A 141,638-nucleotide genomic window follows, 5' to 3' on the forward strand; every position below is an offset into this window, starting at 1 on the left:
TATTGATTAAATTTTCTCTTTTCTTTATTCTGATATAACTTAGGTTAATATATTGACACCAAAGATTCTAACCTCTGTTGGTATCACAGAAATTCCACTTTTAAAATCGAAGTTCTTTATATATTGATGAAATGATTAGAAAACTTGATATTAGACCCACTATATAATAAAACCAATTATAAAACGATGACACTGGAACTTGATATTAGACCCGATATAGGAGCTTACAACATCTTATAATAATTTGATTTTGTGATTTTCAAAACTCAAATAGTTGATCCAAATTGTTCAACATGATCTCTATATTAAAATGTACTTGGAGATCAAATTTTACATTTTTTTTTGAAATATTTATTGTTTATTAAATATTTGACAAAACTATTATGTTTACAAAACCGAATCATTATAAGATGTTATAACTTACATATGTTGTAAGTGGATTATGAAAATAAAATTACATAATCATATAAGGACTTAAAATTGATGGGTCCCACATTTGATGTTCCACATTTGTAAACATATAAGGACTTAAAATAAAATTACATAATCATATAAGGACTTAAAATTGATGGGTCCCACATTTCTTTTATTAGAATAGCCAAATCTCAAAATTCTTAGAAATAACATATTCTAATAAGACAAAAAATTTAGATTCACTATTATAGCCATTCTAATCCAACCAAACACCGAATAAGCTATTTCGAATAGCCTATTCTTAATCCAACCAAACATGCCAAAAAAACAATGGATATCTTGAGCTGCCTTCTAATTGTTACAGAGATGAATTCTCTCCATCAACTAATGCAGCAATCTTAAAGAAAATATATCAAAGATCAAAATTTAATGAGTACAATCAAACAGTACAAATTAAAATTGTGACCCCTCTGCTCCAATACCAAGCGCTCTTTGCTTACTCATAGAAAGAATTATAAATAATTAATCCAGTACAGTTATGATTAATTAATCCTTGAAAATATTCACTGTATTTTTTTTTTAAATTTTTTTGCACCTCCCATAGTGACATTTTCAACCATTCTTTATATCCATTTAAAGTTAATGGTGGTCCCCAACTGTTATCTCCTTATCTCCGTGTCTTATTTTGGAACTTCTTAATATCTGCTTGTTTTTTTTTTTTTTTACATCAGTAATTTAGGATGTGCTTCAGAAGAGAAGAGAGAAGAGGAGGGAAGAGTTTCTTTACAACAGTAATTTAGAGTATGCTCCAGAAGAGAAGAGAGAAGAGGAGGGGAGGGAAGAAAAGGGATGAACGGATTACCTAAAAAGTGTTTATTTGCTCTACAAATTAAAATTTTAGAGGGGTGTCAAGAGAAGAGAACGAGAGAGAAGAGGTGATAAGACACAAAATTAAATAAAGTTCTTCTCCAATCTCTATCTCCCAATTTGGAGAATAGCTCCCTCTTACTCCTTTCATCCCCTCCCTCTCCTTTTCCATCTATTTCAATTTCATGGAGCACACTGTGGGGAGAGCTTGTCAAAATCATTATCAATTTTTGTTTGGAAACTAGTTTATATTCCAATATTGTTTATAATTTCGTGCCAAAAAAAACTTACTCTGTATATATTAAACAATGAGAAGGGTTCAAATGCCTCCATGTTTTTGTGCCTCCATTATGTCTCCATCCCTCTCCATCATTTTCAAAGTTCAAACAGTCGATCCGAACCGCTCAACTTAACCTCCATACTAAAATATGTTTGGAGACCAAATTTTATATTTTTAGGAATTTTTTTACTATTTTTTTAGATAGGTACAAAATCAGTAAATCTGAACCATCTAAAAACAGTATTGTTGTACCTATCTAAAAAAATAGTAAAAAAATTCCTAAAAAAATAAAATTTGGTCTCCAAACATATTTTAGTATGGAGGTTTGGTTGAGCGGTTCGGATCGACTGTTTGAACTTTGAAAATGATGGAGAAAGATGGAGGCATGATGGAGGCACAAAAACATGGAGGCATTTGAACCCTCCTCTTAAACAATTTAATCAAATACATGTAAACTGAAGCAAGGTGTTTATACAGCAGGGGTGTGACTAATAATCTGGTGATACTTCATACCATATATGGTCCAATGATGAATTAATTATTCCATACTTAGCAAACTATCCCCAAAAACTATTCCAACAGCTTTTGTCAAAGGCCGCTCGATGATGGAATCATTTCTAGTGGCAAGAGAATTTATAGCTTCATGCAACGCGAAAAAACTGCCGGCAATACTGTATAAAGTGGATTTTGAAAAGGCATTCGATACGGTGGGCTGGTGTTTTTTAGTTAATCTCTTGATTGAACGGGGGTTACCTCTAATGTGGATCTCGGCAGTCTTGGCAATTCTACGGTCGGCAACATCGACAGTAAGAATAAATGGATCAAGGACTCAGTTTTTCAAACATGAGAGGGGACTGAGACAGGGTGACCCGTTATCCCCAATGCTTTTTATCATAGTAGCAGATTCACTAAACAGGTTTTTACAGAATGCCCAAAGCATCATGCCACCCAATGTACGCCTATCCCCAAAAACAATCCAGTTTGCCGATGATACGGTAATTATCTCAGAGGCGAATCCCACTACACTCAAAATGATCACAAGAATACTGCAAGTTTACGAGGAATTAACGGGACTAAAGATAAATCGAAGGAAGAGTGCATTTGTCCCAATAGCAATCCTACAACAGCTAACTCAGGTAATCCAGAGCATCCTATCTTCTCCCATGGAGAAACTCCCGATAAAATATCTCGGGCTATCACTATCAATCAGGAAACCAAGGATCATAGACTTCCAACCAATGATCCAAGCGATACGGCGTAGGATGGAGGGGTGGAAATCCAATTTTTTATCCTATGGAGGGAGGATTACACTTGTGAAGGCGGTCCTATCGGCCATCCCGACCCATATCATGCAAGCCTCAAAACTACCTAGGGGAGTTATAAACCAAATTGATAAAATGCGTAGGAATTTCCTGTGGCGAGGGAATGGAACATGTAAAGGAATAAATTGTTTGGTAAATTGGGAGAAAGTGTGTGCCCTAAGGAGCAATGGAGGCTTGGGAGTGATCTCAATTGAGTGTCAGAACAAGGCTTTATTGATGAAATGGCTATGGCGGTTGTAGTCGAATAGGGACGAACTATGGGCACATACGATGCAGGAATTACATGATATTAGAGAGGCCACACAGCTGACGGACACACAACACCACTCCTTCTTCCTCAAAGAGCTTTCACAGCTGGTACCCGTATTCATAGATTCAATAGGTGTGTCGACCATCACGCAGGAAATTAAATGGAAATGGACGACATCGGGCCAGTTCACGTGCTCTTCGGCTATCACTTTTTGCATGACACGGGACAAATCTCGCCGCCGTACAATAGAATACTGTGGAAAATAAAAATACCTATGAAGGTTAAAATTTTCTTATGGTTAATGAGTGCGAATAAAATCCTAACACAGGAGACACTGGCAGCTAGGGGCTGTGTGGTAACACAAGGATGTGCAATGTGTAGCAATAGTACCATAGAGACGAGAGATCATATAATGTGGACGTGCGAATACGCCTCCTGATTCTGGAGAGGTCTGAGAGCGCAACTAAACCTTCCAAGGATGGTTGACAATGATCCAACAAAGGTATGGTGGGAGGCGCGACAACGCATGTCAGGAAGAGACAAGCAACGTTGGGACGTGGCCTGGGCAGCGGGCACATGGGCACTGTGGAAGGAACGGAATAGGAGAACATTTTCTCAAAAGAGGATGCCAGAGTATATGTTGATAGATGCAGTGGCAATGGATGTCCACAACTGGACCCTATTTGGTTAGAAGGAAGAAGAGTAGAGGCTTAGACAATTGGATAACCTATCTATTTTTAAGGGACCTCCTTCAAATTTAATATGATGTAAATAGTAATTGTATATATATAGATAGAAGACCTTTATAGCAGCAGTCCACTTGAACTATGCCATGACACTGTAAACTTTTTTATCATCAATATATTTCTTAGTGGGTAACCCACTAACAATAAAAAAATAATAATAACTAAAAACAAGAATACAAGAGCATGATATTTTATTGAGCATTTTGGAATAATCTTAACAAAAAGAGCTTTCTCTGATATGGCCAGATAAATACATTTCTGATTGACAGTCATAATATGATTAAAAAAAAAAATTTAACATCATATCATCTTTAGTTCAAGGTATCTATGCTCACACATTGTGAGGTCCAAATGCACCTCTTTAAAAATTCTTTCTACTTTCTCCTCCTATAAATTGCAAGGCCCCTTCTAAACTGCCATTCAAGCCATAGTCAAGAGCATAAAAACGCCTCAGCAAGTATTACAAAATCCATATTCTACTATTACAACATGTCTTGCTGCGGAGGTAAATGCACTTGCTGCACCTCGGGTTGCACCTGCGGCAACGGTTGCGGAGGGTAAACCCAACCCAAAACCCGTTAATCTTTTATTCTCCTTTTCCTCAAAATTTTACTTTATTCCTGTGTCAAAAGCTAGCTAAGCTTGGTGGTCTATTGATATATAAGTCAACTATACATGGATAAATTATGTATAATTACTCCTCGGTCCTCTCAATAACAAGTCAACTATGTATAAATAATAATGTATAATTACTCCTCTGCATAACAAGTCAACTAGGATAGTATTTTAACTTTGTATCCTTACATTACTCTTCTCAGTAACATTTACTAATCAAAATGGCAGATGCAATACACATTCAATTGTTGAGGGGGCAGACACTACCCAGACCATGATCTACACAGCTGCTCCTCTCAAGGGGTATGTAGTTCTTATTATTATTACTTTTTTTGTACTTCCAATCTTGAAATGATTTAATATATATCTAATTTTATTTTATTTTTTTTATTATTTACTTGGAGTTTTAACTTTCATGTGTGATCAACTTAAATTTTTTTTTTTTTAAAGGAAATTTGAAGGGTTCGGGTTGGCAACTGGATCGGAATGCGGAGCTCCTAGCTGCAAGTGCGGATCTGGCTGCAGCTGTGATTCTTGTGGTTGCAACTAGAACACAACTATTTGTATTGAAGAGAGATGAAGGCATGAAGCTAGTAATTTGTCTTAATAGTAGTATTACTCTCTTCATGGGCCCTGTGGTAGTATATATGAAATATATATAGTTGTCTAAATAAGAGGAGAATGAAAAGGCTTTAGCATTAACTAATTTTGTGTGATATTCTCCTTGACATATATACATTTTTAGTATCCATATATACTGCCTACTTGCACACTCAATGACTCAAATCAAATAATAATATATATATGATGTAAAGAAAATAAAGTAAAGGGGCAGCTTGCGAACATATCTTCTTAATTAATTAAGGTTGAAAACGTTTGTAAATTGTAATTCTTGCGAGGTTCGTATGTTTGGATGACACAAGAATAGCGCTAACTCAGGAATAGCTGCTATTTCTAGCGAGCTATTCTCACTATTTCATGTTTGGATGAAAAAGACGCTATTCTCAACACAAGGAATAGCTCGTGTTAGCTACTATTCCGTTATTCCTATGAAATGTTGGGTTAGTGGCTATTTCGAATTTGGAGTTAGCGAGCTATTCTTTGTTTCATCCAAACGTAGGTGCGTTTAGATGAATCAAGGAATAGCTCGGAATAACAGCTATTTTTGGGTTCGGAAGAGCCGCTAACCCAACATTTCATAGGAATAGCGGAATAACAGCTAACCTGAGCTATTCCTTTGTTGAGAATAACGTTTTTTTTATCCAAACATGTTGTGTTGAGAATAGCTCGCCAGGAATAGCAACTATTCCTGAGTTAGCGCTATTCCTGTGTCACCCAAACGTACCTACATGGCACAAATTAGTCCATACTACAATTTAATATTAAAAGAAGAAGACGAAGAAGAAGAAGAAGAAGAAGAAGAAGAAGAAGAAGAAGAAGAAGAAAGAGTGAGGCTATGATATTATGCATGGCACAAATTAGTCCATACTACAATTCAATATTTTGTTTGTAAAGTCTAAATAGATTATCTGAACCATCCAACATAATTTGTATATGAAAATGTAATTGCAGATTAAATTTACATTGTTTTAAATTTTTTTATTATTTTCTAAATAGATAAACAGTAATATTGAATGGTCTGGAATCTTGAAAAAATAGTAAAAAAATTTAAATAGATCAGTGATTTTCTATCTATTTAAAATATAGTAATTTAATTTTTTTTTATAAATTTGTTTTATAAGTATATACTTATATTTTTACTAGTATCATGCCTGTGCGTTGCAACACGGACATATTATAAAATTGAATAAAACTTCAAGACATCCTTAGTGATCCGACGGTGCCGAGTGGAAGAGTCGTCGCTCAACAGATAAAAGCTACATTCATATAAAATTAAGAAAAAAAATATAAATGAAAATAAAAAAACACAAATTACAAAAAACAGGGAGAAATAATAAATAATAATAAAAGAAAAAACAACAAATGAAAAAAAATAGATCAAATATAACATGAAAAAAATCTTGAAGTATCATTGCTAGTGTGATCCTCTTTGATGTTGTCCAATATTTCTGAAAATGAATAAACAAAATATGAAAAGTAGATTATAAATTCTCCAATTGAAAATAAAATTAGCAAACTTTTTGACTTATAAATAAAAACATTATCTTATTCCTTAAATTTGAGATTTAAAATTAGCAACTGTGTGTTTGAATTTAAATTTGATCCACTTCTTGCATGTATATATGTTGTTTTCAAAGGTGAGAGACTTGTTTTTCTTAACATGATACTCTAATCATGTTTATATCTAATTTGAAGACTAAATTCCAAATATATTTTTACTTAACAATTTTTTAGTCATTCTGCAAACTGATGAAAAATTGAATTTTGAGGCTTGATTGATGAAGGGTGAACAGAGAGTCATTCTGCTTAATTGATGAAGGAGAATAAAGAAACATATATGTAGAGTTTAGAAGAAGGAGAAATAAGAAAACATATTTCATGCATAATAATTTCGCTAAAAGATCGATTCGGCTCAAATTTAATTGTAACATATGGTGTGGTTGTACGTGTGGCGAGTTAACTAAATTTTAACTTCTACACATAAAAGAGATGCATTTAATAAAAAAAAGGAGACAAATTATGTGGTTAATAATGGAATGAAAATATGAAGATCATGTTCAAAGTTGTTTAATTTTTAGAAATATAGATATTAATTAATAGTACGGTCTAATACGTGTTATGCATAACACCGTAGCCCCGATTTTTTTAAAAATACCCCAAAAATAATTATTTTATTAATAATAACCAGGTTTTGGATGAAATTTTAAAAATACCCAGGCCGCAGATTTTTTCTGCGCTCCGGAATTTTTATTCTGGGCCGCAGAAAAAATTTGCGCCCGAAAATTTTTTTTTTTTTTTTTTCGAATTTTTTATTCCGAGCGCAGATTTTTTCTGCGGCCCGGATTTTTTTATTTATTTTTTTATTTTTTTTATTTTTTTTTTAGAGTTTGGAGAAAAAAAAAATCCATCATGTATATGTATATATATGTGTATGTATATGTATGTGTATGTGTATGTATATGTATGTGTATGTGTATGTATATGTATATGTATGTCTATGTATATGTATGTATATGTCTATGTATATATATGTATATGTATATGTATATGTATATATATGTATATGTATATGTATATGTATGTATATGTATCTGTATCTGTATATGTATCTGTATCTGTATATGTATATAATATTTATGTTTATGTATATGTATATGTAGATGTATATGTATATTTTTTTTTATTTTTTTTTAGAGTTTGGAGAAAGAAAATATCCATGATCTGATTTTTTATTTTTTTTTAATAATATATGTGTATGTATATATAATATAATATGTGTATAATATATGTATATGTATATATGTGTATATAATATATGTATATATGTGTATATATGTGTATACATATACATAAACATAAATATTATATACATATACATATACATATACATAAACATAAATATTATATACATATACATAAATATTATATACATATATATGTATATTTATATATACATATATTTGTATATTTATATAGAGTTAGGCTACTATGACATTGGTGTTATTTGAAATTAAATAACACCAACTTTTAAACCCTTAGATCTGCCTTGAGATTCGTAATATCCGCTTTTACTGTTCAAGCACTTTATTTTGTACGAATCTCAAGGCAGATCTAAGGGTTTAAAAGTTGGTGTTATTTAATTTCAAATAACACCAATGTCATAGTAGCCTAGCCCATTTATATATACATATATTTGTATATTTATATATACATATATTTGTATATTTATATATACATATATTTGTATATTTATATATACATATATTTGTATATTTATATATACATATATTTGTATATTTATATATACATATATTTGTATATTTATATATACATACATATACATATACATATACATATACATATACATATACATATACATATACATATACATATACATATACATATAAAGATGATCTACGTATTTAAATACAGAAGAAAAATGTTATTATTATAAAACCATTAGAATAATCTTACAAGGGAATCCAAGACCCAATATCAATCAAACGAAAAAAAATAATAGTCTTGATAGTTTATTATTAAGTTTATATAATAATAGTCTCTATTATAAAGATGATGTTATCATCTGTATAAAGAATTAATGCAAGCAAAAAAAATGAAAAATAAATTAAAAGAGGCACTTTTAACATAAAATGTGCTTGTAGAGCAAATTTTATATTTTTTGAAATTTATTGCGTAGAAATTGTTGTTTTTCAAAATAAAATTAAAATTTATGTATAGTCAATTCAATCAATGAACATTCGCCATTGTTTTGTTTGCAGAGTGTGTTCGTTAACAGACAAGTCCAAAACAAGCTAGATCTGAGTGATATCATGCTTCAAAAAATGTATCTCTGTTTTGAAAAGCTCAATTTATTTTTTTCAAATTCTTTGCATAAGGTTTTTTTTATGAAAGAGAAAAGAGTCGGATATAATATATGGATTTTTTTTTTTTACTTTAGAAATAAAATATTATTTTCTATGAAAGAGAAAAGAGTCGAATAGATTTTCGAAAAATAGGTAACACCGAAAAATTATCAGTGTACGTAACGTAGACATGTATATTGTTTGTACCTAAGAGAAAAAATTAGTGCTTATGATTTAGTTTCTCTTTTGGATTTTGATTTGATCTGTCCGATCCTATTGTTTCAAAAGATTTTTTTTTTTTTTATTTAAAGCCTGCTGGCACTGGTTACTTATGTAATTCTAGCTAGTTTGCAGATATATATATATATATATAGAGAGAGAGAGATGGGCTATGGTGCATTGCAATGCATCGATGAGTTTGTGCATTGGACCATAAATCTAAAATTTAAAATTCAAATGACCGATCCAAACCGTTCATCTTGTTCTCCATATTAATATGTGCTTGGAGACCAAATTTTACATTTTTCTGAATTTTTTTACTATTTATTAAGTATTTTACAAAATTGTTAATCCAACGGTGGCTTAACAAAACAGTAAAATCAGCAGCCACTGCTGGATCAACAATTTTGTAAAATACTTAATACATAGTAAAAAAAATTCAAAAAAATGTAAAATTTGGTCTCCAAGCACATATTAATATGGAGAACAAGATGAATGGTTTGGATCGGTCATTTGAATTTTAAATTTTAGATTTATGATTCAATGCACAAACTCATCCATGCATTGCAATGCACCATAGCCCATCTCTCTCTCTCTCTATATATATATATATATCTCTCCTCTATATTATGCACCTTAAATTACTTTGAATGACAGAAAGTTGTGCGGCTGGGATTTATTCAACAGAATTCGGATTTGAATCTGAGCCATCTAAACAATTAATATGTCTTTCTTTGATTAAATACATTATTTATATGTGTAGAAGTCTAAATTTAGTTTAAATTGGACTCGCTACATATATAGCCACACATCTTGTCGCAACTATCTTTGTTCTGCACCATTGGATCTGAATCAAAAATCGTGCAGATCCGAGATTTTTATTTTTACCCAAAAATATTATTATTTTAATTAAAATACCCAGCAAATCGCTGGATTTTTAAAAATACCCAGCCCGTGGATAAATTCCACGGGCCGAATTCCCCCCCCCCCCCCCCCCCCCCCCCCCCCCGTGGATAAATTCCACGGGCGGAACCTTTTTTTTTTTTTTTTGCGCTTTTTCATTATAAATAGAGAAGAGAGAGGCAGAGCTCAGATTTCATTCTGAGAGTTCTGAAAGAGAGAAAGGGAGAAACAGAGGAAGGAGGAAGAGAACTGTTCAACTGCTAAATCAGGTTTTTTTACGCATTGTTGTTTACTATTCATTTACTATGGATGTATGTATGTACTGTTCATATACGTATTTGCTGTTCGTTTACTGTTCATATACGTATTTACTGTTCATTTACGTATTTATTGTTCATTTACTGTGCACATACGTTTTTACTGTTCATATACGTATTTACTGTTCATTTACTATTCATTACTGTGCATATACGTATTTACTGTTCATTTGAAATCAGTAAACTTACAAAATATTTCCTTCTCCGAATGTAGTTTATTGGCCATGCCAATTGGTCTCCTAGGCCGTCCCCTGGCCATCCTATGTTTAAAAACAAAATAAACGTGCTACAATTAACTTAAATGAGGCTAATATGAAAAAAAATATACTAAAAAAACATACTATCAATTCATCATCTAAATATATAGGCTATATATAACAAATTTGTGCCACTTGCTATCACTATACTGATACTAAAAAAATGATACTCGTCCGTGAAGTCTTTCGGTTCAATTTGGATAACTTGGTATGCCGACATTTTTATTTTAACCCCATTAAAAAATTATTTTAATACTAATAACCAAAGTTTAGTAATAATTTTAAAATTACTCCACCCGTGGAATTTTAATTCCAATTTTCGTGGTTTTATAATTTAGAAATTTGTTTATATTTTTTATTTTTTGTATTGAAATATTGGAAATATTGTATATATTTCTTTGAAAATAGATGAAATACAATATAATTTGATTTATTAGAAAGATTGTAACAAATTATATTGTATTACATCTATTTTCAAAGAAATATATCCAACATTTTCAATATTTCAATACAAAAAATAATAAATATAAATAAATTTCTAAATTATAAAACCAAGAAAATTGGAATTAAAATTCCACGGGTGGGGTATTTTTAAAATTATTACTAAACTTTGGTTATTAGTATTAAAATAATTTTTCAATGGGGTTAAAATAAAAATGTCGGAAAATTTCCTGTGTACCCATCTAAATATTTGAAATAACCAATTTATCCATCAAAATACTATAATATCCAATATCCCCATACAAATTTTAAATTCTTTCTCCTATCCCCATTTATTTATTTTCCTTTTTATTTAATTATTTTAAAATTTAAAATAACCATTTTACCCCTCTAATTGTAAATGGATATGTCCATTTAATATTTCCTCCAGTGAGTCTATCGTATTCGTATTATCCCTTCCTTTCTTCTCTAGAAAAATAGAAAAGAACGATAGTGAGAAGAAGGATCTGTTCTGTACTCCTCCAATTTTGACTTGGGCAAGGGAAAAATTGAAAAGAAGACGAAGAGATGGGCTTCGTGCAAGGGATGCAGGCATCACGTTAAGAGAAAATTAGCCTCTGACGCAAGGGACCCAACTTGACTCAACTTCTAAATTGATCGTTATGTGCATGCTAAGTTGTCATCTCGTGGTTAATTAGAGTGAATCAGGATACTGATTTCAATTATTCTTGTTTTTTAATTGATCGCCTATACAAGACTGATGCATTGTACCAAACGGATTATGAAATGAAATATAAATTTTGAACTCTCTCTTGAATTATCCTTTACCAGTAACCACTGCTACTTCCATTATTCAAAATTATCAGAATTCTTGTAGTTCATGCACAAATTAAATTTTGGTACTGATTTAATCTCACCGGTACAAGGTTGGTATTAACAACCGAAATTGATTCGTCAAATCAATAATTTATAGTAAATTTCCAAGTGAAAATTTTCACTTCGATATGCCGACCCACACGAAAGATCATCAACAACAAAATTTATCACTTCGATATCAAAGCCCCCGACCAATTGTAACAAATAGCGATAAATTTAGACAAGGACCGTAGTCAACACAGATCCAGCCGGGAAAATCAACAACCCGCGCTAGACAAATTATAAATGCCCAAATCACCCCATAAAACCCGATAACAATGGAATCCAAGATGCGGTCAACGCGATACAACTAATCAAATGAATCAATGAATTTCTAAGGTGCTTACTTACCCGATTAACAACGGAATCCAAGAGTCGGCTCGGAGTATGGCCGGAGTAGGGCCGGAGTAGTGCAGGGACTAGGGCAGGGAGTGGCGCAGGGAGGCGGGCGGCGCTGCTGCAGTGAGGCGCGCTTCAGTGGGGAGCCGGAAAAGGGAGGCGGCGGTGGGGAGCCGGAAAAGGGGCCGTCGGTGGGGAGCCGTTCTGGGTCTCACGGAGACAGAACGAGAAGAGAGAGAGATCACGGAGACAGGGAAGGGGGGATGCGTCGCTTTGAATTAATTGGGTCGGCCCGTGAATAAATTCCACGGGGGGGAATAAACAATCCGGACCGTGGATATTTTCCACGGGGGGAGGGGGGAATTCGGCCCGTGGAATTTATCCACGGGCTGGGTATTTTTAAAAATCCAGCGATTTACTGGGTATTTTAATTAAAATAATAATATTTTTGGGTAAAAATAAAAATCTCGGACCGTAGCCTTACTGAAATGTTGTATATGGCCTTATCACTTCATCAGATCCAGACTGGGTGAATGGGTGACGGAAAATGAAAATCCAAAATCCAAATCCACCCATTCATTTTAGACCCGATCTGCTAACATTTTAACGGGTACTAGCATTGACTAAGTCAACACTCCACCCTATCCACCCTTCTTCTCCCCTAATCCATTCTCCTCATTTCAAAATTTTAACGCCAGTAATGGCCATAACGGCCATAACGGCCTTAACGGCGAGCGCCGCTTTCCGTTACAACGACCCCAAGCCCACTCGCATCTCCACGAAGCGTCCCCAGACTCCTTCCAAGCTATTGCAACAGGTCTCCCATCTTTGCACCCAGAAACGCCTGTCTGACGCTGTCCGTCTCGTCACCACCTCTCCAAAATCCGATGTAGATTCAATAAGTCTAATCCTCCAATCATGTGGCTCGAATCGTGACCTGGAATTGGGTAAAAAGATTCACAAGTTCATCTCCTCTGATCAAAGGTTATCGACCCATGTTGTGCTGACGACACGCCTTATGACTATGTATGCTATGTGTGGTTCCGTGTCAGAATCGAGGTCCGTATTTGATTCCTTGGACGAGAGAAATCTATTTCAATGGAATGCTATGATTAGTTCGTACACACGAAATGATTGTTTTTATGAAGCGATAGATGTTTTTCTGAATCTGTTGTCAGAGACTGATTTGAAACCCGATGATTTTACATTTCCTTGCATAATTAAATCATGTGGGTTGATTTCAGATTTAGGTTTTGGACAACAGGTGCATGGGATGGGTTTGAAGCTTGGTTTGGGGTCAACCGACACCTTCGTTTGCAATGCTTTGATGTATATGTATGGTAAGTGCGGGCTTGTTGGTGGTGCTTTGAAGGTTTTCGACAGAATGCCTCAGAGAAATCTCGTTACATGGAACACCATGCTAGGCGTATTCTCTGAGAACAAACTGTCTAACAAAGTGATAGATTTATTTGTGGAAATGCTAGACATAGGGTGCAAAGAAGAAATTAGACCAGATGAGGCAACGTTAGTGACTGTGCTGCCAGTCTGCTCAGCTGAAGGATGGATCGAAATAGGCGAATTAATTCATGGATTAGCCATTAAGCTAGGTTTGGATTCTCATGTGAGAGTCAATAATGCACTAATGGACATGTATTCGAAGTGTGGCTTCTTATTAGAAGCTGAGCACCTCTTTTTCTCAGAAGACAAACTTCACCGAAGCCTGGTGACTTGGAATGCCATGATTGGTGGATATGCAAGAAATGGTGATATTTCAAGCTCCTTCAACCTCCTCCGTTCGATGAACTCAACAAATAACCTAAAGGCTAATGAAATCACAATTTTGAATATTTTACCAGTTTGCTTGGAACCGACTGAATTAAATAAGCTAAAAGAAATGCATTGTTTCTTGATCAGAAATAAATTGCAAGATACCCATGAACTAGTAATAAATGCCTTAGTTTCTGCCTACGCGAAATGTGGGTCCCTTGAGTATGCAGTTAGGGTTTTTAATAGCACCCATATTCAGACTGTAAATTTATGGAATGCTCTGATCGGTGGCTTTGCACAGAATGGTGATCCAGAAAATGCAGTACAATTTTTCTTCGCTATGAAAGCCGATGGGTTTGAGCCTGATTGGTACACTATTGGTAGTCTATTATCAGCTTGTGCTCACTTGAAGAATCTCTGTCATTGCAAATCGATTCATGGATATGTTATTAGAAATGGGTTAGAGAGAGATTCTTTTATTACAATATCACTTCTGTATGCTTACATACAATGTGGTATGGTATCAACAGCTAGGATTTTATTTGATTTAATGAAGGAACCAGATATGGTTGCTTGGAATGCCATGCTTACAGGTTATGCTCAAAATGGATCACCTTTTAACTCGCTTGATCTATTTAGAAAAATGCAATTGTACCATGATACTAAACCATCTACAGTTGCCACCGTAAGCGCGTTAATGGCTTGTACCGACTTATGCATACCACGGCTAGGTAGAGAATTGCATGGTTTTGCATTGAGAAATGGATATACTGACGATGCATTCATTGGAAGCTCAATAATAGATATGTACGCGAAATGTGGGTTGGTAGAAGAATCTAGAAGCTTCTTTGATAGAATTAGGCAGAAAGACTTGGTTCATTGGACTGTGATGCTAACGGGTTACGGTGTAAATGGGTTTGGTAAGGAAGCTGTTGAATTATACAAAGAGATGCAAAGAGAAGGGCTTAAGCCCGATGAGTACACATGTATCGGTCTATTAATGGCATGTGGTCATTCAGGGATGGTCGAAGAGGGTTTGAATTACTTTGAAGAAATGAAAAATATTCATGGTCTGGAACCTAAGTTGGAACACTATGCATGTGTAGTTGACATGCTTGGCCGTGCTGGACGATTGAATGATGCCGCTAAGCTGCTCGTTGAAATGCCTGAGAAACCCGATGGAAAGCTTTTAAGTTCCTTACTTGGTGCGTGTAAAATTCATGGAGACTTAAGCCTGGGAGAGAAAGTATTAAATAAACTTTTAGAATTGGAACCAGATAAATCAGAGCATTATGTATTAGCTTCTAACCTCTATGCGAGTTTTGGTAAATGGGATGATGTTAAAAGAATTAGGGGTAAAATTTCAGAAGGGGGGTTGTACAAAGACCCGGGATATAGTTGGATTGAGGTAGATGGTAAGGTTTATTCCTTCCTAGCAGGATATAACAATGGGTTTATTCCTGAAATGGATGAAATTAGAGAAGTTTGGCGCCGTTTAGAGGACCAAATATGCAAAATTGGATATGTCCCGGATTCCAGTGTTGTATTGCATGATGTGCATGAGGAAGAGAAATTGGAAAAGTTGAGGGGGCATAGTGAGAAATTGGCAATCTCCTTCGGTTTGTTGAGAAGTAAAGGAAAGGTAAAAAAATTAAGGGTTTATAAGAATATTAGAATGTGCAAGGATTGTCATAATGCGTTTAAGTTTGTGACTAAGGTTGTGGGGAAGGAGATTGTAATTAGAGATAACAAGAGATTTCACCACTTCAGCGATGGGTTGTGTTCATGTGGGGATTATTGGTGATTTAGCGGTGGATTTTCCGGGGCTGTATAGCAAAATTCTCGTGATTTCATATTTTCATTGTAGCAGTTCACCCGCTGATAACTGAAGCTGAGGTACTCACGTGTAAATAACAACTACAAGCAAGGAATAGCGACTATACTAGAGAATTAACTATATACAATCAAGTAGCTGTGTCCAACAAGCAACAAGTTACTTTGATTAAGAAAATGAGAGAAGAAAATTATTATCATTTCTAGGGGCGGACTTAAAGTAGAACAGGGGAGCAATTAGCTTTTTTGGATTTTGAGTTTTAGTAATAATATATTGATACTGATTGACTTTGTTTTTTTTTTTAAAAAGTTTTGGCCCTCTCTAGATGTTTGATTTGTTATTCGGATTAAATTTAATGTTAAAATCAAAATAAATTTCTTGAATTATGATTGATAATTAGAATTATAAATTAAAACATTACAAATTATAAGTTAGAGCATTAGAAAATATAAATTAAAATATTATTTTTTTACTGAGTATCAAATTAGTTATTTGGTTTTAATCCGATAAGATATTTTTTTGCTACCTTGACGAAAATCCTGAGTTGGTCTCTAATTCCTTGTGAAGAAAATGTTAAATGGCTATTATTGCATAGGAGATGCGTCATAGCCAGATAACCAAATTAGTTGATTTATGCGCACGTGACATGGCGGCGGTTTGTCCGGTCAGGTGACGGAAGGTCACGTGAGATTTAGTCAAAGGGTTGTTAACAATCTATCAATCTATGATGAGGTCTATTTTATCATGGCTGGGCACTATCCAACTGGGAAATATTTTTTCAACCACCTAATTAATTTGTGCCAACAGCTTGTGCATATATAATTATATCTGAAAAGAAATCTCGTGCATAATTTAGTATGAAAACAATTAAGAGAAGAAAGATTTAGGAGATTTTAAAATATGGCCAGATTTTGTGCAACACTAGTATAAGAGCAAATTATGTGGTGGTTGATAGTTTGAGAATTCGGATTATATTATCTGACAGTAATGCTTTTAAGCATAGTCACAAGATTCCCGAATTATATTCGAATAATTCGGTTTTTTGGTGATGTCGAACCGAATGCCGAATTATTCGATTGACTGAACTTTGACCTAATTAAACTCAAATAATTCACGAATTTTACGAATTTTTTCCGAATTTTCCGAATTTTTTTGCAAATTTTCCAAATTTTTGCCAGAACATTATTTTTGTTTTTGTTTTTTCTCTTTTGCAGGACTACTAGTTTGAATAATTCTAAATCATTCCTGAATTATATCCAAATTATTCCTGAATCACAAATTTTTGACCTTGCCGAACTGAGACCCGAATAATTCATATGTCACTATGCATCTTCAAATGTGACTTGACTGATAATTTTAGTAAAATTATTTACATTCCTATATATTTAATATAATTCTTAATTATAGTAAGCTAGGCATCATGTTTTGTATTGAGTGTATTTTCATAGTACAGTGTACAAAGTAACAATATGATAAACTGATAGTCCACTACAAATCTTCATTCAAGATATACTGTATCAAATTAATACTACTGGTACACAGGCAGCAGTCTAGAACGTGTAGCATTGTACCGTAGAAGAACACAAGAGAAACCTTCCGAATATATTGCTGACCAAGCTGTCAAGCAAAATAAAATCTAATTAACTTTCAACCAACAATTAAAAAAATAGGAAAGAGAAAAAATAAAATCTGCCCATCAAAAGTCAAACATTAAAAAATTATATGAACTGTCGCCTAGTAGCTTCTCCACGTAAAAGCCTCTAGAGAATATTTTTTTTTTGCTTCAAACACGCCCTTAGGCACCTCTAGAGAATAGAGATTGAATATTATAACCAGGGCCATTTCCCTTTGTCAACTCATGCATAACTAAATAAACTAACCTTCTCTCACCTCCATTTCAAATCTTCTTTTCCTCCAAAAAGTCAACTCTCCTCTTTTCCTCTTCTCCTCTTTAATCTCCAAAACTTCAAGCAAACCCTATCTTTCTCAGTTTCTCTCTCCAAAATGGGCAACACTGTGGTAAAACTGACCCCATGCCTTCTTGGAAAGGAAGCAGAAGAAAGTGCACCACAGCCCCGGAGCCAATGGCCGGTACCAGCCACAACTGATGCGCCTGATGAAGAGGGAATCGGGCAAACGATTATCTTCAAACGGGATTCTGACACCACTACTTCCATGCCGTTCCAAGCCATCCATTGTGTTTCGATCGGTGCCAACCAGCTGACACCTTCATCCATACCTTCTTCCATCATGAACGAATATTCCTTGTCGTCTTCATCTTCCTTCGACAGATCGAGTTCTTTCTCTTCCTTTGCGCTTCACCCCTCCTCCTCCTCGTTTTCCTCTTCTGATCCTTCCTACTCTGGCATTCTTGTCAGAAGCGACTCAAAGACCATCCTTCAAGAGATTCAGGCTGCAAGGGATCGGAGGATCCAGGAAAAGAAAGAGAACCCCTCTCTCTTGCGTCGCTTCACAAGCGCTGTATCAACACATTTCAAAAAATACAAGGGGCTATCAGTGTGTGCCTCTGTTGCTGGCACATTTCAAGAGCCTTGTGATGAGGGGAAGAGTGATCCGGGGCCCGTGCACTGGGCTCAGGGAAAGGCGGGTGAGGATCGGGTTCACGTGGTGTACTCGGAGGAACACCAATTGCTCTTTGTTGGAATATATGATGGTTTTAATGGCCCCGATGCGCCTGACTTCCTATTGGCCCATCTGTACCAGGATATTTTGTTTGAGCTTGAAGGTATTCAATGGGAACAACAGCAGCACCAACTGGTAATATTACTAGACAAAGTAGCATTAATTAATTTCCCTATTTCTTGCTTGCATACTTACAGTTACCTACTCTAAATTAAGAAAAATATATAGAATCTGATCATATAGCTAGTATACATATTATACTTTTATCCTATATAATGTTCGTACGTAAATGTCAAACTGTGTATATGTTATATATATACATTAAATATTTGCAAGCTTTAATTACATGCCTGTTATAAGAAAATGTACAATCAGAGGTGCTAATTGTACCATTTTGACAGGTTGCTTATATAAATAGAACAAGAAATATGAGAACTTAGGATAATGCATCATATTAATTATAACATTGTTGATTAAGAAATTGATCACTTGACAGTTAAACTAGAACAATTAATTGATCATCTTGTTGTTATACTTCAACACAAGCTCTCCATCTCTAATCAACCTCCAGTGTTACCCTTTATAAATTAATTCTATAATCCTCAATCTATACAGGTACTGGATGCAATGTCAAGTGCATTGAAACGAGCAGACGAGGAATACCTCAGCATGGCTGACACAAACCCAGAGCTGGCAGTAGTTGGTTCATGTGTGCTAGTGATGCTAATGAAGGGAGAGGATTTGTACGTGATGAATGTTGGGGATAGCCGTGCTGTTCTGGCACAGAAAGCGGAGCCCGATCTGTCAGGCGTGCTTGGGAGGGCTGATGAGGACTTAGAGAGATTAAAGGTCGAGATAATGCGCCAGCTCGAGGCCTATGAACGGGACCAGTTGTCAGGTTTGGTTGCTATACAGCTGACCATGGATCACAACACTGATGTCTATCAGGTAACAATTAATTAAACGGTTGAAATGGGGGTAATGCATGGTTTTCTTTTGGTGCTTGCTTTGCATAATCTTAAGAGAAATGTATGGTTTTACACTTTTACTGTGCAAGTGTTCTTTCTCAGGAATCAGACAGTATATATAATTAGTGGTAAATATGATGAAATATCATACAATTACCATGCATGATCATTTTTGGAACAGAAAAACCAGCTTGTTATATGTATTCCTTGCATGTTAAATATTTAACACGATAGACAATCAGACATGCAATTGTCAGCTATTTCCGATATATATAAATAGACACCTACACAGCATAATCTTTCTTTCTATCAAGAGAAACGCGCATTTGTTGTTTTATCATCACAAAGACAAAATTTTGGTACTCATTAAATATAATTTGGGTCTTATTTGTACGGGATTACATATAAACAGGAGGTCAGAAGGATACGAAGTGAGCATCTCGATGATCCGTGCCCGGTTTCGAAGGGTAGAGTTAAGGGCACTTTGAAGGTCACGCGAGCTTTTGGTGCTGGTTTTCTAAAACAGGTAACTACTCCAAGCTTTCTATATATGCGTGTTTGTGTTAGTACGTATGTGTGCGTTTGTGCGTGCGCGCTGCATTCACATGTTTATCCAAGACTGTTGTTTACACATACTTCACATAAAAAGCTTCTCGTTAAACTGCAACAAGTATATAACATCTATCAATTTTTGCAGCCAAAATATAACAGGGCAATTCTGGAAGTGTACAAGGTAGATTACATCGGAACGTCTCCGTACATAAACTGCAACCCGTATTTGCGACACCACAAGGTGGGCAAAAGGGACAGGTTTCTCATTCTATCCTCCGATGGCCTGTATGATCACTTCAGAAACGATGAGGTCGTTACTCAGGTTGAGATGTTCACTTCCATGCATCCCCAAGCAGATCCTGCTCATCACCTTGCCGAGCTAATCCTTCGAAGTGCTGCATTAAAAGCAGGTATATATATATATCTCCATTCTATTATATATTAAGCACGTTGGGTGTCCGATTCTCCAATGGCTACGATTGAAAGATAAAACTTCGGATTAGATCTCAGCCATCCAATTACATAATTTGTCTTGTTTTAATTAAATGCATATGTTTTATGTATAGAATTCTAAATTTAGTTAAAAACATACTCACCACATGTTCTGTCACACGATACGTTACAATGCTAATGACATATCTCATCAACTAAAAAAAAAAAACAGTTATGGATGTAACTTGTAAGGATAGTGTTCTTGTACCAAACAGAATGCACAATACCTTTTTTTTTTTTTTGCAAATTATGTACTATATATTTTTTATTCAAAAGTCATTTAATTCATTGAATACATAAATATAGAGTAGAACTAGGGTGTTTCTAAGTTCACCAATATTTCCTGTGAACTCAATTCTAAAATCTATCGGATTGACTTCAAATGACGAATTCGAACCTTTGAAATCCGTCTACATTACAAGTGATGCGTCTACATGCAATTTTTTTAATAATTTCAATAATTTACAATAAATTCAAGAGATCAAAATTAGAAGATTTATAAATTAATTTTAATACATTCATTTTTTGAACGTTTTTTGACCACTTGACTCTATACAAAATTAATTTGAAAATTTAAAACTCTTGCATATAGACACATCACTCGTAAGGTAGACAGGTTTCAACGGTTCGAATTCATCATTTGAAGTCAATCTGATAGATTTTAGAATTGAGTTCACAAAAAAAATTGATGAACTTAGGAACACCCTAGTTCTACTATTCCATAAATATATATAGTTGTATTTCTACTCCTGAAAGCGATTCCTTAATTTTCTATTATTTTGTTTGGTGGTTATATGCAGTCATGATATTACCAACTTTTTTGTAAAATAAAAAAAGAACAATAAATTTTTTTTTTTAAATTAATTTCAGGAAAGGATGTGAATGATTTAATTGGGCTGCCACAAGGTGAAAGGAGGAAATACCATGATGATGTTTCTATTGTAATTATATCTTTGGATGGAAAGATTTGGAGAACTTCGCCATGTTTAGACGAAAGAAACAATGGTGTATGACGATGTGAGAGATCATACTATAGAGTATATATATATACCGTTTTAATTAGATATATAATAGTTCATATACTTCGGTGCTATTTTACTACGTACATGGAGCATTTTATTTTGCTTAATTTATAGGAGGTTTGGGTTATTTGATGGTTTGGGTGGGGTGGTTCTATTTTTTCTTTTATTTTTTTTTTCCTTTTTTGTCCTGATTTTTTTTTTATTATTTCATTGTATAGTATAGGATGAGACAAACTTTTTGTAGTTTAAAATAAAAAAATATATATAAATAGAGGCTTTATACAAACTTCTCTTTAAAAATATATAGATCTTTTTGATACGATTCTCCACTGTTGAATTATATAATATTTGATTAAATAACATCTCATGTTACACACAAGTAATATTATATGAATGTAGTCCCCTCCATGACATTTTCATGACAAGTAGATAATTCAGCAATGAGAGATCATTTGCAAAATAATAAATTGGCCTTTGATACATACATGTTATCATGAAACAAATCTAGAGTTATATTATTTCACTAAATAATAGAGATTGGTATTGGAAAAAAAATAGATTTCCTCATTATATTGTTAATAGTCAAACCTTGTCAAGAGCTCAATTAATGCTTCCAATTAGATCATATTATATATAGTATGAAGCGTGTTGATTGGGAACTTTAAATTTAAAATTTATTAATAAAAATATAATAAGTTAATAACTAAGTGATGGTGGAGATTATGTGATAATTTTGTTTTAAATGGAAAGGTGTTGTTAGACAAATGTGGAAATAAAATAGTTTGGTACTAATTAACCAGTGTTGAAAAAAACGTCCATTTAGTCTGATTAATTGGCCGATTAGTTGACAGTGACGAAACTGTCATGAATTTTCTTGACTAATCAGACGATTATTTTCGAATGTTAACGATTATTTTTTATTATTCTCGATTAATCGCTTAGTAGTATCTTATCCATCCGATGACCGCATACCGTTATTTACAACACTGGTACTGACAACAAAATTTACTGCATTTCTTTATAAAACAGTTTGCAGGTATATACTTGCTTAAAATATTACAGAGATTTAATTAAGATACATTCTTCCTTAGCGTACATTTCATGATTAAAATATGAAATTGAGATGTTGTTAATTTTTTTATCCATGAAAAGTTCATTTTCATCAATGTACAATTATTAGGACATTAAAAGAAATTATATGCATTAAACGAGACTTTTGACTAATTAATGAAATTGTGATACTAATTTTTTTATATCAATGATGCTTAATTTGATACTTTTAATGTAATGATCTTTTTATCCTTCAAAAACGGTTATTAATTATTCAAAATGTTATTTTATATAATGTATATAGTAAAACTTGAAAAATAATTATTACGTATTGATGCGTGCTACGGATCTATATTTTTATTTTCCAAGTTTAAACAATTGGTCCGAACCGTTGAATATGATCTCCATATGAAAATACATTTGGAGACTAAATTTTATATTTTTTAGAACTTTTACTATTTTGTTACATATATAAAAAATTATTACTTTCGGATGGTCTAGAATTTTTAGATGAAGTGATTTTCTACTTATGTAAAAAAAGTAATAAATAAATTCTTAAATCTAACATATGATATTAAAGTACATTTTCAAATGGATATTATGATTAATTAACGGTTGAAATTTGTTATTTTGAAATTTGATAATAAAAATAAAAATTATCTTTAGCACAATTCAATCCGTAATATACACATTATAGCCTTTAGTGTACAATATGTTATCAATAACTAGAATTTGAAGGTGTTAAGAGTAATTATTCATCTATTTAAAAGAAAAAAAACAATTTTGTGATTGGTAAGAAGGAACAAGGTTTAATTAATGATTATTTATTACCTATGAAGAGCGGTGCCAATGTATTTGGCTTGCGTACCTCTCTCACAAAAATGAGTTATGTTGCTTATTGATTATTCCTTAATTAATTTCCTCCATGTTTTTAAGTTGGATTAATTTCTCAATATAATATTTTTCTTATTTTAACACTTTAGATGGTTTTTGAACGTTTAGATGCGTTTTTCTTTTTCTTTTTCTAAATGATATAGTAAATTAGTAGAGAATAGATAAGAGATAATTGAGTATTGTGGATTATTTGAACTATATAATAAGAGGAGTATTGCGGGCTATTTAGACTAAAAAGAATGATTATTTTTTGGATGAAAGGGCACAAAAAATTATTGGATCTTGGGGTGTAATATTATTTTGGTGTAAAGATCATTAATTACCTAGTGATCTTAAATTTCTTTTGCACATCTGAAAGAAGGAAATGAAGATTTGAATACTATGGAGCAAGAAATGAAAATAATTCAAGCGTGGTGTTGTTTATTTTTTTATTAGATTAAATGTTTGTGTTTTGATTATGAGCAGGGACGAAACTAGTGTGTTACAGAGGTAGGCATTTGTCTACTCCTAAAAATATTTTTCTTGTGGATTAGATTTTTTTTTTTTAGTTGCTTATCTCTAGCCTCCGTCTCATTAGAGGCAGTCATTTCCTTTTTATTATTATTGAGTGTTCTTGTTGATTTCTTTCAATTTTTTTTGGTTTTTCTAGCTGTAGAATCGGCCTTGTGCGAGTTGGAGAAGATGGAGATAGATATGACCAAGGGGCCCCATATGTTGGCCTCACAACCATCTCTTTAGCTCATGTCTAGAATTCGGCTAGAGATGTTTCTTGTGTACTGTGTGCAAATTTGAACAAGGTTCACATGGTCTAGGTTTATATAAAACGAAGAGATCTCTTAAAAATTTAAATGACATGACACCTCTTTCTTTCTCTGGGTCCAATTGGTTGATTTTCCTTTAGCTGTACCAAAATTGCACCAAAAATTGTATTTTTTTTTTGTGAAATATTGTAAAATCAACTATTTGGAGATTTTTCGCGTTCTTTGTATCGAAATTCTCAGTTTAACGCGTAGAATATTATCATGGATTTTAATTTCAAGAAATCCAAATTCTATTTTTGCGAATTTCAAGAAATTAGATTTAAAGGCATTGATGTTGTAACTTTTGTTATGTTGAAATTTTTTTGGCAACTATATATGTTCGTCTACCCCTGATAAAATTCCTGACTTCGTCACTGATTATGGGTGCACTTGTAACCGTTATGGAAAAATTAATACTCCATTAAGGATGTTAATATTATATATATAAGTCTTATTCATCCGGTTTTGTTTCCCAGTTCTCGTTATTTTGATCGAATGCTTCTAAACATCATTTTTCTTTCTTCTCATATAGAGCAAATGTATTTGATATATATACTTGAGGTGCAATATATATCTTAAAAGTATAGCAACTTTTTTGTATTTTTCTTTTGCTGGTCATGTTGTTTACAATATTATATATCTTTAACATTTTGTAAATGATTTGATAGGTCCATAATTTCTAAATTTTTTTTAATATAAATTATTTTCATTAATAAATACTTATATTTCCATATCAGAAGTTCAAGAAACAACTCTATTATATACGAGTTATTATCTTCTCACATGTGGGACAAATGCTCTATCTTGAAAACTTAAAACTAGTGTACATGAACTGGGTTTTACTTCTGGCCTATCCTGAAAAATAATATTGCCTTATCCTGAATGTGTGTTATGAACCTAACAATCCAATATATTTTAGATAGCCCAATAAATTAAATAAATAGCTCAATAATCCAATATATTTTAGATAGCCCAATAATTTAAAATATAGTCTAACCCCAACAAATTAAATAGATAGCTTTATTTTTTTATCATGTTTTATCTAATATCCAATTATCTAATAAATTTAAACCAAATTAGCTATTTAAATCTGATTCAATAATTTATTTTCCTATTCTAATAAAAATTCTACATCTACCTCTGCACTTCTGGTTTCCCACTAGTTGATGAAACCGTAATATACATTATGCATACTATGTTTCATGAAACCGTTTCATGAGTCAATTTAAATTCAGTCAAAGTTCACGAATTATTCGGATTTAAATTCAGTCAAAGTTCGGCCAACCGAATAATTCAGCTTTCGTTCGGCATCACCAAAAAAACGAATTATATTTGCTAAGGTTCATGAACCCGCTTCACGAAACACTACAATTAAAATGAAACAGAGAACCGCATCTTCTTTGAAAAACGAAGTCCACTCCCCCTTCGATTTTGTCGAATGGAAGGTAGAACAGCTGAACATGTTTAGCAACAGCAATCAGATCTAATCACTAAAACAGCATAAAAGATCCAAACGAAGAAATGGCAGCGACGCGCCAGCATCTCCACCACTTATGGAGGAGGCGTGAGGGATTCGCCACCACTTCCGCCGTAGTGGGTCTCGTATTCCTCGTTTTCTCCGCCGTGGGGTTATTTATGCTCACCTCTAGGTCGCCGGAATCCGCACTTAATAGCATTGAGTCTATCCTAGTCGATCTAACCCTTGTAAACAATGCAAAGGAGAAAGGAGCATGTAAGTTAGATAGATAGATAATTTAGTTTTATTTTTGTTTGTATAGTTGTGAAATGTTCAGTTGGGATCAGTCATTTCAATGTTTCTGTTATGAGTTTGACTATGCTTGTAAATACAATGGTGCATTTTTTATTCATTGTGCTGTAATTAATGTTCTAGAGTGGAGATTTATGCCAATCCAGATAATTATATATTTGGTATCAATTTAATGCCTCACTTTTGGAATACATCAATTAAGTAGCCAGCAAGGTTGATTTTCCTGTCAGTTTTCCATAGCATAAATATTAGATTCTTTGATCGTTAATAGGGTTAATCACTTAATCGGGCTTATCAATATGGAAGCCTATAAACTTTGCTGGAATTTTGTGGCAGATATGTCAATTACTGATTGTTTAAATTCAACTATTGGTCTTAGACTCTTAGCCAAACTAGTGTAACTGCTAATTAATTCTGAAGTTTGCATTTTGATGCTTATTTGCTTATTTTATTTTTGGTAGTGTGCTTGGATGGGACCCTACCGGGTTATCATTTTCTGAAAGGATTTGGTTCTGGTGCTGATAACTGGCTAATTCACCTAGAGGTATTCTAAATCAGAGCTACTCGATATAGTGATACTTAACCTGTTATAATTACCAGTATGGGAAACTTACCTCTGTTCAAAGATGTCTCATCCAAAGTGTCATAGTTCCACCCAGATGAAAATTAACTTTGGTCCCATTTGGGTTTAATCAGTTTAGTCCTGAAACTATTCATTCAAGCAATTCCATCCTAAGGTGCCACATGATTTTCTTAGTAAGTTGTGCTATAATGTTGTTGACTCAGCACGAGTACTATGTCCAAAAGAAATGGAGAATGATATCAATCTTGGCCTTACATTGCTCCATTTCTGCCATATACAAAATGATAAAACCCCAGATAATCTTCAATTTTCACTGAAAACAAAAAATGCTGTATCTGGATCTTTTTGAAACATCCCATGCATATTTAGACTACGGTTTCAGATTGAACCATTCCTTGCACATGACAGGACCTAAAGTGTCATATTTTGAAGGATTAGCGGCCAGTCTTGATATGGAATAGAGGGTGCAAATCTGCCTGAAAAGGTCAATTGTAGTTCATGCTTGAAGTGGAGTAGGATCTGGTGCTGGATTGAAAAACTATGTCCACATCTACCATCCTAATAAACCTACTCTGCAACTTATCTGATCTATGGTGTAACCTCGGACAAGTTTCATGCATAAATTGTTGCATGGAAGCACAATTGATATAACATAATTGATTGGGATATTAATATTATTTTATTCAATAATTTAGGGACCTAATTTTGGTGCATATTGATAAACGGGGGATTAAATTGATTTTTCCTTCATAGTTTTTGGGAGAAATTATGGATTTACTATTCACCTGTTGAGTAACTCCAAGAAAGTATCTATGTTAGGGCCTGCTTTATTTTGTATTCATGTTTCTAAATCTTGTGGGTCAAAAGCTATAGGGAGGAGGGTGGTGCCGTAATTTGGAATTATGTAGCAAACGCAAGCAGACAAAACTGGGTTCATCAAACCATATGGAGAAGCAAGTTCCCTTTACTGGCATTTTAAGCAATCTTCCTTCCCAAAATCCTGGTAATTAATTGATTATTCTTTAGTAGATATAAGATTGCATGAAGCCCCCCACCAAAAAAAAAAAAAATTCAAGGATATTTATGAGCTCTGATTTTCTATTGCAGATTTTTATAACTGGAACAAAGTCATGGTGAGGTACTGTGATGGTGCCTCTTTTTCAGGGGACGTAGAGACTACTGAACAGGTATTCATTTCTTTACTGATTAACACGCACTGGGGTTGTACCTAGAGGTTCTGTGTCCTGAGCTGCACCCACCCTAGCTCCAACCGAATAATGCCTGTTGTGGTTAGTCATATAGGATATTGCATTTTGAACTTACCTGTATATCCACTTGAGTCCCTGTAAAACATCTAATTTGACTTTTCTTATTCCCCAGAATTGCAAAAGTATTTCTTACATTAATTGCATGCTTAACTGATGTAAATTATAACTCAAATTGAGAAGCACAAGTACATATTAAACCAAACCCCATAATATGCATATTGGTAACAGGACCCAAGTCGCTTCAATAGCACCACCAATGATTCCTGAGGCAGTGACAATCAGCTGAGATAGTAATTTACTTCTTGAATTTATTATTGTTGTAGAAAGGAACTACATTGTACTTTAGAGGCCAGCGTATTTGGGAGGCAATTATGGACGACCTTTTACTCAAGGAGCTTGCTAATGCTAAAAAGGTATTTTTCCTATTCAAAAACTTTTGTAATGTTTGTGTTCATGGTGTTTCTAATGTACATCCCAGTTTTAAGTTACATCCTGTCTTAACATACATTCAATGGAATTGAACTTGAGAGATACATTTTCCCCTTTGTTCAGAAAAATGTTTTTTTCATCAGATTTGTTTTAATAATCAGTTTATTATTAGTAGATAGAAAGAAAATGTCTGCATTGAATATAACGATTAATGGAAGATCACACATTTTGGAGATCAAAGATTTTAGACTAATTAATGGAATCGTGATACAAATTTCCTTATATAAAAAGATAATTTTCTACCCTTTTAGAAAATAGCTATTATTCACAATGTTTGGTAATACAGGATGTTCCTTAAAAGCTTGGATGTACACTGGAATTATCTGTATGTTCACACTTCTGTGAAAGTATATATGCAGTGATATTTTATTATATTTTAGGCACTTCTGACGGGATGCTCTGCTGGGGGGCTAGCCACCTACATACATTGTGATGATTTCAAAGCACTTCTGCCAAAGGTAGAGACAGTAAAGTGCATGGCTGATGGCGGATTCTTCCTTGATGTGTATGTCTTTCCTAAAAAAAAAATACTTTTGGTCAAGTAATTTCATATTTTTGTTTATTCTTATCTTCTTTTATTTGCTTTACAAAGACTATATTTATAACATAGTTCACCAAGTGCACAAGCATAGTCCTAGATATGGTAAGCTTGAAGTTATTTTATATTTTTCTCCCATTTATAACAGGAATGATATCTCTGGGAGAAGGTCAATGTATGATTTCTATAATGAGGTTGTCCACCTTCAGGTGTGTGCCTATTGAACATTTTGTATTTTTCCTTTTTCTTTCTAAGCTTTTTTTAATTTTAATCACAATCTTCACTGCCAGATATTTGCATATATGATCTAGTTGTAAATCATCATTTGTTTTTTTATCTGATTACCTTCTTTGTTGTGGATTTTCTTACTTATTTAAATTAATCAAATCATGTCAGGATGTAGGAAAAAGATTCCCAGATTGCATTTCCAGAATGGATGCCACAAAGGTCCGTCATCTCTATATTCTCTCTCCAATTTATTACTTCTTTTGTTTTGCGTGGTAGAAAGCAGGGAATCAGCCCCAATATTTCTTATTCTCATGTTTTTCTTATTCCAAATCAGATTCTTTGTTAATAGTTATGTGATTATCTCTTTCTGTATATGATTTTTGGTTATTATTTCTTATTTCAGTGTTTCTTTCCTCAAGAAATCATAAAGAAGATTAGAACCCCTATCTTTATTCTCAACCCAGCCTATGATTCTTGGCAGGTATAATTGTATTATTTTATTTTATTTTTTCTGTCAATAACTATTGTTACACCAGCTATCCACAATTTAATCAATAACTCAAATATATAATTACAGGTACAACATGTGGTCACTCCGGATGTTTCTGGCCCCTCAACCTCCTGGAGAAGTTGCAGATTAGACATTAAAAAATGTGATTCTAACCAAATCGAAGTTCTTCAAGGTGCTAATATTAGTTTGTTTTATTTATTTTATTCGAGTTTGGGTAAAATTTAGTATGTGCTGAAGGCAAATACAACTGCAGGGATGAGAACAGCACTGCTTGATGGCATCAGGGTTGTTACAGAGAAAAAGGATTGGGGAATTTTTGTTGATTCCTGTTTTATACATTGTCAATCTATAAAGGACTACTTGTGGCACTCTCCCAACTCCCCTCGAATCAATAACAAGGTAGATTTTTGTAAGATACAATTACGTGCCACTAATATACATTTACTGCAGAAATATCAGGGATAATCTCATATGTAAGGTACAATACCCATCTAGTATTGCTGCACCAGTATCAGCTACAATACACATCCAGTGCACATGTTCCAATCGGGATGATAGCTGGTAATCGAGGTGGTGCATTAGGTTTAACGTGTTGGATTTAGCAAAGCTTTCATGATTGGCTCAGGTTGATAGTGTGTACAATTGTTGGGTTGGATGTACTGTGCCTTACTATGAATATAAACTGTGTTATTTGGGTTGGGATTTGCCAATCCATAACCAACCATTGTCAATCTCTGAGCATTATAATTCATGATTTCGTAAGTGATTGAGTTAGGCTGGTTTAATAGGTGGTAGGACTTAATGCCAGTGCAATAATTAATAAAGAGCATGTATTTCATAAACAATTAAACTGGCAATACTTTTATTTGAGAATAAGCAGCTAATATAAATTTGGTATTGTAAATTGAAGGACTTTTGGAGACAATTGGAATTTTTTTTATCACTGAGATTTGGGTCTGACCCTCCTGATTAGCACTTGCATTTTTTTTTTCTTTTACATATAAGTATACACTATCAAGTATCAACCAAGTTTAGCCAAACTGTTCTAGCTATTATCATATTATATTATGTATTAATTTTAATTATTTTGTGCAGACGATTGCAAACGCAGTGGGAGATTGGTACTTCGATAGGAGCAAAGTGAAGGAAATAGACGGCCAATACCCCAGCAACCCATCATGTTACAACTTGGTTTTTAGCCAGCCTTATACGTTATAACCTATCCACGTTTTTTTACATTGTTGGACTATATAGCCTGACATGCAATTGCATCGTTTTGCAGCTCTTCATTAGCATTGTACATGCAGTCTTTTTTGACATGGTAGTTTATACCTCACTGTAATTTGTTCTTATATGTTGTAGATCAATGAAGTTCAAATCTCACGTTTCATGATTAGAATCAGAATATTCAAATAGATTCACTATATGTGTGATTTGATTTATGTTTCACGATTCAGTATTCATGATTCAGGTTATTGGGTCCAGACTCGCTAAAATATATTAAATATTAATTTCTTCCTTCCAAATTTTTTTTTTCCTTTTTTGTGCCTTTTTTGTTTTCACTGAACAGAGAAAACACAAGAAAAAAAGCAATGGAAGAGGAAGAAGCACAAGAGGTGGTGAACTAGAACAATTTTGTGCAGGTAACAAACTTCTGTGATGTGTGTTGTGAATAATTTGAGTTGGACCACACAAACAAGATAAGTTTTGCTAATTTTGTAATAAAAATTGTTTGCTATATCACTTATATGTAGTAATTAGGTGTTTTGATTTTTGAGTTCATTTCATGAATAGTTTAGCAAATTTTATATCACGGCATGGCAACATTGTAAGAAAAAAAAATACTGCTTGTTACATTTTCTCGTTTATTGAACTTATTTGACAGTCTATCGCGGTGTGAAAAGGCTTTGAAAAAAGAAAGAACGAATAAAAATGTGATAAAAATGGGAACGAATAAATTAAGAGTAAAGTTCATAGAATTGTTTTGAAATGGCAATTTTAATTAATCTTGATCTACTTCACAAGCTAAGTAGTTTTATTTTCAAGTTTATTTTGCATAAACTGAAGAGGTTAACAAATAAATTATTTTGGTACATTCATTTGTTTAATAACTTTCAACCTCTTAATTTCATTTGTAAAACGATATAAATAATTCTAAATTTATATCTTGTGAAATAGATCAAGATCAGTGATCTGAATTGGCGAATTTATTGTTTGAAGCAAATATTGAATGAAGTTTTTGCCTTCAGAACTTAAAACAATGCCCATGGCACTCTTGCGTGCTTGTAGAATCCTTCACGGGCTTTGGATTTGAAGCCCAACGCGGCACTTAAAACATTTATGTCAATAAAGAGTCCATATATCAATGAGCAGATCTAAAACTAAGGTTTTACATTAAATCGAGAAATGATGCGATCTGGCAACTTTTTAAGTTGATCTTGTATTCATGAGTTTGGCTAGTATAACATCAGTGTTATTTCAATCTATATAATATCAACTCTAAAACCTATCAAATCGACTTCGAATGACTAATTTTAATCGTTAAAACTAATTTATATTATAAGTGATACATTTACATACAATTTTTTTATATTTTCGAGTTATTTTAGTATCAAATCAAGCGGTAAAAATATTGAAAAATTAATGTATTAAAATTAACTTAAAAACTCACACATTTGACCATTTGACTTAATACTAAATAAATTCAAAAAGTTATAAATTTTGCATGTAAACACAACTAATGAAGTAGATCGGTTTGAATTCACCGTTTAAAGTCGATTTGATAGGTTTTAGAGTTGGTGTTATATAGGTTGAAATAACACTAATGTTATACTAGCCAAACTCTGTATTCATTTGGAGAATGTAATTCTCCATAATAAATTATTGCATTACACATGAACTCAGGGATGGACCCAGTATGTAACAGGGAGGGGGTTAGCCGCTCCTCCTATCGGTATTTATTGACTTTGTTTTCTTGGAAAAAATTTTACTCCCTCTAAATGTTTAATTTGTAATTCAGATTAAATTTAGTGTTAAAATTAAAATAATTTTTTGAATTATAAGATAAAGTATCAGAGATTATAAGTTAGAGCATTGAAAAATATAAGTTAAAGTATTATTTGTTTTATTAAGTATTCAATTAGTTAATGAGTTTAAATCCGATTCAATATTTTTTTACTTCTCCGCTTCTCCGATGAAAATCCTGAATCCGCCAATTAACAATTTTACAGGGACTGCCTCGGTCCTGACGTACAATTGATCAAATACTAACGGCACACAAGATGACAAGATCCAGATATCACTATTTAATGGCAGATATATTCGGAATTTCGGATGGACCGAGGAACATTGATTGAGTTGGACCGTGTCAATATAAGTTTTAAAGTTTCAAATCAAGCGAGCCAGTTTTCAAAAATTAAAATTTGAAATATAAAGGGCGATTTTAGTCTATTAAACTTTTTATAAAATATCTAACTTAGCTCGGTAAAATCTCTTTTCTTTTATTTAGCATGTAGATGTCTTGATCTACTAATGATTATAATTAAAAGATAAAATTTTAAATTAAATATTAGCTCTCTGATTAAGTGGTCTGTCTTTTTTTTTTTTTTACTATGTACATTTTTTTCTATGTTTTTTTACATGTAGGAGTCTCAGTTTATTTAGATATGTACTCACTACATTTATTTGATTATCAGATACTTGATTTTTTTATCGGTCCTGATTTCTTTTCATTTTGTTATATCATTTAAGAAATATAATTTGTCATTTAATGTAAACATAATTATATTCTCTATTTTAGATACATAAATGAATATATAAATTCTAAAAAAAAGAGGATAACCTGTATAGAAACAACAAGAGTTATAATATGATGACATAAGGTATATATGACAACAATAAATAATACAAATTATTTTGATGAATTTTTTTCCCGTTAAGCAACATAATAAAAAAAACTGATATGTACCAGTAAAACAAAAATTAAAAATAAATTTTACTGTATGAGAATATGTTAATTTATTTTTTATTATTAAATAATTATTCGTCTATTGATCTTTTTTTTTTATAAAATATATCATTTTATATAATTTTTTTCTTATTCTCTTATAATACATTTACGTTACAACGCACAGACATCAAATTTTTCATATCAGTACATTATATTAGTTTTATTATACATATAGAAACCCACCTTAGAAAAATAAAATTTTATATGGCCACGACTCTGGTCGCAGGTTCGCAGTTATTCTCTTCCACGTGGCAACGCCGCTAGTCTTCCCGCCAATTATTTCCCCGCCAAATTGTTACCATCCTCTTTTCCCTGCCTCCTTCCCTATTTAATAACCGAAACGAAGCACAAATGCCCATTACAATTCCAATTAGTCCGTAATTTCTCCATCTGCGTGCGCCATGGATCCGATCAAAGCTTCCTCTGACCCTGCAATCGCCACCCCAACCAAGAAAGCCCTAGCCTTTTCCTCAAGTACTCCAATCAAAGGGAAGAGTTCAGTGCCATCTGACGACCGGTTTTGGACTCCAACCCCAGAGAAACCAGCACAGCGGTCGAGGCGGGGTTGTGGCTCAAGCATTGCCTTCTCTGTGAATGAGGTTAGGCAAGCTGCTCTTGGGCTATGCAAGAAAGATGGAGGCATCAATGAGAAGTTAGATCGTGATCTTGCCTTGGTGGAGAAGCAGCTACGCTCAAAGAAAGCTGTCAAATTAAGTTCATCTAAAGCAAAGGATAAAATCCAACTTCCCCACAAGTGAGTTCCTTTGTGTACTTTAATAACCAAATTCAAGCATTAAATTTTTTCCATGCAATTCTCTTGGAAAATTCTTTAATCTTTCCCAAATCAGCCAATGTGTGATTGTACCCTATCCAACATGGGGAAATTTGCAAACTCTGGTAAAAAGGAAATGCAAAAGATTGAATCTTTACTTCAAAAGAACAGTAAAAAAGGAGATTCATCCTTGGTGATTTCAGTCCAATTGAATTCTTGGGTCTTAATCTAATCTTTAGAGTTATGTCATGGGCATATTTCTGTAATTCTTTTGAACTCTCTTTTGTGCAATCTTGCTCCATAAGAAGCCATGGTGCTAGATTATGTAAAAAGTAGCATCACACTAAAGCGGTTATCAATGATTCTTTTTCTTTGGGATTTTAGTAAAATTAATTCTTCACCAATTGCATTTCCAGATATCAGATACTGTGTGAAATCTTCAATTGCATGGAGTGCTCAATTCGGCTCCTTCGACTTAGAGGATCAATGCCAACATTTTCAAATCTCTATGCTAGGATTCAAGACTTGGCTAACCAGTAATAATTTATAATCATATATAGTTCTTGTCCTTTGCGGAGTTCTTGGAGTTTGTTCTTATTGCTGGGTTGTGTTTTGTTTTACAGGAATTTTACTTACAAGCAATTATCACAGATAAAGCACATCTTACCTGAGGCCATTATAATCAAGAAAGTGCTTCTAAGGGATGAGAGTACCTGTTGTATGAAGCCTGAACTCCAAATCAGCATGAATACTGAGGGCATTGGAATTAACACGAAAGAGGAGGGTCAAACTGCATATTTGCACCTGAGAAATGTTTTCAAAGAAAGGCTTATAGATTTTTTCAGAGTTCATCCAGAGGTACTAATCCAAGTCTCTTTACCTCAAACCAATTGTTAAAGCGGTATGCTTTGTTTAGGATACTCAGCTCAAAATAACCTTGATGTTTTCTTTCAGATAAGCTACTTTAGATTTGAGGATAAATTTGATGGATTTCCCGGAAAAGAAAGAAAAAAAAAATGCATCCATGCATAGCCCTATGAACCTTGGAACACTGTTTACACCCCCAAATTACTCTTTATTTTCTTTGGTCTGTTTATGCCCAAATACGAAATGGTACAGGGCAAATTTGGCATTTCTGAAATTAAACAAGGAGGGGTATACATGATATGTAACTTGCAAAGGAAATACAGACCAAAATATCATCTGCATTTTATTTCTGGCAGGAAGGTGATATACCTGAAGATGAGTTACCACATCCATTTAACCTTTCAAACAAACCTTCATCCACACCAAAAATCATCAAAGAAAATACTTCAGTTGATGAACCACAATCTGTTGTACTCTCCCACATGCCACCATCATTTCAGAGGCGGTTTTCCAAAAAGGTCGCAGTTTCCACACATAGGAATTCTTTGTTTAACACTTCTTCAACCAACTCACCAAATACATGCACAGGTGCTTCAGAGGCTACTCCTGTCAAAAAATGCATTAGTTCTTTAGAGGCTACTCCTGCAAAGCTTGTTTCTTCTCCTACGGGGCTGATGGCCTCAACGCCCGCAATCAACACTCCTAAGAGGTGCTTGTCTGAGAGCAGCGTCAATTTGCCCGCAGTGAAGAGGTCAGAGACTAAGAGGTTGGCTCGACCTCTTTTATTTACAAGTCCAAATAAGTGCATCAAGGAAAAAGAAAAGCAAGGAGAGGAAGTGTTGGTTGAAACAAGTGAGGAAGACGGTGTACTTGATTTCTTACCCAAGTCCCTTTTGCAATCTGTAAGGCTCTTTCTTTTCAACTTATTTCAATATTTTTTCATTTTCAACAAGCACCACTAAATTCTTCTTAATATATGGTTACCCATTCAATTGATTCATGGAACATAATATATGACCTTAGCTCCAAGGTCATTTGTTTTACAAACCCTGATTGAAATAAGTCAAATGTAAATTGTAGGTTTGGATGTTGTTATGGAGCAGTTTACCTGTGCGTAGTGGTGTAAATTGATTCATCAGTAAAGAGTAGAAATACTAACTGAAGCCAAAAAGAAAAATACTAACAAACATTGGGCCATTTAGTGGTCATATTGGATTGACTCCAGTAAAGAGTTCATAAATTGTCAAATTCTTTTCACCTTTATTATATTAGATTTTGTTCTGTCTTATTATGTCTGTAATTGGCAGATATGGATCTTAACCACTTAACAAACTTAACAGGTGGGATCAGGTCATGAATTCCCATTTGAAGTTGTAAATATATTATGTCAAAGGGACTTCTCCATTTTTCTAATTGCCTGTTTAATGTTTGGATTATTCGAATCACAGATATATTTCAGGAAAAATGTTTCTTCAGTATGGTAATGTCTTGGATGAAATTTGCAGATAAAGTTCATTCTGTTATGATATCATATATTAAGGCTTCAATTTGATAATTAAGAAGATTTGATGAAATATTTTTTATTCCAAGGTAAAAGAGAAGGAAAGAAGAGTATTGCTTGAAAAGGAGACAGGTGTTGCTGACACAATAAGACGGCAAAGGATGATAGGATGCTTGCCTAGTACATTTAATACAATTTTACTTTTGTACCGATCATTGAATAGGTCGGTCATGACAAAGCAGGAGCTCATTCACAAGATAATTGCAAACAACTCGAAAATTGTTGATAGAGGTACTTGATTAAATGTTATTTTTACATTTTTTTTCCACCTTTTTTGAACATTTGTTGAAAAAAGCACTGAAACATAGATGAAATTACACATCAGAATAATAACTCCAGCTTTGGATCTTATATCCCTGATTTAGCTTTAATTAGCACAGCTGAAGGTCTTCCAATTCATCCTAGTTCTGCTGTAATTGTAGAAGTTACAAATGAGAAAAACTGAACAACTGGTACTGCAAGTAATTTAATGTACAGCAAGCTGGTAGTAAAAACTTGGTCATACTGCATCAGCATTGTTGCATTTGGTCGATAATATTTAGATGTTGACAGAATTCATTGCCTTTCAACTCTCTTGCTCAAAAAATAAATAAAGAAACATACAAAGAAAAGAAAAGACAAAAGAACTGATGATGAGTTTGTGATGTTGAAAAATGCAGAGGAAGTTGAAGAACAGTTGAGGTTGTTACAAGAGATCATTCCAGACTGGATATCTGAGAAGACGGAACTTGGCAGAGATGTTCTATTACGGTTAGCATATAAACTAATTGCTACATTGTGTTTATATTTTCTAAATTGCCTTAAATTCAACCTTTGTATTTGTTTGGGTGTAGTGTCAATATGCTGTGCAGTCCAGAAGAAATCAGGGAAAGACTAGCCAAAGCCGAGTGAAAGGCCAAAAAATAGCACAGATGTCAATACGCCTTTTGGTACTCAAACTTTCAGTTCTTTTAGGGTATGATTGGTTGCAAAACACAAGGATAGCTAGAATAGCTCTTTTGCCATTTGTCTTATTAGAATAGCTAAATCCAACTTTTCGTAAGAACATGCTATTCTAATAAGATAAAAGAGTTGAATTCACTATTCTAGCTATTCAACTCCATTCAAACAAAGAACAAGCTATTCCGAACAGTCTTGTTCTAAGAATAGCATATTCTTACTCCAACCAAACATATTTATGTTGTGCTTGTAATTAAATTAGGGGTGCTACCCATTCTGTATTCCTTAGTTGTAATTATAGTTAGGCTTTGATCCCTGAACTTGGGGTTGTTGGTTACCAGTTAGTCACTGGCCATTAATTTTAAAATGTTAAGGCCTACTGTACGAACAAGCTGGTATTCATTCTTTCTTTTTCTTGTGGCATTATGTAAATAGCAAATACTTCTCTCAAGTCTCAATTGCGTGTTTTTTTTTTTTTATGTAAATGTGTTGTTGGAATGATTATGCAAAGTTTGGTAATTTTTCTCAATCATACAATGTCCAATTGGCAAATCCAAAACTGTATTCAACCAAAACAATAATTGTATATTTAATCATTAATACGGTCACCATACACTGGCTTGGCTATATAGACAGATTAAATAAGAATCAAATTATAGTTGATGATGACATGATGGATCGTTTCAGCAGAATTCATTTTTTGTTTTTTTGCTAAAAATCTCCCATGACAAATTATTTAAAGCTAACTGGTCCAATCAATCCTATTTATTGAAAGAGAAGATAAAGAGGGTGGCGAAAAATACAAAAGGTAGTAGACTAGTAGTCAGCATCACTTTTTTTTTTTTTTTTTGTAAAACGTGGTAGAGGCTAGCAGGTGATTACATTGTGTCAATCTCTAAATTACAACCAGCATACAAAAGAACTGCAAACAAAAGATCCAAAAGCATGTAATCCTACTTACAAATCTCAACTTTAACTTCCCCAACTGCATAATCCTGAACAGAAGCACTCTCTGTGTTAATCTCCTTGCCTGGAATACACGACTGTTACGTTCTTTTCACAATAACAAGCAAAGTCCGCGTCACTTCTTAATTGCCTCAAATACATGGAGCTTGGCCTTGGGGGACCTGGACTTGGTTCAAGAAATTGACTGAAGTTTGGACCCAAGTTAACATGTACGTTTGGATACACTAGAGAATAGCTAGAATAACTACTATTGAGAATAGTAGGTTAAGAATAGCTAGAATAGCTACTATTTAAGAATAGCGCTAACTCAAAGCTATTCGGAATGTTGTTTGGATTGAACATTTAGAATAGCGATGGAGGTATTGAACATTTAAGAGAATACGTTTGCTATTTCAACTTTTTGTAGGAATAGCAAGAACAGCGCTATTCTCACTGTTCTAAGGAGTATGTTTGGATGGATCAGAACAACAGTATTCTCGCTGTTCTCGCTATTCTCGCTACATCCAAACACTATTCCCGAGTGTCCAGTGACTGAATAATGATAGAGAAATATATGTTATTATGGTTGCTGGATGCAATTGATGTAATGTTGAAAATGAGCTTTATAGTTGCCGACCTTCTTGACAAGCATGGTGATAACTGTTAATATAACCGTATGATTTTACTTGAACAATTCGATTTGAATGAAAACAAAACTTTAAAAAGTTGAAGTTGTTGGTGTCATCATTTGAAATTTGATGGTTGGTTCAGATTGAATTAGAAAATATATAATAACCACGGAATTGTTGAACATGTACGAGAACGAGTTCATATTCTTTGAGATAACATGATATTTCTGTTTAGATCTGAACCGTTCGCCAATTTAATCTGAGAACTGAGAACTGGGGCCTTTTAGGCAAGAGCTCTTCTTGGAAGCAGGTAATTACAAATTCTTTTCTTTCATATGCGTTGCTTATATGACCACTGTAATGACAAAAACATCACATGATAACTGTTGCACTTTACACGGCCAAAACGCGATTGAGTCAGACTCAATTGTCCACTTGTGCAAATTTAATGGATGGTAGATAATTTACACCAATTAATATTAACAACAAAAGTTGCACTAGTGATGTGATTGAATAGAGTCCAGTTCAAGTTCAAGAAATATCAATGGTTTTATAAAAAAAAAAATCATTTCTTTCATTTCTATATCCGTGGTAAGGTCGTGCAAAATCTGTTATTTAGTTAATTTAATTTTACACGTATAATAAACTGTTGAGAAATAAAGGCCTCAAACCCGTGAGGGTATTTTTCGTTATAGGCGCTTTTTAGAAAAATAAAAAGCTCACAGTTAAGGAGCTTCAATTTATTTATTCTTATTTAAGGGACTGTACCATTATATGCATGTACGGACAGAGTTTGGATTTTACCGTTGTAACTTCTGGCTATATAAGCCTTGTACACAGAGACATCAATATATCAGTTTTTATGCAACTTTTCATCATATCAAAGCTCTCTAATCACCAGTAATAAAATCAACATGGTATCAGAGCAAATCTGATTCAAAGAAAGCTTCCGCAAAATTCGGAAAAACACTGTCAAAAATGACAGGAGTTGGTTCCAGATCCAACTCCTGAAACCCATAATCAATTCATTAACCAACAAACCACAATAATCAAGCATCAAGCCGATTTCAATTCATCCCAAAAATTAACCAACATACCTCTAAATGGAAAAAACTATATCCCATGGGCCAAAGCAGCCAAAGTTACTCTCAAAGCAAAAGGATTACTCGGGTATATCAATGGCAGCAAAAAAAGACCCACACAGGGTGATGATGATCAAGAAGAATGGGATATGATAGATAGCCAAGCAATGACATTGATTACCAACTCCATTGATCCACAGCTATATCTACTTCTTTTTGGACTTGCGAAACAGCAGCCGAGCTGTGGCAAGCCATTGAGAAGCAATTTAGTGATCAAAGGAGCCATTCTCAAATTTACCAACTCAAAACCGAAATAGTCAAAATCACTCAAGAATCAAGAGACATACCAGAATTAATCGGGCTTGTCATAGCCAAATACGAAGAACTCAAATTATACAGACCACCAACTACTGACCTTAGTGTGCTCCAAGAAAGAGAGGAAATGGACAAAATATACACCTTTTCTGGCAGCCCTTGATTCAAGTTATGAAGCCATTAGAGCTCAGATCCTTCTCTCCAAAGAGAAACTAACATTCGGTGATGTCACAGCCCGCATCCGGCAAGAGGCAACAAGGCGAGTTGCGATGAAAACCGCTGACTTGAACCCAAAGCCGGAGGCTCATGCCTTCTCAGCCCAACACCTCAATGCTAAAGGAAGGGGGTAAGGGGGAGATTGACAGGTGCTCGCACTACAAGAGGGACGGACATACTCAAGAGAAGTGCTGGGTACTTCATCCCCACCTCTGACCTAAGAGGAATCAAGAGGCGGCGAAGAAGAAAGGTTTTCTCAAAATCCTAGATCCGAAAGAGGGAGAGAGAAAGGGTCTGATTTCAGTGAAGGAGGCAAATGGAGATGATGGGGATAAAAATTTCGGTGGTTTTGATGTGGCTGGATCAAGTCGGAATGAAACTGACAGACTCGACCGACTCGAGTCCATGATGGCTGCACTGCTGGGCCAAAAAATGGGCCAAGGTCCAATTCAAACTCTATTAAATTATGAATTCAAAACTAGTCCAAAAGATTACAAAACCAGCCGAGAAAAAATAGTATGTAATTTCGATACAGGAAAATCTATAAACAGTGAGAAATTTCATAAAATTAATATTAAAAATAAATGCTTAACTATAGGTCTTTCAACCAAAAATGCCCCTCAAAATTGTACCAAATGGGTCCTTGATTCCGGTGCTACCGATCAAATGACCGGGAACCAAAATTTGTTAAAAAATTATCGTCCAATCAATGCTGAATAATTTTTTCTAGTTGCCAACAATGAAAAAAAATCAAAATTAAAGAGTGGGGTATGGTCAGCATTTTTTCCAAAAAATTTCTTCAAGATGTCTTTTATGTTAAAAATTGCTCCGTTAACTTATTATCTATTAGTAAACTCGCTAAGGAATTGAATTGTGGGATTATTTTTAAAGAAAAAAATGTTGTTTTTCATGATCTTTTCACCAAGGAGAAGATTGGTGAAGGTTTTTTAGAAAATGGATTATATTTTTTGGATAGCAACAAGATTATTTTCAATACTAGAAAAAATGAAGATTTAAGTGAACTTTGGCACAAGCAGGTGGGACATCCTTCCGACAAGATACTTAAACTTATGCTTAATTTTACTAATATTGATTGTAGCAAGTGTGAAGTTTGTAAACTTGCTAAGCATACAAAACTTCCTTTTTGTAACTCAAATTCTAAGAGTAATGAAATTTTTGAGCTAGTTCACTTCGATGTGTGGGGACCCGCTCCCGTAAATTCTTACAATGATTTTAGATATTATGTTATATTCATTGATGATTTTTCAAGAACAACTTGGATATATTTGATGAAAAATAAAAGTGAAGTTTTCTCTCATTTTCAAACATTTGTAAATTTTGTAGAAACTCAGTTTAACAAAAAAAATCAAAACTCTTAGAACGGACAATGGAACGGAGTTTGTAAATCAAAATTTCTTAAATTTTACAAAAAAAAAAGGTATTATTCATCAAACTTCTTGCATTTATACCCCTCAACAAAATGGCATTTCCGAAAGAAAAAATTGTCATCTACTTGAGATGACAATGACACTTTTATTTCAAAATAATGTTCCAAATATTTTTTGGTCGGAAGCCGTTCTCACCGCAACCTATTTGATAAATAGATTACCTAGTGCCATTTTAGATTTTAAATGTCCTATTTAAATACTTTATGGAAAAAAAAAAACCAAATATTGATTATTTAAAAGTTTTTGGTTGCCCTTGTTTTGTTCATAAAAATAAAATAGATAAATTAGATTTCACTTCAATAAAAACATTTTTGTTGGTTACTCTCTTGAAAAAAAGGGGTTTAAGTGCTATAATCCTAAAACAAGAAAACTTTACATCTCAAAGGATGTAACTTTTTTTGAGAATGAATCATTTTATAATAAAAATGAAGGAAATCACTTTGATAAATTATTTTCAAATGAATTTGTTATACCTTGTATTACTAATCTAGAAAGAAGAGAAGTTTTTCTTGAAAATGTTGAGACAGGTAATCAAGAATTCGAAGAAGATGAGCAATTATCGGAAGAAACTGAAAAAAAAAGTGAGAATTATGAAGAAGTCCAAGTGGAAGAAATACCATTGAGAAGATCTAGCCGACAGACACAACCTTCAACAAGATTGAGAGATTTTGTCACATACTCGGTACAATACCCTATACAAGATTATATTTCCTACAACAACATTTCTCATGGTCATTATGCATTCTTAAATTCTTTGTCAAGAATAGAAGAACCTGTAAGGAATTCATGTGTATGCCTATGTGGTGAGAATTTAAAATTTTTCCTATCACCACTTGGCTCAATACACAAATGACGTTATTTATATGACAATAGCAAACAATAAACTTCTTAATAGTTTCATTAAGCACCTAATGTGTACTGATCGCGTGAAAGCGCAACGCAAGTTTCGGTACGCTTGGGGGCGTACCTTTTAAAACCGCGGTTACACCTTCCGATTAGGGTTGCAAGTGTACAACCCTATCGAGGAGTGTAATCGGGTATCGATCCACAGGGACGGTTCCTTTATCTAGATATTTACTTATCTCGACTAAAGACTAGAAGTGAAAAAAAGGGGTTTTGGTGTTTAATTTTCCTAAGGAATCAACTCAAGCAATCACACAATGATATAGAATAGTAAATGTGCAAGAAAAGGTATAAACTGTGTTTTGATTTGGGATAAAAGGTGTTTCAAGGGTTTCAGACTTCATCTCTGATTTGCCTCTAGTGGTACGGCCCTTACCAAGTTGGTACGGCCAGGCCGCACCAACCTGGTATGACCAAGCCGTATGGGGCTTGGTACGGGTAGGCCGCACCACTCTTGTAAGGGCCGTACTGGTTTACCAGAACAGAGCTTACAAGTTCGAGTTGATGCATTTCTTGCTGGTACCTCGTATTAAACTCTTGATAAAGGTTCAATTGACCATACCTAAGGTTCCTAAACCTCAACTCTCGTTTGTTGGTTCAAGATCTAAGTTTTGGATTCAATTCTTCACCTTCTAGGGTTTCTAAACCTCAACTCTCGTGTTTTGGTCCAGATCCTCTAGTTGATTGATTGGAGATCTAAGGTAACCTCTAATCTGTCGATTAGAGGAGAATTCAACCTTTCGGCTTCAATTCGATCAAGTCTACCTAAAGGGATTGGTTTGGTTGAGAGAAGGCAATGGTCACATGACCTTGTTAGGGTTGATCTACCACTATAGGCACACCACATGCAATCACAGCAACACAAAGCAATCAAGACAAGCAAATTCACAATCAAATCAATCACAAGAGTTCATACAAGATCCAAATCAAGAAAAGCAACACAAATCAAGAAAATCCATCTACAAACCCTAGAAACGAAAGTCTACTACTCACAAGTCATGGATCTGTCCAGATATACAAGAAAAGAGATAGAGAAAGTCATGAAAGAACTAGATTGAAGATCGGGAATGAAGAAGGTGTAGATCCGTCGATTCTCGCCTCTTCCTCTTCCTTGATCTTCTCTTCTTGCTCCTTTGCTCTCTTTCTCTCTTTCACTGAGCTCTCAATCTGGAATGAAGTGGAATCCCCGAAAATGGAGAGATCCCCCGCTATATATAGCCTCTGCCAAGATTTGAATTCTGTCAGGCGGCACCTATGTACGGCCCGTACCAATTTGGTACGGCCAGGCCGTACAAGGTGGGAAGAAGGCTGAAACGGCTAAGTTTGGTACAGGCCGTACCAAGTTTGGTAAGGGCCGTACCAAGGTGTCCAAAAACGCCGTTTCTTCGTGTATTTTGCTCCAATCCTGCAGAAAACAAACAAACTCTCAGCAGTACCAAATTCTAAGAATATATCAATGAAATGCACATGGTTTTGACAATTTGGAACATGGATTTGGTATGAAATCAAGTCAAATATAGGCTAAATATGCGAGGTATCATGTACTAAATAAAAATAAATAAATTTATTCATTTCTTATACAAGAGGAGATGATAATTTATACCTAAAGAGATTGTCAAATCTCTTGATTAGAGGGAAGTCGATTTCCCTTCTAGATCTCTTGGAAACAACATCTTCGATTGAAGCGCCTCTCCACCTCTTGGTTCACCTTGAACCTAAACAACAAACTAGCACACCTCTTAGATAGATGGATGTGAAGTTTAGAGCTTAGATCCAACCACCTAGCAAGAAGAGATGAGAGATGAGAGCCTCCCTTCAAAGTTTCGGCCAAAGGAAAGGGAAAAACGTGGCTGCACAAAGGGGCTGATTTTGGCAAGTGTTATAGGCAGAAAAGTAGCTTATTTTTCTCCCAAATGAGCCCCCTTAAATAAGCAAGGGTTAGGGCAACCCTTTGTGTAAGGTTTGAATCAATTACACAAATGTCACTAGCCTTGTTTAGCCATCTCATGCTCTCTTTAATCTCATCTTATGGTTGGTTCAATAAATTAATTTATGAACAAATAATATTATTCATATTATTCTATTATACAATATTTATATTATTCTTATAATGTATTCAAACATTATACCAAATAATATTTGCATAACTTCATAAATTTATTTATGGTCTAAGCATGTCATATTATGACATTTTATTTTAGCATTTCATCACATGTATTTTATCTTATACATCATTATGAAATGTAAAATACTTGTTGTTTCTCTTCAGTTAGTGTGACCGTATAGAGGATATATGTCATCTTGGCAATAATATAAAACTTTATATTATTGACTATAAGAGGTTCTATCATTACATTATAGTTATCCAAACGACATAATAATCATTTACTCAATCCACTAATTTTGTGTCTATCCTTGTCACATGATATTATGAATAATATGCAAAATAGGATCGTGTCATTTTTGCATTATATTCGTTTTCTTGGTCTCTCAAGTGAATTATAATTATAACTACATCAGTTATATTGCATGCGATATAATTTCACTTTACCAAGGGGCCCAGTAATATCATAACTCAAATTGAGGGATGTTCGCTTCTCAGAGTGTGCTTACAAAGTTCCAAATACAACTAATTGTACTTGTTTTAAACCTTGAATCCACTCACGTCTAGGATTGCAAGTGTACAATCCTATCCGTGTAGTAAAATAAGGTATCGATCCTCAGGGACGGTTAAACTCAATTCTAGACTTTCACAAATCCAAGTTAGGTACTAGAAGTTTGAAGAATTGGGTTTGATTTGTTTCAATTTCTAAATTTCAAAAGACAATTCAATTAAAGGTAAATGAAAGTGATTAAAAGGTTTGGTTTTGAATCAATTATAAAAGGTGTTCTTAGGGTTTCAGACTTCATCTCCAAACTTTTCCTTCTCTGGACCTATCATACAACTCGCATCATCTCTGATGCGACCTGTGTGATGCGACTCGCATCATCTCTGATGCGGGTCGCATGGCCCTCGAGCAGAGCTGACATGAGTTCGTATCTAAGTTGATTTCTTGTGCGAGGCTTCGACCTGTGGCTCTCGCCTACTGGTATCTAACCTAGATTGATTGTCTGATTAACTAGAAGTATCTATAACCTCTCGATAATAGAAATTTCACCTCTCGGTTACTATTGATCTTAGATCTACTTCAAGTGCTCAATTACAATTACAAGATACATCAAGGCCTAATTACTAGAAGAGATGCTATAGACATCTAACAGTAGACAATCAAGAATCAATCAAGAAATCACAATCAAGCAAACAATGAATACTCAAACAACAATCACACAAGTTCAACATTAGATCAAAACATCATTCAACTCAAAGAAAAGGTTTGGAGATTACATCTTAACCCTAAGAAACAGGGATCTACTCAAGCATAACAAAAGTAAACATGAAAGAGAGAGAGAATAAGCAAATCATGATGGAGCTCGAAGATCCAAAGTAGATTGGAGAGGATCTTGAAATCTTCCCTTCTCTTCTTCTTCAATCAAGCTCCAATCTCCTTCTTCTCTCTTGATCTTCGCTCTTTTTGTGTTCTGGAATGTAGAGGGGGAAAAAGCTCCTCCAATTCTGGCATAGGACCTCCTTATATAGGCAACAGAGTTGACTTTGGGCTTGTCAGATTTAATTTGAACTGGGCGGCAACAGTTGATGCGACTCGCATCAGGTGGATGCGACTCGCATCAGATGGTCTTCAAGAGAGAGCAGTGAGGGTCGCATCGCAGGTCGCTTTGGGCTTGGATGCGACTCGCACCAGATGAATGCGACTCGCATCAGAGCTTCCTGAAGTCTGCCAATTGCCTGATTTTGCCCAATTTCGCCTGATTCCTGCAAAGTAAGAACCAAAACTTAGCAGTACCACATTCTATGGATGTTCAATGTAAAAGGCACCCTTTGTTGGTTCAAAACATAGATTTTCGTATGGAAACAAGTCGAAATGATAGGTCTAATAATGTGATAACAAGGGACAATGATAATATTAACATATAGATTTCTCCCGCACAAGTTGTACACAACGAACTGTTATTTTATTCCTATCATAAGATAGTATTTAAATAGCAATCACATTATATGTTTCTCATGTGAAAAACCTACACATCTCATATCTAAGATTCTAAAGACACAATGGAAACATTAATGACACAAAACACAATCCATATAATGTTCCATTCATTTAGGTCATGTTCAATATATAAAATACACATTTTATATATTCATGTAATTAAATGATAATCCTTTATCAACATTTATAGAACTTCAATGTACTTTAATCTACATGACAATCTTCCTCGGTAATTAATGTTCCTCCTTAATTACCACGATTGTGAACTTATTTAGTGATTAAATGTTTCTCATCTTAGGAGTTCTATGATTCAAGACCAAGAGCATCTTCTTGAATACTTTCAAAGATATAACATATAAATCTCAAGGAACAAGAATAATAATATTCGTAATAAAATCATGAACAACACATAAATTATTATTAAAATATAACTTTCAAAACACACATCCTTCATAACCAACCAATTATGAGATAGCAAAATTGGATCCAAAATGGTGTAAAGCAATGGAAGAAGAACTACATGCCTTAGTAAAAAATCAAACTTGGGAATTATGTGAATGACCAAAGTATAAGAAACCCGTTGGGTGTAAATGGGTGTACAAAATTAAATACAATAGTGATGGCACTATTAAACGTTACAAAGCTAGACTAGTAGCTAAAGGCTATACCCAAACATACGGTATTGATTATCATGAAACTTTTGCATCCGTAGCTAAAATGAATATGGTAAGAATTCTTTTTTCCATTGCGGTTAATAAGAATTGGAATTTACACCAAATGGATGTAAAAAATGCATTTCTCCAAAGAACACTTGAGAAAGAAGTCTATATGTCCTTACCCCCCAGTCACAAAAAAGAAGGAATTTCTAGCCTTGTTTGTAGGTTAAAAAAAATGAATATATGGATTAAAACAATCTCCAAGGACATAGTACAGCAAACTTAATCATTTCTTATTATCTTGTAATTTCAAAATGAGTCTAGCCGATTCATCATTGTTTACTAGGCACAACTCTAACGGTACCACCGTGGTTTTAGTTTATGTCGATGACATAATTATAACCGGAGACAACCAAATTGAAATTGAAGGTGTCAAAAGAGACTTAAAAAAAAATTAAAATAAAAGATTTGGGCAAATTAAAATATTTTCTTGGGATAGAAATTGCCTATTCTTCAAAAGGGTTATTTATATCTCAAAGAAAATATGTTCTTGATTTGCTCAAAGAAACCGGTAAATTAAGGTGTAAACCGGCCATCACACCAATTGACACCAATATAAAACTCAATACTGAAGATGGCGAACCATTGAGTGATATAAATCAATTTCAAAGACTTGTAGAAAAATTGATTTATTTAACCGTAACTAGACCGGACCTTGCTTTTGCTGTGAGTCAAATTAGCAAGTTTATTATACATGCGCCAAGAACACCTCACTTAGATGCTATTAATAGAATATTAAGGTACCTAAAAGGTTCTCCCGGAAAGGGAATTTGGATGAGAAAAAATGGTACTAATGTAATATGTGGCTATTCCGATGCAGATTGGGTCGATAGCTTCGGTAGAATATCGACGACCGGGTTTTGCACATTTGTAGGCGAAAATTTAGTCACATGGAAGAGCAAGAAGCAAAATGTTGTGGCTCGATCAAGTGTGGAAGCAGAATATCAAGCCATGGCATCAACCGCAAGCGAATTGACGTGAATTAAGCAAGTGTTGACCGACTTGAATGTGAAGGTTAATGAACCAATGCAAATGTTTTGCGACAATCAAGCGGCAATACACATTGCAGCAAATCCAATCTTTCACGAGCGTACCAAACACATTGAAGCGGACTGCTACTACATTCGAGAAAAAATTCAAACTCAAGAAATAGAAACTCCATTTGTCAAAAGTGAAGATCAATTAGCGAATATATTTACGAAAAGATTAAGCTCTAAGGTTTTTGAGAATATTTCATGCAAGCTAGGATTATATGATCTCTGTAATCCTAGCTTGAGGAAGAGTGTTGAGAAATAAAGGCCTCAGACCCGTGAGGGTATTTTTTGTCATAGGCGCTTTTAGAAAAATAAAGAGCTCATAGTTAAGGAGCTTCAATTTATTTATTCTTATTTAAGGAACTGTACCGTTATATGCATGTACGGGCAGAATTTGGATTTTACCGTTGTAACTTCTGGCTATATAAGCCTTGTACACAGAGACATCAATATATCAGTTTTTATGCAACTTTTCATCATATCAAAGCTCTCTAATCACCAGTAATACAATCAACATAAACCCGGCTAAGCCTAATTGCCGTCATTTAGACATGTCGGGTTGCAGGGGTATGGACGGTCTATTTCCTTCACCTCTCTCCTGTCGAAGTACCAATCTCCGGTTGACTCCGCAATAGTCTGCTCAAAGTAAATAAATACATAAACAAATCAACAATATTTCAATGTCAATAGTTGATGCTGGTAGCTCTGTTTGTGACATTGGAACTTGGCCAGGACAGCTTCAGTTTGAGCCATGCCATAATTTATAATTAAAAAATAATAAATGGAATCAGCTCTACCTGAATTCATATCACCTAAGGTACCTCAATTTTGGAGTTTGAATACGGTCCGTTCGTTATATACTAACACAAATCTTAAAGGGGATCCATGCAATACAGGCTTGGGCCGGATTGGCTCGGATTATGATTGGACAGTCCAAATTGAAACTCAAATGGTGTATTACCTCAGAGGATTCGGACTCACTCTACCCCTGCGATCCATCATGTTGGTTTGGCTTACCAGAAAGTCAAATTAGTTATGGAAAAAAGTTGTTTCTGACATTAATTTAATATTTCTGCATTAATTAGACATCTATTGTGACAGATTAATTATCCATGGGGATGGTGGGATAGAGGAATTGGCTTCCAAGAGATGAAATTGGCTCATTTACCAATACTCTTTCACTATTTCACTCTTCCATCATGAACGCAACTGGAATAGTATGAAATAGAAGCCAATTCCAAATTCCACTTTTTTTATATTCTATCACTATTCCACATGTTGGCGAACGGGCTAGTTTTCTACTGTAGAACCCCTATTTTTCTGACACCAGCTAGTATTCTGTCTCATACCATCAGAGAGTGACCACTAGTCATTTCTATTACTATATCAAGTAATAACAAGTATTACTCACTTGATTTTATGAAACTTTTGAATCTTATCTGCAATATTCCAATACAACAGTTGTTTTGTATCAGCAACATATCGCCCTGACAGACATGCTTTTGGTTCACAATTTTAGTCATCATCTCACCAAACCGACCCGTGTGCAACTTGCCAACATGTAAGGAGTCAAGAAAGCTAGACCATAACCAGGCATATTATCTCATTGGGCCCATTAACCAGGTCATTTCAATCGAACAATTGCCAGTGCTAGGTACGAAATATATGAGTTAAGCTGTTACTTCTTTTCTTAAACTGGTATTGAACCTTAGATACTGAGACTCCACCTGATACTGGTCCATGAGATAAGTCTAAATTTTCTTGTACCCTTGAGTATTTATAATTATTTTTTTTTCAAGAATTTTGAAATTCACCTTGTTATTGATTCGTTGATAGTAAGGTGAGTGCCATGTAATGTTCCTCAGAGATTGACAATGCACAAAACAAGAATCTACAAAAATGCCCCAATCCTTTTTCGTCTTAACATCACTTATGTCATCGAGTAGTGCTGCCCTAAATCCTGTAATATTTCTTTCCTTGAGCACATATAGAATTTTACCCAACCTTTATCAAAGAGGATTAAATCAAGCATATTTAAATTACCACCTTCAAGAATTTTCATCTGCATAGGATTGCAGCTTTTGATGCCCAATTTGCAAGTTGCCCATGAATTAGAAGGATCAGAATAATCTGGAGCCAGCACATGTCTTACCTATATAAAAAAAATTCTAATTTTTATATCAGTACCTTAGATAGAATACTGGTTGATAAAAGAACTAGAGGATTAAAAAGGAAAAATCGGACCTGCCAAGCATCATAAGCCGAGTTGAGAATAAAAACTGGGGTACTAATGCTCTTTGTAATTTCTTCAGGAAAGAAGCACTGAATAAAGGAAAGATTGAAGGCCCTTACTACATATCATATACTTTGGTCTGGGATAAGAAAAAGATGGAAAATATGATATTTGGTCTCTCTTTCTATTTCAAACCTAGTCTCAGAAACACAATTAGTTTATTCAACAGATTTAGTAGCCCCAGTGAGGGAATCACCATCCTTTTCTGGTAGTAGAGTAATGTTGGCCCCAATGAATTTATGGTTGGCCCCATTAAATATGAATCACTGGTAGCATGATCAACTGATATGGATTATACGGCACACGTTTATTTCATACAAGGATGGAATGGCCAGTTAGTACCTTTTTCACAGCCCCAGAAGCAAATTCACATTGGCCCAAGGAAGGTTAATTAAGGAACTATTCCAGTGTAATTCCCAGCTTGTTACCAAGTGATATAAAATGAAGTAATAATTAGAAAATAGAAGTAAAGGGATGACAAACCTTTGCGGCATCCATCCTTGAGATGCAATTTGGGAACCTTTTCCCTACATCCTGAAAAAATTTGATTAGCCAAAAGTAGAATATGTGAATAAAGCAAGAAAAGAAATAAGAAAAAAAAAATCTATGTTACTGAACAAAAAACAAGAATGTACTGCCGGGGTTAAGTTTAATTAAAGAAAGGGATGATAAAAGTTGTAAAAGAATGATTGCACCAGCACCTGAAGGTGGACAACATCACTATAGAAGTCATGCATTGAACTTTTGCCTGAGATGTCTTTCCTGCAAGTTCTTGGAAAAAAGAGAGAAATATTGAAGGACGAAAATTTACTATAGAATGATTACATGTTTGTGCATTAGGTAAATAGTGGTATAAATATGGACCACATAAAAAGACCTAAACTAATCTAAATAGAAGGACCAGAAAGAGACAAATTGCCGGACTTGACCAAAAGTGACCATTAATTGTTAAATGAAAACATACAAATCAATAAAGAAACCACCATATCAGCCATGCATTTTACAGTCTCTACATTTGACCATTAATTTTTAAATGAAAGCATACACATCAAGAAAGTAACCACCATCAGCCATGCATTTTACAGTCTCGGCATTTGGAAGAAGTGTTTTGAAGTCATCACAATGTATGTAGGTGGCCAACCCTCCAGCAGAGCATCCTGTTAGAAGTGCCTAAATATAACAATATTATTAGATTATTCAAATATTTTCATAGCACTGTAAAAGTAGCAATACAACCTTTTTAGCAGTAGCAAGACCATTTAGCAAAAGCTCCTCCATGACTGCCTTCCATATGCGTTCGCCTCTAAAATATAAAGTAGTCCCGTTCTACAATAAAGAAGAAAAAGAAAGAAAGAAAAAAAAAAAAAATTCACAGATAAACAATTTAGAAAGTTCTAGACTGACTGATATCCATTTAGGTATAGCTACAAGGGGACCATCAGGACCAACTCAGATTGGATACCGCTACACCAATGATACATACTTTATTTCAGCTCAGGTTTTTTATATCCCATATACGATCAACTTTTTACATATTGGATCCAATATGTCGAATGTCTATCTAAATATGGACACCCTGATACTTTAAATGATCAGCTCTGCCATAAGACCGGGCCCTACATTCATTTTAATTATCCTTTGTTTTTGATCCACTACCAATGCTACAAATGCTCTTGCAATTATAGAAGTATATGGTACAACATGGATTTAACACTTGTAGACACTTGACTTTGAATCCAGCTATTACTTCAAAGGAACAAATTATTCTGATTGTTCGAGAAGTTTCAAAGTTCCACATTGGTCTATTTAAGTTCCACATTGTGATGTCATATTACACAAATTTCAATCAACTTTAAATTAAGTATTCCAAGGACTAGTTCAATACAAATTTCAAACTTCAGGGACCAGAGAACAAATATGAAACATCAAGGATGAAAATGAAAATATAGTGATTACATAACGACCATATGTGTAATTTATTCTAGTTAAATATAGCATCTCTAGGTGTGTATATCTGTATTCATGAGTAAGAAATTGGTACCTGGTCTGTCTCTTCTACATCTCCAGAAAAGGAAGCACCATCACAATACCTAATCTTGACCTTGTTCCAGTTAAAGAAATCTACAACAGAAAACCAAAGCTCAACATACAGAGATATCTTGATTTCTTACTTCTGTTATTTAGTTGGATTTATTGTAGATCTACTGAAGAATACAAAATTAATTACCAGGGTTATAAGAGGGCAGATTGCTTAAGATGCCCGTAAAGGGAACCTGGCGCTCCATCTGGTTTGATGAACCTAAGGCAGTGTCTTTACGAGCATTGCAGGATTTCAAATCACCGCACCAAGCTCCCCCCTATAGCTTTCACCACAAAAAATAAATAGAACAAATATAAGAGGGGTGCCCTAAAGCCCATAACAACGAAATGCTCTTTCTGATCCATAAAGCACAATGGAAAATATCAATTTGTTTCACACACTATCGACCGGAGGAATTTGGTCCCTCAGATATTAAGTGTGACATGTCCTATCAAACATGTTAACCAATGGTAGTGACCTGACATATGTATTTAGTTTAGTTCTCTCCAAAATGTCTTAAAAATATTTATCCAAAATAGATATGAGATCTATTGTGGGGTTCAACTCTCTCCAATTATATGCACTTTATTGGAGTTTCCCAGGCAGGTTTCAAGTTTCAACTATCCATTAGAGACAGAAATGGAAATGTTCGAGACAATTCATATCACACTCCACTTTTATACCTAGAGTGCTTCTTTAAGACCTGGTCAACCTTATAAAATGGTTTATAACACTCAACAATGCCAAGCCAAAAGAGCAATAAACTTTAATTGAAGACCAGATTACACTTCATTAGATAGTTTACGGACCAAATAGCTCAAAACTCCAATTAATCACCTAGTAGAACAAAAAGTGCACTATTTCTATGACTTTTGGTTTCTTTCTCTGAAGATTAGTACTTTCTCATGCAACATTAATTGAGATCCCTTAGGGAGTCAATATTTCATACCCGCAATAGGATCAACTGAGCTATTAATATAGGGTGTGGTCCATGTGGAACTGATAGAGGGTACCTCTAAGTGAATTAGCCAGTTATCAGCACCAGAATCAAATCCCTTTAAAAAGTGATAACCCGGTAGGCTTCCATCCAAGCACACTACCAAAAAGCAGATAAACAAATAACTGTGAGGTAAATATGAAAAAAATAAAAAAATAATGCATTTAGTTTAAGGAAGACTTAAAATATCAATTATTACACAACTACCATAATCATAGCTCATATAATGATTAAGTCTAATTTATCACAAAAGTTGGCATAATTCTTCATTCTAAAACCTTAATTACTCTTTACATTATATCTTGAACTTGTTAATAGTGTAAAGACAGCCCAACTATGAATCTATCAAATTAGTGGAGTATCTTTTCTTACATGCTCCTTTCTCCTTTGCGTTCTTCACAAGGGTTAGATCAACTAAAACAGGATTGGAGCTCTTAAGCACGCCGTCCTGTGACGAGGAGGTGAACCTAAGGAACATCATGCCAGAGAAAACGAGGAGGGCGAAATCCAGCACGGCCGAGGTGGTGGCACGTCCGCCCCGCCATCTCCGCGATTGGCGACAGTTCTGGTGCTCCGGCACCAACATTTCTTCGCCTGCTTTCATGGTGTGATCCACTGATTTTGTTTTTTCTTTTTGTTTTTCTTTTGAGATAAAGATTTGCTGGTCTAGTGGTCTGCAACTTCTCTGCCTGCTACTACAATTACTTGTTTGGAAGTGAAGGCGTCTTTTTCGAGCTCAGATCCGTAACCCAATCTTTGGGTTTTAAATCAGGACCGTCCGATTCGAATCCGTATAATCTATCAGAAGTGGAGCGCACACATCTCGAGAGGGAATTCGAATCACGAAGCAATCTCAAACAACGGATTCAAATCGGACGGTCATGATTCAAAACCCAAATATTGGGTTACTTTAGGGGACCCGGACACGACTTTAATTTTCGTGTTGAAAGTTTCAAACAAAAAGCGTCTTCTCTGCTGCTTTTCATTTGAGGTGTTTTGTGTAGCGGGTGATTTCCTTGTTAGATCTATTCCTGATTTCCTGTTTGGCTACATAATTAAGTACATCAAATTAAATTTGATCAACATTTTTTAATTCGAGAAAAGTGGTCTCGGTGTACTATCGATTTTATAGAATCGTTAATTAAAACGTGGAGCAAAATTTTACTGAGCTGTTTTATAAAATTTTACTGATTTTATAGAATCGTTAAGATTTTTACTGAGCTGTTTTATAAAATTTTACTGAATTTATAGAATCGTTAAGATTTTTACTGAGCTGTTTCGAACCACGTGGAGCAAAATCATTTAAGTGTGACTCAGAACTTGAAAAATATTACGAGACTACCAAGTCACTGTTTACCATTTCATTTTATATTTTTATGTTTAATTAACGTATGATGATGATCGGATTTCGTATAAATAATAATGAGTATGGCTATAGTGCTATGGTGCTACGATTCAATATTCGGGTATTCAAAATTTTAATGGTCGATCCGAACTGTTTATCTTGTTCTCCATATTAATATGTATTTGGAGACCAAATTTTACATTTTTTGAAATTTTTTTTTTACTATTTTTTTAGATTGGTAGAAAATCACTTGATCTAAAAAATTATGCACCATTCAGATATTTGATTTTCTACCTATCTAAAAAAAATAGTAAAAGATTTCCAAAAAATGTAAACTTTGGTCTCCAAACACATATTAATATGGAGAATAAGATGAACGGTTCGGATCGACTGTTAGAATTTTAAAAACTCGAATATTGAGCCGCAGCACCATAGTCCTCTGTACAACCCATATCACTGTAGCCTTACTCAATAATAATTTACCACATTTCCAATCCATAACTAACCAATCATGAGACTAAAATCAGATAATTCGAACTCTAATTTAGATGGTCGGACTATTTAAGAGGTTTCATCCAATGTTATTGAAACTAAACTGAACATCAACTCAGTAAACCTTGAGAAAGGGGAGGTAGCACAATTGGCTAGGAAAATGTCCTAGAGTTGTTATACCCAAAAGTCGAGAGTTCGATTCCCCCTCACGAACCTTGGTAGCTACTATCAGGTTTTCAAAAAAAAACTCAGTAAACCTTCAAGTCAATAGTTTACTCGTTGGATTGACGAGTTAATTAACTAGTTTAATTACTAATTTATTTAAATATTAATACATATATGAGATATGAAGATTGTTATAAATCATATTATATAAAAGCGGAGTCAGACTTTCAGACTATAGGGATCAAATATGAATGGGATCAAGTATATAAAATTTTCCTACTATAAATGAGGATTCATTTCACACTATCCATAATATTTTTCTTTAAAATATATTAAAAATAAGATATAAATATAAAAAAAAAATGAAATTGAATGGGTCAATTGACCCATTCAAGCAATGTAGATTCGCCACTGATATTATAAAATTTGTATTTGTGATAATTCAGACATAAATATATAATGATGTAATATAAAATTGAAATAATAAATATCAAAATTTAACATTTAAATAGAATGAAAATACCGACTTTATTATAAAGGATCAAATATTTTTGTTTATAGGAAAAATATAAGCATTCAATTTTATTTATTTTAATTTGATTATCCAAAGGCAATTTTGATAAAAAGATAAAATCACTAATAAATAATAATATTTCTTCAAAGAAATAAATATGCACAATAATCAAAAGATATAATTTTATACTTTAAATAATTGAATTTTTAAAATAATTAAAGTATTTGAGGTTTTCTGTGCAAATTTCACAAGACAATAAATACTAATTTTTGGTGTACTTTTGTAAACCTACTATAGCTATTAGTTTTTACTCTCTATCTCTCATTTAATGCATGAAAAAAAGCATGAAAAGCCGATCCAATTCAAATTTCAAAACCTAGTTTTTCTCTCAAACTGGTGCGTTAACTCGGTTTTTTCTAGTTCAATAGCATAAACGGTCTATTAAACTAACCAAATTAGAGTAGAAGGTTATTCCTATTTATTTCAGCCGAACCATTTGATCTGATATGATTTTAATAACAGTGGTTTCATCATTTTCCTCTCTTCCAAATTCTTCTCTTCGAACAACAACAATTAATTAAAATCATCTAATTCGAACTTCCTATAGCGTAATAATTTCAAAGTAGTTATAAAATGACTCTCTTCACAATTCAGTGATGTGGGGAATCATATATATACTGGCCTATTCGACAATAGCATAAATAGGGAAATTAGATGGAATTGAGTCTCTATTCCCACTGAACAGACTCAGAATTGATAGGATTAGGGCCTGTTCGGATGTCAAGGAATTATACGGGATGGGAATCCATTTTTGAAAAAGCGGAAACGCATAGGATTAATTATGGGAATGTGTTGAAATTGGTGTTCGGTTGTACCATAGAATTAATTGTGGGAAGTCTTATGTTATTTCTAAAATGTTTGATATTTTACAATTATTTTTGTTAATAGCATTATTAGTAATGTAATTAAATAATATAGATTAAAAATTAACATAACACTACTTATTACTTATTATTTTATAAAATATAAATATTTTTATAATTAAATAAAATAAGAATATAAGAGGACGAGTACAAATAAATTATAAAATATTTATAAACAAATAAAAATTAAGATATTAATAATTTTTAAATTAATATTTATAACACTACACTCTACGGACAAATCAAGAAGCACTAAAATTTGAATCTATTAGTTAAATCTAGTTTAATATTATTAATAATTATAATAAAATAACTTAATCACATTAAGTAGCAGTTAAGTCAATTGAGAAAAAAAAAATGAGCTTCAACTCAATTTGCTTTTTCCCATGAAAACAGTGTTCTTAGAAGGCAAAAATCAAACCCATCAAAAACCCATATAGGAACCCATACAGTGCAATCCTGAGATGCCGAACACATATAGGAACATATACGGAAATTTTGTCTTTTCCCACCTAAACCCTCACTAACGAACAGGGCCTTAGAGAATAGAAAACTTTTCCCAACTTTTCAATTCCAAGGGAGGGCTAGAATTAGATTTTGAGTCGGAATAGAGAATAGCATGTGACTCTTTTACCCTTGTTTTGCTGACCTGGACCCTTCTTTTCCATTTTTTAATTCCTCCCTCCTCCTTCGTTGAACACTTTCAGAGGAGAGAAACAATTTTCTGCTCCGCCTCTTCTTGGCCTGTCTCCAGTGATTGTTTGAGAAAACAACAAATTAAAGGTTAGGAGAATAATCTACTCGATTTTCCAACTATTGAGGTCGCCAAATGTAATTGAAATAGAGAAGAAGAGTAATCAATTCCTAATTCCACAATTTCTCTATTCTCCTTTATTCTCTTACTATTTCATAGCTTGCCGAACAAGCCCTCAGTACTACAGAGGTACTATTCCATAGAGTTAGGAAATCTGAACCGTTCATTTAATCTGGCACGGATTTTAAAGTAGATCCCTAAAGTCTAAATAGGCACTAGATTTAATTTGGTCCGACTCAGAGTAAATTTGAGTCGTAAAGTTATGGACTTCCCTAAAGTCTTTTTTTTTTTTTTTGATCCGGACCGTTAGATCGGAAATTCGAACCAATCTTGCCCGTAATGAAACACACGGGGCCCTTTAATATTCATGTTAGAGCAGATTAGACGGGTCTAAATCAAAACTCAAAAATTAGGTTTAGTTTAGGGGATCGGAATTCCCGTGATGTGGGGTGTTATGAGGTGGTTGTAACCGACTTATGTTCGGCTCCAATTTGATTTCGAATTAAAAAATATTGATCAAATTTGATTTTTATGTACTTAATTACTTAATTACGTAATCAAACAGGAAATCAGCAATAGATCTAACAAGGAAATTTATGTACTTAATTACGTAGTCAAACAGGAAATTACGGATCCGCATCCTCCCAGGTACCTGACCCAACATAATTGAAAAGGACGGCTCAGATTTAATTTTATCCGGTTTTTGCTCGGATGACTGGGAGGACAGTATTATTTGTACTTTGAGATTCGTGCCAAGTTAAAAAGAACAATTTTGGACCATCCGATTCAATTGTACTCACTCCGGTAAACCTGAGAGGATGTGGATTCCCCAATCACCCGCTACACAAAATACCTCAAATGAAACACAGCAGAGAAGACGCTCTTTGTTTGAACTTTGAACGCGAAAAAGTCGCCTTCGGCTTCACTTCCAAGTAATCGTAGTAGCAGGTAGAGAAGTGGCACGAATCCGTATCCTCTGTAGTACTATAGAGGATCACCGTCACTTTACGGTTTGAAATTAAATCTCAACCAGTTTGAGATTCGGATCGCAATAGGGTGCAGTATTTTTGAGCTTTGAGATTTGTGCCAAGTTAAAAGAACGGTCCGGATCCATCAATTAGGGAATCATTCTAAAAGATTCCCTTGTGCGGTACTACACTGGATCCGAATTCGAAGTGGCACTGGCACACCACTAGACCAGCAAATCTGTCTCAAACGAAAACAAAATCAGCAGATCACACCATGGAAGTAGGCGAAGAAATGTTGGTGCCGGAGCACCAGAACTGTCGCCAATCGTGGAGATGGCGCGGCGGACGTGCCACCACCTCGGCCGTGCTGGATCTCGCCCTCCTCGTTTTCTCTGGCGTGATGTTCCTTTGGTTCACCTCCCCGTCAAAGGACAGCGTGCTTAACAGCTCCGATCCTGTTTTAGTTGATCTAACCCTTGTGAAGAACGCAAAGTCGAAAGGAGCATGTAAGAAAAGATACTCCACTAATTTTATAGATATTATTATTATTTTTCCTTTTCTTTGTTTGTGAAGGGTTCAGTTGGGCTGTGTCTTTACACTATTAACAAGTTCAAGATATGATGTAAAGAGTAATTAAGGTTTTAGAATGAAGAATTATGTCAAAGTAAAACAATCCCTTTTGGGATAAATTAGACTTAATCATTATTTGAGCTATGATTATGGTAGTTATGTGTAATAATTGATATTTTAATTCTTACTTAAACTAAATGCATTATTTTTTTAATTTTTTCATCTTTACCTCACAGTTATTGGTTTATCTGCTTTTTGGTAGTGTGCTTGGATGGAACCCTACCGGGTTATCACTTTTTAAAGGGATTTGATTCTGGCGCTGATAACTGGCTAATTCACTTAGAGGTACCCTCTATCAGTTCCACACCCTATATTAATAGCTCAGTTGATCCTATTGTGGGTATGAAATATTGACTTACTGAGGGATCTCAATTAATGTTGCATGAGAAAGTATTAATCTTCAGAGAAAGAATCCAAAAGTCACAGAAATAGTGCACTTCTTGTCCTACTAAGCTATTAATTGGAGTTTTGAGCTATTTGGTCCGTAAACTATCTAATGAAGTGTAATATATATGGTCTTCAATTAAAGTTTATTGCTCTTTTGGCTTGGCATTGTTGAGTGTTATAAACCATTTTATAAGGTTGACCAGGTCTTAAAGAAGCACTCTAGGTATAAAAGTGGAGTGTGATATGAATCGTCTCGAACATTTCCATTTCTGTCTCAAATGGATAGTTGAAACCTGCCTGGGAGACTCCAATAAAGTGCATATAATTGGAGAGAGTTGAACCCCACAATAGATCTCATTTCTATTTTGGATAAATATTTTTAAGACATTTTGGAGAGAACTAAACTAAATACATGTCAGGTCACTACCATTGGTTAACATGTTTGATAGGACATGTCACACTTAATATCTGAGGGACCAAATTCCTCCGGTCGATAGTGTGTGAAACAAATTGATATTTTCCATTGTGCTTTATGGATCAGAAAGAGCATTTCGTTGTTATGGGCTTCAGGGCACCCCTCTTATATTTGTTCTCTTTATTTTTTGTGGTGAAAGCTATAGGGGGGAAGTTGGTGCCGTGATTTGAAATCCTGCAATGCTCGTAATACACTGCCCTAGGTTCATCAAACCAGATGGAGCACCAGGTTCCCTTTATGGGCATCTTAAGCAATCTGCCCTCTTATAACCCTGGTAATTAATTTTGTATTCTTCAGTAGATCTACAATAAATCCAACTAAATAACAGAAGTAAGAAATCAAGATATCTCTGTATGTTGAGCTTTGGTTTTCTGTTGTAGATTTCTTTAACTGGAACAAGGTCAAGATTAGGTATTGTGATGGTGCTTCCTTTTCTGGAGATGTAGAAGAGATAGACCAGGTACCAATTTCTTACTCATGAATACAGATATACATACCTAGAGATGATATATTTAATTAGAATAAATTACACATACGGTCGTTATGTAATCACCTATATTTTCATTTTCATCCTTGATGTTTCATATTTGTTCTCTGGTCCCTGAAGTTTGAAATTTGTATTGAACTAGTCCTTGAAATACTTAATTTAAAGTTGATTTAAATTTGTGTAATATTTCGTCAGCATGCTGACTCGATGATATGGAATATGGAAAGAGTATATGGCTAATTATGTTAACATTGTTGTCACAATAAGATTTTTCTGAGACATCCACATCAACAGTTTAGAGTACATGTCATTTATGTCATCATTCTTTAAGCACGGACAAGGATTTCCTACTTTTGACATTTTTTTAGGTGGCGGACCAAAGTTGGTGCAAATTTGAAAACTTAAATAGACCAATGTGGAACTTTGAAACTTCTCGAACCATCAGATTAATTTGTTCGTTTGAAGTAGTAGCTGGATTCAAAGTCAACTAATTATTGTTAGGGCACATGGCAACACCTATCATTTTCTAGCTTTTAAATAAAATTCCAATATATTAACTCCAGTCAAGTGTGTACAACTGTTAAATCTATGTTATACCATATACGTCTATAATTGCAAGAGCATTTGTAGCATTGGTAGTCGATCAAAAAGACGCAAACGATAATCAAAATGAATGTAGGGTCCGGTCTTATGCCAGACCTGATCATTTAAATAATCAGGGTGTCCATATTTAGATAGACATGCTCGACTTATTGGACCCAATATGTAAAAAATTGATCGTATATGGGATATATAAAACTTGAGCTTAAATAAAGTATGTATCATTGGTGTAGCGCTATCCAATCTGAGTTGGTCGTGATGGCCCCCTTGTAGCTATACCTAAATGGATATCAGTCAGTATAGAACTTTCTAAATTGTTTATCTGTGAATTTTTTATTTTTGTTTTCTTTCTTTCTTTTTCTTCTTTATTGTAGAACGGGACTACTTTATATTTTAGAGGCGAACGCATATGGAAGGCAGTCATGGAGGAGCTTTTGCTAAATGGTCTCACTACTGCTAAAAAGGTTGTATTGCTACTTTTACAGTGCTATGAAAATATTTGAATAATCTAATAATATTGTTATATTTTAGGCACTTCTGACAGGATGCTCTGCTGGAGGGTTGGCCACCTACATACATTGTGATGACTTCAAAACACTTCTTCCAAATGCCGAGACTGTAAAATGCATGGCTGATGGTGGTTTCTTTTTTGATGTGTATGTTTTCATTTTACAATTAATTGTCAAATACAGAGACTGTAAAATGCATGGCTGATGGTGGTTTCTTTACTGATGTGTATGTTTTCATTTAACAATTAAGAGTGAGTCTATGGTGCTATGCATATTACGGGTTGGTCCGTAATACGGCTCAATATTCGACTTTTCAAAATCCTAACGGTTGATCCGAACTGTTCATCTTGTTCTCCATATTAATATATGTTTGGAGACCAAATTTTACATTTTTTGAAATTTGTTTACTATTTTTTTAGATATTTAGAAAATCACTTGATCTGAAAATTTTGGACCATTCAAAAACAGTGATTTTCAATAAATCTAAAAAAATAGTAAAAAAATTTCAAAAAATGTAAAATTTGGTCTCCAAACACATATTAATATGGACAACAAGATGAACGGTTCGGATCGACCGTTAGGATTTTGAAAAGTCAAATATTGAGCCGTATTACGGACCAAATCGTAATATGCATAGTACCATAGACTCACTCAACAATTAATGGTCACTTTTGGTCAAGTCTGGTAATTTGTCTCTTTCTGGTCCTTCTATTTCGATTAGTTTAGTTCTTTTTATGTGGTCCATATTTATACCACTATTTACCTAATGCAGAAACATGTAATCATTCTATAGCAAATATTGGTCCTCCAATATTTCTCTCTTCTTTCCAAAAACTTGCAGGAAAGACATCTCAGGCAAAAGTTCAATGCATGATTTCTATAGTGATGTTGTCCACCTTCAGGTGATGGTGCAATCATTCTTTTACAACTGTTTGCATCCCTTTCTTTAATTAAACTTACCCACAGCAGTACATTCTTGTTCTTTGTTCAGTAACATTTTTTTTTCTTGCTTTATTCACATATTCTATTTTTGGCTAATCAAATTATTTCAGGATGTAGGGAAAATGTTCCCAAATTGCATCTCAAGGATGGATGCCACAAAGGTTTGTCATCCCTCTACTTCTATTTTCTAATTATTACTTCATTTTATATCACTTGGTAACAAGCTGGGAATTATACTGGAAGAAGTTCCTCAATTCACCTTCCTTGGGCCAATGTGAATTTGGTTCTGGGGCTGTGAAAAATGTATTAACTGACCATTCTATCCTTGTATGAAATAAGCATGTGCCGTATAATCCTCATCAGTTGATCATGCTACCAGTGATGCATATTTAATGGGGCCAACATTGCTCTACTACCAGAAAAGGATGATGATTCCCTCACTGGGGCTACTAAATCTGTTGAATAAACTAACTGTGTTTCTGAGACTAGGTTTGAAATAGAAAGAGAGACCAAATATCACATTTTCCATCTTTTTCTTATCCCAGACCAAAGTATCTGATATGTTGTAAGGACCTTCGATCTTTCCTTTATTCAGTGCTTCTTTCCTGAAGAAATTACAAAGAGCATTAGTACCCCAGTTTTTATTCTCAACTCGGCTTATGATGCTTGGCAGGTCCGATTTTTCCTTTTTAACCCTCTAGTTCTTTTATCAACCAGTATTCTATCTAAGGTACTGATATAAAAATTAGAATTTTTTTTATATAGGTAAGACATGTGCTGGCTCCAGATTATTCTGATCCTTCTAATTCATGGGCAAGTTGCAAATTGGACATCAAAAGCTGCAATCCTATGCAGATGAAAATTCTTGAAGGTGGTAATTTAAATATGCTTGATTTAATCCTCTTTGATAAAGGTTGGGTAAAATTCTGTATGTGCTCAAGGAAAGAAATATTACAGGATTTAGGGCAGCACTACTCGATGACATAAGCGATGTTAAGACGAAAAAGGATTGGGGCATTTTTGTAGATTCTTGTTTTGTGCATTGTCAATCTCTGAGGAACATTACATGGCACTCACCTTACTATCAACGAATCAATAACAAGGTGAATTTCAAAATTCTTGAAAAAAAAAAATTATAAATACTCAAGGGTACAAGAAAATTTAGACTTATCTCATGGACCAGTATCAGGTGGAGTCTCAGTATCTAAGGTTCAATACCAGTTTAAGAAAAGAAGTAACAGCTTAACTCATCTATTTCGTACCTAGCACTGGCAATTGTTCGATTGAAATGACCTGGTTAATGGGCCCAATGAGATAATATGCCTGGTTATGGTCTAGCTTTCTTGACTCTTTACATGTTGGCAAGTTCCACATTGGTCGGTTTGGTGAGATGATGACTAAAATTGTGAACCAAAATCATGTCTGTCAGGGCGATATGTTACCGATAGAAAACATCTATTGTATTGGAATATTGCCGATAAGAGTCAAACGTTTCATAAAATCAAGTGAGTAATACTTGTTATTACTTGATACAGTAATAGAAATGACTAGTGGTCACTCTCTGATGGTATGAGACAGAATATTAGCTGTTGTCAGAAAAATAGGGCTTCTAGAGTAGAAAACTAGCCCGTTCGCCAACATGTGGAATAGTGATAGAATATAAAAAAAAGTGCAATTTGGAATTGGTTTCTATTTCGTACTATTACGGTTGCGTTCATGATGGAAGAGTATTTTTTTTTTGTTGTTTGAAAAATACTGGTAGCAGTTACCAGTAATAGTGGAAGAGTATTGGTAAACGAGCCAATTTCCTCTATTGGAAGCCAATTCCTCCATTCCACCATCCCATGGATAATTAATCCAGAAATGTTAAATTAATCTGTCACAATAGATGTCTAATTAATCCGGAAATGTGAAATTAACGACAGAAACAATTTTTATCCATAATTAAGTTGACTTTCTGGTAAGCCAAACCAACATGATGGATGGCAGGGGTAGAGCGAGTCCGAATCCTCTGAGGTAGTACACCATTTGAGTTTCAATTCGGACTGTCCAATCATAATCCAAGCCAAGCTGGCCCATGCCTATATTGCACAGGTCCCCTTTAAGATTCGTGTTAGTATATAACGAACGGACAAGTTCAGGTAGAGCTGATTCCATTTCCATTTTTTTTTTTAATTGTTAATTATGGCATGGCTCAAACTGAAGCTGTCCTGGCCAAGTTCAAATGTCACCAACAGAGCTACCAGCATCAAGTATTGACATTTAAATATTGTTGATTTGTTTATATATTTATTTACTTTGAGCAGACTATTGCGGAGTCGACCGGAGATTGGTACTTTGACAGGCGAGAGGTGAAGGAAACAGACTGTCCATACCCCTGCAACCCGACATGTGTAAATGACGGAAATGACGGCGTTTAGGCTTAGCCTGGTTTATGATACATGTGCAAAAATAAATTAACTAAAGAACAGCTTTTGTACGACCTTACCATGGATATAGAAATAACAGAAATGATTTTTTTTTTTTTATAAAACTGTTGATATTTCTTGAACTGGAACTGGACTATTCAATCACATCACTAGTGCAACTTTTATTGTTAATATTAACTGGTGTAAATTATCTACCATCCATTAAATTTGCACAAGTGTACACTTGAGTCTGACTCAATTGCGTTTTCGCCGTGTAAAGTGCAGAAACGCAACAGTTATCCTGTGATGTTTTTGTCATGAAACTAGTCATATTAGCAACGTATATGAAAGAAAAGAATTTATAGAATTTGTAATTACCTGCAGCCAACCATAGTAACAAGATTTGTGAATTATATTTGAATTATACTCGAATAATTCGTTCTTTTTAGTGATGCCGAACCGAATTATTTAGTTGAGCGAACTTTGACCGAATTAAATCCGAATAATTCGCTAATTTTGTGAATTTTTTCTGAATTTTACGAATTGTTCGCGAATTTTTCTCAGAGCATTTTATTTTTTGCTCTCTTGCAGGATTAAGATCTCTGATCCGAATAATCTTAAATTATTTTCGAATTATATCAAAACTATTCCCGAATCACGAATTTTTGATCTCGCTAAACCGAACTCAAATAATTCATTTGTTACTGTGCCGCCAACAAGAGCTCTTGCCTAAAAGACCCCAATTCCCGTACGAATCATTATCACCAAAGGTACCAAAATATTTATGTTTAGATCCGGAAATCAGAAGCCGCACGAATATAAAAAGACTTTGTATATTTTATCTCAGACTAAATTGGCGAACGGTTCAGATCTAAACAGAAATATGATGTTAGCTGAAAGAATATGAACTCGTTCTCGTACGTGTTCAACAATTCCGTGTTGTGATGCAGGACGCTAGGATCGTGTTATTATTTCTTTTCTAATTCAATCCGAACCGACCATCAAATTTCAAATGATGATACCAACAACTTCAATTGTGAAATGAGGAGGGCATGAAGCATCAGTGCGTTATTGATAGTTTCAATCTATATATTTTTGCTGGGTGGAATGATTCTTCCTTTTGAACAGAGATCGCTCTAAGCTCCTTGCTCTATTCCAACGCCGCCACCACCGAAATACTCTCCCACCTACCTTTATCCCGTTCTCCAAAACCTTCCAATCCCCCTCTTATACGCCATCAATCATCTACTCTAACGCCCCCAAATGGAGAACCATTTTCCTTCTCCGCCTCAGACCACTAGGGCCTATTGTTTTCTCTCCCCTCTGGAAGAACATAGGCGTTTGTTGGTGGACCTGGATGTCTCGGTTCTCATACACAGACTACCGGGTGCAAAGCTACTGCCTACCAACCTTATCCTTATTTAGATCATAAGCACGGTCAGCCTTGGTGCTGGACAGCCAGGGTGACCGCCCCGGACCCTAAGATCTAAGGACCCAAAAAAAAAAAATTGTATATATTAAAAATAAATAAAATATTAAGGCCCAAATTTTATATGTATAAAGGACTCAAATTTTTTTATAAATAGATATGATTTATTGGCATATCAATAAAAAATATGACCGGCTAATTGCTTCAATAAGTACTTCAACACCACATAATTATAAGTAGTTTTTGCATTTTAAAAATTTAAATAGTCAATCCAAACCGTTCAACATGATATCCGTATTAAAACGTGCTTGGAGACCAAATTTTACATTTTTTACTATTTTTTTTATGGTTCAGAGTCTTCTGAACCAATAGATTTTCTACCTATCTTAAAAAATAGTAAAAAAGTTCCAAAAAAATGTAAATTTTGTTCTCCAAGCAAATTTTATTATAGATATCATATTGAACTGTTTGAATCGACTGTTTAAACTTTGAAAATGAAAAAATGACTTAATAGGCATATGGTGTTGAAATATTTATGGAAGTGTATTAGCCGGTATCATAAAAAAATTGTATATAAAAAAGGCCCAAACTTTTCTCCCGCCCCGAGTCTCAAAATCTTGAGAACCGGCCCTGATCATAAGCGGATTCAAACATATTACCATATTCGTTTACACCTATGTTGCATGGATATGGGTACGGGTATCGTATTGGATACGATACGGATACGGCGATACGGCAATTTTCAAAAATCTAGGATACGATACATCTATTATATATATATTATTTATTATTAATTTATATATTACATTTAAATAATCATAAAAAGTCTAATTTATTGAATGAAGTTATAAAAAATTAAAGGCTTAACATTAAGGATAGATTAAATATTATAGTTACTGTAGTACATAAATGAAATCTTGGTGGAGTGGTTAAAGGTTTTGCTTGGCGCTAGGAGATCCCAAGTTCGAATCACGCCTCACGCGGAAAAAATTCACATTCGCGCGGTTCACAGGTGCGGTTTAGCTCACGGTTGCGGCTCACAGACGCTGATGGTCGTATCAAAGTATCAGAGTACGTCAGTATTGGTGCCGTATCGATACATGTCAGATACAGATACGGAGCCTAGTATCCTAATAATATAGGTTTACATCCATTAAATGAATCCAACCTATTTTTTATTTTTATTTTTCTTAAACAAATATTTTTACTGAGCTGTTTCGAACGACGTAGAGAAAAATCATTTAAGTGTGACTCAGAACTTGGAAAATCTTACGAGACTACCAAGAGTCACTGTTACCATTTCATTTTATATTTTTATGTTTAACGTATGATGATGATCGGATTTCGTATAAATAATAATTTACAACATTTCTAATCCATAACTAACCAATCATGATACTAAAATCATATAATTCGAACTCTAATTTAGATGGTCGGACTATTTAAGAGGTTTCATCCAATGTTATTGAAACTGAACTGAATATCAACTCGGTAACCTTCAAGTCAACAGTTTACTGATTGGATCGATGAATCGACCGATTTAGCTATTCATTTATTTAAATACTAACACATATATGAAATATGAAGATTGTTATAAATTATATTATTTATATTGTATTTGTCATAATTCATATAATGATGTAATATAAAATTGAAATAATAAATATATATCAAAATTTACCATTTAAATAGAACGAAAATTCCGATTTTATTAAAAAGGATGAAAAAAAATCTTTTGAGGTAAAGATTTTATTAAAAAGGATCAAATATTTTAAATAATTGTGAGGTAAACAAATACCACATTATCTCTATATATCTTCCTATTTTGAGTTGAGTACTACTCGATTGTTGAGTCGGATTAGGAGATAAAGAGTTTGAAAGACAGAAGACATTCTATAAAGATATGGTGTGTTTTGTTATTTAATCTGTGACATGGTGTGTTTTGTTTTTGTATTCCGTAGAGGTCTTTTGAACTTTATTTGGCTTAGTAAAAAAGAAAAAATATTTACGTTTTAATTAACGATTCTATAAAATCGATAGCACACCAAGACCACTTTTCTCGAATTAAAAAATGTTGATCAAATTTGATTCGATGTACTTAATTACGTAGCCAAACAGGAAATCAGGAATAGATCTAACAAGGAAATCTAACCATAGTGACAAATGAATTATTCAGGTTCAGTTCGACGTGATCAAAAATTTGTGATTCGGGAATAATTCGGATATAATTCAGGAATAATTTAGAAATAATTCGGAATTATTTGGATCAGATATCTCAAAAACAAAAACAAAAAATATATTCTAGGAAAAATTTGGCAAAAATTCTTAAAATTCGGGAAAAGTTCGTAAAATTTGCAAACTATTCGGATTTAATTTAGTCAAAGTTTTGTCAACCAAATAATTCGATGTTCAGTTCGGCATCACCAAAAAAACGAATTATTCGAATATAATTCAGATATAATATGCGAATTTTATCACTATGAATCTAACAAGGAAATCACCCGCTACACAAAACACCTCAAATGGAAAGCAGCAGAGAAGACGCTCTTTGTTTGAAACTTTGAACACGAAAAAGTCGCCTTAGACTTCCGAACAAAGTAGTGTTTGATAAACTGTCCGAGCCGGACGATCAGGGTAAAATCCGGGCACGGGCACAGGTAAACATAGTTACGGGCGTCACGGGTACAACGGATCGGGTATCACGGATTTTTTTTTCAAAAATCCTGTCCTGCCGTTTAATACCCGTACCCGTCACGGGTTTAGAGGCAGGACAGTCCGGGTAGGGGGGCCGGGCGGTCCGGTCCGGGTTTTTTTTTTCTTTGAATATCAATAAATGGGGTAGGGGATGGGAGAAATGGGGGGAATTTTGGTTTAAAATTTGAATTTTAAATAAAAAGTAAAAAAAAAGTGTCACGGGTTCACAGGCATGAACACACAGGTTCATGGTCACGGATTCACGAGTACGGGTTAACGGGTACGGGGGTCCGGATAAGCACGGGTTTTTTTTTCTAAAAAAACGGATCCAGCCCGTTTAATACCCGAGCCTGTGTACCCGTGTACCCGTACATATCCGTGGCACGAGCACAGTCCGGTCCGGACATGGGTACGGGCAGATCGGTCCGGGTTAGCCCGTGGGGGTTTTTACCAAACACTGGAACAAAGTAATCGTAGTAGAAGGTAGAGCCGTAGAGAAGTGGCAGACCACTAGACCAGCAAATCTTTATCTCAAAAGAAAAAGAAAAACAAGAACAAAAACAAAAAACAAAATCAGCAGATCACACCATGAAAGCAGGCGAAGAAATGTTGGTGCCGGAGCACCAGAACTGTCGCCAATCGTGGAGATGGCGCGGTGGACGTGCCACCACCTCGGCCGTGCTGGATCTCGCCCTCCTCGTTTTCTCTGGCGTGATGTTCCTTTGGTTCACCTCCCCGTCACAGGACGGCGTGCTTAACAGCTTCGATCCTGTTTTAGTTGATCTAACCCTTGTGAAGAACGCAAAGGAGAAAGGAGCATGTAAGAAAAGATACTCCACTAATTTTATAGATGTTATTATTATTTTTTTTCCTTTTTTTTGTTTGTGAAGGGTTCAGTTGGGCTGTGTCTTTACACTATTAACAAGTTCAAGATATGCTGTAAAGAGTAATTAAAGTTTTAGAATGAAGAATTATGCCAATATAGAGTAATTATGTCGAAGTAAAACAATCCCTTTTGTGATAAATTAGACTTAATCATTATTTGAGCTATGATTATGTTAGTTATGTGTAATAATTGACATTTTAATTCTTACTTAAACTAAATGCATTATTTTTTTAATTTTTTATCTTTACCTCACAGTTATTGGTTTATCTGCTTTTTGGTAGTGTGCTTGGATGGAAGCCTACCGGGTTATCACTTTTTAAAGGGATTTGATTCTGGCGCTGATAACTGGCTAATTCACTTAGAGGTACCCTCTATCAGTTCCACACCCTATATTAATAGCTAAGTTGATTCTATTGTGGGTATGAAATATTGACTTACTGAGGGATCTCAATTAATGTTGCATGAGAAAGTACTAATCTTCAGAGAAAGAAACCAAAAGTCATAGAAATAGTGCACTTTTTATCCTACTAGGTGATTAATTGAAGTTTTGAGCTATTTGGTCCGTAAACTATCTAATGAAGTGTAATCTGGTCTTCAATTAAAGTTTATTGCTCTTTTGGCTTGGCATTGTTGAGTGTTATAAACCATTTTATAAGGTTGACCAGGTCTTAAAGAAGCACTCTAGGTATAAAAGTGGAGTGTGATATGAATTGTCTCGAACATTTCCATTTCTGTCTCAAATGGATAGTTGAAACTTGAAACCTGCCTGGGAAACTCCAATTAAAGTGCATATAATTGGAGAGAGTTGAATCCCACAAAAGATCTCATTTCTATTTTGGATAAATATTATAAAGACATTTTGGAGAGAACTAAACTAAATACATATGACAGGTCACTACCATTGGTTACCATTGGTTAACATGTTTGATAGGACATGTCACGCTTAATATCTGTGGGACCAAATTCTTCCAGTCGATAGTGTGAAACAAATTGATATTTTCCATTGTGCTTTATGGATCAGAAAGAGCATTTCGTTGTTATTTGCTTTAGGGCACCCCTCTTATATTTGTTCTCTTTATTTTTTGTGGTGAAAGCTATAGGGGGGAGGTGCGTGCCGTGATTTGAAATCCTGCAATGCTCGTAAATACACTGCCCTAGGTTCATCAAACCAGATGGAGCACCAGGTTCCCTTTACGGGCATCTTAAGCAATCTGCCCTCTTATAACCCTGGTAATTAATTTTGTATTCTTCAGTAGATCTACAATAAATCCAACTAATAACAGAAGTAAGAAATCAAGATATCTCTGTATGTTGAGCTTTGGTTTTCTGTTGTAGATTTCTTTAACTGGAACAAGGTCATGATTAGGTATTGTGATGGTGCTGCTTTTTCTGGAGATGTAGAAGAAACAGACCAGGTACCAATTTCTTACTCATGAATACATATATACTCACCTAGAGATGCTATATTTAACTAGAATAAATTACACATATGGTCGTTATGTAGTCACTATATTTCAATTTTCATCCTTGATGTTTCATATTTGTGATCTGGTCCTGAAGTTTGAAATTTGTATCGAACTAGTCCTTTTTTTTTTTTTTTGAGGGTCAGTGAGCAACGGCTCACCAACATTTTGTATTAAATAATGAAAAAATATTTACAATGTCACAAACATTAGTCTCCACAGCCCCGTACAATCAAACAGTAGATGCTATTTAACTATGAAATAAAACTTCTAATAATACACAGAAGCAGCTATTGGTCTCTTTCCCAAATACTCCGACCCATTAAGGGTCCCCCTTCACAGTACAGACAACCATAGTTTGATTTGAAGATTTGTCTCATTGATTAAGGTAATAATCTCCTTCCTCTCCTCAGAAAATGTACGCCTATTTCTCTCTCGCCACAACGCCCACACCGCTGCTGCCCAAAGTGTATTCCATAAGACCCTCTGATTGTCATGTAGTGAATAGCGTCGTTGCCACCATGTTCTTATAATTGAGCTTGCAGCCGGTAGGGAACTCAGCTGAGGCAGTAACCCCCTCCAGAACCTTCGTGCAAAAGGGCATGTCCAGAATAAGTGATCTCGATCCTCTAGGATGTCTTGATCGCAGAGCACACAGTGGGGAGTGACTAGCAGGCCTCGTCTAGTCAGGACCTGTTGAGTCAGTATTTTGTTTCGCGTTAGTGGCCAAATAAAAATTCAAACCTTGAGTGGTGCTTTGATCTTCCACAGGAATTGATAGAACCGGCATAGCACTCCTTTGTGATGCATCATACGGTACGCCGTAGAACTAGAGAAATCACCCCCATTCGTCCAACGCCAGGTTATGGAGCTTGAAAGGCGGTCAACCGAACTGGAGTAAAAGTTTTTCAAGTTTGAAAGGTCTGCCAAGAAGAATGATTGGGCTTGAGTTGATAAGTGAGTTGGGTGTGTGATGCTATGTAGGATTCGGAGTGTAACTGACCACTGACAATTGGTTTTTCTTTCAATCTTCCAAAGCCATTTTGTCAGTAGTGCATCGTTCTGTGTCTCTAAGTCAATAAAACCTAAACCTCCATTTTCCTTGAGCGAGCATACCCTCTCCCATTTGACGAGACAGTTAAGTCCCTAGCAGGTCCCATTCCCCTTCCATAGGAAATTCCTTCGTATTTTATCTATTTCTCTGATAACTCCTTTTGGTAGTTTGAATACCTAACTAGTCCTTGGAATACTTAATTTAAAAGCTGATTGAAACTTGTGTAATATGGCGTCAGCAAACTGACTTGATGATGTGGAAGATGGAAAGAGTTTATCGTTTATTAGGTTAACTTGTTGTCATAATAAGATTTTGGTGACACATCCCCATCAACAGGTTAGAGTACATGGCATTTATGTCATCATTCAGTAAGCACGGACAAGGATTTCGTACTTTTAACATTTTTTTAGGTTGCAGACAAAGTTGGTACAAATTTGAAAACTTAAATAGACCAATGTGGAACTTTGTAACTTCACAAACCATCCGCTTAATTTTCTCCTTTGAAGAAATAGCTGGATTCAAACTCAACTAATTATTGTTGGGGCACATGGCAAGACCTATCATGATCTAGTTTTTAAATAGAATTCCAATATATTACTCCCAGTCAAGCGTCTACAACTGTTAAACCCATGCTTTATCATATGTCCATATACTTCTATATTTGCAAGAGCATTCATAGCATTGGTAGTGGTTGAAAAAGACACAAAGGATAATCAAAATGAATTTAGGGCCCCGGTCTTATGCCAGCCCTGATCATTTAAATTATCAGGGTATCCATATTATGGCAGCATGACCGACATATTGAACCCGATATACTGCCTTTACCCATTTCAAGCATATGTAAAAATTGATCATATATGAGATGTATAAAACCTGAGCTTGAATAAAGTATGCATCATGGTATAGCAGTATTCAATCTGAGTTGGGCCTGATGGCACTTGTAGTTATACCTAAATGGATATCAGTTAGTATAGAACTTTCTAATTTTGTATCTGTGAAATATTTATTTCTGCTTTCTTTCTTCTTCTTTTTTATTGTAGAATGGGACTACTTTATATTTTAGAGGCGAACGCATATGGAAGGCAGTCATGCAGGAGCTTTTGCTAAATGGTCTCGCTACTTCTAAAAAGGTTGTATCGCTACTTTTACAGTGCTATGAAAATATTTGAATAATCTAATAATATTGTTATATTTTAGGCACTTCTGACAGGATGCTCTGCTGGAGGGTTGGCAACCTACATACATTGTGATGACTTCAAAGCACTTCTTCCAAATACCGAGACTGTAAAATGCATGGCTGATGGTGGTTTCTTTCTTGACGTGTATGTTTTCATTTAAAAATTAATGGTCAAATGTAGAGACTGTACAATGCATGGCTGATGGTGGTTTCTTTATTGATGTGTATGTTTTCATTTAACAATTAATGGTCACTTTTGGTCAAGTCCGGTAATTTGTCTCTTTCCGGTCCTTCTATTTAGATTAGTTTAGTTCTTTTTATGTGGTCCATAGTTATACCATTATTTACCTAATGCAGAAACATGTAATCATTCTATAGCAAATTTTGGTCCTTCAATATTTATCTCTTTTTTCCAAAAACTTGCAGGAAAGACATCTCAGGCAAAAGTTCAATGCATGACTTCTTAAGTGATGTTATCCACCTTCAGGTGATGGTGCAATCATTCTTTTACAACTGTTTGCATCCCTTTCTTTAATTAAACTTACCCCCAGCAGTACATTCTTGTTCTTTGTTCAGTAACATAGTTTTATTTTTTTTTCATATTCTATTTTTGACTAATCAAATTATTTCAGGATGTAGGGAAAATGTTCCCAAATTGCATCTCAAGGATGGATGCCACAAAGGTTTGTCATCCCTCTACTTCTATTTTGTAATTATTACTTCATTTTATATCACTTGGTAACAAGCTGGGAATTACACTGGAATAGTTCCTCAGTTCACCTTACTTGGGCCAATGTGAATTTGCTTCTCGGGTTGTGAAAAAGGTACTAACTGGCCATTCTATCCTTGTATGAAATAAACGTGTGCCGTATAATCCACATCAGTTGATCATGCTACCAGTGATGCATATTTAATGGGGCCAACCTTAAATTCATTGGGGCCAACATTACTCTACTACCAGAAAAGGATGATTATTCCCTCACTGGGGCTACTAAATCTGTTGAATAAACTAATTGTCTTTCTGATACTAGGTTTGAAATAGAAAGAGAGATCAAATATCACATTTTCCATCTTTTTCTTATCCCAAACCAAAGTATCTGATATGTAGTAAGGACCTTCAATCTTTCCTTTTTTCAGTGCATCTTTCCTGAAGAAATTACAAAGAGCATTAGTACCCCTGTTTTTATTCTCAACTCGGCTTATGATGCTTGGCAGGTCTGATTTTTCATTTTTAATCCTCTAGTTCTTTTATCAACCAGTATTCTATCTAAGGTAGTGATATAAAAGTTAGAATTTTGTTATATAGGTACAAAATGTGCTGGCTCCGGGTTATTCTGATCCTTCTAATTCGTGGGCTAGTTGCAAATTGGACATCAAAAAGTGCAATCATATCCAGATCAAAATTCTTGAAGGTGGTAATTTAAATATGCTTGATTTAATCCTCTTTGATAAAGGTTGGGTAAAATTTTGTATGTGCTCAAGGAAAGAAACATTACAGGATTTAGGGCAGCACTACTTGATGACATAAGCGATGTTAAGATGAAAAAGGATTGGGGCATTTTTGTAGATTCTTGTTTTGTGCATTGTCAATCTCTGAGGAACATTACATGGCACTCACCTTACTATCAACGAATCAATAACAAGGTGAATTTCAAAATTCTTGAAAAAATAAATAAATTATAAATACTCTAAGGGTACAAGAAAATTTAGACTTATCTCATGGACCAGTATCAGGTGGAGTCTCAGTATCTAAGGTTCAATACCAGTTTAAGAAAAGAAGTAACAGCTTAACTCATCTATTTCGTACCTAGCACTGGCAATTGTTCGATTGAAATGACCTGGTTAATGGTCTCAATGAGATAATATGTCTGGTTAATGGTCCCAATGAGATAATATGCCTGGTTATGGTATAGCTTTCTTGACTCTTTACATGTTGGCAAGTTCCACCTGGTTAGATGATGACTAAAATTGTGAACCAAAATCATGTATGTCAGGGCGATATGTTGCTGATACAAAACAATTGTTGTATTGGAATATTGCCGATAAGAGTCAAAAGTTTCATAAAATCGAGTAATACTTGTTATTACTTGATACAGTAATAGAAATGACCACTCTCTGATGGTATAAGACAGAATATTAGCTGGTGTCAGAAAATAGGGCTTCTAGAGAAGAAAACTAGCCCGTTCGCCAACATGTGGAATAGTGATAGAATATAAAAAAAGTGGAATTTGGAATTGGCTTCTATTTCATACTATTCTGGTTGCGTTCATGTAGGAAGAGTGAAATAGTGAAAGAGTATTGGTAAATGAGCCAATTTCATCTCTTGGAAGCTAATTCCTCTATTCCACCATCCCATGGATAATTAATCTGTCACAATAGATGTCTAATTAATCCGGAAATGTTAAATTAACGATGGAAACAACTTTTTTCCGTAACTAATTTGACTTTCTGGTACACCAAACCAACATGATGGATCGCAGGGGTAGAGCAAGTCCGAATCATCTGAGGTAATACACCATTTGAGTTTCAATTCAGACTGTCCAATCATAATCCGAGCCAATCCGGCCCAAGCCTGTATTGCATGGGTCCCCTTTAAGTTTCGTGTTAGTATATAACGAACGGACCGGATTCAAACTCCAAAATTGAGGTACCTGAGGTGATATGAATTCAGGTAGAACTGATTCCATTTATTATTTTTTAATTATTAATTATGGCATGGCTCAAACTGAAGCTGTCCTGGCCAAGTTCCAATGTCACCAACAGAGCTACCAGCATCAAGTATTGACATTTAAATATTGTTGATTTGTTTATGTATTGATTTACATTGAGCAGACTATTGCGGAGTCAACCGGAGATTGGTACTTCGACAGGAGAGAGGTGAAGGAAACAGACTGTCCATACCCCTGCAATCCGACATGTGTAAATGACGGCTTTTAGTTTAGCCAGGTTTATGATACATGTGCAAAATTAAATTAACTAAAGAACAGTTGTTGCACGAGCTTACCACAGATATAGAAATAAAAGAAATGATTTTTTTTATATAAAACTGTTTATATATCTTGAATTTGAACTGGACTCTATTCAATCACATCACTAGTGTCTTTTATTGTTAATATTAATTGGTGTAAATTATCTACCATCCATTAAATTTGCACAAGTGGACACTTGAGTCTGACTCAATTGCGTTTTAGCCGTGTAAAGTGCAGAAACGCAACAGTTATCCTGTGATGTTTTTGTCATTAAAGTAGTCATATTAGCAACGTATATGAAAGAAATTCTTTTCCGAGTTGGCTACGGTGCTATGCGTAGCATAGAGGGCCTCCGTGCAACGGTTCAATATTTGAGTTTTTTAAATTCTAACGGTCGATTCGAACCGTTTAACATGGTTTTCATATAAATATGTACTTTCAAACTAAATTTTATATTTTTTAGAATCTTTTTTACTAATTTTTTAGATAGATAAAAAATTACTTGATCTGAATATACACACAGTATATTAGCATTTTCCAAAGAATTTATAGAATTTGTAATTACCTACCGCCAACAAGAGCTCTTACCTAAAAGGCCCCAGTTCCCAGTTCTCAGATTAAATTTGAGAACGGTTCAGATCTAAACAGAAACATATATGTGTTAGCTTAAACAATATGAACTCGTTCTCGTACGTGTTCAACAATTCCGTGTTCTGATGCCGGACGCTAGGATCGTATTAATTATTATTTTCTAATTCAATCCGAACCGACCATCAAATTTCAAATGAAGACACCAACGACTTCAACTTTTTAAAGTTTTGTTTTCATTCAAATCGAATTGTCCAAGTAAAATCATACGGTTTTATTACCAGTTATCACCGTGCTTGTCAAGAAGGTCGGCAACTATGAAGCTCATTTTCAACATTATATTAATTGAATCCAGCAAACCATAATAACATATATTTCTCTATCATTATTCATTACTATAAAAGTATAAATACATGATGTAAACCGTTTAATTTGAAATCACCCATTTAAAAACACAATAACACATGTTCGGTTCGTATCGGACGATTTATTGCATGTTATTATAATCACCCCATCCGTCGATCGATCGATCATGACCTTATTAGCGCCCCAACTCAAGGTGGCTCGATCGTGACTCGTGTCGGACTTGTTCACTAACAGTTCACTTGTTATTGGACCAAGCTATTAACGAGCCAGCTCGTCATTAGCTTAGTCAAGAATTAACGAGTTCAAGCTGGGGCCTAACTTGCTCGTCAGCTTGCTCGCTAGCTCGGTTAGACATCAATTTGTGAATTTGTATGAATTTGTGTGCATTTTATATTATCTAACTCGGTCCAGATCAGTTCAGCTCGATCAAAAAAGTTTGTAAAATTTATTTTCTTTTTAAGATCTAGCCGACCCAGCAAGTCAGCCCATCAGCTCGCGAGCTAGCTCAGGCTGGCTTATCATGATTTCGAGCTAAAATTTTAACTCGAATGCTCTAGATCTAGCTCTCTCGGCTGTAGCTCAGTCCAAAATTAACAAGCTGAAGTAGAATCTAGCTCGGACCGAACCAGCTCGTTGCCACTTATAGCCCCAACAGACCTCAGTAGCCAGAAAGCAAAGAAGCATTGCACGTGTCAAGATCACACGTGAAAGTTAAAAAAGCAAGGGAAAAAAAGAAACACTAATATCTTCTTCTTCTTTTTTTTTCTTTTTTTAGCGACCTTCTCTTATTTTTTTTCTGACAGGGCAGAGGATGATGTGTTGGATGGATCTTTATTAAATTCTCTCCAGTTGTGAAGGGAAATTAGAACTGTTCTCTGTATCGAGGTGCTTTTGTAATAATTAAAGTTAGATGATTTTTCTTATACTTGGATCTTAATTAAATTCTCTCCAGTTGTGAGGCAAATTAGAATTGTTCTCTGTATTGATGTTTTACAAAACTTTTTATTGAATATTATCATGTCATAAACTTGTTTTGTACTTGAATCAAATTGGATTTGACCAATTTAAACAAATTAAGTACCAAAATTTAGAACAATTCATATATTAAATTAATTGTAGGATTCACAGGATGCTAACAGCAATTACAAAACTAATTTTATTTGCACATTAATAAAGTTAGAATATTTTTCATATTATTTCATAATATTTTCATTTCTGTAAATTCAATTTTTCAGATACAATAAAAAATAGTTTTTTGAATTAGCGGAAAGAGCTAAGTTTTACAATTACAGTTGTAAAGATGCTCGTACAACTTGCAAAACAATTACAAAAAATTACATAAAACTATAGACAAATTGCTGATTTAAATAAGATGACTAAATTAACAAACGATTCATATTTAAGTAATTGAAGTTTTAAATAAAACATCAGCATGTACAATTTATGCGCAAGTAAGATAAGATAAAGATGTTCTAAACAAACTGATCTCATCATGATCACATCATCCGTTGAAAATTCAACTTATTCGTAAACCAAGAGCCTCTCCAGTTCAAACGAACTGGAGAGAATTAAGCATGGCAGCTTTCCTTGATACAGGCCCCACGCTGCGACGCATCAAATGGCAAGTGCCTAGTCACCTTTCCCATACTATGAAAGTATGAAATGGAACCATACACCCACTACAATACTACATCAAATTCCAACTCTAAAATGGTCCCCTGGACAAAATAATAGAGTGCTCTGATAGAGCATTGTCGTCTATTCTATTCCCATCCATACAATTGGCATTTGGCACTTTTCTATTTTGGGGATCGCTATCAAATCGAATCCCTCCCCAGTCGGTCAGGAGTCAGTGTCCCCTCAGGTACCTGAGATACAATTGAAAATAACGGACGGTCCAGATTAATTCCAACTAATTCAAACTCAATCCGGATCCTACTGATCGAGACTATGGGAGGTATGCTTTGAGATTCGTTTTACAGTGGCCTTGAGTAAAGTAATGCATTGTTTGAGTTTTAATCCGGACCATCCGATCATAATTTAAACCAATCTATCTCCAGCCAATTTGTGCTAATATATTGTGAACGGATTGGATTTAAATTCAAACGGGGTGGGTTAACTAATGTAGGTAATATCGAAATTTTTATTTATACCATAATAATAATAATAAAAAAGTAAACCAAAACACCTCTGTTTGATGGAAATTTGAATTTTACCCAGATTGCCAAACTATTTAACGACCCCAAAGATTGAGGGTCATCAATTGGCCGGTTGGCCCTGCAGTTTCAATCTAGGAACCTCTAAATGGAATGACGGCCCCTCTCTTTTTTTTTTCTTTTTTCTTTATAATTGCCACCAAAGCAATCAAAGGTATCTACTTTGATCAGAGGCATCTATTTTTGTCGGTATGTATTTCATTTGCACTAACACCTATTTCTTTTTCTTTTTTTAAAAGGGGCAGCTATTCCATTTGGAGGCCCTTAGACTGGAACGGTAGAGCCAATTATTAGTCCTCATTCTTTAAGGTTGTTAAATGATTTAGCGGTCTGAATGAATTTTGAATTCTGACTTAAATTGAGATGTTTTGGTTTATTATTTTTGTGTGAATATGGTAGAAATAAAAGACCTCGCTCAAGGGAAACATATTTTTTTCACTATCCCGAATGATAAATAATAATTCACAGAAATATCTTTAATTTTGAAAACTCACAAGATTAATTTTTCAAATGCATGCGTTAACAATAGTATTAAATGCATGTAGGGCTGCTAATGAGTCGAGCCGGCTCGCGAATCAATGAGTTGAGCGGCTCAATATTTCATAATGAATCGGACTCGAAACTAAAAAATGTCTTAACTCAACTCGGCTCACTTTTGAAAGAAAAAAAACTCGGCTCGGCTCGGCTCATGTAAACACTTGGCTCAACTCACGAGTTCGCGAGTCGGCTCGTGAGCCGGCTCATATTACATGTTAAAAAAATCACCATTTAATTATTTTAAAGAAATGATTGAAGTGAGATAGAGGTATTCTTGCTTCTCTCATTGAGCCGAGCTGAGTTTGAGCCGAACCTTAATCATTAGCAGCCCTAAATGTATGTATTTATGGAGTAGAATTTAGGTATTTTTTTTTAAGTTCATAAAATATTTTTTGTGAGTTTAACTTTAAAATCTAATGAATTGATTACAAAGAACGAATTCTGGCCATTGAAACTGATATATTTTCTGAGTTATGCACTTACATGTTAAATTTATAAATTTTAGATTAACTTATCATAAAGTCAATCATTAAAAAAAAATTATGAGTTAAATTTAATGTGTTCATTTTTTGTCATTTTCTTATCACTTGACTTTGTACTAAATTAATTTATAAATTTTGCATATACACGTATTTATAATGAAGTAAATCAATTTCAACAGCTTGAATTTATTGTTTAAAATCAATTCGATAGTTTTGAAATTAAGCTCACCAAATAACACCGTAGTTCTATTGTATGTATTATTGTACATTGAATGATTTTTTTTTTTTACTTATGCTTAATGGTGAGATTTCGGAACATATGCGCTTGTAAAATGCACATGAGAACATGCGTTTAAGCCTCTATGCAATCACACACGTTTAAATTCGAAAGTAAAATTTTCTAAATACATATGTTCATAAGAAATATATATATATAGAGAGAGAGATGGGCTATGGTGCATTGCAATGCATAAACCCTCTTATGCATTGCACTATAAATTATGGATTTAAAGTCCAAACGACCGATCCGAACCGTTCATCTTGTTCTTCATATTAATATGTCCTTGGGGACCAAATTTTACATTTTTTTGAATTTTTTTACTATTTATTAAGCAATTTTGAAAGTCGCTGATCTGATGGTCCAGAAAATTTTACTGTTTTTTTACTGTTCACAGCAAAACAGCAATTTTAAAAAATACTTAATAAATAGTAAAAAAATTCCAAAAAATGTAAAATTTGGCCTCCAAGCACATTTCAATATGGATTAAACATCTAACAGTTCGGATCGGTCGTTTGGACTTTAAATCCGTGATTATACTGCAATATAAGGGGGTTCATGCATTGCTATGTACCATAGCCCATCTATATATATATATATATATATATATGTATATGTATATATAGGAATTGGCTAGCATGCTACCGGTTGCTAACTTCATAATCTGCTACGGACTTCTCTACCATCGAATTGCTTTAAAATTCGTGCAACAAGATGGAGCGCTAGGAAATACATTTAACGGAGATGGAGAAATAAACGCATTTCAAAAACCTCCGTTAAACAAGTCACCCCTCCCTGTGCACCTTTTTTTTTTCTTTTAGTGTTTCTTCTTGTTATTTTGTTTTTTTTTTTTTTTTTATATCCTGTATAGATATTTGACACACCTTGTGTCTTTCATTAATGGAATCTAGGAGCATGACCCATACATTTCTACTTTCAAAAAAAAAAAAACAAAGAGTTGCAAGTGCTCTGATTTGTGCATGTTTAGTTTATTTGTTGTTGTTATGTTCTACATTTCTCAATTTGTGAAAAGTCGAAATCCAAGGCGTTGCATGGAGGGGCTCTATGCTATGCATAGCATGTTAGCATATGGGTGCTCTTAAGGAGCTTAACTCTAAAACTCATTAAATCGATTTTCAAATGATGAATCCGAACCGTTGAAACCCGCCTACCTTACGTGTGATGCATCTACATGTGAAATTTTTAAACATTCGAATTAATTTAGTATAAAGTCAAGCGGTCAAAAAACGTTCAAAAATGAATGCACTAAAATTAATTTATTAACCTTCTAATTTTGACCGCTTGACTTTATACTAAATTAATTTGAATGTTTAAAAATTACACGTAGATGCATCACACGTAAGGTAGGCGGGTTTCAACGGTTCGGATTTGTCATTTGAAATCAATTTGATGAGTTTTAAAGTTAAGCTTACCAAAACTTTGGTGAGCTTAAGAGCACCCTAGTTCTACTCATATATATATATGAAAAACATGCCCTGGTCTTCTTGAACATTTACAGGCTTATTTTTAGTGTTAACATATTCGCTTAGAAAAGTTTATTTTCGAATTAATAAAATGGAAACTATTTAATGAATGAATATATATGAATAAGTGTATTTGGATATTGCAATAAATAGAAATAGAGTAAAATATTTTAAAACAGAACCGTTATTCCCATATATTTAAAAATCAAGAAAGGAAAAAAAAAAAAAATTGAGTCACCAACGCCCCACGCACCCACTTGTGCTAATTGATTGAAGACACGCACCACTTTTCTCGATGCCGAGAAAAAAAAAATGAGAAATTTCAAAAGTTCATTTTCTCAATAGTCAAATGTTCACAGGATATCCATTTGGGCGATCTGAAAGTCACACCATGTACCATTTCTCTCGTTCGGGTCGTTCAACTCAATAAATGCATCTTCAATTTGTTCCATTGTAAGAAAATTCAGAGCTAAATAATCCCCTCGTCCACAGCCTGACCGAAACGGACGGTCCAGATTTACTCTCAGCGGGTGATTATTCGGGATGACGTAGGGGACAGTATTATTTATGCTCTGAGATTGTGCCAATTTAAAAATCTGGACCGTCTGTTTCGGTCAGGTTCAGTCAAGTACCTGAGAGAGGATGTGAATTCATCTAATAGATCGGCTATGTTTGGATGTACTGAGAATAGCGATAATAGCGTTGTTCCGATCAATTCAAACATACTCAATTGCTATTCGGAACAGCGAGAATAACACTGTTCCGCTATTCCTACAAAAAGTCGGAATAGCAATTGGTACTCTCTCAAATGTTTAATCCCTCCATTGCTATTCTAAATGTTCAATCCAAATAACATTTTCGCTATTCCGAATAGACATAAATATTATTCTCACACTCTTCCAAAAATCACTATTCTCAAATAGTAGCTATTCTAGAGTGCATCCAAACGTAGCTAAATACATAGGTTATTTAATATCTATTTAGAAAACCTTACTTTTTGTTAAAAGATTGTTCTTTGTTCTTTGTCAACTGCCTAGAGTATTTATACAAGTAACTAGAGGTACTGTTTTACATTGACATTTAAATATGAGTGAGTCTATGGTACTATGCATATTACAATTTGGCACTGTGTTACGGCTCTATGTTCGAGTTTTCAAATTTTAACCGTTGATCCGAACCATTCATCTTATTCTCCATATTAATATGTGTTTGGAGACCAAATTTTACATTTTTTTTAAATATTTTTACTATTTTTTTAGATATTTAGAAAATCACTTGATCTGAAAATTCTGGACCATCCAAAAACAGTGATTTTCAATAAATTTCAAAAAATAGTAAAAAAATTTAAAAAAATGTAAAATTTGGCCTCCAAACACATATTAATATGGAGAACAAGATGAACGGTTCGGATCAACCGTTAGGATTTGAAAACTCGAATATAGAACCGTAGCACGGTGCCAAATGGTAATATACATAGTACCATAGACTCACTCTTTGAATAATTAAAAAATGTTTTGGACAATTTTCCGGTATGTATTGATTAATAAAAGTAATCCCGCATTTAGGCAAATATTTTGGTATGAGAAACAACCCTTGAAAAGTTGATACTTTGAAAAACCAGTCAACGCATGAAACATAGTAAACAAATGGATGAGAACTACTTACGGGTTGTTTTATTCAAATATTTTTCCAAACATAAATTGACTAAAGATTAAAAAATAACAAAAACAAACAATGCCCATGACTCAATTATGTAGGTGGAAGCACATTCATGTGATGACAATCAATATATACCCATTTTTTCTTGAATGAGATTGTTTATTCACACCTTCCATGCCTCAGAAATCAAAAGAGGCTACAACAATTCGTACTTTTCTTGCATAGACCTAGCTCACGGACCAGTATATTGATACCCATACTTCCACGATATTGCACTTTGACCCCTGAACTTTTAACTTTTACAAAATTGTCCCTTGGGTACCACCAATCCAACAATTGGAGGAAACCAAAGGAGAACTTTCGAGGTCATGAATTCTAAAACAAAAAACAAGTACAAAGAATGTTTACAAAAAAATAACTTTGGGGCAGCAATTATAAAAGCTGAATTTTCAGGTACCAAAGTGCAATCTCAGGAAATAACCTGTAACTATGTAACTAACCACCATTTTTCTATCCACTCACCAATCTTGATATAATAAATAAAGAACTAAAAATAATTTCTACAACAAAACCTGCTCGGGACAACTCAAGTGCATAACACGTGCTCCAATTTGTCTTCCATGTCAGCACTATCGGCAATCCGGCCGGACCCGCGCCCCATCTTACTAAAAGACCCCACTGCACTGGATATTCCTTTAAAACTACTACTTCCACCACCTTCACTTAAATTGTGGGACCGGCTTTTCAATCTTCTCACACTAGGTCTCGGTGAATTAGGTTTCTCTGAGTCGTCAGATATAGTATTGCAATTTGATTTGGGTTTTGCTATGACTAATTTTGAAATGATGCTACGACAGAAGGGGCAAGTGGGGGATGTGAGACACAGTGTAGATGGATTGGGTTTGCTATGGCAGCAGAGAGAAAGTGTGCACGGTGCACACATTTGGTGTGCACAATCGCGAACTTCTATTGTGCACCCGCGCTCAAAGCATATGCTACAGAGCTCCGATTCGCTTGTCTGTACATAAATAACAACAATTTAGATATTCAATATGATGCAAGAAGTTACAATTTCTACAATTATTGTATCGATCTATAAACCTTACTAAATAAATCTAAATTACACACTAAGCATGTGACCTGATGCAATATTATGCAAGTGGTCTTGTTTGTTTCTCAGTAGTTTTCTCTTGTCAATAATTTAAGGGCTGCTGCTAGGTATATGATTAGCTCCCATTTAATTCTTGTAGGTACCCTTTTAAAGTAACCCAAAAGAAAAATAAGAAGAGAAAAAAAAAACCTCAGAAATGTTATCTTCAGATCCATTCTCTGAAAATGAAGGAGAAGGACATGAAAACTTGGCCCCTCTTAAAATTTTCTTCTCCCTTTCCAAATTTGCCTCCATTAGAGCTGCCTCTAGAAGCTCCTTTGCATCGGCATTTAATTCACTTATGAATTTCAATGGAGATGGCCACACCAGCGGTTCGGCTGAAGAAGGGTTTAATAGAGCTGCACATGCACAGTGGCTTCTTTTCAAGGCAATAGCATATGGTATCCTCCTGTATAAATTATAACAGAAATGAAAAGAGTTTGCATTACTGAGGTTAATAGTTCAAAGAGTTTCCTTAATTAATATCTGCATCAATAATAATATTTTGTGCTGAAGGGTTTTAGTGTCAAACACTGTACCTTACCTAACATGATGACATGGCATTGGTATATTCCTTTTATTGTCATATAATTAAAAAAATTCACAAAAAGTATCTGATACCAAATTAGAGTGCCAACAAGCAAGTACCAGTATCAATTTACTTTGTCATTAAAAACGGAAGGTGCCATCTAAATTACGAATCCCATGGTTAAACTGCCAAAAGCTTAAAGAAGAGGGAAAAGGAAATACTATTGTAAAAGAGGGGGAAAAGGGAAAAATACCCTGCTGAGTCTCTCTGTAATCTATCAGCACCCCAAGCTAATAATTCACGCACACAATCAACCCAGCCTCCCCTGGCAGCTAGATGTAGAGGCGTGCTCCCAGGAAACCTAAAATCACAAACTAAGTTTCAAAATTGAAAATTGAAATTCAAATCAGAAGAATAAAGAAAACCAAGAATTGGGCCATACCCGTATGTCGCGGTCGGAGAAGAGACGATGGCACCATTATCCAGCAAGATATGAACTGAGTGTGCACGACCTTGTCGGGATGCTAAATGCAATGGAGTTGCACCATTGTCATCTTTTAAATTGACAAATCTAGCAAATCCCCTATTGGTATTACCAAATAAAGAAAACAAAAGGAAAAAATTATTAAAATAATTAGATGAAATAACAAAATTTTAATTGCTTCTATTAAAATCTGAAACTCCATATTATGGGTTCAGCAGCAAATTTAGCCAAACATTTCCCAGCAACAACAATTAAGACTAATGGAACACTATAAACAAATCATTGGATGAGTGAATATCAACTAAATGTACCAAGATTGTGCAACCGGGCTAGATTGAGCAGTCGATAAAATGGCTTTCAAGCAATCAGTATGGCCATAGTATGCCGCTAGATGTAAACATGTTCTCCCATTTAATGAATCAAACATTAGGATCTGAAAACAACAATCAACATCAGATAAAATATTGAAGACAAATTTTTACAAATTAAAAGAAAGAAGAATATAATTGCTCACATTAGCCCCTGCTTCCAGTAGCTTGTTTACACACTCTATCTTCCCGTGCATTGCCGAGAGCATCAATGGAGTCTATCAAACGAGAAATTCAATATAAAACGAATAGCATACAACTGGAAACCAGAATCAAATAAATATTTTTTTTATTATTACCTGCTTATTACGATTCAATATGTCGGGATTAACTGAATGATTCAATAACATCGAAAGCAACTGCAATCAATAGAAAGCAAAAATAAATAAATAAATAAAAATAAGATCAGAGTTCAAACATAAACATCAAATCCTCAACAACAACAAAACATATAAAAAAAACTCTCTCACACGGACCTCGAGGTGTCCATTGGCGGCAGCAATGTGAAGAGGAGAGACACGTCCGTACGGCGTGCACCGGTGGACAAGATCTCGGTCCAGGGAGAGAGCCTCACGGACCGCATCCAGGTCGCCGGACTGGAGTGCTCGGAAGAACTCGAGCTCGTCGCTGGACCTGGCGCAGCTGATACCGTGGCCCATGGCTCTGGGAGTTGGTCCGTACAGTTATCGGCGCACGATAAGGCGTGAGATGCAGCAAGGGGCGGGGACAAGCGCTAATGTGCGCCGCCCGGGTGGTGAGCGGGAGGTGGGAAGCGTGTTTGATAAAAAGTGGGAAGTATTCAGACAAAAGTGGAGTAGAAAGAAAGTGGAAGGTGGGTGTTAGTTATATTTTTACTTGTGTGATTTTGAAGGCGTTCTTTTGCGTATGCCCCTTGGAAGCTTTCTACATTTTATACAAGTTCAGTTCAATTACACATTTACACTAGTTTCATGGTGGACCTTTTTAATCTCTGATCCACAGGAGTCCGCATCGTCCGTTGCTTTTTTGCGTTAATGCATGTCAGCCGTCTGATTATAAATGGAGCCCATCCGCCTCCTGCCTATGATGTAGATGGTTTTTAATATTAGTGTGGACCTAATCTGCACGAATCTTAAATCTGTTCGGATGGTTGAGATATATTAAATCAAAAGATTCCTTTTGAAGTTAATGCAGAGGATACGAATTGGGTCAGTGACCCCTCGTCGGCTCGTTCAATTACACGTTTGATAGAGCCCTGTTCAAAATCCGACGATTATATCTAGGGGTGTTCAACCGAACTTAGGCAAATTAAAGTTATAATTCGATTTTAAAAATACGGTTCGGTTGAAATCGAACAGAACTTAGGGCAAATCAAAGTTATAATTCGATTTTAAAAATAAAACCGAACTGAACCGAAGTTTTATTTTAGTTTGTTCGGTTCAAACCAAAATATATTAAATTTTTTATTTAAAACAATTGATTTATAATAAATTGGAGTACTAAGAAATAAACTAAGATATTTAGAAATAAACCAAGTATTTAAAGCAATTGATTAAGAAATAAACCGGAGTATTAAAAAATAAACTGGGGTGGTTCCGATCAAATTCATATTATATGAAAGTTCGGTCAGTTCGGTTATTTCGGTTTTGAATTTTTTCAAACCGAAACGAACCGAAGTTATAATTCAGTTTGAAAAGCCAACCGAACTGATCCAATAAACCGAAATAACTGAACCGTTTAAACCGAACTAATTCGGTTCGGTCCAAAACTGATAAAACCGAACCGTTTGAACACCCCTAATTATATATGCTCAATTTATGTTGAGACTTTATTTCAACGTAAATCGAATATTTTCTGAGTTTGAATAAGACTTTCTTCAAATATCTTTTAACAAAATTTCCGTCAACATCGATCGTCATTCATTTCTTATATTTTTTGAAATATTTTTTGCATACCACCTAAGAGAGATGAGCAAGAGACGTAGTTTAAATATCTGATAATACATAATGATCATATACACGTGCACTAGTTTTAAAATTGTAAACGCTCTAAATATCTGGTATGAATATCTAAAATATAAAATCCTAATCACATAACATATCCTAATACCTAACCCATGAGAGTAGAACTAGGGTGATGATGTTCACCAAGTATCTTTGTGGACTCAAGTCTAAAACTTGTCAAATCAGCTTCAAATGACGAATTTGAACTGTTAAAATTCACAGGTAGTGATGCGTCTACTTGTGAAAAATTTTAATTTTAAAATTAATTTTGCATAGAGTCAAGTGGTAAAAAAACTTTCAAAAAATGAATGCATTAAAATTAATTTATCGACCTTCTAATTTTGACCGCTTGATTTTATACTAAATTAATTCGAATGTTTAAAATTTTCACATGTAGACGCATTACTCGTAAGGTAGACGAGTTTCAACGGTTCGGATTTATCATTTGAAGCCGATTTGACAGATTTTAGACTTGAGTTCACCAGTAAACATGGTGAATGAAATTTGAATCATATGAGCAGTAGTTGGAAAGTTGTGTGATTCCAGTTTCCAATTTATAAAAGTATAAATTTAATATTTGCTACCAATTATTAAATAAGAAGGAATTTGACTCCTTTCGTTCTTAAAAAAATTGAAATCATTATCAATTGGAGCACGAGTTAATGAGACGAAATTTAAATTAAAAGAGCATAAAACTAACAACAAACAATAATGAAAATCAAGAAATAAGGTATGCTTTCTAGTTAATTAAAAAGAATGAGGCTATGGTAATATGTACATTATGGATTGATTCAAACAATCGATCTGAACCGTTAAATATGATTTTCATTTGAAAATATACTTGCAGAGCAGAATTAATAATGTTTTAGAATTTATTTACTATTTTTTTAGATAAATAAAAAATCACTTGATTCGAAAATCCGAATCATCAAAAAACAATAAATTTCTATCCATATAAAAATAGTAAAGACATTCTAAACAATGTGAGGAGTAAAACTAGGGTGTTCTTAAGTTCACCAAGGTGTTTGGTGAGCTTAACTCCAAAACCTATTATATCGGTTTCAAACGACAAATTTAAACCGTTAAAATCCATCTACTTCACAAATGATGAATTACATGCAAAAATTTTAAGATTTCGAATGATTTTAGTATAAAGTCAAGAGGTCAAAATTAGAAGGTTTATAAATTAATTTTAGTACATTCATTTTTTTAACACTTTTGACCACTTGACTTTATACAAAATTAATTTGAAATTCTAAAAATTTTATATGTAAATTCATCACTCGTGAAGTAAATCGATTTCAACGGTTTGAATTTATTATTTGAAGCTAATTTAATAAATTTTGAAATTAAGCTCACCAAACACCTTGGTGAGCTTAAGAACACCCTAGTTTTACTCTTATCAATGGAATTTAGGAAGTATTTACAAAAGATTGGTTTTATTCATTTCATTATAAATATTAAATTTAGTACATATTATATGTTGACAATATTTTAATTTCTCACATTTGGCAAGAATAAGTTGCCGACAAGTTTCCATCACATTTCTTTACTAATCTCACTAAAAGTTGGTTGGATAACCACACTAATAGTAATAATGATATTAATTAAGGTTGTTAACATAAATTCTTCAGTGAGTATCCCATCAAAGAGGGAACAATTAAAGGCAACTACTTGATTAATTTGGCGTGAATCTAAGTATGTATGACCATTACGCAAGAGACAAATTCGGGTTCCTCTTGTGGGGACCCCAAGGGAATTTGTGCACCAAGGTTGCTTCTTTTTTATTTAATTACACAACGCTTTTTTTTAGAATAAAAGCTAGATCAATATAGACCCATAACGCAGGATTTGTTTCTAAATAGAATCAAATTTAATATTTTTAATAAAACAAGCACTATTGATTTAGATTATGTAAAAAACAGCTCTATCGATCTGCAAACACAAACATGTCTGCTCCATCGGTGGAGCTATTTTATGACCATCTGAAGAATCTAACCACATTAATCAATAGTAAATAACTTCACCGATCTTGCGGACCGGTGGAGCAAACATGTTTATGTCTACACTGATTATGCAGATCAATAAAGCTATCTTTTATATAATAAATCAATGATGCTTGTTTTGTTAAAATATTTAAAATTAGTTGTATTTTAAAAAAATCCATAACGCACAAGCAAAAGGTATAACGATACAATGAATTGTTCTAAAAAAGATTATCGAGTATATACACTGTAGATACACTGGCAGAGCATAGTCAACAAAATAAATAAATGAATAAACGACGACGAAATAGCAACAATAACTAGTCATAATATAATAAAATATTATTGAATATCTACACACGAAAAATTATATGTTGGCTCTTGGGAAGAATGATGATATTAGTAATAATTAATTACACCTTATGAAGTCTTCAAAGCACAGAATTTTGTTGGAAGAAAGTTTAGAAAAAAAAAGACTTTTCAAGAAAGAGCAACAATTTAAATAAAATATAGAGTTGAGAAACAGTGCCTATATTTGCATCAATTTGTCAGCGCTATGACTATAAATTCTATTGGCTATTTTATTGATCTTAAATATTTTAATAACGCTGACAAATTGATTTACCTGTTAAAAATATTTTAATAACACTATGACTATAAATCCTGTTTGTATTAAAATATTATTAAAAATCAAATATTGTATCTTTTATTGAGGTTGTGCTACTTTGCATAGCGCATATTGATTTGCTGTGTTATTGATTCAAATTTTTAACTTAAAAGTCTTAACGGTTGATCTGAACTGTTCAATACGGTCTCCACGTGAATTTGTATTTATAAACTAAATTTCATATTTTTATATTTTTTTTACTTTTTTTAGATGGGTAGAAAATCATTTGATCTAAAAATTATGGATCATACAAAAATAATGATTTTCTACATATTCATATGGAGCTATGGAGGTCATGTTGAACGGTTCGAATCGAGTGTTAAGATTTTGAAAACAAAAATGTTGATTCATAGCATGGATCAATCTGCGTTATGCATTGTACCATAGCCTTATTTTTTTATTTAATAGTTATAATATCTGTGAATAGAAGAAATAATATTGATTTTGAAAAATGTAGTGCATTTAATAACGCTGTTATATCAAAATCTAAAAAAACCAGTAAAATCTGACATTTTTTTTTTTGAAGTACCAAAAACATAAAATCCAGCCCTTATAAAATTTTAACACGTAATTATTAAAGGATTCAGATTAGTCGGTCAAAACGCTAAAAGAAAGATTTAAGACTGTTGCACTAACCAATTGATGCTTTGTAAAAAATGATTCATTACACCAAAACAAGTTATATTCAACAAAATATTGCAAATTATACTTAGGTAGTGCTCCAATTAGAGGTACGCGGAGGAAGAGAAAGGAAAAAACACTGTGCGCAGAGGAGGTGCGGTCTGCCCGATAATTTTCTCTGCTCCAGAAAGAAAAAAAACACTATCAACGGAAGAGGAAGCTGAGGTGAAAGTCTACTGTTCGGAGAGAAGATGAAGGTCACGAAATGTTGATTTTTGAGATTTTTTTTTGTCATCTCCAAATCAGAGTGTAAAAACACTGTTCGAAGGTGGCCTCACCTCCGATCTGTACCCTTACCCTTCCTTTCCTGTAATGAGTTTCCCCCCTTGCTTCTGGGCTTAGCCCTTGGGAGCAGGGGCAGATCTACAGTGTGGGGAGGGGGGGGGGGACAGCTGCATCCCCTGGATTTTGAGTTTTAGTGGATTTCGGGATGTTCCGATCGACTTTGCCCCTCTCTGAAAATTTTTTTTGCCCCCTTCTGAATGTTTGAATTGTAATTCGGATTAAATTTAGAGTTAAAATTAAAATAAATTTCTTGAATTATGATTGATAATTATAATTATAGATTAGAGAATCAGAAATTATAAGTCAGAGTATTGGAAAGTGTAAGTTAAAGCAATGTTTTTTATCGAGTACCTAATTAGTTAATGAATATAAACCCGATTCGATATTTTTTTGCCTCCCGACGAAAATCCTAAGTCCGCCCTTGCTCTCGAGCACAACCTTAACTAGAAAAATATTCTTTGTGTTTTCTTAGGACAAAACTATTTCTCGAAAACATAACAACGATATCATAACCACTCAGGTACGATCTCTTGATAAATGATAATATCCCACAAAATAATCGTCATTTGTGCCCTTTGTTTACTTCCCAGATAGTGATGTGTTAACCCTACAAAATGGGCTGCTGCTTTCAAAGATTATTATTTCACATCAGCAACAGGATATTTTTTTCAGGTAGCCAATAGAAGCAAAGCATTAGGTGCGCTGATGATAGTTCCATGGAATTAATTTTCTTTAATAGTGTCCCAAATTGACGCTTCTTTTCTCCGTTGGATGAACTTGTGACTATAGTTTAATTGACAATTTTTTTATAATTAATTAACTATTGGTAATGGTACAATTTGTCACGCTACCTGGATCGGATCTCATGCCTTGAGCGCTCTGACCCATGCATTTTGTTCTTGGACTTGCTAACATAAACGACATTTTATACTAGAAATGATAATGGTCACCATACTTGCGTCTCTGCTACCATCCATACTCACAAGATTCGCGAATTAAATCTGAATAATTCGTTTTTTTGGTAATGTTGAACTGAATTCCGAATTATTCGGTTGACCAAACTTTGACCAAATTAAATCTGAATAATTCATGAAATTTATGAATTTTTTCCGAATTTTACGAATTATTCGTGATTTTTCCCGAATTATTCGTAAATTTTGCAAGACTGAGATATCTGATCTAGATAATTCCGAATCATTCCCGAATTATACCCGAATTATTTTCGAATCACGAATTTTTGACATTGCTGAACCGAACTCGAATAATTCATTTGTCACTATGCTACCTAGGGCTGCTCATGAGCCGAGTTGAGTCCGAGTTGAGGACAACTTGGATTCAACTCGCGAACTCATGAGCCGAGTTGAGTCCGAATCGCTAATCCAGTTCCGAGTCAAAAACTCTGATTTGGAATCAACTCGCGAGCAACTCGAGTCGACTCTCATAATGTAGTACATAGTGAGACAGTCTAATTTAATTCTAACAAAAAAAATTACATATTTTACCAAAATAATACACAATTAAAGGCAATACATAATGAGATAATGACCAATACATAATTATAAATTACAAAAATATCAAAATAGTGCATAATTAAAAATAACTAAACCAATAAAATATAACAAAATAGTACAGAGTCTAATAAAGAGGAGGCTGGGAGCCTGAGAGGCCGGAGGGCGGAGGCTGGGCCCACGTGGCGAGGCGGACACAGAGTGGGGAATGGGGATTAGGTTCAGTCGCTTCTCTGATTTTTTTTTTTTAAGTTTCACGCGGCAATGTGAAAAGTAGGTATAAGGTTTTGAGAGCTCAAAAATTTGAAATATATGAATTATGATTTGGTGTGATGAGTCCAACCGAGTTGGGGGTATTTGGATTCGACTCATAAATCAACCGAGTCAGTAAACTCAAATCAGTTTTGACTCGAGTCAGTTTTAACTCGAATTATAATGAGCTGAATCCGAATTGATTTCGATCTGAGTTTCGAGTCATGAGCTTTTTGTGCACCCCTAATGCTACCATCTCCAAAAACATTGCTAAGTACCTATTTTGAGTAAAAAAATAATTCTAGCTTTTTTATTTAAAAAAACACAACCTTTTCTCCTTTTCTCCTTTCCTCCTGTTTTAAAAGACAACTGTAAACGTTTTAAACATAAGGAGAATATTTCCAACAACAACAGCAACAACAAGAGAAACAATTCAACAGACAAATAAATATGACTTAAGAGGCATTATTCTTCCCACCTCTTTCCACACCTATCACATGTCTTGAGACCAAGGCATTCGCTTTTCTCTTTTAATATTATGGAGCGTTCATGCCTTGATCACTGAATTTGCATATTTTATTCTCATTTAAAAAGAGCTGGGATGCTTGAAGTGACTGCCACTCTCACCACTAAAAAATTGTAAACGATTTTATAGAAGAAATGGTGTTGGGCTTTACTACGGCCCAAAAATCAGGCCCATGGGCCTTCTATAAAAAGAGCATTAAAAGAAGAATAAGAAAAGAGAAAACCAAGAAGCGAAAAATGGGAATTTGAGAAGACGACTAAAGAGAAAAAAAAAAAAAATGAGCGGAGTCGCTAGAAAATTCGGCGGAGGGAAATCAGTGATGGGCACACCGTCTCTCGGCTGGTCGTCCGTCGTGGTTGTCGTCTCTCTCCTCACTGGCGCCTCCATTGTACATAACATCTACAAACCTGATCTGGTTAGTAACCGATTCATTCTGGTCCCTGGCTTATTTTCAATGCCCGCAAGCTGTTCGACGAAATGCCTCTGTGAACCTGTCTCATTTATTTTTGTTCTTTTTCCACTATTTGTAGGATTTACTAAGACTATGTGTAACATGGACAAGCCTGACCTGATCAGGGCTTGCTGGTTTTATTTACTTGGACCTGGTTCAGTGTTCATAATTCATACATGTTTGACAAAATGCCTCCTTTCCAAGTTATCGGTTTCATTTCTCCTGTGCTTGTTACAGACTTTGCCACCAGTGGAGAGTGAAGAAAAGGACAGTGGGGCAAAGCAAGATACAGAGAAGCCGGAACCTAGTGGCAGTTAGTTGTACCAGGTTAAATAAAATAAATTTACTGTTCTTATATTCTTTTATAAATTGCGGTGAGTCCATAGTTGCTGTTGATCAATTGGAGAATGCCTGTCTCAGATAAACATATGTTGGTGGGTTTTATTTTGGTTTTGTAATGTACTTTTATGATGGAAATATGAAATGAGGCTTTGTGCCTACTGTAGCTTCTTGTATTACAGTATTCATATGAAGCATGTTGACGATATTTTGCAATGTTTTGCAGTAGAAACCAAAATGCAGCTTTCAATTTTGGCATCTCGTACAGTTTGGAACTGAGAAGCAAATTCAGGTGCGAGATTACTTTTAATATGACAATTCGAACTCATTTTACATGAGGAACTTTTGATATAACTACATGTTATTTTTGTAATGGCACTGGGAATTTTAACCATATTACATTACATGTCTATTCAATTTAAATATTTTTAGTTGTTCCTACTTTCAACTAGTCTTCTTGACATATTTCACTAACAAAGCATAGAAACTTTCTTTTGTTCAATAAGCCTTTTTTACAACGCAACCTTTTAAAATAAACTGGTAAATTCCACTAACCAAGCATAGAAATATTTGCAATTGCAAACGAGATACTTTAGGAGAAAAAATGGGAAAAAAAAAGGAATGTGAAATCAACCTTAGTCAATGCCGTTCCGGTCAGGGGTGCAAACGGATTGGATATGGATCGGATAGTGGTAAAACCATATCTGTATCCGCTTTTAATTTTCGGATACAGATACGGATCGGATATTAGATGGATACATACGGATACGGATCGGATATCAGATATCCGTAGATATATACATAAATATTTTTATAATTTATGGTAATCTATATGGTTTATATCTACTATTCGGATACGGATAATTAAAATTCAAAACCATATCCGTATCTGCACAGATATCCGTATCTAATTTTCGGATACAGATGCGGATACGGTCGGATAATATCCGACCCGTTTACACCCCTAGTTCCGGGGGCCTTTCCATTTTGCTTCTTGCAACGAGATTCAGGAAATTTCCTTGTTCACTACATTGTAGGGTTGTAGCTTATAACATATTCATGTGAAAGTTTAGAAGTTTTTACAAGAAATGAGTCAGTCCCAGTGGTCAGGCCATATTTTCTCCTTGAGGAACCTACGCTTGAGTTAAAATTCACCTCATTGGTCACTTATGCCTCCGGTGTAAAATTTAAATTGATTCTATCTGAAATGGCTCTCAAACGGAACTGGACACCTTACATTTCTGGTTATTTTGCTCATTCGGTAGAAATTGAATAGAATTTGATCCGGTACATACAATTGCAGACTCCGGTTTTATGCTCCAGATAAGGAGAGAGGAAAATAATAGACTAAAATGTTCATTTCCTTTACACTATAATTTGAGAGTTACAAAATTTAAATAATTTGGATATACTACTCTCCTTCTCTTCCTTCCTTTCCTCTTCTCTCCTCAAAATTTAGTATTCCCCGACTCACGTGACTATTTTATCATAATTTAAGTTAGTTTATTCAAGATTCACAATTTTGTCAAGATAATTACACGTGATTTGTGTGACCACGTGTTGTACTGTGCTATAACTAAATATTTTGTGTGATGTGTTGTGTCATGCCAAATTTTCAAAAGATAGTCACGACACGTGAATGATCACGGCAAGGAACACGAGAGTCACGACATGTAACTGACAAATATATCTTGCCGTAACTGTGCCGTTCCGTAACGGAGCCGGCTCCACCGTACCATTTTTTCCACTCTACTCATGCTGTGTACGTCGAGTCAGCACATGATTTCAACTATATATTTACGTATATATTCATCTTAAAAATTCATAATCTAATTGAGATTATGCTGGTCTATTCAATGGTTAGGAAGATGTTTTGTCATGGTGTTTCTTTTGTGTTTTTATTTAAAACCAATATTGAAATTGATGTGCATTAAATGTAACATTATTGTAGTCGATTTATAGGGTAAAGACGTAAAGCAGTCATTTTCTTTAATTTTGTAGAATTGACGACAACGTTAATAGAAATATATATATATAAAGACAATCTATTCTTTGTATTAAATATTGCTGTATTTGACTATTTTATCTTTCATCAATCACTCAATCGGTAATTCAAATTTAGATGTGATAAATTATATGCTGGAAGTGGACATTATCATAAGAAAATTTCAAGGAGAAGAAATAGGGATGTAAACAGATCCGATTTATCCGATCCGAATTCACTACTTATCTGCTTATAATCCAAATTAAACAGAGTGGATAATTTCCTAATTTGGATCCGAATAATTTTTCAGTATAGCAAACAAATTTGGATTCCAATACGGATAATTAATTTCGCGTGTGAAAAAACAAAGCAGATGGCTATATCCAGATCCTGAAATTTATCCCTCTTCAATTTGCACTCTCTGCAAAGGTTTTTTAGTGTTCAACATGTGGGGACTAAACTAACTTGGATATCCGTATCCCGGACTACCCATCTAAAGGAATCCGTATCACCCCAGGTATCTGAGGTGCAAGCTGAGAATCAGGACCGTTCTTTTACAGTCACAGTAGTTACCGAATTAAATTTGATCTGAATAGAAGTAATCTGGACCGTTCGTTATTTTAAATTGCACCTCAGGTACCTGGGCGGATACGCACTCCATCTATAGTGGGCTTTTGCTTCCTCTGCTACTAGCGGGCAGTTGTTTTAACTTTCAAGAGATGGACTTTTCATTCAAAGTGGACTTCAATGCATTAGTATTATTTTTTTTTTTAACAAATTATTAACTAACATAAATAATTTATTTATTTTTATAATTGAATTTTGTATTTTAAAGTTCATGTAACTCAATTATCTGACAGTTATTTGTTTTGTATCCGTATTTGTTTAAGAAAAAAATAAATTTAAATTGTGACATATATTTACTATTTATATTTGTATTTGTATTCATATCCGCTCATTAAAATTTAATTCAGATACAAATTATTGGCTTTGTCCGTTCCGAATTCGCTCCGTTTGCACCCCTAAAAGAAAGCAAGTTGCAAACTTTTAAAAATATCACATGTATGGGTCAGTGAATTTGATACTGATCGGTAAGAGCCGTTTGATTCTTATTAAAGATGCTTGCGTTGCGTGTGTACAACTTTAAAATTTGTGCAAATCTTAATGGCAATCAGTTGGCTCCGATCAGTATCAAAATCTTCTAGTGCCCCATCAAACGCCAACCGTTCCCCTAAAGGCCTAAACAGACTTCAAGTTGACTCTTTCAACACCACGTGTCCACGTCTAGTATATTGAACTTGACAGCTCTTAAAAAACCTTTAAACAAACAAACGGAAAAAATCAAAATGGGCTGGTTCCTGATTTTTGAAAGTCAAACGAGGAAAACGCAATGTCTGACCAGACCATATTTCAGACGTAGAAATTCAAGCAGGAAAATTAATACCAATTCAACTATTACAACGTAATAGAAAAATTGAAGAAAATGAAGCCTACCAATTCAAGGCTTTAACAAACAAAATATATTTCACCAAATCGTTCGTACTCTACTCTTTCCCTTTATGAATTAATTATTGATATGATATATAAATTAGTTAAAACATTGAAACAAGCCACAATATATATTTTAACTTTAAACTTACGATGAATCCAGTCAAATAGTTTCTCGTAGCAGCATCAAAGCTTTAAGTTTATATAATTGTCTCTTCACCAAACTGTTTGTTCTACATATTTTAGACTTCTCTGCTTTGTTACCAATCATCAATAGCAGATCCAAAAACCGAACTAAATACAAATTTAAAACGAAACAACATACAACAATTTCATAGCCAACACAGCATATCAAATTATTAGTAAGTAGGATTGTAATATCCTCCCAGATTGTAACCCCCCATGGGCATACCATACCCGTACCCGTTATTACTCAATTTGTTCAAGCTGACCTGTCCCTGCATACCAGTTTGCTGGTACTGTTGCCACATCAGCTGTTCTTGCATTAGCAACTGCTGCTTCTTCTCGACCTCCGCCATCTGCACAAATGCTGGTGGTGGCACGCTCAATGATGCAGCAAATGGGTCACCTCCAACTGTTTGCACAGAACCGTCAGGAGCTGGGAGAGCCAGAATTTGGTTTTTTGCTTGTGCAGGACCTGGCAAGGCGACACTACTTGCACTGCCGACTGATCCAGCCTGGCCACTAACATGCTGGCGAACTATTCCTTGATCATACATACCATTAAGCAATAACGGGTCAAGCCCGCCACCCATAGAGGCCTTCTGGTTAGAGAGGTTGCTCGCTGTCTCAACCAGAGCTAGTTCCCAATCAGCCTTGCCAGGCTCGGCAGCTGGTGTCTGCCATGCTGAAGTCACTTCGTTTTTATCTGATGGGAATGCCTCCCATTCACCTTTCGTACCTGCCGGTGGACCTGAGAAAAGAGCCAGCGCAAGTCTGTTTCCTTGTTCATCAGCTGTATTATTGTCTTCTCTGAGGTCAACCAAATCAGGCTGTTTCACTGGTGCTGCTGGTGCCGGTTGAGGAGCTGGGGTTGGATTCTTTACCTCAGGCTCAACCTTAACGGGTTCAGGTTCAGGTTCTGGTGCAGGGAGTGCTTTGATGCTGTTCATATCTGGCTCTCGCGGCTCCTCAATTCTAGATGGCTCAGGCTTTGATTCTTTTGGAGGACTCTTGGCCCGCTTCGCCCTGTCACGCACAAACTCCTCCAAAGATTCTAGTAGTTTCTCAGTGATACGTTGGACCTCAGGGTATTCTGATGAGCGGGCCACTCCCACATCCTTGCACCATGCATATAAGGTAATCAGCTCATCTATCTGTTTGGCCACACTGACATGTGCCTCAAAAGCCTTAACACAGTCCTGATAATCCATGTCAAAAAATCTATCCAGAAGCACTGCTAAGACCTCACAAATATCTGCATAAATTTGGAAGCTGTCTTTTACTATAGGATAAAGAGAAATCAGAACTAATCGGTTGTGCTTGGCAGAACCAGTGGGTCGACATGCAAGAAACCGGTCAAGAAGTTGCTGAAGCTGCTGCATTCGACCAATGAGTTTCTCAGGCTTCATATCACGTACAGGGGTCATTGAACGTGCACCATTACTGGTACTGCCACCACGTCTTTCTTCCATAGGGGAACGGTAGTACGGATCTGAGCCATTGGGATCTGAGTAGTTGTCATCCCAACGGTCCTTAGGGGAGCGTTGATGGGACCCGCCACTATTGGAACGAGTAGAGGTCTTGGTCTCATACTGGATGAACTCCAGCCGCTGGTCAAGGAAGAGTGAGTAAATACGTACGAAGGTCGATTGATCCCATGAAGCTGAGTGGGCTTCATCACGGAAATCTGACAGGTTCAGAAGGCGGGCCCCACGTCGAGTTGCATATAGGATTTCCTGGTGATGGTTAAGAGAATGGTGAGAATAGTGAGAGAATCATTTAATATGTGATTTGAACATATTCCAGTTAGCACAAACTATTTGTCTCTGTATATCAAGGACAGGATATTGCATATATAGATATTATAGTGTGTACTGAGAATAGTTAAAAAGGAATTTCAAACTTACAATTTCCCAATTTTGTTATCCTGTATTTCATCACAAAAGTTGCCATTCTCATTCTAAAGTTACGAATGCACAAGTATAATAATGGTTATTAATAAAGAAACTCCATTGTACAAAATATTTACCAGGCTTTGTTTCTAATTTGTAACAAGGGGGGAACTAAGCGCTTTTTACTTAAAATACACTGTTATAATTAATTTAAAGTACAAAACTAAAATCACAAACTCCTACAATAGAAATATGATTTCCCAAAAAAGGACCAGCAGTTCAAACTAGTAATTTTTCCATATTTAGCCCAAAAGCAGGCAAAAAAATTAAAAAAAAAAACACCACAAGTTTACCTGACGAAAAGAAGCACTTCCATCTGTAATGAGTCGGTGAACCAGTGACAGCGACTTTAAGGCCACAACCCAGTCACGGGTGCGAGAAATGCGGCGAGAGATGGCTGCCACAGAACTGGCAATATGCATGGGGGATCCTGAAGTGAGGGAAAGGATCTCTCTGATGTGGCGGTCCTCTGCTGGCTCGGCATCATGGCTGGTTACCTTCACAACCAGCACATCAATCTCAGGTGCCGAGCTAGTAGATGACACCTTCGCAATGCTTATGCTCGTCTGGTCCTTTATTGCCCCAAGTGCACCCCTTATTCCCGACATTGTTTACCGGATTTGCTACTTTTTGATCAAATATATTTCCCTAGGAGAAAAATGATTCGTTAGACTTTATTTTTTTAGAATGCTAATTTTGTGACATGTATATATATATATTTTTCATAATTTAGGTTCTGTATTAGATTGAGGTTTGAGAGAATTAGTAGGATTTAGTACCAAAGGGAAACCCATGTTTTTGTTAAAATATCAGAAGAGAAATAAAATTATAAAAGAGGAATCAAATCAAAAGCTCAACAGCTTTTCTGTTCCCTTTTCTAGTAGATTGTTGTACCAGTCTACCAGAAAGTCTAATCAGCAACCCGCTCCACAACCTGCCACACCATGAGCAAACCCTTTCTTTTCTTACCTCTTGTTAGCAAGCAGATCTAATTCTAACAAACCCAGAAATTGAACGCTAAAAAAACAGAGATAGCACACGGATAGAGAGACTTATAATGTAGATCTGACTAAATATCGAAGCAAAGATAGACAAAAATTCTTACCGATCAAAAGTAAGAAGCTAGCGATCCGCGATGGCGCTAGCTTCGGTGGATCAAAAGTGACTTTGTTGACTTCAGCTACCAGCTTCAGATTAACTTCTATCAGCAATCTCCCCCAAATAAAAGACCGAAAAATTAAAGAGCAAATCTAGGAGATGCAAAGGACCGACAGAGAAAACGAGAAACGGGCAGAGATACAAGGGAGAGAGAAAGAGAAGAGGAAAGTAAAGACAAGGGGGAGAACTGGAGAAGGAAACGCTTTTCCCGCCGTTCAAGACTCAGTCGTATTGTAGATCCAACGGTAGATACGGTGGTTATATGATTATATCTTTACTGGCGTGCGTTTTGAGTTCATATCTTCTAAAGTAACCCAATTTTTTAGTTTAGATCATGACCGTCTGATTCGAATCGAGCCGTCATATTTAAGGGATCCCGTGCGTTTCTGGACCTGGATTCGAATCAAACGGTTCAGATCTAAACTCAAAAATTGTATTACTTTGGGGTTTCTGGACCCGAGCGTTCCCGGGGGACAACACGGGGATAGTGCAGGGTTTATTTATTTTTGCTCTATCTGCGGTGTGGGCCCACACGGTTGGGCGAGGATAGAGTCGGTAGAATTAATTAGTTTCACTGAAAGTGGATTCAATGGATCTCAAAATTCTGTTGGTGTTAACGCCAACCGGAATTTAAGATTTATGCTTTATTTTTTGAGATTGGTTTATTTTTTTCAAAGGATTTTCATTAAAGTCTCATTCAAATTCAAGCTTTAACATCTAATTTCCATTGACATTCGTGTAAATATATTTAAAACTTAAAATTTAAATGGCTCCTTATATCTAAATATTTATATAAATTTTGATACATATCAGACTTTGAATGAGCTTTTATCCAAAACTGTTTGGACAAAAACCTCACCTTTTTTTTCTAATCATGTTAACCAGATAGAAGATCATGCAAAGTAATACAGTAAATATAAAATATTAAAATAGCCAAAATTTCAAAAGATACTGATTTTGTTATGATTTATTAAAATTAAATAACGAGGGAATTATTATTATTATTATTATTATTATTATTATTATTATTATTATTATTATTATTATTATTATTATTATTATTATTATTATTATTATTATTATTATTATTATTATTATTGAATGAATGAAAAATGGCCGCCAAAAAAAATATTAAGCCATGAAATATTCTTCTTGCAAGTACTAAAATTTCAGAACTTATAATATTTTATAAGCATTGTGATGTGAGAAAACAAATTACAACAATTTTCACTTAAGTTCAGTGTTAAAATAATCTTGAATAGTTTTATCTGAACTGCATGCTTGTATTAATATTTTTTTCTCATAACATAAATAATAGTCAACATAAATGAGTGGTTGACTTGAAAGTTCAAATATTTGAACTTAAAAAACAAATTAGTCAATTTTGATTCATGAGTTACGATCCTTAAACTCACTAATAAAACTTAGCTGCACAAACAAAAAAAAAATATCTATAGAAAAAAAAAACTTACATATTTACAAACTTTTTTTATTTTTGTATCTCAACAGACTTAAAAACATAATTGTTGCTTTTGGTTACACTTTTAAAATCAATTTAATCAATGTCTTCTATGAAAAATGTTCACTTGATTGCATGTCAGTAAAAAAATAAATTATTACACGTAAGTTCAAATCAAATTTATCACATATCACACATCAAATTTAAAGTCAAATCATATATAACTTAAGAAGAAAACCACATAGTTGCATAATTTTTTACTTTTTGTAGAATTAGAAAAGCTGACATGCACAAAATCAATATAAATAAATATAAAAGGATACTGTGATAAAAAATTTCATCATCTTTTCTATAATTTTCACTAATTATAATACATAATAAATAAACTTAACAATTTTTTTTCAGGAATACATAAATATATCAAAAGAAAATTATTAATAATTTATGCCTTAATTATATAACTTCGAAAAAAATAAAAGATATTATCACTAGCTCACTAGTTCTTTCGAAACAAATATTCTTTTTTTACTTCTTTTAAATTTCATAGGTTCACTCCAATATCTTAAAAGTAATTTTTAATTTGAAAAACACTCTAAATATGTATTAAATACAAATTTAATAATTTTAGACAAATATTATTGTTAAAATAACTAGATTTTTAGAAATATCTTGGTATATCTTAATGTCTTATATGAGAAAGGCTTTTTTTTTTCTCTATATATATTATTTTAAATGAAAAATGCAAAATGTATTGCTGCTCATTCAAAATATGTGTGCAAAAAAGATAGTAACCATTTTTCCCATGCATTTAGTCTTTAATGCAAAAAGGATTCTGGGTTGATTTGAATTTTCATAGCTCTCACACTGTTATTAGAATTGAGCTATCTTTGGAAAGTAAAGTGCTTGTTTTACTTTTTGTTATATTTTTATTTTTAAAGTTCAAATATTCAGTTTAAAATGTTCAACTGTTCTTCGTATTAAAATGTGCTCAGAAATAAAAGTTTACATATTTTGGAAATTTTTTGTTCTTTTTTTTTAAAATATTTTAAAATCATTGTTTTGATATGGTAAAAAAAATAGTAACCATTTTTTTTTCAAAACACGATTTTTAATTTTTTTTAAACAAATAGCGAAAAAATTTCAAAAAAATATAAATTTTGGTCTCCAAGCACATTTAATATGTAGATCATGTTGAAAGTTTCGGATTAAATAGTTAAACTTTAAAACTGAAAATATAAGTGAAAAGTAAAATGGATACTTTACTTTCCAGCTAGCATGCTTTGGGAAGAATATATATAATTATATATTACAGGCACAATATATTACGAGGAGGTTTCCAATGTCTCATCTTTTTCATATCTCATCATACCTCATATTTTATATCTTTGTTTTCAAAGTCTAAATTGTCGATCCGAACCGTTCAACATAATTTTTATACTAAAATATGCATGGAGATGAGATTTTATATTTTTTTGAATTTTTTTACTATTTTTTAAGATAGGTGCAAAATCACTTTGAACTGTTCAAAAAACAGTAATTTTCTACATATCTTAATAAAAAATTTCATCCCTAACCATATTTTAGTATATATATATCATGTTGAAAGGTTTGGATCGACAATTTGGACTTTGAAAACTAAGATATAAAATATGAGATATGATGAGATATGAAAGACATGAGGCATTGGAACTCTCGTCATATATGAATCATATATAGTACCCACAAACTGGATTTTCTTATTTGTATTTTATTATTGATGATGGTTAAGATTGTTGAGTTAAAATATTGCATGTAAATTTTCAATCCAAAAACATTAAGAAATTACTAGTAGTAAAGATGAACAGGCTAAATTATATATGTGTTGTGAACTTTTGATATATATACATTACTAAAAAAAATAAAATAGAAGATAGCAATCAGACCTATATAAGCAAATTTATAATTCGAGTTCTATTTAAAAATTTCCTGAATATATTGATGTCTAAATCAACAGAAATTTACAATGACTTAATTTGAAAAAGAAATTTGGATTTTCATTGATTTTTTTTTTTTGACTCTAAATCAACAGATACATTATACAATTTCTAACTTGTACAAGTCATGAATTGAGCAAACTTGTAGTAACAAAGAATTTTTTTTACATGTACAACAATCTTCTAATATCAGCAAAATCTTTAACTTTAATACCTTCCATTATTTTTGAATTTTTTTTTTTCTTATTGTTAGAACTTGAATTTTGTTTAACTTGCTTAGAGTACTAAATTGCAAATCTGGTTCAAAAAGATGAAATTATAGGCATGCTATTTGTAAAAAGTGCACACCTAACTTTTTTTTAATGCATTGGAAAGTTTTGGGATTAAAAAAAAAATCAAAGACAGGCATGAAATTTAAAGTACGAACTAATAATAATAATAAAAAAAACAATACCTTGTCATTTTCTGATTTTAACAAATTTCATTTTCTCATTTAGCAAGTTGCATTTGAGAATTCTTAAAGAAAATCAATTAACAAATATTGATATTTGAGATATAACAGAAAACAAAATTAAGCCTGCCTGTAAGTAAAAACATTATTTTATGATAAAAATCACAAGTATCATGAATTTTGAATTGTTAAGATTATATTAAAATATCTACATCAATTAATAAATATAATTCTAGTGACTCTTTCATCGATCATTTATAAATTTATCTTAATTTCCCTTGATATTTTTTTTCTTTGCATTTATGAATTTTGACCGAAATTTGTGGATATTAGAGTATCTACATCTCTACAATCATTAATTTTAATTTTAATTTTTATGTATGAACAGCTTTAGCAATTTCTCCAATCAAATTTGTATCTTCACAATTACAATTCACTTTAATATCTTCAGAAAAAAATAAAATTCACTTTAATGTTGTTATAATTTTAGGTACAAAACATAGTTGCTAAAAAAAATTGCAAAAGTAATAAACATTTAATATTGTACTTTCTGTTGATATGAGAAAGTTTCAAACCATGATATACCCCACCACCGCCTTCATTTATTTCTTGGATCATTTTCTGTTCTAAATAAAAGCCTAGGGGGACCCACTTGACATAAATTGTTTTTTCAAATAAATTAATAAAAAAAGAAGTCCGTATTCCCCAAGGTACCTGAGGTGCAATTGAAAAAAAATTAACGGTTCAGATTAATTCCATCAAGGCGAAACTCAATCTAGTAGCTGTTGAGATTGTAGGGAATGTGCTTTGAGATTCGTGTGAAGTCAAGTGAACGGTCCAGATTCACCGTTTGCACCTCAGGTACCTGCGGTGATATGGATTCTAAAAAAAGAGCCACCGACGACTGACGCAGGGTCTGCTGCTTTTGTTAGACTGTTGCTTCAATGACTGGTCACTTGGTCAGAATTTTAGTGAGATTAGTTGCATCTCAGATTTCTTTAATTTATATTTTTATTTATTTTATATAGTCCTTTCCAAGGAAGGTTCCATAGGAAAGAGAATAAATTCGTTCAATTTCACACTTTGACCACTTGTATTATTCTATTTGATCATTTCCTCAATGAAATTGATTTGGGCCAATCCTAAGCCAGACATGGGCTGGTCTTGGGCCGAGATAAATGTCCTTATCAGGCCCTTGTAGTTATGTAATGATAATATTTTTTTAAAAGAAAATGACAAGACTTGCTAAAAATTTAAACAACCCAACAATAAGAAAAACTCAACAAATAATTTTACAAATTTTGAAATGTAAGATTATCACATACTGAGTCCGTTTCTGCTGCCATTATATTTATGGATAGGTCCTGCCATTGTAAGACCTGGCCGTCTAATTAATAAAAGAAACATACAGTTTAGATTGCTACCCTAATTTTTTTGTGATTGTTGATCAGACCCAAATAGGTCTGACTAAATTCAACAATTCCCTGCCATTGTTACCCCCTCTAAGGGCTTGCGGTTATCAGGTGGGAACGGAAATGAGCTTGGGTTTGAGACCAATTTGAATGGCTAAAATACTATGTGCATGGGAAAAAAAAAATTCACTTTGACTGAATTTTTTTTTTTCTACAGGCATAGTGGCAGCCAAACAGACCCTAATTGTGATTTACATGAACAGATAACATAGATATATAAGAGCTTTAGTTTTCCTCAAGTTCTAATTCTTTTAATAATCCTAAAAAAGTTTTGCAAAATAAGAGGTGTATAAAAATTTAAAATCAGTTGACAATGAGCACATAATCAACATCAAATAATATCCATCTGAACCGTTCATCTTGTTCTCCATATTAATATGTGTTTGGAGATCAAATTTTACATTTTTTGGAATTTTTTTACTATTTTTTTAGATTTATTGAAAATCGCTGTTTTCAGAAAATCTGGACCATAAAAAAACAGCGATTTTCAATAAATCTAACAAAAATAGTAAAAAATTTCTAAAAAATGTAAAATTTGGTCTCCAAACACATTAATATGGAGAACAAAATGAACGGTTCGGATCGACCGTTAGGATTTTGAAAAATCAAATATTGAGCCGTTGCATGGAGGGGAGCTATGCTACGCGTAGCATGCTAGCATATTCCTATATATATATAGGATTTGGCTACGGTGCTATGGGTTGTATAGAGGGCTACAGTGCTATGGCTCAATATTCGAGTTTTTAAAATCCTAACGGTCGATCAGAACCGTTCATCTTTTGTTCTCCATATTAATATGTGTTTGGAGACCAAATTTTACATTTTTTGGAAATTTTTTACTATTTTTTTAGATTTATTGAATATCGCTATTTTTTATGGTCCAGATTTGTCTGCAAAACAACGATTTTCAATAAATCTAAAAAAATAGTAAAAATTTTTAAAAAAAATATAAAATTTGGTCTCCAAACACATATTAATATGGAGAACAAAATGAACGGTTCGGATCGACCGTTAGGATTTTGAAAACTCGAATATTGAGTCGTAGCACCGTAGCCCTCTATGCAACCCATAGCACCATAGCCAAATCCTATATATATATATATATAGAGAGAGAGAGAGGGGTTGGTTACTCTACTTCCACAAGATATGAGGGCATATACTTATAAGTCATTTTTGCGTTTTCAATATCCAAATGGTCAATCTGAAGCACTCAACATGTTCTCCATACTAGAATGTGCTTGGAGACCAAATTTTATATTTTTTGGATTTTTTTTACTATTTTTTCATAATTTTTTTTATTATTTTTTTATTATTTTTTTTGACTTTTTAAAAAATTCTGAAAAAATAGTAAAAAAATTCAAAAAAAAATATAAAATTTGGTCTCCAAACACATATTAATATGGAGAAAATTTTGAGCGCTTTATATCAACTATTTAGATATTGAAAACACAAAAATAACTAATAAGTATATACTCTCATATGTTTATGGAAGTAGAGTAACCAACCTCTCTCTCTTCAATTACACCATTTTATGGTGACACATCTTGACACCATATTTTTATTAGTCATTTTTACGATTTTAAAATCCAAACAGACGATCTGAAACGTTCAACATGATCTCCAATTAAAATGTGCTTGGAGACCAAATTTTACATTTTTTAGAATTTTTTTAGTATTTTTTTAGATGTGTACAAAATTGTTATTTTTAGACAATTTTGGGCCATTAAAAAACAACAATTTTAAAATATTATAAATAAATATTAATAAATTTCCAAAAAATTTAAAATTTGATCTCCAAGCATATTTTAACATGGACATCATATTGAACGGTTCGGAAATACTATTCGAATTTTGAAATCATAAAAATGACTTATAAAAATGTAGTATCAAAATATATCACCATAAAATGATGTAATTGGATCCCTCCTCTACGTATATATAGACTTTAATCTGAAGGTGGTATCCTCTGGTACTACACTGTCTTTATCTAAAATTAACTGTTCAAGATATATATAAGCATAACCAGTGATATGATTGATTGAATTCTATGTCAATTGCGCCTAACAGCTCTTCAGAAAAACAGGCTAAAATTCAGAATTGATTAATTTATAGGTTGCTAAACACTCTCAATCACGTAATACATGATAATTTGGTCTCAACAGTGTGCATTAAATGCGTGACTTGGCCCAGCCCAACTAACATTAACTGTACCAGCCCAAGGAATTCGTATCCTCTGAGATATCTCAAACTTTGCGTGACTTTATGGAAAATCCCAACCGTTTAAATACGATCTGCACGAATCTCGAATCACACATAATACTGACCCCCACATCACCCTCGAATAGGCACTGGACACGTCGGTCACGCAAACGTTGAGATATCTCAGAGGATACGCACTCCCAGCCCAAGTAGCATTAAATGCGTCCGGTCACATTTCATTACAGCACACCCTTACATGTTCTTCCTATCTTTTTTTGAACACCATGTTCTATTCCTCCATTTAGTATATTATATGATCTTAAAGTTAACTTTAAGAAAGCTTATGATTTAATACTTTGGCGTGTATGGCATGTTACTTCATGTGGCAAATCACTGAGAAGTGAGAAAGCTCAATAATTCAGGTGGCAACTATTTGCTACACAGCCAGACCCATGAACTATTCTCAGAGAAAATGAATGAATTAATTTGATAATTGTTGAGGGGTTGGGTACAGTACAGCATCAGACCAGGATTTTAAAAACTCCCGTGGTTTAATTGGCGCATTGAATTCCTTTGTCAGAATAATTTCAACATGACATGTGAATAAATTAGTCTATCATGCATGCATCTTTTTTTCTTTTACACCAGGATCTATTAATTACGCACTTATAAAAGGACCTAAGGATCCTTCACATCACAAGAAAAAATTAAAAAGCAAATCAGTTAGGGGTGCAAACGGATCGGATCCAAAAATTTAATACGGATATCCGATATTTAAATATCCGTATGGATACAGATATGATTTTGAATTTTAATTATCCGTATCCGAATAGTAGATATATATCATATAGTTTAATATATATTATGAAAATATTTATGTATATATCTACTAATATCTGATATCCGATCCATATCCGTACATATCCGTCTAATATACTATCTGTATCCGTATTCGAAAAATAAAAGCTGATACGGATATGGTTTTACTTCTATCCGATCCGAATATCCTATCCGTATTCGTATTCAAAAAATAAAAGCTGATACGGATATGGTTTTACTTCTATCCGATCCGAATATCCTATCCGTATCCGTATTCAAAAAATAAAAGCTGATACGGATATGGTTTTACTTCTATCCGATCCGGATACCGATCGGTTTGCACCCCCTAACATCAGTACATTTTTTATTTATTTAATTTGTAAGCGAGATATATCTTGAAATATACAAGTATATAACTGAATAACAAGGTAAAACTCTGGTGGGGCTTGCATCCAAACAATAATATTAGGGACATTTTCCTATGATGTTTTCATTTTTAACAAATGTAGAAATTAACAAGTAATAAAGATAAAATTCTGGTGGTGTACTATACATAGCGCAGATTGGTTCATAATATGGAGTTATATTTTCATTTTCAAAGTTCTAATAGAATGTAATTTTCATATATATGATGTACTTGCAGACTAAATTTTACATTTTGTAGAACCTTTTACTATTTTTTTATATTAGTAGAAAATTATTGTTTTTGAATTGTCCAACATTTTCAGATTGATAAAGTGATTTTCTACATATTAAAAAATAGTAACACATATCTAAAATATAAAATTTAATCTGCAAATACATTTTCATATGGAGATTATGTTGAGCGATCCGGATCGGCCGTTAAGACTTTCAAAAGAAAAATATTAATTCATAATACAAGCTAATATATGCTATGCATAGTGCACTCCTTGCTCTCTTCATCAGATCAACGATTGAGGTGTCTTATATGAAAAATAAACGGTTATGATGATGAGGAACACCATAAATTAATTGCAAAGGGAAACATATCATAACAAGCTTCTTAATTTACATCAAACTAATTCATATATATATATTACATTTTTTATTGAGTAAAGATAATCTTGATTAGAATTGATTTAATTCATCATACAAACTTATCGAAAACTAAATTTATCATTCCATGCCCACCTTCCTAGCTAATAGATAAAAAATAATTAATTTATTTTACCTTCCTCTTTTCATTTCAACACTTTTTCTTTATTGTTGGTAATGTGCACAAAAAGGTATAATAATTCTAGAAAGCGTTTTCTTCTAGAGGAGAGCGTGTTTGGATGAAAAAAAAATGAAATAATTGGGTTAGCAGCTAGTTTAAGCTAATTCAAAATCGCTGTCTAACTTTTTGTTGGATTAATAGAATAGCTACTAATTTAAGAGAGAGATGTATTGAAAAACATATTCAAACACAAAATAGGAAATTCGGATTAGCACGTACTATTGAAGCAAGTGAATTCAAATTATAATTAAATGAAAAAAAAGATAAATGTGAAAGATTTTGAAGTTTTTTCTATCATGAAGTTAGGTAGCTCTCAATTCTTTTTAGTGTGAACAAATGAGTTTTGAACACGTGGCATATATATTACACGCTAGTTAATGGTTTAGCTAATTGTATTGGAAATAGTTCGTAAATGATTTCGATGTTTTGATGAATAAATAATATCTTTAAAGTTTTATTTTGATGGATACGAAGACAATTATTCTTTATTTGAAATTGCACTTTTTAGTGATTCTCACACAAAAACAGGAAAAAGGAAAACATGAAGAGTGAGGGCTATGCTAGCTAATATATGCATATTATATATCAACGTGTGCTGTGTATTTATATTTTTATTTTTAAACTTCAAACAATTGATATGAACCGTTCATCATGATCTTCATATAAAAATATACTTACAAATCATCAAATTTTATATATTTTTTTAACTTTTTTAGATAGGTAGAAATAATTGATTTTGGATGATTTAGAATTTTCAAATCAAGTGATTTTCTACTTATCTAAAAAAATAGTAAAAGAATTCTAAACAAATATAAAATTTTATGTCAGTAAATTTTTGTATGAAGATTATATTGAACAGTTCATATTGTCTGTTTTAAATTTAAAATGAAAATTAATATGAGTTCAAAGTGAGAATCGTTATGTAATCATATTACTATAGTCTCACTCAAATATGTAAAAGGACTATCTACCTTAAAATTTTTTTGATTTAAAGTTTTAAACCCTTCTTTTGTCCATTCTTATTTCGTACATTTTGTTTTTTTTTGAAGGAGACTTGGAAGTCTTGAATCATTGTATATTAGTACATGAAAAGTCACAGCCTTTGCCTTTCTTTTTCTGGCCAACTTTTGCTTTAACACCTGTTGCACCCCTCCCCTTTTTCTCTTTCTATCTAGGGTACTAATCAACAATTGCCTCCAACACGTACTGACTGTGACAGCGAAACCCTAAATTGTATATGAGTGAGTCTATGGTACTATGCATATTATGATTTGGTACCGTGTTACGGCTCTATATTCGAGTTTTCAAATTCTAACGGTCGATCTGAACCGTTCATCTAGTTCTCCATATTAATATGTGTTTGGAGACCAAATTTTACATTTTTTGAATTTTTTTTACTATTTTTTTAGATTTATTGAAAATCACTGTTTTTGGATGGTCCAGAATTTTCTGATCAAGTGATTTTCTAAATATCTAAAAAAATAGTAAAAAAAATTTCAAAAAATGTAAAATTTGGTCTCCAAACACATATTAATATGGAGAACAAGATGAACGGTTCGGATCGACCGTTAGGATTTGAAAACTCGAATATAGAGCCGTAACACGGTACCAAATCATAATATGCATAGTACCATAGACTCACTCATTGTATATTGCTTTGAAGAATTCTTGAGTGTGGTCTTTAGGGTGAAAACGGTATCGATAATATTAATTTGATCTCTGTTCATTTATATTTGAAAATTTAGATGTAAATATCTAATATTTGAATATTAGATAAAGATATTAATATGGTTTTATGTTTCAATTATCTATATTAGGATAGTAGATATATATCATATATTTTTATTTATATTATTCACATTAAAATAAGATAAATATTACAAACTTTAATAATTTTTATATTTTTATATTATTAGAATAAATATTCGATCTGATTCGGACTCGTATCCATATCCGTCTGATCATATCCGCTCTATATCTGTATCAAAAAATAAAAAAAATATGAATATAATTTTACCGCTCTGTTTTCACCTGTAGTAGTCTTGCCTTTGTTTGGTAATATCTATAAATTTAACCATGCACACACGCCGTTCCTTTTTATTCTTTCACGATCAATATAGGAATATTATATGTGCTTTTCACAATTTTGGATATTTTGAATTAAAGTTAATTGCCAGTATGTTTTGTTGGGATTAAAGGAAATAATTAGACGCTATTGAGTTATATGGATATGACATAGTCATAAAATTAAAATTGAAGACTAATAAAGTGATCTGATTTTAATTTTATAAGAGGAGTTAAAAGTATTTCTATTATAAAAAATGCAAGGTCTAAAAAACAAAAAGTTTCGAGAATCAACATATGATACAGTGACAAGGACAATTATCTCTGTATGAGTGGTCATAGGTTCGACATCAAAACAAAATAATTTTTATAAATATCAAATAGTTAAATGACTTGATTTTCATGAGGGGATTGTTTCTCTTTTTAACTGCTTCAGAAACAAAAATTTACTACAAGAATGAGACAATATCCGCGAGAGTAAAAATATTTTTACCGATGGTATCATCATTGATGCTCCTACTGGTTGTCACACCCCGCGGCCACGGGTCGTAACAGTCTCCCGCCGTAAGCATACAACGCCGTGTATGCTTACAAGGCAATTAACAATTTAAACCAAACAACACGCAATTCAAAACAAGTTTCTAATATATAATCAGAGTACACAGTCTGGACAGTAAATAATACAACATAAGTATCTCATCTGGATACCAACCATGAGGCCTACCCTAAAACTATACACCAAAATATCTAGGGTCCTGAGATGGTAAGCTACTATGGCCTACTACTCGCGTGCCTCTCCGGAATCAGTCGCACCAGTACCTGTAAAATAACCGGGAGGGTGGGGGTGAGAATAAATTCTCAGTGCGAATTTGCCACATTTTAGACTATTGGACTTGCAATCAAACTCTATATTCAACAATGAAACCCAAACAATAACAGTTCAAACAGATATATATAATCATAAATAACAGAATGCCAATGCTCGACAACAGTTTAATCAACCTGAAACACAGTTTACGGAATTTCCAAGATGAATTTCAAACACAACATATATTTTGGCTTAACTCAATTCAATAGGGCTTGTAGCAATTACAGATGTTCTTTCGAGCTGAACCATTATCAAACCCACATCTGTAGGGTTACTGACACCTATAGATGGCCAACCGCTGGACCCTTTATCTGACACCCATCTGCAATCGCTTGGCTTAACAGTTTATTAAGGTCTGGTTTGAATCATATAAAGAAAATCCTCTCTGGAATCATTCCAATAGTCGTAATATTCAATTGACCTTTCAAATGCATTAACACGTAGGAGAATGCCACCGAGCCATAGACGTTACACATGTCACCCACGATTTCCAATCACATCTCATAACATAATCACCCTCCCTCGTCCCAACCGGTACTGGGAATATCGAGGGCCGTTCACCTAAGGCCATTTAGGATCCTGGGAATCCAAGTCAGCATACAGCCCGACTTGGCAAATTCATTGGATCCAAGTGCTTAACTTCGTAAATCCATTCACATACATTCACATATTCAATCCAATCGTGGTGACTTTCAATCAAAATCAGATCATGATAGATCGATACTACCTATAACCATACCAACATGCAAATCATTCAATTCAGATCAATTCGAGTTTAATTTGATTGGGCGATGCAAATGCTCTACACAATTCAGTGATGCAATCAATGATATTCAACATGACAAACGAATAAACAGTTTAATTCCTGAAAATAAAGTATCAAACAAGTCCAAGAATCCCGCACCTTAGTATGACGAGCGTACCGCTTAATTTAAGGATCGGACGTCTCGTATTGTCTCGCAAGTTCTTGCTCGACCGAGCCTACACCTATATTATACATATACTTGGTTTAATTCGGGTTCAGTGGTCTATACGTTTACTTAGGGTTGGTACAGTCCCAAATCAATTCTTTTCGGTTCCTTCTTTCTTATTAAAAATCTCATATAACGGTGCACCAATGCATCTAGGCCCTCTAGCCATATACCATTTCACTTTGGTAACAATCAATCACCGTTTTATTACTTTGGTTCTCAGATCAAATCAATTTACCGATTGGTTAACCCTAATTTGGTCAAAACCTCAAATTAACCGTTAAACGTTCTAAAAATTCACGATCAGGAGGCAACCCTACCGATTACAAGTCTAATTGGTCGGGTTAAACAAATCAAATCACGATTATGCCCTAGAAACCCTAGAAATCAGATTTCACAAATCGGAAGAAATCGGGAAAAAGATTGACAAACAAACTAGTAAGGAGTGTAGAGGAACTAGTCCTCGAGCAATTCGAACACAAATCTCGGGTTTAAAATGAGAATCTGAGAAATCGAGAAAATTTGAGGTTTCGAAAGAAATAGAGAGAGAAAGAAATACCAAATAGGAGGGTTCGGAGAGATCCTCGGCTGCTTTCTCGGTTCCAAACTCGATTTCTCGCAACAATCGGGAGTCTGAAAGAAACGGAAACTCACGAGCTCTTTTTCTTCTCTCTTGGACGAAAATCACTTAAAATGGGGAATGGTGGAAGAGAGAGAGAGAGAAGCTTTGATTTGGATTTTAGGGTTAAAATTACCCTGAATGCGGATGCACCCATCCGCACTGCGGGTGGCTTGACCTGCACTCGGGACTTAGAAAGTTTTCAGACCAAATTCAAGAAAATCCGAGCCTAGTGCGGATGAATCCCACCCACACTGCGGGTCAACTTCATCCGCACTCACTACTTAGCCGATTTCAGGAAAATTCAGTGCAATACAGAAATTCATGAGTGCGGCTGGACCCATCCGCACTGCGGGTCACTCACCCGCACTCAGTACTTAGTCAATTTTGGACCAACACAGAATTGTATGAGTGCGGATGCACCCACCCGCACTGTGGGTCAATCCCATCCGCACTGAGCCTATAAAATTCCAAAATCTCGAAATTTCGACGCGGTTTCGATTCACACTTAACCTACTTATTTAGGGAAACCTTAATTAAGGTTTAAACTTCCATTTTATTAGCACAATTAACTTGATTCTTGTTTTTAATTTATTTGAATTTAATTGTAAAAAGTTCGTAACGTAACACTGGTAGTACCGATACGTTCATAAATAACATGTTTCCGTTGGTGTACCCTCAGTAATAATATATTTTACCCTTGCATATACTGTCCCATACTTGTAGGTATTCTTGTGAATCTTTTTTTCAATTATAATTTTTTAGGTATGTCTTTGGAGTACATATTTTTACGGGACTGTTTTTGATTCACACATAGCACTGCAATAAAGCTTAAAACAACTCTGTACCTCATCTCAAAAAAATGAAAAGAAAAAAAAACAACTCTGTACATAATATTTGTTCAGTCGTCATTGGTGCACTGAGAACACATGACCATTGATATATGTCCTCCTTTAGAAAAGTTGCAATGATTGACATCACCAATATTTCATTACCCAAACAAAACCTACAAATTTAGAATATTGGGTACCAAATTGACACCAGACAACAACCTAACAGTACACAAGCATATGAACAACCATCTCATTTTCCTATAAATATCTACAAAAAAAAACTGCTTAACATCAAACAACCTTAAAAAAGAAAAACAACCAACTAATTAAACACCACTAACACCCAACCTATTAGCAGCTACTGAACTTCTTGGTTCTAACCCACTTTTTCTACTATGTTCTCCTTCTGGAAACTATCGTCCTCAAGCTGACTCTCTAAATCACTTGTTTTAGCTACTCTCTCCTCCTGCAATAGAAAATTATCAAAGACAACAGTCAATTGCATCGCTGTGCAGGTAGTTGCCAACACATTAGTAGGTAGAACTAAAGACAATGTAAGAATAGTACCCCTTTCCTTTGGATTTCATCCAAAATTGTGCTAAAGAAATAATTTGAGATCCTATAGATCTAAGAGAAGTACGAATTCCCTGAAAATAAAGTTTATTCCTTGTTAACCACATAACCCAAAGTACTGCCCCTCTCACAAGTTCGATCAAATACTTATCTTTAAGAGTAATTAAAGCATCAATAAATCACAATTCTTCTATAGTCATAATATCAAAAGTAAAGTTGTTATAATCAGCTATCCAATTCCAAATTGTTCTAAAAAATATACATTGCAAAAACAAGTGATCTATTGTTTCAGGAGTCCCACAAAACAAACAAGTTACATCTCCTGACCAACCTCGTTCGCTCAAATTTACTCTAGTTAGAATCTATTTTTGCTTAACAAGCCACAAGAAAATTTTAATCTTAAATGGAATCTTTGCTCTCCAAATAGTATCAAAAGTAACATTTTGGATCCCTCCATGCTCAAGCCAAATATAGAAAGAGTGTACCGTAAATTTGCCATTATTATTCCATCTCGAACTTGAAGTATCAGCCTGATCACTATCCAATTGCACTACACTAAGATGAGAAACTAAACTACACCATTCTTCCCTAAGTGCCCATGTTAGTTGCCTCCTAAAAATCAAGTTAATAGTACCAGAATCTTGAACTAAGGCTACATATTTACCAATGTCAGTTGCTACTGAATACAACTGAGGATATAATTCACTTAAAGGACATTCTCCCATCCACCTATCTATCCAAAACATGACCTCCTTTCCATTGATGTTAGAATTAAAATTTCGATTTCAATTGTAGAAATGTGTAACAATTATTAATTTAGCAATCTTGCTAAAAATGCCACATTAATTACCTTTTACAATTGCTTTAAATGTAATAGAGGAGGGTTGAAATGCCTCTATTTTTGGTGCCTCCATCATGCTTCCATTTTTAAAAACATTAATAACTAAAAATTTTAAACTTAAAAGTCAAAATAAAATCGTTGGATATAATCTACATCATTTTATCTATGCACATGTAAAATATTACGATATTTTAACTTTGTTTTGGTTGTCATCAAGAGATTGTAAAAAAATGTACTAATTATGTGGATAATTTCTAGACGTTGATTTTTCAACTTATTAATTCACATAAAAAACAAAATTGAAATGTGATAATATTTTATGAGCATATAGAGAAAATAATATAGATCACATCTAACGGTTTTATTTTGACATTTATAATTTAAATTTTGAGTTATTTAAGTTTTTAAATTGGAGGCATGATGGAGGCACAAAAAATGGAGGCATTTGAACCCTCCTCATGAAAATATTAGATGTGACATAATAAATTGTAATGATGTAAAAATATATATATTAAAATATTTAATGTCTCACAAATTAAAATTACATTGAAATTGTAGAGATTGAAATGTTTATATAGAAGTGATTGAGAAATAATCGCCAAAGTTGTTGATGTGGCAAAAAAATATTATTTTTTGTAATTGTAAGGATTGATATGCTTTAATAGCATAACAAACATTAAAAAAAGAAAAAGAAAATGCAAGCAGTTCTTCTTGGAACAACACATGCAACGCCAATAATATTGGACAGTTATATTCTTTTCTAATCACTTTGAATGATCAGTAAGCAAAAGTAAGCAAAAGTAAGCATTTTCCTTTTTTTTTTTTTTTTTTTTTTTTTTTTTTTTTTTGATGTACATAAAGATAAGTAGTGCGCACCAACATATTTTTTATATTATATAACGGGTGGCTAATATTTCTGTATATATAGGAAATAGAAAAATTTCCAGAACATCTTTTTAACGAAACAATAAGCCATCTGATCAATAAGGTATGTCAGAATTCGACTTAGTATGACATCAGTGTCATATGACATCAATTCTAAAATTTATTGGATAGACTTCAAACGATGAATTCAAACCGTTCAAATTAATTTACTATATAAGTAATGCGTTGACATACAAAATTTATATCTTTTCGAATTATTTTAGTACCAATTGACTTGTGTGGAGCGCTTCTCTGGGTCCCTCAATTGATGCATTCTTGCTCGGTTTCCCTGTTACATTCGAAGATATTGTAACCATCATGGATTGCTGGATCAGATTTAACTTGTGCACGAATCTTGTTGGAAAACTTCATTATTCATTATCATTGGAATATTCTATATAAAGCAATATATACTTCGGATTTTTTTCCTTAAAGAAACATATTTTAATTAAGATGTCTTTTTCAATCAGGTGCTTCTAATTAGTAGTTTAAATGACATACATCAATGAATAAATTAATCAAACAGGTTCCACAGCAATTGACTGCACAGCTTAACATGTGCGTTTGTGTTAGCAGAACAGATATTGATGAAAGTGAGATAAGAACCACATTTGCAGATAGAACCAATAGAGAACAGGTACAGATGTAGATAGCACTAATTTTTAATTAAAAAAAAAAGATAGCACTAATTTCCTTGATTCCAGAGAAAGTAAGGAACCATGATCAGATTCTGTCACCTGTACACATGTTTCTTTTATTAGCAGATCAAATATTGATGAAAGTGAGATCAGAACCACATTAGACAGAAAGAACAGAGAACAGAGAACAGATACAGATGTAGATATCACTAATTTCCTTGATTCCAGAGAAAGTAAGGAACCATGATCAGATTCTGTCACATGTCTACATGGGTTGTACCTTAGCTCGGTTTTGTTCTTTCGATCTTTTTCTTAATTTGTTTAAGGAGCTTTGTTTCGTGTCAGACTGTGTGATCAGTTTGCTACAAACTAAAACCAATTATATATATAATATTCTAGAGTACGTTACATGACTATATAACAATATGCAATATACCTCATGCATGCTCGACTTCTATTTTCTTTTGCTACAATTAATGCCCCTACGCTCGTAGTATACAACTGTAACGAGTAATTTTTTTTTTTTTTGAAAAGTTGGTAGTAGCTACCAAGGTTCGTGAGGGAGAATCGAATTCTCGACCTTTGGGCATAACAACTCTAGGACATTTTCCTAGCCAATTGTGCTACCTCCCCTTTCTCGTAACGAGTAATTACCTGTAAAGAAATTCGATTTGTTCTGCCGAAATTGCATTATAAAACCACGCCATGAATGAATTAAGTTATGTTCATTATTATTTTTAAATAAAAAACTAAATTATTGTAGCATCAATTTATATGCCTATTGATTAAATCAATGTTAATTACAATAATCTGCAACTATATATAATATTCTAGAGTACGTTGTACATGACTATATAACAATATGCAATATACCTCATGCATGCTCGACTTCTATTTTCTTTTGCTACAATTAATGCCCCTACGGTCGTAGTATACAACTGTAGAAATTCGATTTGTTCTGCGAAAGTGCATTATAAAACCACGCCATGAATGAATTAAGTTCTGTTCATTATTATTTTTAAATAAAAAACGAAATTATTGTAGCATCAATTTATATGCCTATTGATTAAATCAATGTTAATTACAATAATCTGCAACTATATATACGCGAGGGTAAAATATGACTATTGCTGAGTGTAAGCTGACATATATTGTCATTTCCGAGGATATCGCTGTTACCAACAAAAGTATTCACAACAATATGACACCATTAAATAATTTTACTATCACAGATAGCGGCAAACTCTTGTAGCAAGTTAATTTTTAAATGCGTCTGCATATGCGGAAAAGTTCGTTGTGAAAATGTCATGCAGTCGATCTTGTGCGGTTTTCACCATGCAATCTGCATATACAAACACATATTTCAATATGTAGCCACATATTATGTTGATCACAAAGGCACTTAGAGGGGGGATAGGGCATTCTTAAATTTTTATTCTAAGTTAAATTATCTAGCGTGTCTATAAGTTATTCTTGGTGGAAACTCTAATAACTTGAATCTAAACTAATCAATAATAAAATAAAGAATAGAGTTTAAAGACACTTGACACGAGAGTTGTTTACGGAGTTCGGCACTAATGCCTACGTCTTCAGAACCCGCGACCTTCGAGATGGCGTGCCTTTCTTTATCCAATGAGAAAATAGTACAAGGTGGAACCAGCGACCCTTTACAATCTTCTAAAAAATCACACGGTCCTAGCACAAAATGGCTCACGAGCACTAAAGGCTCAAAGACAACAAGGCGAGTAACAAAGTCTCAAAGAGTGAGCAACAAAGGCTCAAGTGAGTAAGTGTAAAGGTTAATTTGGTAGGATCACTCTAAGAGTCGTGTATTGGTTGAATAAGTTTGAGATTAGATATGAATATTGAAGTTTAAGTGCACAAGCAACAATAGTTTTTTCTAGATCTGAAAATTCGTGTTTTGAAGTTAAAGGCGGCTAGAGTAATAATTCAAACCCAGATTTAGCTTATATTTATAGAGACTTGATCAAAATTAAGTAATTTGGTCTTAACCGTTATAACGGTTCTTGGACCCTTATAACGGTTGGTCAACTTACAGTGGGTTTGGCTACAGTTAACCTTAATGGTAGGTTAGCCGCTGTAACGATCACATAACGGTCGGCCTCTGGAAATTCTGGGGTACCAACCGTTTCAGACCGTTGCCCCTGATTTAATCCGTCATACAACGGGTAAATGATTTATTTTATCTGTTGTAACAGTCACTGGACCGTTACAACGGTAGGCCTTACTTAGTTCAATCTCAAAATTATTTTACTAATTTTACAGATTATTAATCATAAACTTGAGATGATGCTTCTGCTGTTCAGTGCCCAGTGCTTCATGACTGCATCCTTGATAAGTATTGTAATTGTTCATTCATCCTTGATGTGTGTATTGTATTCTCTATAGTCATGAACCTACACAACATCTCAAGATAAGAACACTGTAAAATTTAATTAATATATGTTTTGCAAATTTAGTCAAACAGACAAGTAGATTATGGCACAATCCAACATATTACCCATATATGCATTGCTACGTAGTTGCAAAGAATCCACAAACATATATTTTGTAGGAAAAGCTCCAAAAAATTACTTGCGCTTGGAGAGAATCAAACTTCCAACCTATAGGACAGTGTCCAATAACACAACCACTAGGTTACAATGCAATTATAATACTAATTGACTTTACTAATATATATTTCTTTTACATAATCACAATATAGAACTACAATTTATTTAAATTGAACCGCATATATGCTTCCACATATAAATTAGTATATGCGGATGCATACTATATATGCGATATGAAATGACTTTTCACATGTATGAACAAAACCACATTTAAAACATTGATTTAAACCGCCATTAATGGACCAATTTTTTTTCTTTCTACCAATAATAATTGATGCCTTAAGTAAAATAGTTAGCTAGAAATGCAATCTACTAGTCACTACACCAAATAATTTGTTGTATATATATGTCTCTCATCTTATCGTATATTTTCATTAAGATTGACTTAGTAGGATGTCAGAAATAATATGCTATATATGTTTCGCAGGCTATATTAAGGAGGAAGAATCTAGTATTTTAGTATATGGTATTTTAGGACATGCCATTTATAAGGGGTTTTTTTTTTAGATTTATGTTGCTGTAAATTATGTCATTTGTACTCTATATAATAGTGAAGTTCAAAGAATACAATTAAGCTTCCTCATAATATTGTTTATCTTTTATTTCTCACATATCCTTTAGGAAACCCTAACAAATTAATATCAGAGCTCGGTGAGATAAAAAAGGGTTCAATCATGGTGAGGAGGAGGAGGAGGAGGAGGAGGAGGAGGAGGAGGAGGAGAAGAAGAAGAAGAGGAAGTTCAATATTTGTTTTTGTTGTTAAGATCTGTCAATCCAGATCCCTCTCCTCTTCCGCTTCTAAGTTCATGGATATACTAACACCGATTGTTAATTGTAAATTCCTCTTGTTGAACTGTTTAGTCAGAGCATACACCAAGTCACGTGAGTTGATTCTTTTGGACCACGTCATGACCATTTTCGAATTCAGTTTGTGAAGTTATATACCAAGTCAATTCAGACCGAAGATCAGACATATGCACATTTTGGCCAGGATTTTCGGGTAATTCCAATTTTTAATAATTTGGTTAATTGGAATTTTGGTGATTTGGTGGTTAGTTATTTGGGTGATTTAGTGTGTTTTGGTTATTGGAGGATTTTCAGAATCGGGCAATTTTGGTGAAATGGTGTTTAATTTGGTTGGTAATGGTTATGTTATCATGGATTTAAATCTTAATTAATAACACAATGAATTCCGATTTGTACAACTACATCAGGTTTGTCTCGCACCGATATACAGAGTGTACTTATGGCGAGTGTTTTTCAGATTTTTGATGATTTTCTGGTAGTTTTTGTGATGGTAGTTGTGTTATGGTAATTCCAATTTTGGTGCTTTTGGGGATCAAATATTTTGGTATTTTGGTGTTTTGGATGTTTAAGGATTTTTGATTTAGATGATATAGTTCGACCATATTTGACATCATGAGTTTTGTGCTTTGGCATGTACGGAAGATAATTGCTATTATTGTCGGATATTTGATGACTCTAATGAGTACTACTAACTTGTAGTATATATAAATATATACTTAGTTACCCTAATTCTATTCTGTCGGATTACAAACACATAATCCTACCATGTAGTAGTGTCGGGTGTCGATCCAGAGGGATAGATCTTAAGTATTTAACAACTTTAACACTAGTCTAGGTTCTTTGGGTTTGTTTGGGTAGCGTGTATACTTAATAAATAATTAATAATAATAATAGTAAAGGGTGATTTTACAGTTTACTCTGGCAAGGATATAGGTGGAGATGCTAATTGCTGTAAGCCAAGAATAGAGAGCCTCTAGGGTTTTAGATGAAATCCTTCCAATTATCTCAATACATATTTATGACACTCATGTCTACTCATTTACGGCCTTCTGTCACTACCGTATGCGGTATAGACCACCCCACAGACAGAGCCGTATACTGGTACTATTATTCCTTACAGATGCTAAGGTTCAATTCTATGTGTATTTGAAAGGTTCTCCAACTCTAAGGTCGGCTTGTGGGGGACAATTTAGATTATCACAGGATGTAATATAATTGAACCACTCATACTAATCTAATTAATCACATTCCCCTATTACTCACTAAGTAATAACCCTAAACCCTACTTATTACAAGTAATAAGTAAATTCCTAATTATAATTCGAGATGATATCTAATCTATTTCCTGCCAAGGGAGCCCACTGGGTTCTAACCCTAGTCTTTGAACCGCTGCCAAGCCTCGTTAGCTAAAGTGTTTATAGTACTTACTTGTATCCCTTCTCACACCGAGGTATAATTACTTAACACTGATGACCATGAAATATGTATACTTTTGCCTAGGGTTTCATATCAATAACTTGACCAATTTCCATGCATTTAGGTTAATTTAGTTTAATTAAGTTACTGCCGAAGTCTATTTAAATTACAGGAAATGGAGCAAATTATAGATCTTCTCGTAAGCTTTCCGAAAAGTGGTAGAACACTGAAAACAGAGTTACGGATAATGAGTTATGCCTATTTGAAGTTTGGCTCATAGCATAAACAGAGGCAGGACGCGGGCCGCGCAGACTCCAAGCGGGTCGCGTTAGTTGTGATGCGGGTCGCGCAGAAAGCCGACAGGGCAAATATGGAAATTCCAACATTCGACATCTTTTCGTATTTTGGCCATATCTTGGTCATACGAACTCCGTTTTAGGCAAATAAAAGCTTGCTGGAAAGAGGACAATGAGATCTACAATTCTAGGAAGGTTATAAATCAGAATTTGTAATGTTCAAATCACAGAAATCATTTTAGAAAGGCATCAGCTGAATTTATTGTCATATCTCATGAGATCTCGATTGATTCACTTTCTATCCTTGGTTGCTTGCTCCCCAAGTCACAAAATAGCTATAAATAAGGGGAAGATAGCAGGAAGAAGGAGATATCTCTCATTTTTGGAAGCAATCTTTGGAGAGGAGGCTCGGCTTGGAACTTGTCTTCTTCGGGTTTTATCATGATTTCTTATTCTCTCACTTGTTTTATTTGCTTTTTGATCATGTCTGAGTAGTTTATTTAGTTTCTAGGGTTATGATGTAGTCTGAAACTCTGTTTTAATATGCATGTTATTTGGATCTGAGTTGATATTTGTGTTTATTTGTTTGAGTATTATTTCTATTGCTTGGTTGAAATTGATTGAATGATTATTGATTGTCTACTGTTAGATGTCTATAGCATCTCTTCTAGTAATTTGGCCTTGATGTTTCTTTCAACCAGACCAAGTATTTGAGGTAGGTTTTCAAAAGCCAAATAGTAACTTTGAGGTGAACCTTTCCATTTATCGTGAGATAATGGGTGCCTTTAGTAAACCTGACAAATAACTTAGGTTGAATACTAATAAACGAAAGTTTAGGGTTGGAAACCTAAGAAGGTGAAATTGCATTTCCATTACCAAGTTTATTAAGCCAACATACGAGAGTTGAGGTTTAGGAACATTAGGTACGGTCAGTAGATCCTTACACAAAGAAACAACGCAGAAATAGATGTATGCTGTATTAACTCGAGGCCCATACGCCCCGTGTCTGGTGCTGAGAGGTAGAGTTGAAGATGAAATCGAAACGCCTTTCTTTTAATTGATAAAACCAAATTTTACTTTCTGTCATTTAATTCTTAAAATTGAATTTAGGAACTTAAACAAATCAAACCAATATTTTCTCACTTCTAGTACCTAACTAATTTAAGTAGAGTCCAGTTTAAATTTGAACCGTCCTGTGGATCGATACCTGACGATATACTACTCGATAGGATTGTACACTTGCAATCTAAACCGAAGAGCGTATTTAAGGTTAAAAGGTACAACTTGCTATACTGAAACTTTGTGATACACTTCTATGCGAACAAACACCTATAGGTATGTGGAGGACATTGGCATATAGTAGACATAACTATGTATGCAATGACATATTTCAATAACATTAAAAGAATAACAAAATCTCAAATATACATAAAAGAAAAATAAATATAATAAAGAGATAATATAGAATTCATTACATCCAAACCATAGAGAGGAGAAGCTTAGCTACTCAAAGCCATGACAAAATAAAAGAAGAAATAAAATAAGAAAGACACAACCTAAAATCTAGAGAAACATCTTCCTTAGATGACGCCTTCTTCTTCCGCCTTGGACTCCGAGAGCTTTCCCTTCTCCAACTCTAGCTCTAATCTATGAAATTACACAACTAAAACATGTACACTAAATCCTATTACATGAGGGGTTTATATAGTAATCCTAAGCGTGTAGTTTTGGAGAGAATGAAGGCCAATTTTAGCCTCTCATGCCATATTTGGAGGCTCTAAACATAGATTCTCTCCTAAAATGAAGCGCTAAAAGTAGACTTCTAATCATAGCAAGGCCTGCCACATCTGTAGATTCATCATTCTAGAAAGTTGCTGCTCAACGGCCGAGATTTCATCCAAACTAGACAGTCCATAGATTGGATCTGTGTACCTGTGCGGTATTGATTTTTACCCGCATACGGTATAGGTTATACCGCAAGGCACTGCACTTAGCCGAATTTCAGTGAATTTCACCATGTTGGATGTTGTACACTTCGTGTGAGGTGTTTGCATACTCAATATGATGCCCTACTGTGACGCTTTTTTCAGAATTGACCTAAATATGACATTTTTGTTTTGTTTTCAGCCTAAATTCGCAACTTTATCTAAAACCTGCTAAAATAGCCTAAAACCATGTTTGTGGTGAATAATTTGGGAAAATGGGCACTTTGCATACACTTTTCTACAATTTTTCGTACTAAAAAAGTAATGATTTTTACTATATAAATTGGCGTGATCAATATTGGAGGGATTAGATGATAGAGAACTTTTATTTCATGATGAGATTTCAAGTCAAGAGTAGGATTGTTGTGTATGCCTCTCATCTCATCATATATTTTCACTAGACTTGATGTAGCAGGATGTCAGGAATAATAGGCTATGCTTGGCAGACTATATTAAGGAGGAAGAATTTAGTATTTTAGTATATATTATTTTAGAACGTGCCATTTATAGGGTTCTCTTTTTAAAAATTTATTTTGCTATAAATTATGTAATTTGTACTCTATGTAATAGTAAAGTTCAAATAATACAATTAAGCTTTCTCATAATATTCTCTCTTTTATTCTTAGGAAACCTAACATAATCCCATTGCAGGGAATTTATTACAACGTATATATATAAGTTGCAATATTAATTATAATATGTTTCAATAACCTAGCTAGATATATACATTTTGATGCAATAAACACATTTCATGCAATGAAGTATTTTTAAGCTAAAGCTGAGCCAACATGTTTAAAGGATGTTAATCACACTTTAGAATAATTCTGATATATATAATATACATTCATATATACGATCCTTTGATTCGCATTATGAGCTAGCTAGCTAAAATTAACGACATTAAATATTCTATTTTTTTTTTTGGGTTTCAGTTGATAAGATCATGCCAATTCAAACCTAACTTCATTCCATAAGATCTCTTCTACTGTTATATAGACAGTCAACACTTACACTAACTAAAAACTAACCTATAAATTAATATGAATTCCAAGAAATGATCTTAAGTCATCATAAATTGATAATACACGTCTGTTTAATTATATTTTTGCACAAGGCAAACAAGAAAATGGAGGTCTAAATTCAATTGAAAGAAAAAAAGAAAGAGCATATATAAAATCAAATTATATTGATACTCTTTCAATGATCATATTATTATATGATCGTGCTCTGTATATCTCTCTAATGACAATCCGCAAACTATACGTACGTAGATACTTCATACTGCTTATACCACTCCATGCATGTATACAAGTAAACTCGTATATCACTAAAGCTATAGAACCCTAACCATGCATTTGCATGTCAATCAGATAACTAGAATGATAATATCACACATTAGCACTCCAATGCTTCTAAATATCAACACTGATTTCATAAAATACACACTTTCATAAATACTTGCGTCTATAACTGGCTATTGGCATGATTCCTTCTTCTCCGAGCAGTTGAAAAAGAATAAGCAGAATACTAGGGAAAAATATTTTCATGAGAAAAATAGTTAATACTGGGGAGACCTGATTGGAATCCACCGTTATTGTTACTTCCAGCACTGGTACCAACACCACCTGTAGCGCCATTACTGCCGCATAGAAGCTCGTCATATCTTATATTAAGGCCCAAGTGGTTACTTGCTCCTAGTTGAGTTGGAAGTGCAGTTTCCAAAGCCCCAATGAAAGGAAACTGAGGCAGCTTCAACTGCATCGGTGTTTCGGGAGCTCCTAGCCTTGCACTACTTGTTGCTCCAAGATCTGAGCCCGGAGATGATATGCTGATCTGACGAATACTGGGAAAGTTTTTTCTCCCAGTTGCACGTGTAGATTTGGAATTGGAAGATGTCACTTTACTGCGTTTGCAGTTGCGGCGTGAACCACCACCTACCGGTACATTCCGCAACGTGCCACCACGAGTCCAGTATCGGCGACAGGCACGACAGAAGTGGCGTGGTTGGGTAAGAGAATAGTTGTTGAAATAGCAGAACTTGGTGTTGGTTGAGTCGCACCTGGGACACTTCAGACCGGGTTCAGTTATTGGAGCCTTATTTAGACCGACCGGATTTGCGGTGTGAGAAGATGGGTCTGTTGCAATTGGGTTTAATCCTGTGTTGGATGCAAGTGTAAAGTCAGGTGGGAGTTGAAGTGCATAATTATGTGACCCAGTTGCACCACCGAAATCATTGCGTGCTTGATCTTGAGCACGAGGCGGTTGCTGAAGTTTATTAGAATAACATGTATGAAAGCATTAGATATATCTAATGTATAGATCAGATTGAAAGGAGAGAGAAAATTTGGCTAGGTTGTACTATTATATTCAAAACATAGAGAGAGATCCTTATTTTGAATTATGCTTGGCATGTTTAATTGAATGTCACATGCAGTTCTCTCCTGCATTTCTTTAGGCATATAATCTCAATCTTTTTATAAAGATGCAAGTGAAAGAAAGAAAGAAATAAAGACGAAAAAGATTGTGTAAAAAGAGAAGAAAAGGGAGAAAATCGATATATTCTCCTTATAAATGTATACCTGGTTCCAATTGGAAGGATCTGAATATAGGGGAGCTGAGGTGAAAACCATGGAGTCTTCTTTTCCTTTGCTTCCTTTTTCTTTTTCTTTTTTGGTTTGCTTGTATTCTTTTGGGAAAGGTTGATTGCTGCTTAGAGATGGTGGAGAATCATATCTCTAATGAGAACAAATCAGGGTCGTCTTCTTTTGGTCTTTAATTTCCATTCGCCTTTATATTGTAATTAATATTCCATCTCTATCAGTGTCCAGAGAGAGAGAGAGAGAGAGAGAGAGAGAGAGAGAGAGACTTCAGATTGAAGAATTAAATAGGGTTATATGAATAATTATTGTATAGAGGATTGGTGAATGCTCCTTTTTAGAGAGGGGAAGGTGAATAAAGAAACAAAATACATGACTTCCAATTCAACTTTACCTTTTTCTTTTTGTTCTTTTATTAATTAACCTAAGAGTAGTGTTTAACTGTGGTAACTTGGGCTCGCTTTAACTTTCCTTGTGTTTTGTTATTTTATTAGACTACCTTTCTTTCTTTCTTCCTTTTAATTTTCTTTGAACTGGACCGGCACGATGAAAACTTTTAAGTTGTTATAACAAGACCAGCACCATAACTACAACAACTTTGTAGAATTGAAATTATTTTATATTTTTAATTTTTTTTTCTTCATTTACCCCGGGTGTATATACAGGGGCGGAGCTAGACCTTTGTACTATGAAGATCAAACATGAATGGGGGTCAATATATAAAAAATTATACTGCAAATGAAGGTCAATTTTACAGTATTGGTAACATTTTGACCTAATTAACTATACATAAAATCACATATACATACATAAATTTTGAAAATAAATGAGGGTCAATTGACCATTTGATGTTACTGCCTCCGCCTCTGTGTATATATAGCTCATGTTTTAGCGTCCGGATCTGCTGAAATTCCAAATAGGATTTCAGGACCCTGCAATCTCATGCTCTGTCTATCTCTCTCCTCCCTCTTCTTTCTCGCTCATCAAAGAAAAAAGAGAGAGGAGAGAGATAGACAGAGGATGGGATTGCAGGTCTCTGAAATTATGTTTAGAATTTCAACGGATGTGAATTCCATGTTTTATCCAGTTTACTGTAATATTTTTGTAATATGAGATGAGAATTGAGAATTTAATTTTTAAGTTATCTTTATAATATGGAAACTGAATGTATTTTTTATAATAATTTCGTTTTCTGGACAAATTTTATAGATCTAATATTGACTAATCATCATATGTTTTGAACAACTAATGAAACATCAAGCAGATTTTTATTATTTGGCAGTGAAAATGCTAATTAATTAAATAGATCTTTGAACCTCGATCTATTCCATTATTCATTTCTCGATTTAATCTTATAATTATTATTTAGGCAACTAAGTTCTGTTATGATCAATGACCACTGACTTTGTTGAGTTTAATTAATACATCATATTATATATATATATATATATAGGATTTGGCTAATATGCTATGGGTAGCTAAGAGGCCTCCCGTGCTACGGTTCAATGTTCGACTTTTCAAAATTCTAACGGTCGATCCGAACCGTTCATCTTATTCTCCATATTAATATGTGTTTGGAGACCAAATTTTACATTTTTTTAAAATTTTTTACTATTTTTTTAGATTTATTGAATATCGCTGTTTTTTATGGTCCAGATTTGTCTGAAAAACAGTGATTTTCAATAAATCTAAAAAAATAGTAAAAAATTTTCAAAAAAATGTAAAATTTGGTCTCCAAGCACATATTAATATGGAGAACAAGATGAACGGTTCGGATTGACCGTTAGAATTTTGAAAAGTCGAATATTGAGCCGTAGCACGGGAGGCCTCTTAGCTACCCATAGCACCGTAGCCAAGTCCTATATATATATATATATATATATATAGGATATAGTATGTATTTCTATATAGAGTTTTGTTTCTATTAATTATGAAATATTATATATACTTTTCCTCCAAATCCGTACTCCTAAATATTTCCCCAGCTCTTTTGTCTAACATTTCAAGAAAATTGAATTGACAGATGTGAAATTTATTGGTAGGTTAAATTATAGTGTAAAAGTTCAAACAATAAATATATATTATGCAATTGTCAAATATACATTTTAAAATAGCTAAATGTGCATTTCACAATATTTGAAGTAAACATTTCACAATCAAAATATCATAATTTGTAAACCAAACCGAACTAAATAAACTGTTTTATTGGAAATAATTTAGTTTGATTATATCTACAAAAACCTAATTATTGAACCCTAGATATGATACCGTTTTCTTTTGGCCCCTGGATAGCTAACTTATTTTTCCCTGCAAAACAATCCCGTAAAATATATTCAGACATCCACATCAAAACTACTTGCTCTTGAAAACGGATTCTCTACATGTAAATAACTTTTTTAATCAATATATCCATTAGCGGCAGGCAATTGCCGCCAATCTTAAAGAAAAAAAAAGAAGAGATGCGGATCCTCGGCAATTTTACCGGTACTAAGATTTCGTACAGCCTAAAGGAGAGGTAGCACAATTGGCTAGAAAAATGTCTTAGAGTTGTTATACCCAAAGGTCGAGAGTTTGATTCCCCCTCACGAATCTTGGTAGCTACTACCAAGTTTTCAAAAAAAAATTCCGTACAGCCTATTTCACTAAAATTATTCACTGTGCAATTTATACCGGATCTTATGCGAATATATTGGATTCATGTCTATCTTAAAACAAATACAAATGTGTGGTACGTGTGCCTCAGCTCTACTATATATATATATATACACACACACACACAATATTTTATGTTCTTTTGCTAATAAATTTTTATGTTAAAATATACTTTTCATGTTGTCTTTCGGCAAAAATTCCAGTAGTAAATTTTGGTTGGTGGGTTGTTGGTACAATAAATGAAGAGGCGGCCGTCATGGTCAAGTGAAGAACTAGCAATTCAGAAACTTTGATCCTATTTATTTTATTTAAACAGAAATGAGAAATATGAAAATTATTGGATATGGATTCCTCCCACTTCTAATTTTCTTCTCCGGCATATTGATATCCTTCCCTCTCTCTCGTCTCTATCTCCTCAAATAGAGAAGAGAATGAGAGAGAGGGGAGGGAGCCGAGCTGATGGGAGTCAAAAGTCCGGTATCGTCGGAGCTTGAAGTGTAAAGTATTTATTCCCATCTTGATCGGAGCGTGAGCAATCCGGCCGTCTGAGTGCGACGGTTATCGGACGAAAGTGGATCCGATCGTAGATAGAGATGGAGAAAGAAGTAATAGGGTGTTTTTTAGAGTAGATAAGTGTGATTAGTTGATTAGAGTGATTTCATGAGAATAAATGAGTTTAATTAGATCTAGGAAGGAGGGTCATTTGATCTGTTATAAGTCCGTTTTTTATCAATTAAATTGTTAGTGTGCATTTAAAAGCACTAACCTTAAAAAAAAAAAAAGTTATTGGATATTATTAGTTATTGGAGAAAATTGTTAGTGTGCATTTAAAACCACTAACAACAACGTGTGTGTGTATATAGAGGGAGAATTATTGGAGAAAATGATTAAAATAGTAATTATAATTAAGTATCAATGTTGAAAAAGAGAACCTATTTCAGAGAATATATAGTTGGCAATATGTATATATTACGGTGTCATGATATATATATATATTGTTGAAATTTTTTTTCTAGTTTCTTTTTCAATGACAATTTCAATTCTATTTGAGCCCAAATACAACTATATTAATTTGTTCGGTTCAATTAAGTAATCAAACAGGCCCAGTCATATGTACAATTATTCGCAAAAATCATTGCCACATACTTTCAATTTTATGAAATTCGTACAATTAATTAATTATTCCCAAATCTAATTAACGTTTAATATAACATATCGGCGACTTTAATCTTCAGATTGTTTTAATTTAGTAAAAAACTATCATAGAAAGGTTGTATGAATCCACATTTTTTTTTTATTATACTAGCTCGAAGGTTTAAATATAATTAGCATATAACAAATTCATAACGGTAAGCATGCATACAAGAATGGGAGAGTATCCGTGAGGGATACTGCCGGTATACCTTCGCAGATGCTACCGTTGTTAATTGAAAAAAAAATACTTTTATGTTGGTATACCCTCGCGGATAGTCACATTTTACCCTCACAGATACTCTACCTTGCATAGCATTTAGCTATATATGGATTCATAATTGAAATAATATATTTTCGACTTTATTGTTAGATTTGTAGGCAGTGAAATACAATATAAAAGATCTCAAAATATATATGAACTTATGAAGTCATATTGCAATATCAAGTAAAATATTTTTACATTAAAATAAAAAATTATAAGTAAATTGGGATTGTCTAATATTAATTACGTCAAATTAAGTATCACATTACATAAAAACTAACTAAAATAATAAAAATATAATTATTTCAATCATTCATAGTTTAAACATAGTCCTTGTCACAATAAAAACACTTTATTAAAAACAAAATAGGGCTTATATACCAATAAAAATTAAAAAACACTTTATTTTTAGAAAATTCTGCTAATTAAAAACCTGCTAATTAAATACCCGCTATTTGTTCGTTATTTATGTTAAATACTAGCTATTTTTTCCGTTATGATCTAAAGATGCTGCTAACAATAAAAGTATATATAAAACATTAAATTATATGCAATATAAGTTAATTACCAGTATAGCTTCTATCCCCACTAAAACGTCGCTAAACGGGTTCTATGACTGCTAATTAAATAACTTATTATATTACATGTCGATCATCCGATAGCTAATTGAATTAATTACTGAATGCCTTGCGTCTAATTAATTACTTAGCATAAAACATCTAATATAGTCGCAGCAGTTCAAAACTAATATCTACATTGTATACTAGAGCTAATCGACCTAGTTACAATTGCTTAACCTGTCCTAGAACTCTTATATAAAGCAGCGCTGATCACAACCCATCCTGCTTAATTTTTCTATGTATATTTAAAAGTGGATCTAACATATATGTATACATCCGGAAATTTGTAACTCACTATTATTTCACTAAGCCGAAATTGTCTTCCTGCTTGGATTGTGTGTGTACTGAACCTCTCTTTTAAAAGTGTACTGGTGGCTTCATACAGCTAGCTCTTGTCATCTTTGAGATAATTAAAAAATATATATGAAGCAACACAACTAAATACATCACAATCTCATGCAATAGCATTATATTACTTGGAGACTTTTGATAGAAAATGTGATAATTTTGTTTTCATGCACTTGGTGAAAAAATAAGGAGTTATATATTAGAACTAATATAATATATTTAAACATAAGGAGTTTTCATCTTGTGGCAGATGCAGGATGATGGCAAAAGTTTGTATTAAAGCTAAACGAGTGTGGATGCAGAAGTTGAATAGCAGAAAAAGGTAACCCTAATTAAGCTTCTTGCAACTACAATTATTCTATATGGATATTCAAAAGGAAAAGGAGAGATACACTGGCATCCTTGATCACAGAGAAAGCAAGAGAACTAAAAAGAGTATACAAGATTCCCTCACACATGCATTTTGCTACTTGTACTGCTGGTGGGGATATTAAGCTTTTTGATAAAAAGAAATATGGATACATGTCCGTTTACTGGCAGCCTGTATCTTGTCAATTGCAAAATAAAAAGGATGTACCAAATTGCCGAGTTAACACACTGAATTGCTGAGTTAACAGAAAATTTGGAATAAGCATACAACAAAACATAGGCAGAATTGATCTTGAGTACTCCTGTATTAATATATGAAGATTGATCTTTGAAGTGAACTTCATTAAATGTCTCAAATTACAATAAAAATACATGTATTTAAGCAGAGCTCATGCATTTTGAACTAATAAGTTTCTTTAGTAGTTAAAATAATTGTTGGTGAATTTATTGGATTAAAATATGGCGTACATGAGTCTCCAATAATTAATACAATGGGATATATATGACATCAATTATGAGTTAACATGGAAATTTTTTCACATTTTCTATCATAATTAAGTTCCCTCTATTTTCACCATAACAAATGCTTTACCTTAGCTCAGCATTGCATTGTATATGTTTATCCTTGAGGGCAGATCCCAAATACTCCATTTATCGCAAATCGATCATAAAATTTGTAAGATATTCTAATGTACATCTAACTTTTACAGTACATCCAACTCTTATGATACATATGTTTCAAAATAATACTCAAATTAAAATTTTAAAATTGCAGATGTTATCATTAATTATTTAGAAAGGACTTGTGTCAAATTTGAATACATTACATAACACTCGAAGAATGCAAATTTTATATAACACTAATAAAAATGCATATTAAAGAGTACCAAAAACCTATAGATATGTATATATAAATTACAAGTACAAATTTATAATTGCACACAACACTCGAAGAATGGATGTGATCAATCTTGTAAAAACACTAGCACAATGAAAAAAGAACTATTAATTTCACCACAATTAAATTCTAACCTTAGATTTGAGGTCATCAATCATTTGCTCGCTTAAGATTCAATCTCTCTCATTCAACAATACATGGAACACTAATGTTTCATATCCTTCTAAAATAATTACCATGTTTACTTCTGATGTTTGACTAGAGCAATAAAACAAATTAAGGCGTACATAGCTGTTGGACACAATACAAATAAAACTTGAAAGAAGGTTATGATACATGCTAGTATTATGTATGCATTAATTCATGCAGCTCCAGCTTAGTTCCTTATTTCATGAAGCACTTGTTAGAATTAATTGAACAAAGAATACGATTGGATTGCATTTCCACAAGCTGAGGAATTGAAACTTGGAAGAGATGCTTGTGATCCACGTCCGTTACTTGCCATGCCGGTCCCATTGGTATTGGTATAAAAACCTAGAAGCCCTTCATTTTTTGAACTAAGACCCAGGTAGCTACCTGCACCCAATTGAATAGGAAGTACATCTGTAGTTTGAAATGCTCCAGTGAATGGAATCTGCTGGAATTGCATCTGCATTCCGGAAAGTTCGAGCCCTACATTTGATTCTCCAAGATTCGTGTTCAAGCTGGATGAAATGCCAACGTGATGGATATTACCATTAAAGTGTATCTGCTTCCCAGCACGTGCTGATGTGGCACTGGATGAGGTTGTTTTTTGGCGTTTATTGTTACGGCGTGACCCACCACCTACGGGTACATTGCGTAAGGTGCCACCACGTGTCCAGTAACGGCGACAGGTGCGGCAGAAGTGCCGTGGCTGGGAAACGGAGTTGTTGTTGAAGTAACAAAATTTGGTGTTTGTTGAATCGCATCGGGGGCACTTCAGACCAGATTCTGGGTGTGGCAACCGAGGTAGATGAATCTGGTCTGTGGTAAGAGAAGTCGGTTCTGGTGCGAACAACTTGGGTACCGGGTTGTGTGTTAGTGCAATTGGTGGAAGCTGAATTTCATTGTAATCTGATCTTGCAGAGTTGCTTCTGTACATGCCAGGTGCATGAGGTTGTTGCTGCTGTTGTTAATCAGAAGTGTTAGACAGATTAAGAGATTTCTCTTCTTGTACACCTATAGATGGAATTCTATATATAGGTAGAGCTATGTTTCATCAGAAAAGGGGAGATGCAATTTATTGATCAATTGCTTTATTAGATGTTTCAAACATACTAATACTTTGTGATATTTTTCTGAGAAAATAAAAAGTTAAAGATCAGAAACTCTTAACCATGTTATAAGCTACAAACCTAAAGATGGCCATTGCAAAGAACATAGAAAATTCTCTTTTTGTGAATTGTTCTCTTTAGGTTTGTAATCTCCTTTATATTTTGTAAAGATGACAGGAGAAAGAATTGAAATAAAGTAAATAAAAGGTGACGCAAAAAGGAAACAAAAAATAGGAGGAAATTTGTATATTCTCCTAGATATGCATACCTGGTTCCAATTTGAAGGATCTAAATGGATAGGAATTGAGGAGAAAGCCATGGAGGCTTTCTTTGTTTTTCTTTCTTTCACTTCTTTTGTCTCCTTTTTTCTTCTTTTGAGAAAGGTTGATTGCTGCTTAGAGATGGTGGAGAATAATATGTAAAGATAGAAGAAAAATATTAGGAGCTTTATCTTTATTAAGTTGCCTTTATAATTAATCAATATTCTATGTCTATAGGGTAGAGAGAGAGAGAGAGAGAGAGAGAGAGAGACTAGTCGAAAAATTATGTGAAATAGTGGGAGCAGCATAGTGCAAAGAAAAAGGTGCAGATAGAAGAAAACGATGCATGTCTGGAGACCTGAGGTCCCTCCCCCCGCCCCCCCCCCCCCCCTCGCCCCCGCCCGACATCAGAACAAGAAAGAAAGAAATTGCCAAAAAAAATTCAAAGATGGAATGCCTTTAATTTTAGGGTTCAATTTCCTCCCATCTTTGGAGAACTTATAACCTTTAATTTTGTGGCAAACACAATAGTCTTTATATGTGGAAGATTGCATGTCCGAAATTCAGATAAAAATTCTTTATGAATATTAATTAATTAAATAGTCCGGAAGCCTTGACCTCTGACCTTTACTTAAAAAAAAAAAAAAAATTCCTCCCATGTCCCATCTTTGTACATACGGGGGCTTCTTTAATCTTTCTAATGTCCCTAGCTAATTTAATTTGTATGGTTTTGGCTTGAGCTTCTCTTTTGTATTGATATGATATGATATTAACTGGCCTCTGCGCCTACTACATATTTCAGACAAGAAAATAAATAAATAATAAAACAAGATGCAAGGTCAAATGATTTGATAATTGACTTGGGGGAAAAAATTACAGAAAACTGTGTGTTGACTGACTGTCATTGCATTATAATGTTTCTTAAAAAAATTCGTCAAATTTCATATTTGCAATCATCACTATATTGTACAGATCAACTCTCTGAATTTTGCTTTGAAATCCCAGTTTTGAAATACATTAAGGAGTTCAGGAGGTAAGGATTAAATCTTAATTTGCACTAAGGAGCTCATGTTCGGTTGTCTTAACCCGTAGATAGACACTAATTAAGGAGCCTCAACTAGGGATAGAGGTGCCTTAATATCCGGACATGAAATATTAATCATTTTTAAGAAATCGGTGAGATCTTAAACATTTAGTCGACTAAGGAATCTAAATGAGGTTTAAGGGGGCTTAAGGAGGCTTATTCAACCCTTGCTGAACAACACAATTAGTAATGGCTCACAGTCTGTGTGCGTATTAAATTATGCTTCCCTGTACCAGTTAATTTTCAGGCAAGGAGATAGGACTATATCAAGATTCTGATAGTCTGATAGATAAAGATGTATGTGCGAAAATCAGAGCAGTAATACTGATTGCAATATTTATAGTCTGGAGAGTGCGATGTGCCAGAATTGTTTACTGGCAATAATAAAACAGTAGAGGCATTGATAGAAAGAAGTTCAGACTCAATGTACGTCGCTTTCAGAATAAATGGCTAGGATAGATGCAGCAACATTTATATACAAATTTCTTATTTTCTTTTAATTTTTCTGTTACATCTTCACATAGGACCAACCCCAACTTGTTTTGGAATAAAGCCTTGTTATTGTTGTTGTTGTTTTTGTAACATACGGGGTTCACAGTTCGTCCTTAGATTCTTGAAAACTCATGTAACAAATTGCGATTAATATATATAAACAGGAGCATGACTCCTATTCTTCCTCACAAAAAAAAAAATTGCAGACATAAACATGGTGCCATTTTGGTTTTTTAAGGACCAAGTACTCTACATTATAGATATGCACAAACTTGTAATTCCAACACTGCAATCTACTATATGAGCCTTTCCATTATGCTAAATGTTGTGTATGAAAATTGTTTTCTCCTTTTCAAAAAAGAAAAAAATGGAAAAACCAAAAAGCAACAAACAGCAAGAATGAAGGTCAGGAAAGCTATCATGTGGAGATCGATATTGTGTATAATAAGGCATGATCAAATGGAACACTCTTATTATATTGATCTAAATTTATTAGAGGGATCAAGTTACAACAACTATTTTTTACATTTTCAAAGTCCAAATAGTTGATCCAAACCGTTAGATGTGATCTCCACAATAAAATGTGCTTGGAAACCAAATTTTACATTTTTTTTTAAATTTTTTTACTATTTATTAAGATGGGTACAAAAATTAGTCAAATTCAGACCATTGAATTTTGTACCCATCTTAATAAATAGTAAAAAAATTTCAAAAAATGTAAAATTTGGTCTCCAAGTACATTTTATTATAAAGATTACATCTAACGGTTTGGATCAACGATTTGAATTGAAAATGTAGAAAATGATTGTTGTAACTTGTAACTTGATCCCTTAGGAAAATATACTCATCTAGATTTATTATAGGAAAATAGGTTCTACACAGTATCTGA

General features: G+C 33.9%; 10 protein-coding genes, 1 long non-coding RNA gene and 1 pseudogene across 18 annotated transcripts; 7 read left to right on the plus strand and 5 right to left on the minus strand.

Annotated features, from left to right (window-relative positions):
- The first annotated feature begins 4,283 nt into the window (after window positions 1–4,283).
- Window positions 4,284–5,247, plus strand: LOC144573389 (uncharacterized). Its single transcript, XR_013517948.1, has 3 exons — window positions 4,284–4,436; window positions 4,723–4,797; window positions 4,945–5,247. It is a non-coding gene; the product is annotated as an uncharacterized LOC144573389 (long non-coding RNA).
- Window positions 5,248–13,010: 7,763 nt separating this feature from the next.
- On the plus strand, window positions 13,011–16,195 carry LOC144573526 (Pentatricopeptide repeat (PPR) superfamily protein). Of its 2 annotated transcripts, XM_078323310.1 has the most exons (2): window positions 13,260–13,428; window positions 13,620–16,195. In XM_078323310.1, the coding sequence occupies exons 1-2, from the start codon at window positions 13,398–13,400 to the stop codon at window positions 15,938–15,940; spliced, it is 2,352 nt and encodes a 783-aa protein (XP_078179436.1). In that variant the 5' UTR covers window positions 13,260–13,397; the 3' UTR covers window positions 15,941–16,195. The 2 variants fall into 2 exon arrangements, with proteins under 2 accessions (XP_078179435.1, XP_078179436.1); XM_078323309.1 differs by having other exon boundaries at window positions 13,011–16,195.
- Window positions 16,196–17,837: 1,642 nt separating this feature from the next.
- On the plus strand, window positions 17,838–24,329 carry LOC144573653 (putative protein phosphatase 2C 46). The gene is made up of 6 exons (XM_078323426.1): window positions 17,838–18,748; window positions 19,229–19,561; window positions 19,994–20,107; window positions 20,279–20,543; window positions 21,496–21,630; window positions 24,241–24,329. The coding sequence occupies exons 1-6, from the start codon at window positions 17,975–17,977 to the stop codon at window positions 24,327–24,329; spliced, it is 1,710 nt and encodes a 569-aa protein (XP_078179552.1). The 5' UTR covers window positions 17,838–17,974.
- Window positions 24,330–25,831: 1,502 nt separating this feature from the next.
- On the plus strand, window positions 25,832–31,302 carry LOC144573222 (pectin acetylesterase 5-like). Its single transcript, XM_078322936.1, has 12 exons — window positions 25,832–26,123; window positions 26,621–26,703; window positions 27,616–27,745; window positions 27,850–27,929; window positions 28,334–28,423; window positions 28,880–29,004; window positions 29,186–29,246; window positions 29,434–29,484; window positions 29,669–29,746; window positions 29,843–29,948; window positions 30,030–30,175; window positions 30,872–31,302. Exons 1-12 carry the CDS (start codon window positions 25,913–25,915, stop codon window positions 30,992–30,994), a joined length of 1,284 nt encoding a protein of 427 aa, XP_078179062.1. The 5' UTR covers window positions 25,832–25,912; the 3' UTR covers window positions 30,995–31,302.
- A 2,866-nt stretch (window positions 31,303–34,168) lies between these two features.
- On the plus strand, window positions 34,169–37,910 carry LOC144573475 (CDT1-like protein a, chloroplastic). Of its 2 annotated transcripts, XM_078323257.1 has the most exons (7): window positions 34,169–34,539; window positions 34,974–35,093; window positions 35,181–35,415; window positions 35,781–36,326; window positions 37,015–37,216; window positions 37,645–37,735; window positions 37,819–37,910. In XM_078323257.1, exons 1-7 carry the CDS (start codon window positions 34,187–34,189, stop codon window positions 37,874–37,876), a joined length of 1,605 nt encoding a protein of 534 aa, XP_078179383.1. In that variant the 5' UTR covers window positions 34,169–34,186; the 3' UTR covers window positions 37,877–37,910. The 2 variants fall into 2 exon arrangements, with proteins under 2 accessions (XP_078179383.1, XP_078179382.1); XM_078323256.1 differs by having other exon boundaries at window positions 37,645–37,889.
- An 11,738-nt stretch (window positions 37,911–49,648) lies between these two features.
- LOC144573220 (pectin acetylesterase 5-like) lies at window positions 49,649–55,378 on the minus strand. Its single transcript, XM_078322932.1, has 12 exons — window positions 55,061–55,378; window positions 54,705–54,787; window positions 53,839–53,968; window positions 53,653–53,732; window positions 52,848–52,937; window positions 52,657–52,781; window positions 52,313–52,373; window positions 52,095–52,145; window positions 51,563–51,640; window positions 51,365–51,470; window positions 51,133–51,278; window positions 49,649–49,954 (listed from the first exon to the last, which is right to left on the minus strand). The coding sequence occupies exons 1-12, from the start codon at window positions 55,290–55,292 to the stop codon at window positions 49,850–49,852; spliced, it is 1,287 nt and encodes a 428-aa protein (XP_078179058.1). The 5' UTR covers window positions 55,293–55,378; the 3' UTR covers window positions 49,649–49,849.
- A 4,744-nt stretch (window positions 55,379–60,122) lies between these two features.
- Window positions 60,123–66,487, plus strand: LOC144573219 (pectin acetylesterase 5-like; annotated as a pseudogene). The gene is made up of 12 exons (XR_013517904.1): window positions 60,123–60,415; window positions 60,742–60,824; window positions 61,547–61,675; window positions 61,782–61,861; window positions 62,863–62,952; window positions 63,020–63,144; window positions 63,839–63,899; window positions 64,050–64,100; window positions 64,535–64,612; window positions 64,705–64,810; window positions 64,897–65,042; window positions 66,246–66,487. The product of XR_013517904.1 is annotated as a pectin acetylesterase 5-like (transcript).
- A 4,444-nt stretch (window positions 66,488–70,931) lies between these two features.
- LOC144573221 (pectin acetylesterase 4-like) lies at window positions 70,932–78,163 on the plus strand. 4 transcript variants are annotated; one of them, XR_013517906.1, is made up of 13 exons: window positions 70,934–71,290; window positions 71,638–71,720; window positions 72,457–72,586; window positions 72,692–72,771; window positions 74,914–75,003; window positions 75,071–75,195; window positions 75,477–75,537; window positions 75,690–75,733; window positions 76,188–76,265; window positions 76,357–76,462; window positions 76,549–76,694; window positions 77,531–77,557; window positions 77,883–78,163. XR_013517906.1 is itself a non-coding variant. In XM_078322935.1 (13 exons), the coding sequence occupies exons 1-12, from the start codon at window positions 71,059–71,061 to the stop codon at window positions 77,534–77,536; spliced, it is 1,188 nt and encodes a 395-aa protein (XP_078179061.1). In that variant the 5' UTR covers window positions 70,934–71,058; the 3' UTR covers window positions 77,537–77,557; window positions 77,883–78,163. The 4 variants fall into 4 exon arrangements, 2 of the variants coding, with proteins under 2 accessions (XP_078179060.1, XP_078179061.1); XM_078322935.1 differs by having other exon boundaries at window positions 75,683–75,733; XM_078322934.1 differs by lacking the exon at window positions 77,531–77,557 and having other exon boundaries at window positions 70,932–71,290; window positions 75,683–75,733.
- A 7,531-nt stretch (window positions 78,164–85,694) lies between these two features.
- LOC144573244 (E3 ubiquitin-protein ligase XB3-like) lies at window positions 85,695–89,037 on the minus strand. Its single transcript, XM_078322971.1, has 8 exons — window positions 88,636–89,037; window positions 88,459–88,518; window positions 88,306–88,377; window positions 88,103–88,224; window positions 87,750–87,890; window positions 87,561–87,668; window positions 86,929–87,187; window positions 85,695–86,646 (listed from the first exon to the last, which is right to left on the minus strand). The coding sequence occupies exons 1-8, from the start codon at window positions 88,816–88,818 to the stop codon at window positions 86,215–86,217; spliced, it is 1,377 nt and encodes a 458-aa protein (XP_078179097.1). The 5' UTR covers window positions 88,819–89,037; the 3' UTR covers window positions 85,695–86,214.
- Window positions 89,038–100,419: 11,382 nt separating this feature from the next.
- LOC144573223 (putative clathrin assembly protein At4g32285) lies at window positions 100,420–103,889 on the minus strand. 2 transcript variants are annotated; one of them, XM_078322937.1, is made up of 3 exons: window positions 103,548–103,889; window positions 102,736–103,090; window positions 100,420–102,226 (listed from the first exon to the last, which is right to left on the minus strand). In XM_078322937.1, exons 2-3 carry the CDS (start codon window positions 103,048–103,050, stop codon window positions 100,667–100,669), a joined length of 1,875 nt encoding a protein of 624 aa, XP_078179063.1. In that variant the 5' UTR covers window positions 103,051–103,090; window positions 103,548–103,889; the 3' UTR covers window positions 100,420–100,666. The 2 variants fall into 2 exon arrangements, with proteins under 2 accessions (XP_078179063.1, XP_078179064.1); XM_078322938.1 differs by lacking the exon at window positions 103,548–103,889 and having other exon boundaries at window positions 102,736–103,155.
- A 26,182-nt stretch (window positions 103,890–130,071) lies between these two features.
- Window positions 130,072–131,416, minus strand: LOC144573581 (dof zinc finger protein DOF3.6-like). The gene is made up of 2 exons (XM_078323362.1): window positions 131,258–131,416; window positions 130,072–130,943 (listed from the first exon to the last, which is right to left on the minus strand). Exons 1-2 carry the CDS (start codon window positions 131,306–131,308, stop codon window positions 130,206–130,208), a joined length of 789 nt encoding a protein of 262 aa, XP_078179488.1. The 5' UTR covers window positions 131,309–131,416; the 3' UTR covers window positions 130,072–130,205.
- Window positions 131,417–137,758: 6,342 nt separating this feature from the next.
- LOC144573544 (uncharacterized) lies at window positions 137,759–139,387 on the minus strand. The gene is made up of 2 exons (XM_078323329.1): window positions 139,182–139,387; window positions 137,759–138,765 (listed from the first exon to the last, which is right to left on the minus strand). Exons 1-2 carry the CDS (start codon window positions 139,230–139,232, stop codon window positions 138,028–138,030), a joined length of 789 nt encoding a protein of 262 aa, XP_078179455.1. The 5' UTR covers window positions 139,233–139,387; the 3' UTR covers window positions 137,759–138,027.
- Between the last annotated feature and the right edge of the window lie 2,251 nt (window positions 139,388–141,638).

Source organism: Carex rostrata, chromosome 21, assembly GCF_964058835.1.
Source record: "Carex rostrata chromosome 21, lpCarRost1.2, whole genome shotgun sequence".
In the NCBI taxonomy this organism is placed as follows: domain Eukaryota; kingdom Viridiplantae; phylum Streptophyta; class Magnoliopsida; order Poales; family Cyperaceae; genus Carex; species Carex rostrata.

What these genes read in the sequence shown, in the direction of transcription:
- LOC144573526 (XM_078323309.1), top strand. Translation starts at nt 13,070, where the DNA reads ATGGCCATAACGGCCATAACGGCCTTAACGGCGAGCGCCGCTTTCCGT.
- LOC144573653 (XM_078323426.1), top strand. Translation starts at nt 17,975, where the DNA reads ATGGGCAACACTGTGGTAAAACTGACCCCATGCCTTCTTGGAAAGGAA. An exon ending in AAGTGCTGCATTAAAAGCAG is followed by an intron (nt 20,544 to 21,495) that starts GTATATATATAT and finishes AATTAATTTCAG; the next exon opens with GAAAGGATGTGAATGATTTA. An exon ending in TTTAGACGAAAGAAACAATG is followed by an intron (nt 21,631 to 24,240) that starts GTGTATGACGAT and finishes TGGTTTTTCTAG; the next exon opens with CTGTAGAATCGGCCTTGTGC.
- LOC144573222 (XM_078322936.1), top strand. Translation starts at nt 25,913, where the DNA reads ATGGCAGCGACGCGCCAGCATCTCCACCACTTATGGAGGAGGCGTGAG. An exon ending in TGCAAAGGAGAAAGGAGCAT is followed by an intron (nt 26,124 to 26,620) that starts GTAAGTTAGATA and finishes TATTTTTGGTAG; the next exon opens with TGTGCTTGGATGGGACCCTA. An exon ending in CAGCCTATGATTCTTGGCAG is followed by an intron (nt 29,747 to 29,842) that starts GTATAATTGTAT and finishes ATATAATTACAG; the next exon opens with GTACAACATGTGGTCACTCC.
- LOC144573475 (XM_078323256.1), top strand. Translation starts at nt 34,187, where the DNA reads ATGGATCCGATCAAAGCTTCCTCTGACCCTGCAATCGCCACCCCAACC. An exon ending in TTTTCAGAGTTCATCCAGAG is followed by an intron (nt 35,416 to 35,780) that starts GTACTAATCCAA and finishes TATTTCTGGCAG; the next exon opens with GAAGGTGATATACCTGAAGA. An exon ending in CTCGAAAATTGTTGATAGAG is followed by an intron (nt 37,217 to 37,644) that starts GTACTTGATTAA and finishes TGAAAAATGCAG; the next exon opens with AGGAAGTTGAAGAACAGTTG.
- LOC144573220 (XM_078322932.1), bottom strand. Translation starts at nt 55,292, where the DNA reads ATGAAAGCAGGCGAAGAAATGTTGGTGCCGGAGCACCAGAACTGTCGC. An exon ending in GTCTTGCTACTGCTAAAAAG is followed by an intron (nt 52,782 to 52,847) that starts GTTGTATTGCTA and finishes TGTTATATTTAG; the next exon opens with GCACTTCTAACAGGATGCTC. An exon ending in ATCAACGAATCAATAACAAG is followed by an intron (nt 49,955 to 51,132) that starts GTGAATTTCAAA and finishes TACTTTGAGCAG; the next exon opens with ACTATTGCGGAGTCAACCGG.
- LOC144573221 (XM_078322934.1), top strand. Translation starts at nt 71,059, where the DNA reads ATGAAAGCAGGCGAAGAAATGTTGGTGCCGGAGCACCAGAACTGTCGC. An exon ending in CCAGATCAAAATTCTTGAAG is followed by an intron (nt 76,463 to 76,548) that starts GTGGTAATTTAA and finishes GAAACATTACAG; the next exon opens with GATTTAGGGCAGCACTACTT. An exon ending in ATCAACGAATCAATAACAAG is followed by an intron (nt 76,695 to 77,882) that starts GTGAATTTCAAA and finishes TACATTGAGCAG; the next exon opens with ACTATTGCGGAGTCAACCGG.
- LOC144573244 (XM_078322971.1), bottom strand. Translation starts at nt 88,818, where the DNA reads ATGGGCCACGGTATCAGCTGCGCCAGGTCCAGCGACGAGCTCGAGTTC. An exon ending in TTACAGAGAGACTCAGCAGG is followed by an intron (nt 87,188 to 87,560) that starts GTATTTTTCCCT and finishes TAATTTATACAG; the next exon opens with GAGGATACCATATGCTATTG. An exon ending in CTGAAGATAACATTTCTGAG is followed by an intron (nt 86,647 to 86,928) that starts GTTTTTTTTTTC and finishes ATTTATGTACAG; the next exon opens with ACAAGCGAATCGGAGCTCTG.
- LOC144573223 (XM_078322937.1), bottom strand. Translation starts at nt 103,050, where the DNA reads ATGTCGGGAATAAGGGGTGCACTTGGGGCAATAAAGGACCAGACGAGC. An exon ending in GAAGTGCTTCTTTTCGTCAG is followed by an intron (nt 102,227 to 102,735) that starts GTAAACTTGTGG and finishes AACCATCACCAG; the next exon opens with GAAATCCTATATGCAACTCG.
- LOC144573581 (XM_078323362.1), bottom strand. Translation starts at nt 131,308, where the DNA reads ATGGTTTTCACCTCAGCTCCCCTATATTCAGATCCTTCCAATTGGAAC. An exon ending in ATCCTTCCAATTGGAACCAG is followed by an intron (nt 130,944 to 131,257) that starts GTATACATTTAT and finishes AATAAACTTCAG; the next exon opens with CAACCGCCTCGTGCTCAAGA.
- LOC144573544 (XM_078323329.1), bottom strand. Translation starts at nt 139,232, where the DNA reads ATGGCTTTCTCCTCAATTCCTATCCATTTAGATCCTTCAAATTGGAAC. An exon ending in ATCCTTCAAATTGGAACCAG is followed by an intron (nt 138,766 to 139,181) that starts GTATGCATATCT and finishes GATTAACAACAG; the next exon opens with CAGCAACAACCTCATGCACC.